At 47.7% G+C, this 140,508-nt stretch overlaps 7 protein-coding genes across 12 annotated transcripts; 4 read left to right on the top strand and 3 right to left on the bottom strand.

The window, feature by feature from the left end:
- Positions 1-11,383: 11,383 nt before the first annotated feature.
- LOC308252188 (oncomodulin) lies at positions 11,384-14,181 on the top strand (the record flags this gene model as incomplete). Its single annotated transcript, XM_080676367.1, has 4 exons — positions 11,384-11,444; positions 12,017-12,149; positions 12,582-12,691; positions 14,156-14,181. 4 exons carry the CDS (start codon positions 11,384-11,386, stop codon positions 14,179-14,181), a joined length of 330 nt encoding a protein of 109 aa, XP_080532493.1.
- A 12,866-nt stretch (positions 14,182-27,047) lies between these two features.
- Positions 27,048-43,324, top strand: CCZ1 (CCZ1 homolog, vacuolar protein trafficking and biogenesis associated). Its single transcript, XM_080676361.1, has 15 exons — positions 27,048-27,246; positions 28,262-28,359; positions 28,453-28,546; positions 28,818-28,895; positions 30,025-30,072; positions 30,718-30,801; positions 32,063-32,238; positions 35,243-35,324; positions 37,135-37,196; positions 37,856-37,967; positions 38,974-39,007; positions 39,597-39,714; positions 41,067-41,225; positions 41,497-41,624; positions 42,977-43,324. The coding sequence occupies exons 1-15, from the start codon at positions 27,145-27,147 to the stop codon at positions 43,030-43,032; spliced, it is 1,431 nt and encodes a 476-aa protein (XP_080532487.1). The 5' UTR covers positions 27,048-27,144; the 3' UTR covers positions 43,033-43,324.
- A 1,149-nt stretch (positions 43,325-44,473) lies between these two features.
- On the bottom strand, positions 44,474-82,903 carry RSPH10B (radial spoke head 10 homolog B). The gene is made up of 20 exons (XM_080674036.1): positions 82,736-82,903; positions 80,777-81,091; positions 80,177-80,252; positions 78,228-78,296; positions 77,006-77,179; positions 74,206-74,291; positions 72,917-73,037; positions 69,996-70,172; positions 68,448-68,604; positions 68,004-68,125; positions 66,231-66,420; positions 64,940-65,054; positions 63,115-63,194; positions 62,869-63,017; positions 54,654-54,761; positions 53,510-53,653; positions 51,618-51,737; positions 50,265-50,358; positions 46,320-46,515; positions 44,474-45,299 (listed from the first exon to the last, which is right to left on the bottom strand). Exons 2-20 carry the CDS (start codon positions 81,025-81,027, stop codon positions 45,122-45,124), a joined length of 2,607 nt encoding a protein of 868 aa, XP_080530162.1. The 5' UTR covers positions 81,028-81,091; positions 82,736-82,903; the 3' UTR covers positions 44,474-45,121.
- A 961-nt stretch (positions 82,904-83,864) lies between these two features.
- PMS2 (PMS1 homolog 2, mismatch repair system component) lies at positions 83,865-104,560 on the bottom strand. Of its 3 annotated transcripts, none has more exons than XM_080676358.1 (15): positions 104,434-104,560; positions 102,129-102,268; positions 101,168-101,254; positions 100,895-100,997; positions 99,583-99,766; positions 99,288-99,455; positions 98,552-98,649; positions 97,435-97,534; positions 96,979-97,063; positions 94,610-94,765; positions 92,878-93,718; positions 90,729-90,896; positions 88,128-88,228; positions 87,524-87,693; positions 83,865-84,570 (listed from the first exon to the last, which is right to left on the bottom strand). In XM_080676358.1, exons 1-15 carry the CDS (start codon positions 104,454-104,456, stop codon positions 84,427-84,429), a joined length of 2,568 nt encoding a protein of 855 aa, XP_080532484.1. In that variant the 5' UTR covers positions 104,457-104,560; the 3' UTR covers positions 83,865-84,426. The 3 variants fall into 3 exon arrangements, with proteins under 3 accessions (XP_080532484.1, XP_080532486.1, XP_080532485.1); XM_080676360.1 differs by having other exon boundaries at positions 102,129-102,263; positions 104,434-104,527; XM_080676359.1 differs by having other exon boundaries at positions 104,180-104,480.
- A 125-nt stretch (positions 104,561-104,685) lies between these two features.
- Positions 104,686-112,015, top strand: AIMP2 (aminoacyl tRNA synthetase complex interacting multifunctional protein 2). 3 transcript variants are annotated; one of them, XM_080671642.1, is made up of 4 exons: positions 104,686-104,814; positions 108,275-108,481; positions 110,290-110,521; positions 111,493-112,015. In XM_080671642.1, the coding sequence occupies exons 1-4, from the start codon at positions 104,800-104,802 to the stop codon at positions 111,915-111,917; spliced, it is 879 nt and encodes a 292-aa protein (XP_080527768.1). In that variant the 5' UTR covers positions 104,686-104,799; the 3' UTR covers positions 111,918-112,015. The 3 variants fall into 3 exon arrangements, with proteins under 3 accessions (XP_080527768.1, XP_080527766.1, XP_080527767.1); XM_080671640.1 differs by having other exon boundaries at positions 104,688-104,934; XM_080671641.1 differs by lacking the exon at positions 104,686-104,814 and adding an exon at positions 104,996-105,539.
- Positions 111,138-139,586, bottom strand: EIF2AK1 (eukaryotic translation initiation factor 2 alpha kinase 1). 2 transcript variants are annotated; one of them, XM_080671635.1, is made up of 15 exons: positions 139,374-139,586; positions 134,124-134,285; positions 132,266-132,399; positions 130,656-130,693; positions 129,635-129,734; positions 128,800-128,880; positions 128,050-128,149; positions 126,734-126,791; positions 126,081-126,408; positions 124,121-124,232; positions 122,413-122,513; positions 117,051-117,162; positions 116,796-116,878; positions 115,370-115,603; positions 111,138-112,825 (listed from the first exon to the last, which is right to left on the bottom strand). In XM_080671635.1, the coding sequence occupies exons 1-15, from the start codon at positions 139,489-139,491 to the stop codon at positions 112,694-112,696; spliced, it is 1,893 nt and encodes a 630-aa protein (XP_080527761.1). In that variant the 5' UTR covers positions 139,492-139,586; the 3' UTR covers positions 111,138-112,693. The 2 variants fall into 2 exon arrangements, with proteins under 2 accessions (XP_080527761.1, XP_080527762.1); XM_080671636.1 differs by having other exon boundaries at positions 126,734-126,788.
- Positions 118,127-121,814, top strand: ANKRD61 (ankyrin repeat domain 61). Its single transcript, XM_080671639.1, has 3 exons — positions 118,127-118,423; positions 119,768-119,865; positions 120,776-121,814. Exons 1-3 carry the CDS (start codon positions 118,208-118,210, stop codon positions 121,719-121,721), a joined length of 1,260 nt encoding a protein of 419 aa, XP_080527765.1. The 5' UTR covers positions 118,127-118,207; the 3' UTR covers positions 121,722-121,814.
- Positions 139,587-140,508: the final 922 nt, after the last annotated feature.

Here is a 140,508-nt window from a genome sequence, read left to right as displayed (position 1 = left end):
CTCGTTAAAAACAAAACAAAACAAAAATAATCCTTAAGGGTCTCTGTATCTTTCAGAACCTGGCAGCTTTGACCACAAAGCCTTCTTCTCCAGGCGGGCTTATCCAGCAAGAACGCTGACCGGGTCAGGAAAGCATTTGCGGCCTCGAGCAGGACGAGAGCAGCTTCAATGAAGAAGAACTTGCCTTCTCCCTGCTGCTCCTGGGGAAAAGAGGGTAAACCCGGAGCTAAGGCCCTGAGGTTGCGCCTCCTGCAGGGACGGACACGGTCTCTGGGTCAGACTCCCCATCAGGAGACTAGCTTTCCCGTCTGGTCTCTGTCCTGGCCACCTGGCCGGGCCCCTCACTGCGCCCTCTTCCTACCGGCTGGCCCTGAAGATCTCCTCAGGCTCTATCCGGTCCTGACCGCGGAGGAGCCGAGGCCTTTACTGCGGTGGGTGGCTCAGATGGACATGGCGAGACAGGAGTAGACCGTGAGAGGCGGGGCCCCTTCCTCCTGGAGGCATGCACCCATCCGCCCTGCCTGCCCAGACCTCTCGGGCTCCCTGCAGTGCACTCTGCCATCCCTGCCAAACCAGCCCCTCCTTTAGTATTATATAGTCCCTACCTACCCATGGCTTCAGTCACCCACCGTCAACCATGGTCCAAAAATATGAAACGGAAAATTGCAGAAATAAACAACTCATTCGTTTTAAATTGCATGCGATTATGAGTAGCGTGATGCAATCTCGCGCTGTCCTGCTCCCTCCCACCCGGGACATGAATCATCCATCTTGGTCATCAGACCAACTGTCACGGTGTAACAGTGTCCGTGTTCAAGTCACCCGTATTTTACTTAATAAGGGCCCCGAAGTGTAAGCGTCGTGACCCTAGCAGTTCGAATATGCCAAAGAGAAGTGGTAAAGTGTTTCCTTTAAGTGAAAAGGTCTGACGGGAACAAACAGTACATACAGGGGCCGGTACTGTCTGCAGTTTCATGCATCCACTGGGGGTGAAATGTATCCCCAGCAGATAAGGGGGGGGGGGCTACGGTGTTATTATGTTTATCATGATAAAAGCCCCAGTCTGATTTCTTTCGAGATCTTTCATTTCTGCAGACCTAAGTAGGGCTGTATTCTCTGCCAGGGGTGATGTTGCCACAACTGGGGGGAGGGGGTGCTCGGGGCATCTAGTGGGCAGAGGCCAGGGATGCTATGAAACATCCTACAACGCACAGGATGGCCCCCAACAAAGAATGATGCTGCCCCAAATGCCGACATGTGAGGCTGCGAACCCCTGCGAGGGAGGGCGGTGTGTGTGTGGGGGTGGGAGGTAGCGGCTGTGTGTGTCGGAGTTTCTGCTCCCCTCCAAAACAGATGCCAAATTCCCCCTCTGCACAAAGAGAAGTCAGCGACAAACTGGGTGTGCTTCTCCCTTCTCCGAGACAGAGGCTACTTCTCACAAGTAGATTGGACCGTGGGTATGAAGTGGGCGGGACATTGGTGGTTAGCTTCTTCTTCTGGGATTGGCAAGGGGAATAGCTTTCTCCCGACTGGATGTCAAACTTCAGAATCACAAAAAATGTTGCTGTGATTAACCTCCTTTGTTTTGAACAGTTCTGTTTCTAAAATTCAACTGCAGTGACGTGTGTGTGTGTGTGTATGTGTGTGTGTGTGTGTTTCTGTTCACAGGCACTCACGCGTGTTTTCAGCTCTTTGGGGAGCTATAGAAAGAGAACCAAGCATTATTTTGCCCTTGGCTGTATGATCCTTGTCACAGTTGGACTTCGTTCATTTCTGGAAGTTAAGTCTGGGGGAGGAGGGGTGGGTAAATGTGCCAGAGAGAGCTGTCCTCAGCAGCTCACACTCCCAGATTAGGGACATGGGTCGCCTCCTCAGGACCACGTGGTCCAGCTGCCTGCGTGGGGTCAGAAGCAAAGACAACCGGGGTCCTCCACAAGAAGCCCTGCCCTGGTACACACGGTGGGGAGGCAGGGGGCCTGGCTCCTTACTGCATACGGATGCCAGCGCGGCGCGTGAAATCCCGATTCGGCACCCTCACAGGCCCTCCCCCAGCACATCTATTTTGGAGCCTGCGGCCGTGATCACACTCACTGGATGGTGTGAAGAGCTGAGCATCAGGACTTTCTGACCCAACACGCAGGACCACTCTCCTCCCAGGCCCAGCCTCTGGCTCCTGTTGATGGGGCCGTGAGGACACGTCCTCCTTCCTGAGTTAAAGCAGTGCCACAGGAAGACACTGGGACTGTGCAGTGAAAAGGGACTGGGTCAGAGGAGAGAGCCGGAGGCTTTCCCCTCTGAATGCTGAGGGGCAAAAACATGGGAGTTGATGGAGGTGTGGAGGCGGGAGGCTGGCACTGCCCAGCCAGGATTCAGCACCGCGGACAGCGGCGACCCCTGGTGGACGGTCGAAGCATGCATCCGTTTTCCCTGAATTTTACAGGGGAAAGAAGGCGAAAATGATAGAAAGCTGCTTAGCACCAGACACTGTCCCACATACAAAATGTACAATTTCAAATGTCTCTCAAAACAACCTTGTCATTACCACTGATATTATCATTCTCCCTTTGCACGGTTGAGGCACCCGGGTTCCGAGAGAGAAGGTAATTTATTACACCCAGCTCTGCACCAGCATTAGAGCCGAGGCAGCCTGGCTCCCAGCCCTCCTCTGACCCACTTCAAAAACAAAAGCAGGTCCAGCAATCCCACCCCTGGGACGATGGACTATTATTCGGCCTTTACAAGGAAGGAAATTCTGACACCTGCTACGGCATGGATTAACCTTGAGGACACTGTGCTCGGTGAACTCTGCCAGAAACAAATGGACAAATACTGTACGGTTCCATTTCTATGAAGTTCCTTGCACAGTTAAGTTCACAGACAGAAAGGAGAACGCTGGGGGAGCATATGATGGGTTCTTTTAATACCACCCAACATTGTTAGAAGTCCCTGAATACAAATAAGGAAAGCCTAGTGTTACTGACAGAACATTTCGCACAAATACATATAATAGTCTCCAAGTTGCCCTGCAGATATGGGACTGAAGCAATTAAAATCTTTATCCAAATTGAGAACAAAACCCAGACAATTTCACCATTATTTTTTAAAAAATATTTTTATTGATTTCAGAGAGGAAAGGATAGGGAGAGAGTGATAGAAACATCAATGATGAGAGAGAATCATTGATCGGCTGCCTCCTGCACGTCCCCCACTGGGGATCGAGCCCGCAACCCAGGCATGTGCCCTTGACCGGAATCGAACCTGGGACCCTTCAGTCCGCAGGCCAACGCTCCATCCACTGAGCCAAACCAGCCAGGGCCAATTTCACCATTATTAAAAGACTGGCATATTTACCTCACATCTAGTTGTGTACATTCCTTTTATTTTCCAAATTTTAATTAAAAACACGAAGGATTTCAGTACTGCCGTTACCTATTCATTTGCATATAGAGCTAGACTCACTTTCTCTAAATGCACAGGATAGGTGCTGCCCAAGTGCTGAGCAGTTCTCATGGGCTCCCGGGCACCGTTCAATGTGTTTTATTTCCGGAATTTAATTTTCTTCTGTTGTTAGAAGTGATTTATGTTTATTTAAAAAAACTGTCTCAGGCCCGGCCTGGGTAGCTCCGTGGTTGAGCACCAACCCATGAACCAGGAGGTCACAGTTTGATTCCTGGTCAGGGCACATGCCCGGGTTTCGGGTTCTATCCCCAGCAGGGGGCGTGCAGGAGGCAGCTGGTCGATGACTCTCTCTTATTGATGTTTCTGTCTCTCTCTGCCTCTCCCTTCCTCTCTGAAATCAGTAAGAGCATATTTTTAAAAATTGCCTCGGCCTATGGAGCTGAGGGAATGGCACGGCCATCATCAACTATATTCACGGTGTTCTAAAAAGCACTGGCTTTCAAAGGGCAGGTAAGGATCAGTGCTCTCTCCTGTCTAACGAGTCGGGTTCTCTCTCCTCCTCTGTGTCCTAGGATGCTAATGCCGCTCGGCATCACCATTTTTATTTGGGGGAACAATCGTGAATCATTAGTAAAAGTTCAACTCTCTTCAGAAGCAAAACCAGCAAGAAAATTCATGGTGTCCCGGTTTTCTAGACCGCGTCCTTCAAGCTTGCACCCGGGTGCTTAATAATTTAGCCTTTTGGGCAAAGTTCTCATTAGAATAGGTCAAAAGCATGAATAATTCAGGCATTTGCGAATCATACTGCTCAGTTGTGCTGACACTGGCCAAAAAGAACCTCGAGCACCTACAGAGAGACTCAAGGTGACTAGATCAGGTGACTGGGTCAGGATGACACCAAATTTGGTTAATGGGAAGCCCAGGTCATGTCCAGTGGTATCAAAATACCCCCAGTGCCTGTCACTTTTTGCAGGTCGTTGAAGTCTGAGAGGTCTCCTGCAAGAAAAATTCCTGCCAGGAGATCATACTCTACATCTCTAGTTCTTTCTCTCTCTCACTTCCCAGACCACTCTTTCACTCCTCAACCCCACACTCCTCTGTTCTCAGCAGATGACCTGGCTCCCAGAATCCCTATTAGCCCATAACCAGCGTCTGCTACCCACATGCCCTGCCTTCTCTCCTTTCCCATAAGATAAACTGGCTGTGTCCTTACTGCCACAGCTCCTCCGTGTGTCCCTAGGTCCTATCCCCTCTCGGTCTCTGCTCCATCATCCATTTTTCATTGCCCAATAAATCTTCTCCGTTAGCATATAAACATGCTGTTATTGATCCTATCTTTAAAATTAATTCACAATATGTACAGCAGAGAAGCTGTCTCAGTTCATTCAGGCATAAGGGACTAAACGTAAAAGAAAGAAAAAGCGGAAAACCTCATGGACACAGACAATGGTGTGGTGACTGCTGGGAGAGGGGGGATAAATGGTGAGGGACGGAGACTCGACTTGGGGTGGTGAACACACAATACAGTGTACAGATGATGTGTTGTGGAATTGTGCACCTGAAACCTATATAGTGTTAACCAGGGTCACCCCAATAAATTAAATGAAAAGTAAAAAAAATTAAAATTAAAATTAAAATTAAAACCCAGACATTTATTTCTTACAGTTCTGGAGGTTGGGGAGTCTGATATCAAGGTACAGGAAGATCTGGTATCTGGTGAGGAGCTCTGTGGGGTCTTTTTAATCAGGACACTAGCCTGGCCAATGTGGTTCAGTGGTTGGTGTCAACCCATGAGAGAGGCCACAATTCAATTCCCTGTCAGGGCACATGCCCAAGTTGCAGGTTCAATCCCCAGTCGGGGGGGGCGTGCACGAGGCAGCTGATTGATGATTCTTCTCTCATCACTGTTTTGTCTGTTTGTTTTTCTTTCATTGATGTTTCTCTCTCTCCCTCTCCCTTCCTCTCTGTAATCAATAAAAAAATATCAGGGCTCTAATCCCATGTATGAGGGCTCCATCCTCATGATGTAATCACCTACCAAAGGCCCCACCTCCAAATACCATCCAGACAGGATTTCAACACATGAATTGGGGGTTGGGGGAAGACACAGACGTTTGGTCTATAGCATAAGCACGTGAAAAGACACTTCTCATTAGTCATTAGGGGAATGCAGAGTCAAACCACAATGAGACGCCACTGCACGCCAACGAGAATGTCCCAAATTAAGAATGCCAAGTGTTGGTGAGGGTCTGGAGGGACTGGAACTCAGAAATATGCTGCCTAAGTCCTCAGCAGTTCTCATGGGCTCTAAGTTACCTTTCAACATGTTTTCCCTCCCGAATCTAATGTTCTTCGGAAAAAAAGGTTGGCAGTGTCTTACAATGTTACAACTACCATACGACCCAGCTATTCCACTCCACCTTCCTCCGCGGAAGAACTGGGATTCCCGAGCACACCCTCCTCATCCTGTTAAGGACAGCTACCACTACAGCCACCATCCCCACTCTGGGTGAGGGGCGGAAGCTGCGCCATGGTTACCACGTTCAAGGACTTCTTGGCAAGAAGCTCCCGAGTGCTTTTTGCTTTTTTACTAAAAACCTGTCCTTGGGAGTTTTTGCCATCTGACCAACTCTGTCGTTTATTTGATCAACTGATTGATTTTTGACCAAGGGCAAAAATATGAGGAGAGCCCCAAACTGCTCAGGCAGGTATGAAATGTTAGAGGAGAAAAGAAACAAAATGCGTTAGAAGACTGATTTTTTCATGAACGAGAAATGTGAGCATCACCATCTCAATTTACCGTTGGGCTGGAGGCAACATTTAATGGACACTGAGCGAGTTAATTAAGGAGAAATCGCAACGAAACCCAACATCAGGAGGGCTGCTACTCCTGCTCCAGGGCCCCCTCTTCTCTGTGTGCTCTCCCCCAGGATGCAGGTGCTGGGGGGCTCCTTGAACTGGGTAGACATCCCTCTGAGAATAAGACCCCAGGGAAAACCACCCAGTAAGACCAACTTCCAGGAAGGGGCACTGTCACCCCCAAGTTCTGGAGACCTCAGATATCAGAGTCAGGTCCAAAACCTAAGAGATTGTCCTAAAGCCTCACCTTCTTATCTGGACATGACCTGGGAGCCCACCCTTGTTCTGACTTTTCCAGCTGTCTGACTTTGGGGAATTTACCCAAGCTCATAGAACATCAGTTTTCTTATTCATTGATTCAATAAATTGTTATGGAGTGCCTGTTATATGCCTGGCACAAGGAATAAACATTATGAATGTAAATGATTGGCTAGTTAATTGAATAAGTATTACTGGCTTGGAAATAATAAATATAAAGCGAGCAGTGTATGGTATAGAGCCCTTGAGATCTCATCGTGTAGACGTGAGAGAACAGGATGTATTTATATTAGTCTCTGTCCCCAGTTCCTGGCACAGACCTCCTAAAACCTTTGTAATCTCCTAGGTGGTGAAAGCACTAGGAACACCTGCTATTCTAATATTTTGTCTTTGACTCTGGATCCTGATATGGGGCTCCCAAATCCCTTCGGATTTCCTGGGAAATTCCTTTTAAGAAGAGGACAGACACAAAGGGAGAAGTTGGCCATGTGAGATAGAGGCAGAGATTGGGTGATGCAGCTACAAGCCAAGGAGTGCCAAGGATTGCCAGCAAACACAGGAAGCTAGAAGAGACCAAGGACGGTCCTGCCCTGGAGCCTTCAGAGGGAGCCGTGAGACACCTGGATTTCAGACTTCTGGCCTCCAGAACTTGAGACAATGGATTTCGCTTATTCTCAGCCACTCTATCTGTGGTACTCCATTGTGGAAGCCCTAGGAAATTCACACACTGGGGCTTGAAAAAGATCCACCCACCCAGCTCTAGCTGGTTTGGCTCAGTGGATAGAGCGTCGGCCTGCGGACTGAAGGGTCCCAGGTTCGATTCCGGTCAAGGGCATGTACCTTGGTTGTGGGCACATCCCCAGTAGGGGGTGTGCAGGAGGCAGCTGATCGATGTTTCTCTCTCATCGATGTTTCTAACTTTCTATTCCTCTCCCTTCCTCTCTGTAAAAATCAATAAAATATATTTAAAAAAATAAAAAGATCCACCCACCCAGGTTGGAGGGGAGTCCAAGTGGATGAGGGCTGGCCAGTTAGGAATACAGGGCAGCTGTTCCCAAAATAGACGATGGTGCCTTGGGCTAGGGAGGTGAGAGTGAGGTGTGGAAAGAAGACAAGTTGAGGAATGCTTAGGAGGTGACATCTATTGAGAGACTATGCCAGTGGCAAACACATTGAAACGTGGTCTTCAGACATGTTCAAGAGATTTGTCACCAACAAGGTGGGCACAGGCCATGATGGCACCTAGGACAGGCCAGTGAGTCAGGAGATGGGTGAGGCCAGCATGGGTGGAGAGATGTCACAGGGCTACAGAAGCAGCAGGTGATCAGAGTGGGGGCCCTGGGTGGAGGAAGTCTGTGGGTTAAGAGGCACATTGGGGATCTGCATTAAAGCAGGTGGTCGGCTGGAGCACCAAATATCTGAGACAGCAGTGTGATCTAAGAGCCCAGGGCCATTGGCCGTAGCAAAGCCCAAATACACACCCTGGCTTCCCCTCTGCAGACAGTGCTAGCCGATCCCAGCATCCACTCCTTCCATGCTGGAAGCCCCCACCAATGGAGCAGAATGGACACAGACGAAATCCTCTTGCAATCCCAGGACAGGGGTGGGATTCAACAGGGGACTCAGCCCTCTCCAGCTGTTTGCAGATGTGCACTTGGTCCCCTGATCCTCAGAAGAATGCTGGGAAGTTGACAGAGCAGGTGCTTGCATGACTCCTCTTTTCAAGAGGAAACGGCGGCCCAGAAGCCCGCGGCTGGTATAGAGGACAGAGCTGGGCTCGAATTAAGATCCACTTCCTGCCCTACCCCGTTTGGCTCAGTGGATAGAGCGTCGGCCTGCGGACTCAATGGCCCCAAGTGCGATTCCGGTCGAGGGCATGTACCTTGGTTGCGGGCACATCTCCAGTAGGGGGTGTGCAGGAGGCAGCTCATCAATGTTTCTCTCTCATGGATGTTTCTAACTCTCTATCCCTCTCCCTTCCTCTCTGTAAGAAATCAATAAAATATATTTAAAAAAAGAAAAAGATCCACTTCCAAATCTCCCTCCTGCTCTTTCCTGGGAGTGGTTGTGAGTCGGCGGCCAAAATAATGAAGACTACTGAACCAGCATTTTTTTTTATTGTGGTAGAATACACATAACGTGAACTTTACCATTTTAAGCACTTTTAAGTGTACAGTTCTGTGGCTTTTCATGTTGATGTGCAACCATTATCACCATCCATCCACAGAACTCGTTCGTTTTACCAAATTGAGACTCTGCACCTGTTAGACAAGTACTCACCGTCCCCCTCCCCAAGCCCCAACACCCACCCTTCTACTTTCTGTCTCTGCACACTTTACTCCAGGTGCCTCATATTAGCGGAATCATAGGTTATTTGTCCTTTTGTGTGAATCAACGTTTTCACCCCGGATTGCGCACAGTGGAATTCAAGTCATAATCTTGGCGAGCGTGCTGATTTAAATGACGTTTACCAACTCTCTGCTATCTTTATTTTCTACCAGGAAAACATGTGTCGTGGTTTAACTCATATGCTATTTTCATTTAAGTGGGCAGGTTTTTTTTTTTAATCTCTATGGACAATCATAAAGCCTTCCCTGGGGGGGAGGGGGAAGGCTCAGAGAGTTTCCATGACAACATAATGTCAGAAACCTAAATCAAAACTCTTGAGACTTATTTTCAGAAACTGTTTTTTTAAGAGTTAGGCAAGTTGATGCTGGCTGGTAATCCTGTTTTCAAGTTGAGTTTTGGGGTGGTGTGTGTGTGTGTGTGTGTGTGTGTGCATGCTTGCTGTTTTTACGTATCTACTCCTCAAATAATTACTGGGGACCTAACAGGTCGGGCACTACGCTAGTGGGCATTGGGCCATTTAATGTGGGCAGGACCGAAATGGCGCTTGGCCTGAGGTTTGGTAACTTAAGAAATGCTGTAGCTGTTCCCGAGAGAAACCTTTTATTGCTAGCACGAGCTGAAGTCCAGTGCTGGGGTGGGGGCAGAGGATAGATTTGGGGCAAACTGAAGATGACCAGTCAGATGGCATTGCCCACGGAGGAGTCTGGGGCCTCACCCTTGAGCCCCTGAATTGTCTACTTCTAAGCCACTGAATATTTCTGGTTGCAACATGGGACTGGTTTTTTACTTTTAAAAAACTTGGATTCAGCCTTTAACAAGAAGGAAATCCCGACATATGTTACCGTTTGGATGAACCTTGAAGACATTATGCAAGTGAAATAAGCCATCACAAGAAGACAAACATGCCATGATTCCATTTGCAGGAGGCATCTAATGCAGTCAGACTCCGAGAGGCAGAAAGCAGGTGGTGGTTGCCAGGGGCTGGGAGGAGGGAGAATGGGGAGCTCTGGTTCAGTGGGCATAGAGTTCAGTTTTGCAAGATGAACAAGTTCTAGAGATCGGTTGTATAACCAACCACATACCTACGGTTAATGCTACTGTACTGTAGGGACACTTAAAAATGTGTTTATTTACTGTAATAAAAAAAAGAGTCCAGCACAGCCCTGGCCATAGAAGGGACTCAATGTTTGCTCAAGGCAATCATCTTGCTGGCTCAAGTCCTGGCCTGATATTTTTGCTGCCAATGTTAGCTATGGGGTTGGGAACGGTTGGTGGTTCCCCCTCCCTGTTGCCTTTTTAGTGTGCGCCATTTAAGATACAGCTGGGAAATAGCAAAGTCAAGGCTTTTCTAGAAAGTCATCTACCCGGGATCGTTCATGTTCTGGACAAGTCCTGTGTCCATCTGACACACTGACTTGGAGTCTCAACTCTGGACTGAGGTCGGCCTCCCACGGCCACAGTCTCAGAGGTTAAAAACAGACCTGCGTCAGGTGGCAGCCACTAACATCTGGGGTGCCCTTTATAATTTACGGATCACCCCCACATGTGTCCACCTCATTTCGGCCGCTTTCTGGCCTCTAGTGCCTTCTCCAGGCGTCACCAGAGGGGTTTGTTTGCAGAACTGATGCCTTAGTTAAGGTTTGTTGAGGTTTGTTTTTAAAAATTGGCTGTTCCCACCCACCTTCCCTTGAGATATAAATAGAAAAAAAAGAGGTTTAATTAGTAAGGCAAGACATTCGAGCTATGTCCACTTGATCCTTGAAAAGGAAATCTAAGAGGTTCTTACTATCACTTTTTCAACCCTATATAAGGTAGGTCAGTAAGGACGCAAAAGCACATCCGTTGTTTTGCTCCTTCAACTCTTTTTTTCTGAATCTTCTTGGGGGAAAATCTAAGACGGTGAGTAGCTGGTGGACCTACCAGACCCCAGACTCTTCTTTCCTGCACACGTTCTTATTAGGCTGGTGCATGCTGCGCTCAGATTTCTCTGATCCCATGGAGTTGACACCTGGGAGGATTCTGATCTCCGGAAGATGGGCTTTTCACGTCTCTGATTCCCATCCTTCGGGAGAAATAGCATCTCTCCCACTGAAGGTCTATCCTTTCCCACATGGAATCTGCAACACTGCATTTCTCTGGCTGGTGTGGGAAGATGCTATTGCAACTGTGACATGCTTTACTTCGGAATGGTTTGTAGATGCTTATGGAAGAGGTCAAGTATGTAAACATAATTTTGATAAGAAAATGAAATCAAATTGGGTTTTAGGTTGTGCTTTAAATTTCACCTTCGGGGTATACTCAGGGAGAGGGCCGAGACAAAGACGGCTGGGATCTTTTCAGTATTTGGTTTCTGTTTGGATATTCTGTCCCATCACTTAATACCACGCTTATTACATTTTTAAAATTCTCAATGAATGTTACTGTTTCTATGGGCTAAAGAGGGGGGACTCCCCCAAGGTGAGCTTGTTCCTGCCCGCCACTCACCAGATGTCCCTTATCCCGTGTGGACAGGTGGACAATGAGCATCACGGACGTCCTCAGTGCGGAAGACATCGCGGCCGCCCTGCAGGAGTGCCAAGGTAAAGGGCACGGGCGGGTTTTCCCCTTGTACTTGCACTTCCGGCCAAGTCACACAAAATTAACATGTGAACTTTGCCGCAAGTTCATGAGATCAGAGAGTAAAACTGTTATGGATTAACTAAGGTTATAGGGACCTGAGATCTCATTTCTGTAAGGCGAAAGAAACTCACAGTGAGAAAAGAGGTCATTGGCTGCTATGTACCTGTTTGACTCCAACAATTGCATTCCCCCTCCCCGAGGAGACCAGGGATGCTGGAGTCTTGGAGACACAGCCTGTAAAATGGGCAGGGGAGGCTGAGGGGAGCAGAGGAGAGATGGGCAAATCAGGTGGCGAGGAAAGCTTGGGGGGCGGGGCAGCCGATGATACACAAAGCCACCCAGTCTTGGCTGCTGAAGAATCTTGAACCAGTCCCAGCCCTCTTGGTCTTTAAAAAGATTTATTTTTTTTGAGCAGAGCATCCCTGTGGCTCAATGACACTATTATTTTTAAGAACCCATGTTTTCGGCATCTTGGCCCAAACACAGGATGCGGTCCAGGGAGCGCCAGAATAACCCATTCTCTGTTCTTCAGACCCAGATACGTTTGAGCCCCAAAAATTCTTCCAGACATCAGGCCTCTCCAAGATGTCGGCCAGTCAGGTGAAGGATGTTTTCCGGTTCATAGACAACGACCAGAGTGGATACCTGGATGAAGAAGAGCTTAAGTAAGCTTTGTCCTAAGCCTCTCTGGCATTGCTAGTGGGGCTGGGGTGCAGTGGAGGCCAGCTGCTCAGTATTTCTTCATGGATCAGCCTCGAGGCCGGTCGTTCCGCAGCCTCAAGAAAGGGAAGGACGTGAGTCGGTCGGCCACATGTCGAAACATGGGCGCCTAAGACTGGAGGGGCCAAGATGAACTAGTGTTAGGGGTTTTCTTTGGCCAATGGACTTATCAACAAAACTCTGAAAAAAAAAACTTTCTGAAACAAAATGCCAGCAAATACTTTCTACAACGAAGGAGCCCTTTGCTTGCTAAGACCTTGACTGATGACCGAAATTGCTGGGAACAGGTGGTTTGTTGCTTCAAGAGTAAAAGGAAGGGTAAGCGGGGCAGTGCGTGGCCTTTCAGAAAATCCCCCTCGGTCTCTGTTATCCTGTAGGTTTTTCCTCCAGAAGTTTGAGAGTGGTGCTAGAGAACTGACCGAGACAGAAACCAAGTCCCTGATGGCGGCTGCCGATAACGATGGAGATGGAAAAATTGGGGCTGACGGTAAGTTCACACCTGCACAGACCATAAAAGACTAGCTCAAGGAGCATCAGGGGACTTGGGCCGTGAGATCAGGTGGATGTGGGTTGAAAGCCCCCTTTCTTAACCTTGCTGAGCCTCAGTCTTCTCATCTGTAAAATGGGACTAAAGTGAGGGTGCAATCGATGTAAGGAAAGACTGGCACGTGCCTGAGGCTGTATCATAGAAGCTGGTCCCGCTGGCCACTGTCTGTGAACCAGGAAATATCCTTGACGAGGGGACTAGTGAGTCGCCTGGCCAGTTATTTGCAAGACAGCCTCGTGTGCTTTGAAAACAGGGTAAGGAATCCCCACCCGAGGCATTTGAGCCCCTCTGAACGAGGGAGGGATCGACGTTCTCAAGAGTGTCTCATGCTTTAAAGGGCCTGTTGTCTAGAGCAGGAAAGCCTCTTAGCTTTCAAGGGTTTAGACAAATATGTTTTACTGGCTATTAGCCCACGAAATGGACAATGTTACACAGAGACCACATAAACGGTTGACACCCCATTCATGGAGCCTTCTGTGTGCAGAGCCCACACTCCCCTTTCAGCATACTTGCCTGGCTGCAGGGAGTGTTCGTAGGATTTTGTCCTGCTGCTCATGTGCTCGCTAGCTGCTGTGGGTGCGTGCCAACGCAGAACGTATGTGCGGTCCTTATGGTGGCGTTCTTTTGAAATTAAAAACTGCTCCTTTAGATCCTTATTTTAAAAATCTAATCAAAATGATGCCAGGATAACTGTCCACACTGGGAGGTGGTGTTGCTTCTATAAATAACTCAGGAAAGTGGTTTGGGTAAGGAGAGATTGATTTTTTTCAACCTAACCATGAAAGCCTTCCCAACAGGCAAAGCTTACCAGTAAATATGAAGTAAATCCCCAGTGTTCAATTCCTATCCGGAGTGTCTACATCATCATTAGTAACATTATTATTATCTTTCAGTAATATAAACTTTTGGGGGTATGGTTAAGATTCAAAGAGAAAAGTTAGTTCAAATTCTCGCCTTATTAAATGTTTCCAAAAATGCAAAATGTAGCTACAGAATAGACGAAAACCTCCCATTTCTGTCTTAAACTGACCAGACAAAAAGGTAAAAGCTCACAGGTTGTGATTGGCCATGGTACCGAATTCACTCACGGCCAAGGAGAGAGGACGGGGGGGGGGGGGGGGGGAGACACGGGGGGGGGGGCGGGGGGGCAGGTTCTAACACAAGGGGCTCTGAGCAAAGCTGCAGGAGGTTCTTAAAGGAGATCAGGCAGGAGGAGGAAACGCTCAGACGATCTGCATGTGGTCGGTGACGCTCACCCTTCCTTCCTTCTGCGCTCTTTGAGGGGCCGTGCCCACCACCTGACATTTGCTCCCTTTCTTTCCTCTTCAGAACTCTCATGGGCCACAGTGTCTGTAAAGTACTGAGCCATCCCCACTGACCCTGTTCTCACCTCTTCTGTTCTAGAATTCCAGGAAATGGTACATTCTTAAAGAGCCCAGACTATGGAGATAGACACAGTCAGCTGGAAGGCCTCCAAAACCCCAGGAAAATGGGAAACCCTACATCTCCCCCCTAATTTATTTATTAACTTCCCCTGGAATGCTCCTGCGACTCGCTCGGTGTTTAGTGAGGTAACAGACAGTCGTTCATGACGTTTCGGCGGTGGGTTTGCCCTGACAACTCCCGTGAGGCCCTCAGCAGAAATGCCTTTAAACATCATCTAATAAAGACACGTTTCTCATCACCTGCTGATGTGTGGGTGTGGTTCTTTCTCAGGAAGGGAGATGGATGAAAGCAGTTTGGGACCTTTGAAGATGCCTGGTCCCAGCAAGCACTAAGCAAGCAGCGTTGGTGTTGTGCATGAGCGAACAGAAAAAACAGGTTGAAAAAAAAAATCACAAACAATTTGGCACTGTCAAGCTAGGTTTTTCTCAGCGATTTATCTGAGTCAGAAAGTAATAGGAAGGGGTTTTAGACAGCATAAAACCGCTCTTGCTTATGTGTTTTCTGCTACTGGGTGTTAGATTTCCATAAGAGAGCTTTAAGACAGTGGTTCTCAACCTTCCTAATGCCGCGACCCTTTAATACAGTTCCTCACGTGGTGGTGACCCCCAACCATAAAATTATTTTCGTTGCTACTTCATAACTGTAATTTTGCTACTGTTAATGAATCGTAATGTAAATATCTGTTTTCCGATGGTCTTAGGCGACCCACAGGTTGAGAACCGCTAGCAGGGTCGCCTAAGACCATCGGAAAACACAGATATTTACATTACGATTCATTAACAGTAGCAAAATTACAGTTATGAAGTAGCAACGAACATAATTTTATGGTTGGGGGTCACCACCACGTGAGGAACTGTATTAAAGGGCCGCGGCATTAGGAAGGTTGAGAACCGCTGCTTTAAGTAAAAAGCAAATAGGACAAGACAGAAAAGAGTGGGAGGCTACGGTGGGAGGGAAGGCCCAGGAGGCTGACCATGCTAGGTGAGCACAAGCAGACCCATTTTCGAACGTTTTGTTTTGTTTTCTTAAAAAACAAGCGGAGACTTTCCTGTTCTGACCCCACCTCCTGCTGCTCCCCCTCTTCCTCAGCCACTATTTTCCTGGCTTGTATTTGATGCCACCTGAACCAATTACACCAAGAATTGCCGAACATCTGAGGCGAGCTGGGGGGTCCTGTTACAGGTTTCATGAGGGTGGGGCGATCTCGGGCCAGGAAACTCTCACTGGGCTGCCTTCCAGGTGGCAGGCTGAAGCTCAGCTCCGGCTGCCTGGCCCGGGTGGGGTGGGGGCGAGGACTGCTGGGAGGAAGTGAGGCATTTCCCTGGGCGCCCCTTTAAAAACTCACACCTGGTACCCCAGTACTCGAGCTGCCAAGGCCCTGGGTTCTTCCATCATTCAGTGACTTTGAACCCCTGGTTTTTAGGTCATGTGAGTGCAGCTTTTTACAGTCTGGGGGCATAGACTACTGGGGGGCCTCAAAGTGACTTTAGAGGGACAGGGTGAGCACTTTATTTTAACAACCACGTGTTTATTTTAATGTGCATCCGAAAAAACCAAGCACAAACGCGTGGTTCCAGCGCTTGAGACCAGGCTAAGGGGAGCAGAAGACATTCGAGAGCACAGCAACCTGAAGAAGAACGAGTGACAGTGGAGATGGTATTCAGGGGGACAAACTCACAAAGGCAGTTTTCAAAGGAGTCAAAATGGGGAAATACAGCTGGAAAGTGAAGAAGTCTTTGGGAGAGCCTGAGAACAAAACTGTCACTTTGTGGCCGGCTCCTCCGTTGCCTCCCTGCACACGCCTGCACTCCATCCTCTCCTCGCCTCACCCCTGCCTGCACTCCATCCTCTCCTCGCCTCACCCCTGCCTGCACGCCATCCTCTCCTCTCCTCACCCCTGCCTGCACTCCATCCTCTCCTCGCCTCACCCCTGCCTGCATTCCATTCTCCCCTCACCCCTGCCTGCACTCCATCCTCTCCTCGCCTCACCCCGCCTGCACTCCATCCTCTCCTCGCCTCACCCCTGCCTGCACTCCATCCTCTCCTCTCCTCACCCCTGCCTGCATTCCATTCTCCCCTCACCCCTGCCTGCTCTCCATCCTCTCCTCACCTCACCCCTGCCTGCATTCCATTCTCCCCTCACCCCTGCCTGCTCTCCATCCTCTCCTCACCTCACCCCTGCCTGCTCTCCATCCTCTCCTCACCTCACCCCTGCCTGCATTCCATTCTCCCCTCACCCCTGCCTGCTCTCCATCCTCTCCTCACCTCACCCCTGCCTGCTCTCCATCCTCTCCTCACCTCACCCCTGCCTGCTCTCCATCCTCTCCTCACCTCACCCCTGCCTGCATTCCATTCTCCCCTCACCCCTGCCTGCTCTCCATCCTCTCCTCCCCTCACCCCTGCCTGCTCTCCATCCTCTCCTCACCTCACCCCTGCCTGCTCTCCATCCTCCCCTCACTCATGCCTGCTCTTCTTCCTCCCCTCACCCATGCTCGCTCTCCATCCTCCCCTCACCCCCTGCCGGCACGCCATCCTCTCCTCACCCCTGCCTTCCTCTTGGTTTGTGAAAATGTCCCCTACATTGCATTTGTCAATCCCTCGAAATAGGAGGGCCTTCCTGGCCACTGCTGACCTAAGAGGCTTGATTCTTAAAACAGACGCCGTTCTGCCCTCACCTCCCACCGCCCGTGGATGCGCAGATCCTTCCCTTACTCTGGGTTCGCTCCGTTCGCCTTTCTCAGCGAAGGCAGCCCCCTGAGTAGCTCAAAGTGATCCCACAGCCCTTTCCCCACAGGGCTCTGGCCACCACATGCTTCAGAGAAACAATGTGAACAATGATGCTTTAAACATAATGGCGGTGAGCTTTTAATTGGTCAATTAAAACCTCACCGCCCTCTGGACCAGCAAAGGCCATCTCACCCCCCATTCGAAGCCAAGATCCCGGGTTTCTCTTCCTTCCTTTCTGTCACTCAGAGGGCATCTGTACAGGAATCATGGCTAGAAGGGTTCTTTGGAGCACGGGACGCTGTGCCATTGGGTCATACTGATGTTCTGTCTTGGGGAAAATGCTTAGAGGACAGATGTATACAAGAGGAAAAATTGCCACAAATTGTCCATAGATAGAGTGATGGTCAGCTATTCATGAATTTGGTTCATTCTACTGTTTCAAAAGTATAATTCAAATTATTTTGCCCACTTTAAATATAGTACTTTTTTCAACCCAGTTTTTCCAACCCAGTTTTAGGAAATTAATTTTAGAGTCTCTGCCAATAGACAAGAAGTAGCAATCAAAGGAGACATCTTTTTGTGTTCAACACCCAAAAAGTGCTGGGCAGTATGCTTAAATGAAACAATAATCTTGTCTTTAATTATGTTGTTTGGGTTTGGGTGTTTTGGGGAGCAGGGGTGGGCATTCCACCTCTGAATACAGGTAATAACAGCTCTGGGCATTGGATCATATTTGTTAATTAGCACTGTTTGTTTTTTTGTTTGTTTGTTATTTTTCTAGGTTTAAATATTGCAAAACCATTAGCATTTCCAAATCTTTGTTAAAGTATGATTTGAAAACAAAAAAAATGTTTTCAGAAACTACCCATCTTTAATCATTATATAAATTTCATGCAAAGCAAATGGGTCCTATTCAATATGCCCCTCACAGGAAAAAAAGAGTGAAAGGATATACAGCAAAATGCTAACAGTATGATCGCCAGCTGGTAGGATCACAGAACAGTGAGATAAGACCCGGGCCTTTCTAAAAGCAGCGCTGAGTAATTACAGAACATTCAACACAAAGATGCAGAATTCACTCAATTATTCTCATCAAGCCAAAGTAACAAATTCTGATTTTAATAAAACCCTGCCTACTTATCATGTTCCTGAAATTTCTACTCATTTATTTTATTTTATTTATTTATTTTTTAAATATATTTTATTGATTTTTTACAGAGAGGAAGGGAGAGGGATAGAGAACTAGAAACATTGATGAGAGAGAAACATCGATCAGCTGCCTCCTGCACACCTCCTACTGGGGATGTGCCCACAACCAAGGTACATGCCCTTGACTGGAATCGAACCTGGGACCCTTCAGTCCGCAGGCCGACGCTCTATCCACCGAGCCAAACCGGTTTCGGCACTACTCATTTCTTTTAGACTCAACTGTAATTCTATATGCCAGGGAAAATTTTTAAATATAACACGTCCAGAGTCAAATCAAAACTGGAAAAACCCTAAATAAAACCCCAACAACCCAGAAAGGGACTGGACAGGCATCTAAACAACCTCACTTTTGTGGTTGTTTGCTCGGCTGACCTAACTGGCAGGTGACCACCGACCTGCCTGGAGAGAGCATGTCCTCGGCAGTGGAATCATGTATTTTGACTTTGCAATGAGGGTCTGGATGGCATCATAGGGGACAGAGCTGAAAAACCTGCTGTCTGTTCTTTTTCCTGGTTGCTTGTAAAATAGGGAAGCAGCAGTAACTTTAATTTGGACTGTTTTCACTTATCATTTTGTCTCATACTTTATAATACATGGAACATGATCGCAATGCCAGCTTCATGAATGCTTCATCATTGCTGAGGCTTATAAGAATGATTAAAATGTTTCAACTGTCGTTTGGTGTTTGGCTTCAGCACAGCACATTATAAAATACGTACATGGTTTTTTAAATGTATAGGCTTTCACAGTCCCTTCCAGCTCAAATGAAAAGTGTAGCCAACAGGGAAGGTTTCTGAAATACTTGTCTATTGGTTTACAAGCTCCATAGTTCATTCTGCGTAATGACTGCAGTTTAATTTTGTGTAATGAGTACTCAGGAATCCAATTTCAAGCAAAAACCTATCTTCTATCTCCTCTGCTAATGCTAAGGGATGGTGTTACTGTGCAAACACTTAAGAAGACAGATGAAATTGGAATCACCAGGATCGCTTCCACCGGCCTGTTAATTTATTCACTGGAAAGTCTATTCATTTACATAATGTTTTAACTGGCTTCCAAAAGTAACTTTTTTGGCCAGGGAGTGGATTTTGACATCATTAGCATAGGACTTCTACTATGAATATATGGATTCACACCTTAAATTACTTTTGAGTTGTAAAGTATTTGAAGTATTCAGGTGAGAATATGCAGAGACATAAACACCTGTGTACCTACCCCCCTTACCTGATCAAATCTTGACGTGAACTGTCTGGGAGCTTAGTAACATGTCAACTAGCGTAGGCTGTAGGTACCAGTTAGGCTGGGCCACAAGAGCCATTTTGCCTGAGATTTGGAGGGTGGGGAAGAAGCAACTGTCTGCGTATTGTTAGAGAGCAGAAATTTTTGAGCATGCTTCCTCCTAGTCGACTTAGCCTTGAATCCCAGCTGCACCTCACAAAATAGCCTTGCAAGATAGAACACTGTCAGCTTTCTGAAGAACAGGATGACCCTGTAAATAACATGGTCATCAATAACATGACCCTGACATTACTTAAGAAAAACTGTTTCGTCTTAAATTGCTTGCTCTGCAAAACAAGATGTGGTAAATGTGCTTAAAAGCGGTTCTGCACAAAGGGTCGGGGCTGCTCTCTGGACTCCCTGCGTGGAGAAAGGCAGAGCAGTCGCCGGCCGGCTAATAAAGGCTCCCTAAATTTTAATTCGGTCTGGACTCCAGTGGTCGTTCACTCGAGTTCGCTCCACAACAGTATTTATCCTCCAGAAGTCCGTGTGGGGTGGTCACTTACCTTCCAGCTCCCCTCCTTGGTGTGGGCTCCTCCTTCAGCTCCCAGTTCCAGGCGTAGGTTTCCTTCAGTGACGAGGGACACCAGCTTTACCTGGAGGACTCCCCATTATCGGAGTTGGGGGCGTGGGAGACGGACATGAATTCCAGTCTGTCCTCCTGGGTCCCAGCCTGTCTTCGCTCTCTCTCTTTATATCCATCGTCCCTTCCTGACTGCCTGCTCTGCAGACATACAAAAAGTAGGTTTATAGTTGTGAGTACACAAAACAATTTATTCTCATATTATTAATTATTAACTATTATATTACTAGTGTCCCAGTGCACAGATTCGTGCACACTGAAAGGAAATTAATTAGAAGAAATATTTTAATATCGCTGTTCACCCTTTCTCTATAATAAAAGTGTCAACCAAATTCACGATTGACAATGACAGATGGAAACACACTCATGCGATTGGTGCCAGCGAGAGCTTTATTGTATCGCACATGCATGAGTCAACTTAGCCTTTTATATATATATACATAAACTTGCTTAATTAGGCCTGCTTTCTGATTTAGCTAAACTTTTTCCAGCCCAGTGAAGCACCCCAACTTCTTTCAGGTAATTGTCAGCAGCACAACAGGAAATACCAACACGAAGCAGATTATTATTGTAGATCACGCAGGGAGAACAAAGGGTAAAATATTTAACTGCAGCAGTGTTTGACTATATTCTGTGCAGTGAGAAAACCTGAAGTCATTTTCAAGTTCCACCATTTCTTACTCCTTTTCAGTCGGGTCAAGTTTATAAACTTTTTAAATCTCCGTTTTCTGACTAACGAAAAGAAAATAAGATTCTACCGAGTCTCCTATCTACCTACTCCAGGACTTCTGTGAGGATCAAATGAGATGAGACATTAGAAAATGCTTCACAGACATTTGGTTGAACTGTAAAATGTTTGCACCTGGCTATAAAGTAAGTTGGGTTCCTGGGCTGAAGAAACTCCAAGGAGGCTAGTCGCTAGGTAGAGGAAGCTGGGCATTGCTATGTAATGTCATTACCTGGTGCCCACAGTGACTGTTTCTGGGCTGGGCTGGGGCTAAATTTTGCACCAGGGGGTCTTGGCAGAATTGGCTGCAATTTGGTGGGGTGTTGTTCTGGGGTGGTGTTGGGGCCTGTGTCCCACTTGGGGGAAACCGAGTGTTGGTTTGTCAGTGCCATGTGCCCCCTGGTGGTCAGTGTGCATCATAGCTACCGGTTGGAGGGGAGGACAGACACTTGGCCTTTTATACATATAGATTTATTTGTATTATATGTCTTTTCATTATATTATTATTTCATATCCTTACCTATGATTTATCTTTTGGGTAATGATAGTTGGTGATTTAACCTACTTTGCCCACCCCTGTAAATGACAATATATTACATGGCTACATAATAGCTTAACACATGTAATAAACATATAAAAATCACATTATATATAGAATATATATATATGAATACATATATACATATTTTTTTTGTCTAGTAGTTCTTGTTCTCTGATTGAACCCTGACTTAGAGAGTTTGCTTCAGATTTTGTATTTTTAATAAAAAGAATCACGCATTTTTGTAGATCCTTTCAGGCAGCCACAGGAGGAGATGGAGATCGAGGACAATTTTCACTACAGGGGAGAGATGTGACCATGGGATGATGGCCTCTGAATGACAGTCTCAGCTCTAAATCAGCAGAGAACAGGTTGGCTACTTGACTCACGGGTCTGTTATTTCCGCCAACAGGGTGGGATGAAGCAGTCCTTTGTACAGAAAGCCTTAGGGGTGTAGATTATGCCCAAACCTCTACCCAGTGGCTTCCCCTCGGAGCTCAGAACTGAGCTGAGTATAAGGAGGAGAGAAGTCACTGGAATGTCAGATCAGCCTGTGACCTCTGAAGGAGGAGAGTGGATCTCTAAATCCGTTTCTCCACCCTCCCTGTCCCCAACTCCCGTAACTCATCCACTCCACACACACACAGTTTTATGGTTTTAGCTTTTATGTCCTTGAAGGCAGGCACTGTGCTAGACAACGGGACCACAACAACGGCTGAGACTGTCCGAAACCTCCCCCCTGGAACTGCGACTTTCTACCATAACTGTGCCCCCTTCTACAAAAACGTGCCTGTCCTACATCTCATTCTCTTGGAATTGAGTTCACAAATCCTTTTTTCAGCTTTACTGAGGTATAACTGACATGTAAATTTGTAATTTTATTAAAGTGTACAATGCGATGACTTTAGGTACATATGCTCTATTAAAGGATTTCCACATATTTACCTTTTTGGGAGAGAGGGGCTTAAAAACACAATTCTATTCTTAGCAAATTTCAATACTACACACAGCATTATCAACTATAGTCACCATGTTGTACTTTAGATCCTCAGATTTTATTCGTCTTACTAGTGGCCTGGTGCACTAAATTCGTGCACATTAAAAGGGAATTAGAGGAAATATTTTAATATTGCTATTTGCCCTTTCTCTATAATAGAAGTGTCAAAGATGAAAGAAAATTATTAAAATGTACATGAAAATCTCCCGCCTATCAGAGTCAGGGGCACGCTGCGGGACCTAGAGTCAAGTCCCCGCCCACCCACATGCGCCTCAAAATCGCGCGAGACCCAGACCGGGCCGGCCCCACCCCCGTCAAGTCCCACCAGGTGGGGGACACAGCCTCAGGTCCCCTGTCAAGACCTGCCAGGCAGGGGGCGCAGCCTCAGGTCCCCCAGCCCCAGCACGAGGGCGTGACGACCATTTGCATTTTAGCTCTTTATTATATAGGATAACTGCAAGTGTGTACCCTGTTACTAGCCTCTCCCTTTTCCCCATACCCTCCAGCCCCTGGCAACCACTATGCTACTTTGTCACTGAGTCTGACTTTAAGATTTCACATATAAGTTATACCATAAAATATTTGTCTTTGTTTGGCTTGTTTCACTAAGCATAATGCCCTCCAGGCTCATCCATGTTGCCACAAACAGCAGGATGTCCTTCTTTCTCATGGCTGAATATATCCTACTGTATGCATAGGTAGCACATTTTATTCGTTCACTTATCTGTCAATGGACACTTAGATTGTTTCCATACCTTGGGAATTGTGAATAATGCTACAATGTACATGGGAGTACAGATATCTCTTCTGGATAATGATTTTATTTTCTTTGGATATATAACCAGAAGTGGGATTGCTGAGTCATAAGGTGGTTCTATTTTTAATTTTTTGAGGAACCTCCAAACTGTTTTCCATATGGCTACACCACTTACATTCCCACCAACAGTGGGCTGGAGTTCCCTTTTCTCCACATCCTAGCCAGCATCTGTTATCTCGTCTTGTTGAAAATAGACCTCACAGGAGTGAAGTGACATCTCATGGTTTTTATTTGCATTTCCCTAAATGATTCGTGATGTTGAAAGGCTATCTTCTCATGTACATGTTGGCTATTTGTATATCTTATTTGGAAGAATGTCTACTCAGATCCTTTGCCCATTTTTCAATTGGGTTATTTGAGGGGTTTTTCTATTGTTTGTATGAATTCCTGATATTTTGGATATTAACCCTTTACTGGATTTGTGGTTTGCAAGTATTTTCCATTCCATAGGATGACTTTTCATTGTGTTGATGGTTGCCTTTGCTGTGCAGAAGCTTCGTAGTTTATTTTTTATTCTGCTGCATGCACTGCTTGTGTCAACTCCAAAAAACCTCTGCCATAACCAATATCAAGGAGCTTACCCGTTTTCTTCTCGTTTTATGGTTTCACCTTTTATGTTCAAGTCTTTGATCCATTTTGAATTGATTTTTATGTATGGTACAAAATAGAGGTCCAGTTTCATTTTTTTGCATGTGGCTATCCAGTTTTCCCAGCACCATTTATTGAAGAGACTACCCTCTTCCCAATGTAACTATTGGCTCCTTTGTCATAAACTAATTGACTATATGTGCATGGGTTTATTTCTGAGCTCTCTATTCTGTTCCAATGATCTTGTGTTTGTTTTTATGCCAATACCATACTGTTTTGATTACTATAGCTTTGCAATGTAGTTTGAAATTAGGGAGTGTGATGACTCCAGATTTGCTCTTAATTCTCAAGATTGCTTTGGCTATTCAAGGTCTTTTGTGGCTCCATATGAATTTTAGGATTGGTTTTTGTGTCCATCAAAATTACCATTGGAATTTTGATAAGGATTGCATTGAATCTGTAGATCACTTTAGGTAGAATGGGTATTTTAACAATATTAATTCTTCCAATCCATGAACACAGAACATCTTTCCATTTATTTGTGTCTTCTTCAATTTCTTTCATCAGTGTTTTATAATTTTCAGTGCATAGATCTTTCACCTCCTTGGTTAAATTTATTCCTCACTACTTTATTCTCTTTGGTTGTTGTTAATCCTCACCCAAAGATATTTTTTTCCATTGATATTTAGAGAGGATGAAAGGGGGAGAGACAGAGAGAGAAACATGGATGTGAGAGAGACACATCATGGATGTGAGAGAGACACATCAATTGGTTGCTCCCACTCTCACTCCACCGGGCCAGGGATCAAGACTGCAACCGAGGTATGTGCCCTTGACCAGAATTGAACCTGAGAACCTTTATCGGTGAGCTGACATTCTAACCACTGAGCCAAACCAACCAGGGCAGTATTTTATTCTTTTTGATGCTAATGTAAATAGGGTTTTCTTACTTTCTCTTTCTGATAGTTCGTTGTTAGCAACAACTGATTTTTGTATACTGATATTGTATCTTGCAACTTTACTGACTTCTTTTATTAGTTCTAAGGGGTTTATGGTACAGTCTTTAAGATTTTCTATATATAAGATCATGTTATCTGCAAACAGAACATTTTACTTCATGATTTGGATGCCTTTTATTTCTTTTTCTTGCCGGATTGTTCTGGGGAGGACTCCTGATCTTAGAGGAAAAGTTTCAACCTTTCACATGTGAACTGTGGACTTGTCACATGTGGCCATTATTTATTTTTATTTTTTTAAATATGTTTTATTGATATTTTTACAGAGAGGAAGGGATAGGGATAGAGAGCTAGAAACATTGACGAGAGAGAAACATCAATCAGCTGCCTCCTGCACACCCCCTACTGGGGATGTGCCCGCAACCAAGGCACATGCCCCTGACCGGAAATGAACCCGGGATCCTTCAGTCTGCAGGCTGACACTCTATCCACTGAGCCAAACCGGTCAGGGCACATGTGGCCATTATTAAGGGATGTATATCCCTTCTGTACCAAGTTTGTTTGTTGTTGTTTTTTATCATGAAAGGATGCTGATTTTGTTGAGTGCTTTTTCTCCCCTACTCAGATGATATGATTTTGACCCTTCGTTTTCTTAATGTAGTGTATCACATATATTGATTTGCATATGTTGCAAATGTCTTTCAAGACCAAGTAATGATAGTAATAATTTGTTGAATAATGATTAAGTGCTGGGCACTAGATGTCCAATTCAAAGTCCCATTTAATTCTTATTGTGAAGTCTTCGAGGGAAGCCTTTACTATTAAATCATTTTACAAACAAGAGATACACACTGGAGAAAGGTTAGGTAATCAGTCCAAGGTCTCACACCTAGTGAGGGCTTGAGCTAGGATCAGTCCAAATTCCAACACTGAGCCCCTAAATGTGAAGACCCATTCTGCCAGGTTGGATAAGAAGTCCCGTTTTTAAACTTAATCTGTGACAGACAACTATTGACTCCAAGAAGAAAAAATACTAAAAAGGGCTCTTGGTGGTCAATTGGGCCAAATTTAAAAACAGGGCCTGGCAGCCTTGCTAAACGGGGGCCTCTCACACAAGCTACACTTCAGGAAGCAGCCTGCACTGAACTGCCTGCGTGCCTTCTGAGCCAACCCTTCTAAAGGAATTCCTGGAATCCTATTTCAAACAATGGGACTGAGACTTTGTCCATGCAATTGGAGCTGCACAGCTGTAGCCCCATCAGCGTTTTCACTGACCATCAGGTGCCTCCATTAGGACAAATCAGGACAGTGTTTTTTTTGGACCAATCAAACGGGGGATTTGGAGTCCTCATTTGCCTGAGGGAAGGGGGCCCTTCCCGCTCAATAAGTCAGATTCCCTCTGACTCAGGGAATGAGCTTTCCTCCTCTACCCAAGAGTGTGTTTTCCGGCTGGAGATGTACTAGATAAGCTGTCTGGCTGGGCCAGGCCGGAGTGGACAGGCCGGAGTGGACCAGCAGAGTCTAGCTGTCCTGCCAGAGAGGGGCCAAGCTGAACACTGGGCTGCCTCACACCTGACCTGCCTCACAGCCCCGCTGTTGCACACCTGTGCTGTCTCGCCGTTGAGCTATTTTGAATAAATTCTCCTTCCCTGTACCCCAAATGGGGGTTTCCTATTGGAGTTGAACTGATGCCAACAACCGCCAGTTGACAGCAGACAACCTAAAGGCAGCTTAAGGTCTTCGTGAGCTTGGCCAAGCAGTCGGCTGTAGTTCCATCGGCTTGCACTCCAAATACCAGAAGCAACGAGCCATTCCAACTGTGCCATAATCCACAGGACTCAAAAGCAAGTGAATGCTAAAAGTTGAAAAGGGCGATGCCCTGGGCGCCAAGGCGAGAGGGACTGGCTCTCTGGAGGAAGCCATGCCTTCCCCACTTGGGGCACACACAGCGCCCCCCGAGGGCGGCGCCTTCAGATCTGCAGTCTTTCTTCGGAGCCAGGGGAGTTGGGGTCAAGTGCGAAGTCTGTCGGTTTGGTTTGAACCACAGTCACCTGAGGTCTCTCAAATTGGAATTTAAAAAAAGAAAAAGAAAGAAAAAAAAACACAAAACACCTTGTATGCTCGAAGGAAGGCTGTCGATGATGAAGATGGGCCAGTCTCCAGCGGAACGCACGCACGAGTTTCTTTCAACGCAGGGCGTCTTTTGCGCCTTCGCGCTTCCTTCTACACCAGACTCGGCTCCATCCGTTTTGCTTTCAACAAGCAGCCATCCCCTTGACCCAAGACAGAATCCTGGGCGCAAACAAAAACAAAACGTCACCTCCAGCTTACCTCTCACGGAGGAAACACCTGCCCAGGCACCAACCCACTCCGGTGCGCCTGAAGGGGACGCCGCGTTGCGGTTTCTTCTTCCGGGCTGACTGCGACCACTTCCGGGGCGACTGCTAGGAGGCGGAAGTGCGGTTTCCTGGAAGCGGCTGTCTTGGGACCCGCAGAGGGAGGCTCCCGAGGCGGGGGCCGGGCCGGGATGGCGGCAGCGACGGCCGGGGCAGCCCAAGAGAAGCAGCTCCCGCCGGCTCTGCTGAGCTTCTTCATCTACAACCCGCGTTTCGGGCCGCGCGAGGGAGAGGTGAGTGGAGCGGAGCGGGGCTGCGCGCGGGCGTCAGCCGGCGGCCGAGGCGGGCCGGCGGCGGGCCGGCGGCGGGCTCGGGGAGCCGCGGGGTGCGCCCGGGAGGTGACCCTCGCCCGCCCGGCGCCGGGAAGCACCTGCCACTCCGCCCTCCTCCAGCGGCATTGCCGAGGCTGCTAAGTGCCAGGTGTGCGCCCGGGTCCCGGGATTCGGCGGGGACCTGACAGCGCAGGCAGTCTGTTTGGGCTGCCGGGTCCGTGCCTGTGTATTGAGTGAAGCTTGGTCAGGTTAATCGCTGCACACGGGTTGAGCCTTTCCTCGTCGCGTGGGTCCTGGAGTGGAGAATGGAGTGGTGAATTGAGCTGATGTCTTTGTTACTGGAAGTCCCCGACTTAGCAGCGCGGAAGAGCGGCGGACCGCAGCCCTGAGATCATGCAGGCTTGGAGGAAGGACCCTCGCAAAGATTTCCAAATTACTAAATGTTTTAAGTTCCAGGAGTTTTGTGTTTGTTTATGCTTTAGGTGGGGACGGTGACTTCCTCAGAGGATGTCCGGAGCTAGGTTTTGTTGGCAGGAAATCACAGTCCTTTCAAAGACTGTCTGTTTAAACGTCCGTGAACCTGCTGGGTTTAATTCGCGGGGAGGTGTAAGTTTGTGCACGCGCACAGGCACACGCTTATTTCTTTCTGGCGTTGGTGTATTTATTACAAATTAGCCTGAGGAAAGAACTCCAGAGATAGAGTGTCAGAGTAATTGTCTAATGCTACTTCAGTGACATGTGACTTAATGAGTATCACAATTGTCTTTCAGTCTGATGAGCGTTTTACACGTTGAAAGGATCATTCTCTTTCTGAAAAAAAAAAAAAAAAACTTTTTTTTTTTTGCTTTGGGAATGGTTGGTTTGTTTTGCCTTTGGCATATATGATATGAGAGGTTGGCATTAAACAGCATTTTCAACAGCTAAGATTTTAAAAATGTTTTATGTTAATGTTGTGGTTCTGTTTCTTCATACTTAGGAGGAAAACAAAATTTTGTTTTATTATCCAAATGAAGTAGAGAAGAATGAAAAAATTAGAAATGTCGGGTTATGTGAAGCTATTGTACAGTTTACAAGGTAATGCCTTTAAATGTGCTTCTGCAAAGCTCAGTGAGTTCTTACAGCTTACACGGGCGAATTGTCCCCAACACATTCTTCTCACCTTTTTAGGACCTTCAGTCCATCAAAGCCTGCGAAATCTTTACACACACAGAAGAATAGGCAGTTCTTCAATGAACCAGAAGAAAATTTCTGGATGGTCATGGTATTTACATACACAGTACATCTTTGTGAAATTGTAAAGTTACGGGTGATCTTTACTGTTAAGAATTTAGGGAAGTCCTCTGGCTATTGCATCAAAGTAAAATTGCAATAAGGTTGGTTGCAAAACATTCAACTCCTATTCAGTATTTGTTCTTGGGGCTGTTTTAAGAAGTGTGTTTTTGTTGTGACAGGCTCAGATATTTAAATTTAGGGGAGATTTTTAAAACCTATAATTGATTGATTGTATCATTTCATTTTGTCCAATTGTGTAGGTTGTTCGGAATCCTATCATTGAAAAGCAAAGTAAAGATGGAAAACCAGTTGTTGAATACCAAGAGGAGGAGTTGTTGGTAATGTCATTCTTTTATTTCATTTTTTTAGAAAAGCATTTATTCCTAAATATGTTGGGTGACTTTCTTGGCCAGCTTTAAGCTACGTTGCTTTGCAGAAGTTTCTCAGGGCACACAGGGTGAGGTTTGATATCTACTGTTTACATCAGCGCAATCTTATGAAAAGGTAGATGTTCCCTGTCTCACCGGTGCCTTCTACTCATCATCCATGTTTAAATCCCTCCTGCAATCAGGCTTACTGCTTTATAATGGAATTTATTTATTTATTTTTAAACTTTTTTTTTAATTGATTTTAGAGAGGAAGGGAGAGGGAGAGAGAGATAGAAACATCAATGATGAGAGAGAATCATTGATCGGCTGCCTCCTGCACATCCCCTACTGGGGATCAAGCCCACAACCCAGGCATGTGCCCTTGACTGGAATCGAACCTGGGACCCTTCAGTCCACAGGCCGGCGCTCTATCCACTGAGCCAAACCAGCCAGGGCATGAATTTATTTATTTATTTATTTATTAAATATATTTTATTGATTTTTTACAGAGAGGAAGGGAGAGGGATAGAGAGCTAGAAACATCGATGAGAGAGAAACATCGATCAGCTGCCTCCTGCACACCCCCTACTGGGGATGTGCCCGCAACCAAGGTACATGCCCTTGACCGGAATCGAACCTGGGATCCTTCAGTCCACAGGCCGGCGCTCTATCCACTGAGCCAAACCAGCCAGGGCATGAATTTATTTATTTATTTATTTTTTAAATATATTTTATTGATTTTTTTACAGAGAGGAAGGGAGAGGGATAGAGAGCTAGAAACATCGATGAGAGAGAAACATCGATCAGCTGCCTCCTGCACACCCCCAACTGGGATGTGCCCGCAACCAAGGTACATGCCCTTGACCGGAATCGAACCCGGGACCCTTCAGTCTGCAGTTCGACGCTCTATCCACTGAGCCAAACCGGTTTCGGCGAGGGCATGAATTTAAATACCTCTCTTTTCAGCACACAACTAGTGTGGGATCAAGTTTATAAACATATTGCTTTGCCAACAGTCATTGTACCTCTACCTACTGTGTCATAGAATTTTCCTTCCTTTCGATTTGAGACGTGTGCTATGTCTTTGTGTTGTTTGCAGGACAAGGTTTATAGCTCCGTGCTCCAGCAGTGCTACAGCATGTACAAGGTAAGCGTGACATTCTTTCTGAATTGAATCTAGCTAGTTGCCCCCATTGACAGGGGTTGTTTAAAAATAATGGTTCATTCTTTAGATTATTGCAAGGTGACTGTGTAGCTGGGTGAGGGGAGGAAATTACGGGACCTCTGGAACAGTATTTTGTACGTACACTTATTCACTGAGCTCGGAGGACTTCTCCATTCCTGGCCTTGTACTAGGACTGTGTCCCTCTTGGTGAACAAGACAGCCCCAGTTCTTGAGGAAAATACACACTGTCTGGTTTAAGAAGTCTGGTGACGATACTTATGTAAAGTTCAGAGTGGGTATGAGCTGAGGTTAAAAACGTGCCCAAAACAATTAGGTGATTTCATTAAAATTACAACATCACTTAACAGTGTGCTAGTTTTTGGTGACTTATTTTTATTTATTTATTTTTTTTTTACTGGCAGCTAACCAATGCTAGCATGGCCAGAAACATGATTGGTGACTTATTTTATAACTCCTCCTTTCTCATGTGACTAGATTCCATATTTAAAAGGGACTGGGGAATTAAGTAAGTCAAATTAATTAATGTAAAAGTAAAAGAAGAACTTGTCATACCGGATGACTGAAGGGCATGGGAAAGTGACTTTTTAAAACCTTATGCACCCTTAGCTTTTTAATGGTACATTTATGAGAGCCATGGATGATGGAGGCGTCAAGCTCCTAAAAGAAAGATTAGAGAAATTCTTCCATCGGGTAAGTATTTTGAATTTTATTTACAATCTTGGTCGTGTCCAGATAAACCTTTAGAGCAGGCGTCCTCAAACTACGGCCCGTGGGCCACATGCGGCCCACCGAGGACATGTATCCGGCCCGTTGGGTGCCGCTGCCTGTCCTGCTTAGCAGCCGACTCGTCCCGGGCCCGCAGTGCGCATAGGAATTTGTTCATAGTTTTTTTTTTTAAACTATAGTCCGGCCCTCCAACGGTCTGAGGGACAGTGAACTGGCCCCCTGTTTAAAAAGTTTGAGGACCCCTGCTTTAGAGAAATATACAGACAACTTTCTTTCTCTTCTACAAAAATCCCAGAACTTGAAAGTGGCAAAGAGCCTAAGATACACTGTGGCAGAACCTGCCCAGGGAGGAAACGCATTAGACTTGCGCGTGAATCTTTTCCTAACCTGCTGGTGGGATGGGAGCATCTCACCGCCGGTGCACAGCTCCTTTAAGTGTCTTGAGACATTGTTCGGCTTCACCTCTGTTCACCCTGCGTCCGTCAGAGAGAGCTTACTCAAAAGTGAGCTTACTGTATGGCAGGTTGGCTGGTTAGCAAAATTGAAACGCTTCACTGAATTGCACATGCTTATGGATTGATTCTGGTCACATAACAGGCCAGAAGTTTTTGGCCGTGACCCAGACTCTATCACAGTAGTGGTGATTAGTGTGATTTTCCCAGGTGATACGTGAATGTCCCTACACAGTTGTCATTCTCTTTCACCGCGACTGGAATGTTGCATACCTCACCCAACCTCTACCTTTGATAACCTATTTTTGAATTATTATATTTTTGTGAGTTACTTGCTTGTTCTTCACTTCAGTGACCATAATTATTCACTCTCATACCATCTCCTGATTCCTGCCCTTGTGCCCATCACTGGCACACCGACCACGTGCCCTTGCAACATGATTGTAATGTAAGACGTCGCTAAGTGTATCCATGATACCATAAATGAGGCTAATCTAATTTGAGAAGCACTAATAAAAGGAATGAAATGCTGCAAAGAGAGAAAACACGATACCAAGTACACGTTAGGGAGCTGTTTGAACGTTACGTTTTGAAATCGGTACTGGTTTCAGATCCAGTGACCTGGGCTGCACCTGCTGGCTGGCTTGTCAGTGTGCTGTGGCCAGTGTGTGATGGTGCTGGACCATTAATTAGGGCTAATTCTCTTCAGTTGTCAAGGAGTACCGTATTCAGTGTACTTATTCATAAATGTTATGCCTTATTTTTTCCTACAGTATTTGCAAACGCTGCATTTGCAGTCATGCGATCTACTCGACATTTTTGGTGGAATCAGCTTCTTCCCATTGGATAAAATGACTTATTTGAAAATCCAGTCCTTTATAAATAGAATGGAGGAGAGCCTGAGTATAGTCAAATACACTGCCTTTCTCTATAATGACCAACTCATCTGGTACGTACGCCCGCATGGATTTGGTGTTGGCTGTGACAGGATTAGATATTCTTGCTGTTCATGGGAAGATGTCAGTTGACTCTTTATTGTTTTCAGTCCTCACCAGAGGACATGCTTTTATTGGTTTTAGAGAGAGAAAGGAGAGAGAGAAACGTTGGTTGGTCGCCTCTAGTACACGTGGTCGACCCTTTTGGTGTAGGGTAACGCTCCAAATAACTGAGCTGCTCGGCCAGAGCTCAGGGGATCTTTTTGTCCAAAGTTTTTGGCTTATTTTTTAAGAGAATTTTCCTCTTACTGAACTGACTGACTTTTCAGGGCTTAATGCTTTTATAAATAAATGCCTTAGATATTTTGAGTTAATCAGAGCTGACCATGCTCTTTGACCTTGGCTGGATTATGTTATATTCCATACATGACAGTACGTCTGTGTTCTGGACTGAACTGATCCTAAGTGAGGACTGTGCCTTGGATGATCACAGCGCTGTTCTTGACAGTGCTTCTGCCGACAGAAGTGCCCGCATTAAATAGCGGGGTGCCATCTCCAGAAACAGTGGGTGTGCTCTGCCGACAGGCACAGGCTCCAGACCACAGCCGTGTGTCGTGTGCAGGCTTGCAGTGGCTGCGTCCCTCAGAGCACCTGTGGAGGTCTTGGAGCAAAATGGTCTTGGAGGTCCATTTAGCAATGACGCCAACACTGGACACAGAGTTATCTATAATTATAAAAGCATAATATGCTAATTAGACCGGACGTCTTTCCACACGACCTTCCGGACGAAGCCGGGGCTTGCGAGGGAAGCCCAGGTCCCGGGTCCCGGGTGCCAGAGGGAAGCCGGTGCCAGCAGCCGGGGGAAGGAAGGCCCACTCCTGCATGAATTTCGTGCATCGGGGCCTCTAGTAGATCCATAAACCAGAAAGAGCAGTCAGTCTTGACAAAGTAGTAGCATTGCGTGCACACAAGTGACTCACTTTGAACGGAAGAAAAGTTCTGTTTTTTAAAGGGAAAAAAATCATTCCTGTGAAATAACTATTTGAGAGACTGAGCACTCTGTACTTCAGAACATGCGGGGCTCTTTCCTGTGGGTGGAGTCCTGACTCACTGGGCCCTCGGTGCAGAGTTTTATTGGCTTCATGGGGTTGTCTGTCTGTCTGTGCTAAGGAAGGAACTCTTGTTTGGTGTTTTAAAAACTTGCATTTTGAGATCGTTGAAGATTGCCGCGCAGTTAAAAGAACTTGCCCCCAGAGGTACCATCTGGCATAACTAACAACATTACTTCATTTGTTTCTGGAGGGGAGAGCTGGTGGAGACCCTATAACTGGGCCCGCCTCCCCGCCCCTCTGCAAGCAGAGGCACCTGCTGGCGTTCTGTGCTCTGAACTGCCGGCTGCAACTTAATTTGTTAAAATGTTCTGCCCAGAAAACCAGCACCACAGGACTTAATGCCTAGCATTACAGCTTAAGTGCAATAATAAAAACAAAGCCCCAGGCACATGGACGTGGTCAGCAGTTAAGGAATGTTGCCGGTTCCTTTTATAGGGCGTTTCCACTCCGTGCCCTCGGGTCTAGGACCTCACTGGCTGGTGAGAGTACAATGCACAACACTCAGGCGCTTTAAAAGTTTCCAGTGGCCGAGATAAAATAAAAAGAAACTGGTGAAGTTAATTACAATATTACATATTGTAGCCCAATACAGCTAAAGTATTATCTCAGCATGCAAATAATATAAAAATTCCTAACGAGCTGTTCTTTTTGTGCCAAATCTTGAAAATCCAGTGTGTATTCTGTACTGGTTCCCCCCCCCCCGCCACGTTGGGAGGGTTCCGGAGCCAGGTGTGCCCAGTAGCTGCTGCTCCGGAAGCAGCTGAGGAGGGTAACGCTTTACATACTGTCTCTGCTTATCTCAGCAGCGCCCCCTACTGGTTCTTATTTACGTCTTAAAGGGGAAATCACATCCAGAGCCTGTTTGGCTTTTGTGCCCCGCCCCCCTTATCTCAGTTATTTCCGCAAAAGAAAACACTGGGTGACCTTCCCAAGGGTTTGATTTGCAAATTCCACCTGCCTGGTTGGCCGTGACCCTCTTCTCTGTTGGTTTTACCTTTGGACCTGACTCCTTGTCCCGCAGGAAACAGAACAAACCCGCCTGTGGCTGCAGGGCTCCCTTCTAGTTTTGCGTGTGGACGGAGACGTTATGGAAATCTGACCCCGGAAGAGGAGAGGTGGTAGAGGAGGGGCGGCGTGGGCGAGAGCTGCAGGGCAGGGAGTGGGCAGCACGCATTTGCCAGGACAGACCAGACTTTGTCCAACGTGGTTTTAGTGGAAAAGAAGAAAGAGCCTCTGGAATACGGTGTGCAGGCTCACTTCACATAAAGGCAGATTTCCTCACACGATTTTCCCAATTATCTTGAACAGAAAGAATACCCAGATACGGACTCACACCCAGCTTATATCCCTACCTACAGACCCCACTTCAGATAGAGTCTGATGCCTGCTGGTGTCTCAGCCATTTCCCCACAGGCTGCTCACTGTCGCCTCCTTTCAGATTAGATGGTTTGCCTGAAGCTGGTTTCTCCCTCTTCATCCTTTTCGCCCACACTGAAATCCAGAGAAGTGAAAGCCACTCCATCGCTGAGACCAGCAGGGTCAGTTCCTGGTCGGCAGCATCCAGTGCCTTCCCTGCCTTCCCCGATGCTGAGCGTGGTGCTGCGCGTGGCCAGAAGCCGCGGAACCTCCCCCCTGAAGGGGAGCATTGTGTTAGTAATGCTCCCCGAAGAGCCCTGTGTGGCACCCAACCAGGGACTCGGGCCTGTGGCCCGATTTTAAATGGCCCGTGGGTGCAAGACCACAGGCGTGGCCTCCAGCGGGCTCCGGTGCGGACGCGGGCTCCGGTGCAGACGCAGTGAAGCCGTGCCCTCTGCACCCTCCAGTCCAGGAAGGGCTCTCCGTCTGCTGTGAAGGAGAGGAGGTGCGCTTCCCAGTCCCGCTCTGACCGCGCCTTTCTGTGTTTCAGGAGTGGATTGGAACAAGATGACATGAGAATTTTATACAAATACCTCACCACGTCCCTCTTTCCAAGGCATATCGAACCTGAGGTACGATTGGGTGCTAATAGCTCTATAGATATTAGGTATATGCATGCACGCATGTATGTATGTATGTATGTATGTATGTATGTACCCATGCACATACTCACGCAGTAATTGGTTGTGGCTGGGGCAGCTTCGATATCTATTTTACATCTTCAGTGTGATATGTAGTGAGACCCGTTTAGCTGTATTTCACTTAACACAGAAAGCCACGTGTGTCAGTCTTCTTCGTTTGTTACGTTCAAAGGCAACAGCAAAGGTGTGTTTTTAAAGGAGCCATTCGCTGAGTAGAGGGAGAACTGGTGTTTAGGTCGGGTTCTGGGAACTCGGAAAACGCCAGGACCTTTGACAGAGCAGTGGTTACCCCATCGTCTTTTCATCTCTAGCATGTGATCGGATTTGGAGTAGATGTCCACAGCCCGCCTGGCCTTCCCACTCTGGTACTTAATTTCCCGATTTCCTGCGCAGAACTGTGAATAACGCCGCAGCTCTCCCAGAGTGTCCTTTTATAGCTTTAATTGTATTGGGAGTGAAAAATGTTCATGGCCCATAAAAGCTTCCTCTTGGCCCAGGAGCGCGTGTACGCTGGCTCGCTCCCTCCCTCCCCTCTCCCCCTTCCTCCCTCCCTCTCCCTGTTTTTTAAAGCCATGACTTGGAACAACAAGGAAAGTACCTTTGATAGGAAGTTGAGAGCAAGGTTTTGAGAAGGACCTGGTCCTGCGCTTAGTTCCTTTCTAGGTGCTTTGAGCACAGTGACTGACTGTATTTGAACGTGCGCCGTGGGCCAGACACTGAACTACGGCCCAGCAAGCGTGCATCTCCTGACAACAGTCCTAACAGCTGGGTCCCTTATCTCCGCCTTCCGGGTGGGACACCCAGGCTCGGGGCCTGAACTGACTTAGCCAGGCTCACCCCGCTAGTAAGTGGCAGGGCCTGAGGCTAAAGCACCCGCTTCCGGAAGGACCACTGCAGGAGGCTTTTCCACGTGTGACGGTGCCGTGGCAACAGCAGAAGAGCATCTCTGGGCGGTGATTTATCTCAGGCTGTGAAACAGGAAACCGCAGTGCACAGCATGGCCCGTGCACAGGGACACACGCGTCTCACCTCGCAGTGCAGCCTGCGCATGTTGAGAGCTGGCTGTGCATGTTCACTGCTGCGTTTGCCGGTTTCGGTCTTTAATTTGCTAAATCTTCCACATGCTGCAATTTCATGTAGCCTAAAAGGACATCATTTTTTAGAAGAGTAACAAGTTTTTTAGCTAGTATGACAGTTGGGTTGGGGGTGTTTTTTTATTTATTTTCTACGCATGTTGAAATAGTACATCTTCAGCAAAGGAAACGAGGAATGGGCTATAAATACAAGTCGAGGAGGAGGCATGACGTCCTGGCAGAAGGCAGGGGCCTGAGTGTGAGCCTGGCCCTCCTGCTCGGGAGCTGTGTGCGCTGGTGAACGTCGGTGGATTCAGTTTCCACATCTAGAAAATAGGAAGAGAGTGTCCCCATGGGGATACGAGGTGAAGTTGAGTAATTTATGTCATTGCTAGGATGCATTAACCGCATGGGAGATTTCGGTTATTGCTGTAAAAGCGCTAAATCGGGATATGGAATTTAGGGCACAGGGAAGTTATGTTGTGATGGTTCTGGTTAAAATGAGTTCTCTGTGTCTGTGACCCCTACCCCTCTTTTTTGGGTGGAAGGAGTGTGGGAAATTGATGTAGAAAAGTGGCACAGAGCCAACTGGTAGATGAATACTGCTTTTCAAAGCTTTGAAAGTAGACAATCTAATAAGTCATTTCTCAACATTGATTTGTTCACAGTTGGCAGGAAGGGATTCCCCCATAAGGGCAGAAATGCCAGGAAATCTTCAGCACTATGGAAGGTAGGACTCTGTTCTTCAGTTTGTGGTATTGGGGTTTATCATCTTCCTTGGTAAAGATAAAGCCATGAACCCTGAATTATCTTTGTGCCGCTTTATGATTAACTAGAGGCCTGGTGCACAGATTCATGCACCAATGGGGTCCCTCAGCCTGTCTTGCGCCCTCCTACAATCTGGGACCCCTTGGGGGATGCCGGATAGCTGGTTTTGGCCCGATCCCCACAGGCCCGATCCAGACAGGAGGGAGCCCAATTCTGTGCATTGAGCATCTGTCCCCTGGTGGTCAGTGCACATCACAGCAACCGGTCAACCAGTCATTCAGTCACTTAGGCTTTTATACATATAGATAGATGATCAACAAAGGAATTCTCTTGTTTCCAGTGAATTAAAACTATTACTTCTTTATATTCTGATTTGGTGTTTTGTAAGTAGTATCTAGTTTCCCCCCCAAAATGGCTGTATATTAAGTAGAATGTACTCCGTTTATACAGGGTGGGCAAAGGTAGATTTACAGTTGTTCATCTGGAAACTAATGCAAAAATAAATAAGAATGAACTCAGTGTTTTACAAGCTCACAACTGTAGACCTACTTTCACCCACTCTGTATATTCCTGTTCATAATTTTCCTAGTTGAATCGAGTCATCTCTTGCTTGCTTCTCAGATTTCTGACTGGACCCTTGAACCTTAATGATCCGGAAGCAAAATGCAGATTCCCCAAAATCTTTGTAAATACCGATGACACTTACGAAGCCCTCCATCTCATCGTTTATAAGGTAACAACTGTTTTCTCCCCAGTGTTCCAGGTTGACACCAAAGTAACTCTCCCGTGTGTGTCCACGGGTATGTGTGCCAACCTCTTACATGTTCTCAGAACAGATGCTGGACGTGAACATTACTGTGGAACTCAACATGGGTGCCCTCCTGGAATAGTGCCTTCCTTTCTGGCTCCTGGGAAGGCGTTTCCTTACTTGTGAGAGGGTAACTGTCCAAGGCTGGCGTCCTGCGTGCTAGTTGGACGCCCCGGCACGGGCCTGCCCACACTTCCCTGAGTACTGCCCTCGTGCGATTTTACAGATGTGTGGACTTGTTCATTCTGTAGGCACAGCCTCAGTTCTCCCTTAATCTCATCTAGTGCTCACTCCATATCCAGATTTCTCCAGCTGACCAGAAAATACCTTTATAAAGGTGATTTGTCCAGTCAGGAGTCCAGCCAGGTTGCTGCGTGCCGGGGTCTTTCTCTGGCATCTAGAAGTCTTCAGGAATCTGGATACGGCGCTGTGTGTAAATTAATAAAGAGACTAGAAATATAATATAAATTTGTAATCCATGGGGGAGCCAGAGGAAGCTTAGCTGTAATAGCTAAATTCTCCTATCTCTGGACTCGGGGCTTTTTCTAGTCCCACATTTTGCCCTATAGCAAAGTAGATATACATATCAAAGGTAAGGTTTGGTATACAGTAGGCATTGTCAGATTGGGGGAACTGCCTTCGGCTGTTCAGGTGTTTGCCAGCAGGAGGCAATAACATGTAGATTAAAATGCCCTCAGCTCTCTGGCAGCAAGCAATCGTTTATGTAAATTCAGGTTTGGGGAAATGCCTTCGGCCCTTCCAGTAGGCAGTAATCTGTATCTTCAGCCCTGCTGAAGCCTCAAGGTTCCATCAACCTTTTGATGAAACTTCTTGCATTTGTGACATGCTGGAATAGCCTCCAGCAGCTGCACTGGCTCTGCCCCTTCCCTCTGTACCGCCTTGTGACCTCGGGTGTGTTTTCTCCTCCCAGGCCATGAGCGCGGCTGTGTGCTTCATGATTGACGGTAGGTGCACACTGTCTGACTCCAGCCTTAGACAAGCCTTTTCTGCCTACAGTTCGCTGTGTTCTGTCCCTAAATGGTAAACATTGTCATAAGCAGCATCGAGGGAAGTCGAGTCCTCGTTTTCCCTTCGTCAGCAGCAGGACCTGGCCCCTCTGTGCCCCCGACTGTGGGAGGCAACAGGGGCACCTGTCCAGGGGGCTTTGCGAATTCAATGAGGTCACATTTGAAGAGCCCCGGACGTGGCCCGTCCACGCTGTGTAATGTTTGTTAAATGTTAGACCTTCTTGGGTCGACTTGGGGTGGACAGCCCATTTACACCCACGGCACATGCTTATGTCAACGTTCTCAGTGAGACAGGTCTTTGCTTCTGTTGTTTTTTTCCTTCTTAAATATGATTTTGATTCTTCTGTTTCTCTTCTATTGCGGGGGAGAGAGGGTGGGCAGGGAGATCTGATCATTTAATTGCTTCATCTCCCAGATCCATAATTCAGGAAAGACGGCCAAATTGTCCTTAAGACAGTAAAGTGAACATTGACCTTTTTACCCCCGAGCATGGTCACGCTCACTGCTTTTCCGCCTTACCTGCTAGCCTCCGTGCAGCCTACGCTGGACTTCTGCCGAAGACTGGACAGCATTGTGGGGCCCCAGCTCACGGTGCTGGCATCGGACATTTGTGAGCAATTTAACGTCAACAAAAGAGTGTCTGGGTTAGTACTTTACTGTGTTTCCTTCCCAGCATGCAGCGGGGCTTGGGAGGGGAAGGGTGGCTTCCTTACGCAAACGGGCAGTATTCACCCGCGTTCCCTCTGCCTCCAGAGCTCTGCCTCCAGAGAGCCGCGGAGTGCTGTCCAGTCCTGCCAGAAAGGCTTCCTGGGGGAGCTGCTCCTGAGTTTTCTGCCCGCCCTGACGGTTGGGCTGGCTCTGCCCGGTTGTGGCATGAGTGTATGGGCGGAGGTGTGCCAGCCATGCCCGTAGGCTTGGCCTGTGAGGGCCCACCCACATCCCACGTCCCTGTGTGAGGGTTAACAACAACAAAAATCCTGCTTATAGGAATTTCATTTTCCTGGAAACTAAGCTGTCACTGCTTTCTTTGCCTAGATGTGCAGTATTACAGTAATGACCACTTATGCAGAGGCCGGACTTCAGGCCCCCTCAGCCCCGGGACATGGCTGCAAGCCCTGCAGTCAGCAGAGGCCCCGAGCCCCAGTGGCAGGGCCTCTGACTTGGATGAGGGCACAGTGAGGGGAGGGCAGGAGGCCCTGGAGCTAGTGGCCCAGCTGTCTGGGTGGGACCCTGAGAAGTCGCAGGCCCTGACCTGGGGGGCAGTGGGGTAGCGCCCACTCATTTACAGTAATTAAAGCCGCATCGTCCTTCAGCAGAAAGGCTGATCTCCACTCAGGAGGGTGCAGTGTTGCTGGTTAACAGTGGTTAGCTTCAGGTCTGTGGCAGATTGACACACGAACACGTGTGTTCCCAGTTCTGTGGGATAAAGGAGACGTTCCTCTCCTAACGGGCCAGCAGACTTCTGAAAAGGGCCGAACAATAAGTATGTTAGACTTCGTGGCTGTGTATGTTACAACCCCTCAGTGGTGGTTTGTGTGAAAGCAGCCACAGGCAGTATATTAACATAAGGTGTGGCCATGTTCCGGTAAAACTTTATTTAGAAAAACAGGGCCAGGAGATACATGGTCTGTATTCATTTAGTTTCCCTTTATTGATTGATTTATTTTTTACAGAAAATTCAGGGAATAACCGAGTGATTGCCATTTATAAAACATTATACTTTTATTGAGAAAATCATAAAATGGTTTAAATATTTTTATTTTTTAAACAATACACTTCAGCCCTCTGGAAAATTCCGTCAGATTGGATACCTCACAGATAGCACGTAAATGGGACAGGCTTCTCCTACGAACGAATGAGGAACCTGTCACACCTTCATGGAGATTCTCGACTGGAAGGCCCAGCCATTGAAAGTCCAGGGCTTAGCCTTAGCCACACGGATCAGAGTTTGGAGAACCCTTTCAGAATGTTAACAGTTGCTGCTCTGTTCTCCCAGGTCTGAGAAAGAGCCCCAGTTTAAGTTTATCTACTTCAACCACATGAATTTAGCAGAGAAAAGTACAATCCACATGAGGAAAACACCCAGTGTGTCGCTGACGTCTGTCCACCCGGATCTAATGAAGATTCTGGGTGACATCAACAGTGACTTCACCAGGTAATTCTGACCACCTCTCAAGCGAGGTGGCCCCTTCTGATCAGCAGAGACGCTCAGGGAATCGTCTTCAAAACCCCGTGACCACAGCCCCTTAGAGGGGCCCCACCACCTCCCTGGGCTTCCAGACCCATCGTTAAGCCCAAAGCCGCGGGTCCCTCGCACAGAACCCCCTGAACTTTTTGGATGCCTGAGATTTCCCGTTGTGGGAAGTTTCTCACAGCCTGGCTCTCTTTGTAATAAACGACTGCATTTTGCAACTCTTGTCTTGCAGGGTGGACGAAGATGAGGAGATCATCGTGAAAGCCATGAGTGATTACTGGGTTGTTGGGAAAAAGTCGGACCAGCGGGAGCTCTATGTTATTTTGAATCAAAAAAATGCAAACCTGATTGAAGTAAATGGTAAATAGGATTTGGTATCTGAGCACCGTTTTAATGCTTCTGATGTTTAAAAGCCACTGTCCTCAGTGTACCGAGACACATGCTCAATAGAACAGCACGACTGCTGAGATTTCGAGCAGATGCCTCCGTTGCTTGGAGGAAACCTGTAGCTTAGTTCCTCGAAAAAGCATGTGAAAACCTTGCCTGTGTCACGGCAAACTTGACAGTGGCCAAAGGGAAATTATTATTATTTTTTAATATATTTTATTGATTTTTTTACAGAGAGGAAGGGAGAGGGATAGAGAGTTAGAAACATCGATGAGAGAGAAACATTGATCAGCTGCCTCCTGCACGCCCCCTACTGGGGATGTGCCCGCAACCAAGGTACATGCCCTTGACCGGAATCGAACCTGGGACCCTTCAGTCCGCAGGCCGACGCTCTATCCACTGAGCCAAACCGGCTAGAGCAAAGGGAAATTATTTTTATGCCAAAGGCGAAAAGCCCATGGCTTCACATCCTGTGGGTGAACCGGTCCTTCTCACTTCCTGTGGGGGGAACACACACTGTGAAGCAGAGCGGCCAGGCTCATGAAGCAGTTGACAGCCACTCTGTGCGGGAGCAGTAACGCTGGGCCGTGCCTCCCACTCCAGCCAGAGCCGCTCTGTCCTCCACTCGCCGTCATCCCAGCAACTGCTTTGACTGGCCCTGGCGGTTGTGCTGGCCTAGGGAGGCAAGGGTGGTGTCACCTTCCCTGCACCCAGCCCGGGGCGGCTCTGCAGGAGACCAGAGCGGAGAGTGGACGGTTGGGGTGCACCCAAGGGCCTGCCACCTGTAAGCAGAGTTAGGGGTGAGTTTCTCTCTGCAGGCATCTCCGAGGGCACGTTCCTTTCTCCCTTCTGTTAACACACGCACGGTGTGTGCGCTAGAAACCGCAGCGAGGCCGTGGCTCAGTACAATGGGAATGAGTCAAGGCACGGGGGAGAAGCCGCGGGAGCTCCCGCTCCACAGGTCACGGCCGCAGCAGGAGTTTCGTGCTTGCATCAGAGTTCTCGAGATTTTAGAAGTTGGCTCCCAGGGCCCTCACCCGTGGGTGTCTCAGGCCTCTGGGCGCTGGGTTTGAGCTTTCTCAGGCCCGAAGAAGCAGTGTTTCTCTGTTAAACAGCACTGAAGTCTCGTGGCTTATTAGGCTTTTTCTTTCTCGTAGTTTATTGACATTTCTTGCCTCAGCTTCTTAGAAATAAGATCAACATTAATGCAGCTAATTACTTATTCCCACCTTTATTCCGGAAGAATGTAAGGTACTAATATGTATAATATAACCTTTGAGTGAAAAGCTCTCTCCCTCTCTCACTGCTTTCTGTTCTTCCTGCAGAAGAGGTGAAGAAACTTTGCGCCACGCAGTTCAATAACATCTTCTTCTTGGATTGACTGCTAACGGCTCACAGAAGCACCTTTTAAAAAGCAACTCAGCAAGCGTTCTGTTTACACTGCAGGTTATTGGTCATATTATTGACTGGATTAATGACAATAGTAAAGCAATACTTGCTTTGAAGAATCAAATTTCTACTCCGTCTGATGATCCTCTGAAGTTTTTAGATTTTAAATATTTATGTGGAATTAGCCAACGACATTCTATCATTCCATTCTTTGGACATTATGTGAATATTTTACTGGAAAATAAGACTAATAAATTGTTAAAGTTTTTAAACTTCCGGTTTTCACTGAGTCTCCCTCCTGTTGCTGTGTGTAGACCACACTGGCCAGTGGGCCGCTGGCTCATCCTGGGGCTACTCGAGCAGCTGGAGCTTCGCGGAGTTGGGGTCCCTGCCCCGGTCCCTAGACCTGAAGTGGTGAACCAAGTGCTTTGCCCAAAGTAATGGCTAGACGTGGTTTTTATCTTGAGTGCTGATGTGGTTTCTGACCTCATATAATATTAAGCTGAGTGAACGTGCCCAGGACGGCCTAGACATAAAGCGTTTTTGTCGTGTAGAAAAACTCCCAGTACACTCTGCAAGCAGCTTCACAGCTGAGACGGAGCTGGCTGGGTTTTATTTAACAGAACCCGCCCTTCAGTGGCCTGGGCCCCCCACCCCGGAGTCGGGGTGGAAACAGCCAGGCCTGGTCTAGAAACACTGGACCTACCCAGCCCTCACGGGTTCCAGCTCCCATCCGACCTGCGTGCTCCTGTGAGTTAGGGAGGAGATGGGAGAAAACTCATGGATTTGTCGTGTTTTTGTTGTCTTACACCATGCACAGTTTCCGCTCTGATTTCCTCACTAAAGCCATGTTTGTGTTTATTGCTGACTTGCTAATTGCAGTCCAATGAGAGCTGGTCTACGAGGGGTCATTTGAAACTGTTGCACTTTTCAACCAAAAACGTAGCCAGCGTTTTTTCTCTGTTGCTTGCTGGTGTCTAGCTCTGCTGGTTCAAAGGTTTCGTGTGGCTGCTTTGTGTCCTTACTCAGGGCTGCTCTTCCTGGTCTGTTGGCAAGGCCGGCTCGGGAGATGCATGGGCGTACCGCATCTTTCTGGTTGTTGGTCCTTTTTATTTTTATCTGTATTGTGCTGATAGTTGCTTTAAATTCTATTTTGTCGACCTTTAATAATGCTTGCTTTCTGATCATCTTGATTAGATTTTCTGGGTGCATTGTTCCTACTTTTATTTTTATCTTTTCTATATGGTTTTAAAGATGTTTTCCCGTGTAAAAAGGAACACTGGAGTGATTTTTATACTTTTCACCCAATCCAAGTACTTCCGGGGCTTGGCGGGGAAGAGCTGGGTTACCTGTTACATTGGTGACTCCTGGAATCTTGGCGCTTTTCCCCACCATCTGTGTTTTCTGTTTCCATCTGTTTCCTTCGTTGTTTTCCTTCTTCCCAAGATTTATGTTGGATGATGGTTTCCTTCCTTCTGCCAGTTTGGAAGCTAGAAATTTCCTTTTTTATGCTTTTGGTGGTGGGTCTTAAATTTTAAAACAAATTATTAGCTCTGACATTTCCTAACAGAGACTTAGAGCATTCGCTTACCCGCCAGCTGCACACCAGCTCCTGACCCTGCTGTTTGGCCTTGGGTCATGCAGTGTTTGTGGTGCTGACTCGTGGGAAGGAGCCCCTAAGAGGCAGCCAGGTAAGCGGACAGGTAGAATATGGACACAGGGCGGTTACAAGGGGCAAAGGAACTGTTTTGGGGAGGGAATGTTTCAATGATTTCATCTCCTCCCCATTGATAGGGGATTGGTTTTATCAGATTCTAAACTTCACCACCCGTCATGTTGCATACACACTCATTTACCAGCCATAGCTGTGTGTTTTCCTGCAGCTCCGTTTTCAGAGTGCAGGCATTCGGCGGTCCAGCCCTGGAAAAGCCGGGAACGTGGGCAGGGCGTGGTATCCGAGCACACCAAGACGGGCGGGAGAACACTTTATTGGTCAGGAAGTGCGTTAGTGCTTTGGCCCTGACCTTCCCATCTGCGGTTCCCGTGGCTGCCACACCCCGGCTCCCCCACCCCGGCCGCCTCTATTTTTTCCGCTTCTTGCTTACGATGGTCTTGGACAGGCCCAGCACTGCGTCCTCTTTGGGGAGGCCCAGCATCAAGTGCAGGGAAGGGACGTCCACCGGCTCCTTGATCACAGTGATGTTGACCACGCGGTCTTGTCTTTTGACCGCTTCCTCTTTCAAGCCCAACACCATCAGCCTAACGCCAGGACAAACAGAAGGAGGCAGTTACTTCTTTGTCATTTCAAAACCAGGTGTGTTTTTTTTAAGCAACTTTCTCAATGTGATTTTTATTTTTTACTTATTTTTTAATATACTTTTATGGATTTCAGAGAGGAAGGGAGAGAGACATAGAGACATCCATGATGAGAGAGTATCATGGATCGGCTGCCTCCTGCACGCCCCGTACTGGGGATCGAGCCCGCAACCCAAGCATGTGCCCTTGACCGGAATCGAACCCAGGACCTTCCAGTCCACAGTCCAATGCTCTATCCACTGAACCAAACCAGCTAGGGCTCAAAACCAGTTTCTATGCTGCATGTGGAGTAAAGCTGTCCATAATTTGCTGAAATAAAGTGATACCATCTCTAGACAAGGTCTGCAGTGCCTTGTGAACCACTGTTCCCTTAGCAACCAGCAGCTAGGAAGTAGCCTTTGAAATCCTCCTGAGTCTTTTTGCTTAAGTCCAGTTTACTGCTTTCTGCCACAGACCCACAGGCTTGGGGTGCACCTTACAGAGAGCAGGCGTTTGGACCCCGGCCCAGCGTGTGTGCACAGAACTGAGCCTGGACAGAGGCTCCGGGCAGGTAAGGGTGCAGCCCTCCCGGGCCGTGTCCCGGGCATTGTTTTACGTGCTTTGCGCACGTTAGCGCACGTCATCCTCACCGCAGCCTGCCGATGAGGAAACTGAGGCACACACGTAGCTGACCTCGCCCAAGGTCACCCAGGTGTTAAATGGTGGGGCTGGGATTTGAACCCAGGCAGTCTCGATCTGTGGTCTGACTCAGCAACTCTGTCACATTGCCTCTCTGTGTGAGCCTTGCAACACAGACGTCACCACCCCCTTAGACAACAGGAGAGAACAGGGAGCCCCCAGGCAGGGTCCTTCCGGGGAGCCCCAGGTCCCGGTGCCCCAGGAGGACAGCGCCACCACTCCGTCCCCTCCGCCCTCCACGCCGCCCCCTCCTCGCAGGAAAGGGGCCGAGAGGGTTCCAGGTACCTTGCTTCCAGCTCGTCGTTTTCCATCTTCCTCGCTCTGGCCATGGCTGCGTAATGTAACTTGTTCTCCTTTATTTTCTCCTTGAGCGTTTCCTCGTGTCTGTATGCTTGGAAGAGCGTGTTCACAAAAAAGATACACAAACAATTGATCCACGTGTTGATGTTTTCGCAGGGCTCGTCCTTGCCTTTTCTTCTCTCTGCAAGGAAGCTTCATTTCAGTGAGCGTCCGTACAGGGTGCAGCGACCTTGGAGCCCGTGCTCACACTCTGCCCACCCCCCCCAGGAGGGGTGCTGTGCTCCGGCCTCCGAGGGGGGAAGGGGCTGCAGGGCGCGGCACGGACACCCCGGAGTGAGGCAGGTGCCACGGGGCCGTAGCCGGGGCCATCGGGGTTTCCTCCAGTCTCCTGGCGCCTGTGCTGTTTTTCTAACTAGCTTACGTGTTTTTTGTTGTTTTTAATTAAAATTTTAGAAAATGTGTTGACATTGTGCATGTTTCAGGGAAAGGAAATCCACTTGGCATTTGTGTGCATTGTCTTAAAGGCAGTTTTCATTAAGAAAATAAAAGGATTTTAAACTGAATTGGATAAGAAGTAATATTCTTTTTTAGAGAGAGAGGAAGAAGGTAGAAATATCGATGAGAAACACCATTGATCAGCTGCCTCCTGCACGCCCCCTACTGGGGATGGAGCCCACAACCCGGGCATGTGCCCTGATTGGGAATGAACTGGTGACTTCTTGGTTCATGGGGTCAGTGCTTAACCACTGAGCCACACTGGCGGGACATAGTAATATTTTTTTAAAAAAACATATACTTTGTCCTGACCGGTATGGCTCAGTGGATAGAGCGTTGGCCTGTGGACTGAAGGGTCCTGGGTTCGATTCCGGTCAAGGGCATGTACCTTGGTTGCGGGCACATCCCCAGTAGGGGGTGTGCAGGAGGCAGCTGATGGATGTTTCTCTCTCATCGATGTTTCTAACTCTCTCCCTCTCCCTCTCCCTTCCTCTCTGTAAAAAAAATCAATAAAATATATTTTTAAAAATGTGTGTATATATATATATATATGTGTGTATATATATATATATATATATATATATATATATATATATACTTTTATTGATTTTATTGATTTCAGAGAGGAAGGAAGTGGGAGAGAGAAATATCAATGATGATAAGAAAAAAAAAAAAGGAAAAAGAAAACCACCACCAAAAAAAGGAAACATCGGCGATGAGAGAGCATCACTGGTCGGCTGCCTCCTGCACGCCCCGCACTGGGGATGAAGCCCACAACCCGGGCACGTGCCCTGACCGGGAATCGAACCCTGACCTCCTGGTTCATAGGTCAGTGCTCAACCACTGAGCCACACCGGCCAGGTGCGTTTTTCTTTGACTTATTCAGTTTTTCGGCCATGATTATTCGGGTTTCCTGTATTTTCTTAGGCTGACTTTGTTATCCATTTTCTCCTCCTAGTGAGTACTTAGGGTGTATTTACCGGTGTATTCTGGCTGTGCTGGTTGAAGATGTCTATTCTCTGTTCAGTTAAAGAGCCAGCTCTCAGAAAGGCAGTGTTAACGTTGTTCCTCTCCGATGCCTCGTCTGTGAGTGCCTTCTGCCGCCACGCTCCTGCTCTCCTTGCACTTGGCAATCCCCCCCTTTGTCTTCCGGACTGAATGTTTAGGGATCGGGGTTCCCTGGTTAACAGTGAAGACCCTTAACACTATAACTGACTTAGAGTTTTGAGCCATGTCTTGTATGTAATGTGTAAGTTATTTCCATTTGCTCAGCATGCTCAAAGAATTATCTAGAAGAACAGAGGACTTCAGCTTCTTCTGTTTGTTTTGCATTTCATTTCCAAGTGCTTGGGTGATGTTTGACTTGGCCCATCAACATGCCCGGCTCTTCTTTAGCAAGAGGAGCTGGAGGGCTGGGTGCCGCAGTGGGAGGGGAGGGCTGCAGCGGGAGGCCGGCGGGCGGACAGGGCTGAGGAAGCAGCGGGGAGGGGGAAGCAGAGGCAGCAGATAGAATGCCACCGGCTGTTACTAGAGGGGGGATATTAAGAGGAATGGGAGCTGAAGCCGGTTTGGCTCAGTGGATAGAGCGTCGGCCTGCAGACTGGGGGGTCCCGGGTTCGATTCCGGTCGGGGGCATGTACCTTGGTTGCGGGCACATCCCCAGTAGGGGGTGTGCAGGAGGCAGCTGATCGATGTTTCTCTCTCATCGATGTTTCTAGCTTTCTATCCCTCTCCTTTCCTCTCTGTAAAATACCAATAAAATATATTTTTTAAAAAAAAAAAAGAGGAACGGGAGGGATTGGATAAGGGTTTGTTTGTTGTTGTTTTTAACTTGAGCATCTTTACAAACCAAAGCGAAGGAGCCCGCCGCAGTGTTACTTGGTGGGTAAGTCTCCGGGCTTCGAGCCTGGCAGCCGCCCTGCCATGCAGGTGTGGCTGCACCTCAGTCAGAGAAGCTTCCAGAAGACTAAAAAGCTTCTGCACAACAAAGGACACCCTATACAACGGAAAGGCAGGACACCGAATGGGAGGAAACATTGGCCAATCATATCTGAGAAGGGTTAATATCCAAAATACATAAAGAACTCATAAAAACCAGTAACAGCAAAAACCACAATGTAACCGAGGATCCAAACAGACATTGCTCCCAAGAGGACATACTGACGGCCAACGTGGAAAGCCGCTCCCCGTCACTGATCACCGGGGAAACGCCGAACAGACCCACAGTGAGAGCCCCCACGCCTGTCCCAGTGCCCCCCCCCCACAAAGACCAGGGACAGCGTGCTGGGAAACATGTCATAATGGAGCAAAGTCCCTTCCGATCATCCGGGAGCCCCTGGCTGCTCTGTGGAAACCAGGATGGCAGTTCCTTAAAATGCTAAAAATAGAACGACGACCTTACGACCCAGCAATTCCACTGGTGGGAATATGGGCAAAGGAAACAGAAACAATGCCAAAGAGATAGCTGCTTCCCATTAGTGACATTAGTGACATGGAAACAGCCCACGCGTTCGTGAACAGGTGACTGGATTGAGAAGCTGTGGAACATACATGCAGTGGAATTCGATTCAGCCAAAAACACGGAGGAAACGTGCCATTTGCAACAACATGGATGGACCTCCAGGGTTTACGCTAAGAGAAACAAGTCAGACAAACACTGTAGGACCTGTTATATGTGGGATCTTCACAACAACATAAAAACTCAGAAGCAAGCAGATTTGTGGCTACCAGACGGGGTGGGAGAATTGGAGGAAGGTCATCGAGAAGCACAAACTTCCACTTACTTAGGAGATAAACTAGAGGCCCGGCGCATGACATTCATGCACAGGGGGGGGGGGGGTCCCCTCAGCCTGGCCTGCACTCTCTCCAATCCGGGACCCCCCGGGGGATGTCTGACTGCCTCTCGCAATCCGGGACCTCTGGCTCCTAACTGCTCACCGGCCTGCCTGCCTGATGGCCTCTAGATAAATAAGTACCAGGATGTAACGTACAACATGATGACGGTAATCCAGCACCGTTTGTTGTATCTGAGAGTTCAGAGTGTAAATCCTAGTGGTTCTCATCACAAGAAGAATTGTTTGCTGTCTATGAGATAGACATTAATTAAACGTATTGGGGTAATCATTTCATGATAGATGTAAGTCAAATCATTATGCTGTATACCTTAAACTTATACAGTACTACAGGTCAATTATATCTCAATGAAGCTGGAAAAAATGCCAAAAACAAACCCGAAACTCTTAAGATCATGCCCTACAAGGACCTCTGTGAAGCTGGAGGCAGAATTGGAAGTAGCAGTACCAGCCTAATGGTATACATAATTTTTTAACTAAAAAAAATCTTTTTAAGATGGTTGTACATTTTTTTCATAAATTTTTAAAATCATGTATAAGCAACAGTTTGCCAAAATTAAAGTTATATAATTAAGATACTCACCACATTGAGGTAATAAAAAGGTTAGCCCTTTTCCTGGAGATTTAACAGTCAGTTTGGAAATTCTGTCATCACTTAGTGACTTCCTGAACTTGGGCTTTTATGTAAAAATAAAATAAAATAAAATTATAAAGCAGAGTATTATTTCTGCATCATCATGTACGAAAACTAATTTCCTCCATTACAAATAATTAGAAATTGTTAATGAGGCCGTTCGTTCTCTTTAAGCTAAGTGGCAGTTATTGTATCTACTGCAAGGCTCCCCCCGAGAAACCAGGGAGTTGAGGAAATATTATGCACAGTTAATACTTACATTCATACATTAGTGGCTTTAATTCCCACACCTATGCTATCTACACCCACAGTTCCGTCTCCAGCTAGATCTCGCCCTTGAACTCCACACTTGTACATCCAGCCGTGCTACTTGCTCACCACTTGGATGGCATGTGTCCTAATATGTCCCAATCCAGCCCCTTAATTTCGCCCCGATCTCATCCCCCGCCCAGACTCCCCCTTCGTGGTCAATGGTAACTGTTCTTCCAGTCGCTCCGGGCCCCAATCCCGGGATCACCTTTGCCTTCTTTCTGCCTCTCACACGCCATGGCCTTACAAGTCCCTTCCGATCACTCCAGGAGCTTCCTGACTGGTTTGTCAGGGAAGCCACAGTGAGCCTGCTGACCCCTCTGCTCGGGGCTCGCACCTCCCTCACCACATCAGACCCCGCCCTGGGCTGGCTCACCGCCTCCCCCTCCCCCGTGGCTCCCCTCACTGTACGCTGCTCGCCCACAACCCCAGCGGGCGTGCTCCCACCTCAGGCCTCTGCACAGACAGTGTTCCCCCAGGGGATCACCCGGTGGTACCTCCCTTCCTCCCGGGATGCTCAGCTGTTCCTTCAGCAGAAGGCCCTCCTGCCTGCCCCCGCACTCCCATCTGCAGCCTGCCTTGCTCTCGCACAGCGCCGTGGTCACCCACGGGGCCCATTTGGAGTCAGACTGCCCGCACACAACCCCAGCTCCTCGACTTACTAGACCCGAGACTGGGCCAGCTCCTACCCTTTCCTGGCCGCAGCTCCTGCCCAGAGACAACAACAGCACCTAACGGGGTGCTGCCCGAGCTGTGCCCGGGAAGCGCATGGCACCTGGTAAGCACCGTGGGTGTCGGCCGGCCGTTCGTGTGGTCCCCTGGCATCATCCCCTCCCCCCACTGGAAGGAATGGTCCCTGGGAGCACGGGCCTCGAGTTCACGGCCAGATCCCAGCGCAGGCGAGCGCTGGGCACACCAGGTACGCAACGTACACAACGGTGCTTGAAGCTACGTGGGCACGGGCGCGGGGCGCGGGGGGCGGTAAGCACAAACCTCTGTCGTCTGGATTTTGCTGAAATCGAGCAAGAGCACCAACTTGGTTGCAGACGACATGGTGCTGCCCAGGTGCACGTCAGACTCCTGGCTCGTGGCTGCGCTCACGCTCCTCCTGCTCTGATGGCGGAGTAAGGACAGCCATGAGAACGCCTGGCTTCATGGGGACAGACATACACTCACATACACGTAAAGGGCACTAGTGGATGCATGTCAACATGTCTACACATGTGAAACCACCTCAGTCAGAACAGTGAACATATCCATCACCCCTGAAAGTTTCCTGTGTCCCATGGGGTCCCCCCTTTCCCCATCCTCAGCAACCACTGAAATGCTGTCACTACAGATTACTTTGCACTTTCTAGAATTTTCTGCACAAGAGTATCTCCCCAGCATTTCGGTCTGGCTTCTTCCACCCAGCATACTTATTTTGATTCATGCATGTTGTATGTAGCGTGTGATTTCATTGCCGGCTCATATACTCTGTTGTATGAATGCATATGATTTGTTGATCTTGATGGGCAATGGAAATGCCACACTGACAGCGTGAGTGAAGCTGACCGGCTGGTGTCTGAGGATGATCCCTAGACCACAATGTTCAGACTCGGCTCCTGGCATCCACAGCGATGCCATCCATACAAGCATGGATGAGTTTTTTAAGAGATATTCTTATTGATTTCAGAGAGAGGAAGGGAGAGGGAGAGAAACATCCATGATGAGAGAGGATCACTGATCGGCTGCCTCCTACATACCCCACACTGGGGATCGAGCCCGCAGCCCGGGCATGTGCCCTGCCCGGGAATCGAACCGTGATCCTCCTGGTTCAGAGGTCAACACTCAACCACGGAGCCACGCGGCCGGGCAAGCATAGGTGAATGTGAGGTAGACATTCACTTCCCCAGAGCAGAGCCCAGACTCAGACTGCAGCCTGGAGAAGCCGCAGTCACCCCTCCACCTGGAGGCGGCCTGCCTGGCCACAGGGGGGGCCTGTGAGGTGCTGACGTTAAACGTCTGGCACGGGGGAGCCCCAGGCACAGCGCAGGGCCTCGCGGGAAGGCGAGAGGCGCTCCTTAGACAACAGAAGGCTCCTAGGTGACCAGCTCTGAAGAGTTCTGCAGCTGTGGGGCTCCCCCGGCCCCCAAAACTCTCACCTGTGGCTCCAAATGAACGGCTCAGAAAGCCTTCAAGCCCGCTAACCCGAAACGCCCATCCACAGTGGCTTGTCTCAGTTTGCTCAGCGCTGGGTCCTTCAGTGGGTGACTGCCCTGCACTGCTCCCCTGCGGCCTGGCAGGGGGCCCACCCGGGTCCAGCCCTGAGCAGGCCCGTCCTCAGGGACCCACCCAGCACCTCGTGCACTGGGACAGGCTCCCCCCACCCAGCACTAGGTCATGTAACAAGCCTCTCAGGGCTTCTAAGACTCATGGTGGCGTGTCTGACCTGCATTACGGTAGCGCCTCTTTGGGGGCTAGGAGTCGGCTTCCTGGGGTGTGACCAGGAAATCCATGTCCCTAACTTAAAAAGGAAAAACACGTGAAAAGAAGTCTTACGTGATTTCCTGAAGGTCACAAAAGCCCGGGATAGTTCTGAGGGGTGGTTTACCCACTCCAGAATGAAACCACTCCTTGGCCGAAACCGGTTTGGCTCAGTGGATAGAGCGTCGGCCTGTGGACTGAAGGGTCCCGGGTTCGATTCCGGTCAAGGGCATGTACCTTGGTTGTGGGCACATCCCCAGTGGGAGGTGTGCAGAAGGCAGCTGATCGATGTTTCTCTCTCATCGATGTTTCTAGCTCTCTATCCCTCTCCCTTCCTCTCTGTAAAAAATCAGTAAAATATATTTTAAAAAAAAAAAAAAAACACTCCTTGCTCCAAATTCTAAGAAGTTACTTCCTACCTTATTGGTTGGTGTGTAAGTGACCCCAGCTCTGTTTCCAGGGAAGTCATCACGGAGGACACTCAAATGGGATTTAGTCATTTGGTCAGTAACAGAGATGGATGCGAAGCTTAAGAGAGCTTCAAAGAATTCCAGGAAAACGAGCTGGAACAGAAGAAATCACAGCGTCTCATGCATCCTGACACACCTGGGGGAGGACCAGCGCTCATCTCGGCTCCAGGGACCACCGCCACCCCCTAGGGCGTAAGGATCCTGGGTGTACGGCGGCTGCAGTCAGACCGACAGCACTGACAAGGCCGTTACATGTCCCATCGTGAGATCGGTAAGCCGCTTCTCTACGCGGATGAAAACGTTTGGTAACAGCTAATTGAGGACAGACACTTTCAAAAGTGTTTCCCTTTTTCTCACGTAAAAGAGTGGCACCCAGAAACCAAGTGTCGAGTGTGTTACCCACCGGGCAGCCGTCCTGTCCCCTCCCCGCCCCCGTGTGGCCCCCACGCAGGCCTGCAGAGTGCGTGCGCCTGGGGCTGGCTGGCTCGGACTTGGTCCAGCTGTCGGTCCTGAGCCCAGGGCCCTTTGAGTCTGAGCTGGAACAGGGCCCTCATTTGACCCGAGGCTCCAGGCCTGGCTTCCAGGGAAGACCCAAAACTTGGTTCTTCCAAGGTCGCCCGGCATGCCCGCAGCACCGGGGTCCCTGGGCTGACGGTTTGCTGAGACCCCACCAAAGAGGGGGCCAGCTGGTAAAACGAGACATTTGCCTGCGGCAAGAAATGCTAACGATTAAAGGCACACCTAACTCAGTGGAGGGGGAGACCAACCAGCATTTCTGAGTATAGGGTATGTGTGCCACAGAACACATACATGTATGAAATTGCTAAATAAATTATCCATGCAATAGCTTGGTAGTTTTATAGTCTTTTGACTTTGTTCATTGTTGCCTGACATCTGAATATTCGTTTTAATCTTAATCTCTAATTTTCGAATACAACCAAGGATACACACACACACACACACACACACACACACACACACTTATAGTTTTGTGTGGGTTAGAATTCTTTTCAATCAAATCTTGGTTCTAGTATCCAAGGCAAAACGAACAGCCGGGATGGGACCTATGCCTCTGGGCCACCTCGCCGCAGACCTCAAGTTCCAGGTTGCTGTCAATTCCGTCGTATATGAAAGGGTTGTCTTCCGCTATGATCTCCACAAACTTGGTTGATGTTAATTCTTTATTTATCATTTTAAAGTCCTAGAAAAGAAACCACCAATCAAACCATAAGGAACCATAATTACAAACAGCTATACGTTTTTTACGTCAATTTACATCAGTACCATGCTGTAAGAAAACATACTAGAAATGGAGATCCTGAAAACTGATAATTTTATAAAGATTCTGGATTAACATGGGTAGTTACCTCTTCTGACCCAATCCTTCAAAAGTAACAGCAAAGGTTTTTTTGTTTTTGTTTTTTTTTTAGTAAAGGTTTTTTTCAAGGGGCATAGACACAGGACAGAGAAGGGGAAAGCGGGTAACCCAGATGTGAGATGGCAACCCACTCCGCAAGCAGGGCCGTGTGGACGGCGGACTCCGCGGAGCAGAGGACAGGAGCTCAGGGAGGCTGGAGGCGAGGCAGGTCCCCGTGGGGACTCAGGAGGGAGAGGCACCTCTGAGGGTCACACAGCAGGCAGGGCTGACACACGAGGACTCCCTGGGGGCTGAGGGAAGAGCCTTTCCACCTCTAAGCTGAAGAAAGGAGGCTCGTTCTCAGATACTGAGCCAGAGAGCATCTGGCCTGGAGAGCACGTGGTCCCCTGGTCACAGTGCTGCTGAGACAGGACGGAAGGGCATCCTGGGAGGCTCCTCCCTCCACACCAACCCTCCCCTCCATTCTAACCTTAACCCTCCCCTCCCCTCCCCTCCACTCTAACCCTCCCCTCCCCTCCACTCTAACCCTCCCCTCCCCTCCACTCTAACCCTAACCCTAACCCTCCCCTTCACCTAACCCTCCCCTCCCCTCCATTCTAACCTTAACCCTCCCCTCCACTCTAACCCTCACCTCCCCTCCCCTTCACCTAACCCTCCCCTCCATTCTAACCTTAACCCTCCCCTCCCCTCCCCTCCACTCTAACCCTCCCCTCCCCTCCACTCTAACCCTAACCCTAACCCTCCCCTTCACCTAACCCTCCCCTCCCCTCCATTCTAACCTTAACCCTCCCCTCCACTCTAACCCTCACCTCCCCTCCCCTTCACCTAACCCTCCCCTCCATTCTAACCTTAACCCTCCCCTCCCCTCCCCTCCACTATAACCCTAACCCTAACCCTCCCCTCCACTCTAACCCTAACCCTAACCCTAACCCTCCCCTCCACTCTAACCCTAACCCTAACCCTAACCCTAACCCTCCCCTCCCCTCAACTCTAACCCTAACACTCCCCTCCCCTCCACTCCAACCCTAACCCTCCCCTCCACTCTAACCCTAACCCTCCCCTCCCCTCCACTCCAACCCTAACCCTCCCCTCCCCTCCACTCTAACCCTAACCCTCCCCTCCACTCTAACCCTAACCCTCCCCTCCCCTCCACTCCAACCCTAACCCTCCCCTCCACTCTAACCCTAACCCTCCCCTCCCCTCCACTCCAACCCTAACCCTCCCCTCCCCTCCACTCTAACCCTAACCCTCCCCTCCACTCTAACCCTAACCCTCCCCTCCCCTCCACTCCAACCCTAACCCTCCCCTCCACTCTAACCCTAACCCTCCCCTCCCCTCCACTCCAACCCTAACCCTCCCCTCCACTCTAACCCTAACCCTCCCCTCCCCTCCACTCCAACCCTAACCCTCCCCTCCACTCTAACCCTAACCCTCCCCTCCCCTCCACTCTAACCCTAACCCTCCCCTCCCCTCCACTCCAACCCTAACCCTCCCCTCCACTCTAACCCTAACCCTCCCCTCCCCTCCACTCTAACCCTAACCTTCCCCTCCCCTCCACTCCAACCCTAACCCTCCCCTCCAATCTAACCCTAACCCTCCCCTCCCCTCCACTCTAACCCTAACCCTCCCCTCCCCTCCACTCCAACCCTAACCCTCCCCTCCACTCTAACCCTAACCCTCCCCTCCCCTCCACTCTAACCCTAACCCTCCCCTCCCCTCCACTCTAACCCTAACCCTCCCCTCCCCTCCACTCTAACCCTAACCCTCCCCTCCCCTCCACTCCAACCCTAACCCTCCCCTCCACTCTAACCCTAACCCTCCCCTCCCCTCCACTCTAACCCTAACCCTCCCCTCCCCTCCACTCCAACCCTAACCCTCCCCTCCCCTCCACTCCAACCCTAACCCTCCCCTCCACTCTAACCCTAACCCTCCCCTCCACTCTAACCCTAACCCTAACCCTCCCCTCCACTCTAACCCTAACCCTCCCCTCCCCTCTACTCTAACCCTAACCCTCCCCTCCCCTCCAATCTAACCCTAACCCTCCCCTCCCCTCCACTCTAACCCTAACCCTCCCCTCCACTCTAACCCTAACCCTCCCCTCCACTCTAACCCTCCCCTCCCCTCCACTCTAACCCTAAACCTCCCCTCCCCTCCACTCTAACCCTAACCCTCCCCTCCCCTCCACTCTAACCCTAACCCTCCCCTCCCCTCCACTCTAACCCTAACCCTCCCCTCCCCTCCACTCTAACCCTAACCCTACCCTCCCCTCCACTCTAACCCTAACCCTGCCTCCACTCTAACCCTAACCCTCCCCTCCCCTCCACTCTAACCCTAACCCTCCCCTCCCCTCCACTCTAACCCTAACCCTCCCCTCCACTCTAACCCTAAACCTAACCCTCCCCTCCACACTAACCCTAACCCTCCCCTCCCCTCCACTCTAACCCTAACCCTCCCCTCCCCTCCACTCTAACCCTCACCTCCCCTCCCCTCCACTCTAACCCTCACCTCCCCTCCACTCTAACCCTAACCCTAACCCTCCCCTCCCCTCCACTCTAACCCTAACCCTCCCCTCCACTCCAACCCTAACCCTCCCCTCCACTCTAACCCTAACCCTCCCCTCCCCTCCACTCCAACCCTAACCCTCCCCTCCACTCTAACCCTAACCCTCCCCTCCCCTCCACTCCAACCCTAACCCTCCCCTCCCCTCCACTCTAACCCTAACCCTCCCCTCCACTCTAACCCTAACCCTCCCCTCCCCTCCACTCCAACCCTAACCCTCCCCTCCACTCTAAACCTAACCCTCCCCTCCCTCCACTCCAACCCTAACCCTCCCCTCCACTCTAACCCTAAACCTCCCCTCCACTCTAACCCTAACCCTCCCCTCCCCTCCACTCTAACCCTAACCCCTCCCCTCCCCTCCACTCCAACCCTAACCCTCCCCTCCACTCCAACCCTAACCCTCCCCTCCACTCTAACCTAACCCTCCCCTCCCCATCCACTCTAACCCTAACCCTCCCCTCCCCTCCACTCCAACCCAAACCCTCCCCTCACATCTAACCCTAACCCTCCCCTCCCCTCCACTCTAACCCTAACCCTCCCTCCCCTCCACTCTAACCCTAACCTTCCCCTCCCCTCCACTCCAACCCTAACCCTCCCCTCCAATCTAACCCTAACCCTCCCCTCCCCTCCACTCTAACCCTAACCCTCCCCTCCCCCTCCACTCCACCCTAACCCTCCCTCCACTCTAACCCTAACCCTCCCCTCCCCTCCACTCTAACCTAACCCTCCCCTCCCCTCCACTCTAACCCTACCCTCCCCTCCCCTCCAACTCTAACCCTAACCCTCCCCTCCCCTCCACTCCAACCCTAACCCTCCCCTCCACTCTAACCCTAACCCTACCCCTCCCCTCCACTCTAACCCAAACCCTCCCCTCCCCTCCACTCCAACCCTAACCCTCCCCCTCCCCTCCACTCCAACCCTAACCTCCCCCTCCACTCTAACCCTAACCCTCCCCTCCACTCTAACCCTAACCCTACCCCTCCCCTCCACTCTAACCCTAACCCTCCCCTCCCCTCTACTCTAACCCTAACCCTCCCCTCCCCTCCCCTCCACTCTAACCCTAACCCTCCCCTCCACTCTAACCCTAACCCTCCCCTCCACTCTAACCCTAACCCTCCCCTCCACTCTAACCCTCCCCTCCCCTCCACTCTAACCCTAAACCTCCCCTCCCCTCCACTCTAACCCTAACCCTCCCCTCCCCTCCACTCTAACCCTAACCCTCCCCTCCCTCCACTCTAACCCTAACCCTCCCCTCCCCTCCACTCTAACCCTAACCCTCCCCTCCCCTCCACTCTAACCCTAACCCTCCCCTCCACTCTAACCCTAACCCTCCCCTCCCCTCCACTCTAACCCTAACCCTCCCCTCCCCTCCACTCTAACCCTAACCCTCCCCTCCACTCTAACCCTAAACCTAACCCTCCCCTCCACACTAACCCTAACCCTCCCCTCCCCTCCACTCTAACCCTAACCCTCCCCTCCCCTCCACTCTAACCCTAACCCTCCCCTCCCCTCCACTCTAACCCTCCCTCCCCTCCACTCTAACCCTAACCCTCCCCTCCCCTCCACTCTAACCCTAACCCTCCCCTCCCCCTCCACTCTAACCCTAACCCTCCCCTCCACTCTAACCCTAACCCTCCCCTCCCCTCACTCTAACCCTAACCCTCCCCTCCCCTCCACTCTAACCCTAACCCTCCCCTCCACTCTAACCCTAAACCTAACCCTCCCCTCCACACTAACCCTAAACCCTCCCCTCCACTCTAACCCTAACCCTCCCCTCCACTCTAACCCTAACCCTCCCCCTCCCCTCCACTCTAACCCTAACCCTCCCCTCCCCTCTACTCTAACCCTAACCCTCCCCTCCCCTCCACTCTAACCCTAACCCTCCCCTTCCCTCCACTCTAACCCTAACCCTCCCCTCCCCTCCACTCTAACCCTAACCCTCCCCTCCACTCTAACCCTAACCCTCCCCTCCACTCTAACCCTCCCCTCCCCTCCACTCTAACCCTAACCCTCCCCTCCCCTCCACTCTAACCCTAACCCTCCCCTCCCCTCCACTCTAACCCTAACCCTCCCCTCCCCTCCACTCTAACCCTAACCCTCCCCTCCCCTCCACTCTAACCCTAACCCTCCCCTCCCCTCCACTCTAACCCTAACCCTCCCCTCCACTCTAACCCTAACCCTCCCCTCCCCTCCACTCTAACCCTAACCCTCCCCTCCCCTCCACTCTAACCCTAACCCTCCCCTCCACTCTAACCCTAAACCTAACCCTCCCCTCCACACTAACCCTAACCCTCCCCTCCCCTCCACTCTAACCCTAACCCTCCCCTCCCCTCCACTCTAACCCTAACCCTCCCCTCCCCTCCACTCTAACCCTCACCTCCCCTCCACTCTAACCCTAACCCTCCCCTCCCCCTCCCCTCCACTCTAACCGTAACCCTCCCCTCCACTCTAACCCTCCCCTCCCCTCCCCTCCACTCTAACCCTCCCCTCCACTCTAACCCTAACCCTCCCCTCCCCTCCCCTCCACTCTAACCCTAACCCTCCCCTCCACTCAAACCCTCCCCTCCCCTCCCCTCCACTCTAACCCTCCCCTCCACTCTAACCCTAACCCTCCCCTCCCCTCCCCTCCACTCTAACCCTAACCCTCCCTCCACTCTAACCCTCCCCTCCCCTCCCCTCCACTCTAACCCTCCCCTCCACTCTAACCCTAACCCTCCCCTCCCCTCCACTCTAACCCTAACCCTAACCCTCCCCTCCACTCTAACCCTAACCCTCCCCTCCCCTCCACTCTAACCCTAACCCTAACCCTCCCCTCCCCTCCACTCTAACCCTCACCTCCCCTCCACTCTAACCCTAACCCTCCCCTCCCCTCCCCTCCACTCTGGGAACGGTGAAAACCGTTTATGAACCCCAGGAGGCAGGACAAATCCTCTCTTGAAAAACGGTACACCAAGAGATCAATACCACGCCCTAGCTGGTTGGCTCAGTGGATAGAGCGTCGGCCTATGGACTGAAGGGACCCGGGTGCCATACAGTCGGGGGCACATGCCCAGGTTGCAGGTTCAATCCCCAGTAGGGGGTGTGCAGGAGGCAGCTGATCAATGAGTCTCTCATCATTGATGTTTCTATCTCTCTCTCCCTCTTCCTCTCTGAAAATCAATCAATAAATTTAAAAAAGTAAGAGATCAATATCGACAGATGATAGTGTGAACAAAAATAAAATAAAACACTTCATTTCCCATTAACATTATGCCCCCCAAACACAGGACATGCACCCGAGTGGCCTCCCTTCGGGAAGGGAGAACGTGGTAAGCAAAAATATGGGAAAAAACAATAAGCTTCCCGTTTGCTCTTGAGTTTTATAAATTATGTCTTGACAGCTGAAGCAAAAACTACAGCACTGCCTGATGCGGCTCTGAACCAGAGGAGGTATCAGGTATAAGTGGTGGGGGTGAGAGACGTAGGGAAGCAGGGTTGCTGTACTTCTCTGTGTTAGTAAAGTGATGACACCAACATGAAATTCTAGAAACTTCCAAGTGAGCCCTAACCAGTTTGGCTCAGTGGATAGAGCGTCGGCCTGCGGACTGAAGGGTCCCAGGTTCGATTCCGGTCAAGGGCATGTACCTGGGTTGCGGGCACATCCCCAGTAGAGGGTGTGCAGGAGGCAGCTGATCGATGTCTCTCTCTCATTGATGTTTCTAACTTTCTATCCCTCTCTCTTCCTCTCTGTAAAAAATCAATAAAATATATTTTTTAAAAAAAGAAAAGAAAAAAGAAAGCAGAGAAATGAAAAACAGAACAAACAAAATAACTGACAAAGGAAATGGCAGACTTACACCTAACATATCAATAACTACATTAGATGTAAATGGTCTATCACCCATGAAAAGACAAATATTGGCGGATATTACTGGTGTGGATGTGAAGTGGTCTGACCACTCCACAAAATATTTTGGCAGTTAAAGAAATTTTCAAATATTTTTTACAAAACCCAACAACTACAATCTTGTGCATTTATCCCAGAGAACTGAAAACTGTCCAAGTACACAATTGTTCACACTGTCTTCATTCTTTACAGCCACAAACTATAAACAACCCAAATGTCCACAGGTGAAGGCCTAAACCAACCTTTGTGGTACGTCCATCAAATGGAATGCTGGCAGCAATAAAAAAGGAACTACTGCCTGGCTGGTGTGGCTCAGTGGTTGAGCGTCAACCTAGTAAGCAGGAGTTTGTAGTTCAATCCCAGTCAGGGCACAAGCCCGGGTTGTGGGCTCAGTCCCCATTTGGGGGCGTGCAGGAGGCAGCCGATCAACGATTCTCATCATTGATGTTTCTATTTCTCAATTCCTCTCTGAAATCAATAAAAATATATTTTTAAAAAAAGAAAGAAAGGATCCAGCCAGTTTGGCTCAGTGAACAGAGCATTGGCCTGCGGACCGAAGGGTCCCGGGTTCGATCCCAGTAAGGGCACGTACCTGGGTTGCAGGCTCCTCCCCGGCCCGGGCCCTAGTCGGGGTGCATGCAGGAGGCAACCCGTCAATATGTTTCTGTCACACTGATGTTTCTGCCTTTCTCTCTCTCTCCCACTCTCAGTAAAAATTAATGGAAAAATATCCTCGGGTGAGGATTTTAAAATACAATACTTTTTTAAAAATCACATACTTTAAAAAAAAAAACGATTTTCCTATAGACACTGCACTGTCAGTGTTTCACGTATACACGGCACTTAAATTTCTCAGAGCACTCCATCCCCTGTTAGTGCCCAATTCTCCCGGTGTCCGCTTGTATCTTTCCACAAGCATAAGTCAAAAGTATCACGAAACAAAAGCTCCCAACGTTTAGTATGGAAATGCCATGTAAATTAGATGCTCTCATTACTTTCCAAAGTGATAACGTGTAAGTGACTTTTCGATGAATGGCTATTTTCTGAAAGTGGCATTCACCCCCCCTTCCTTTAACGGCAAGGTCGGCATCGGTAAAGGGGGGCGCTCCGTTCCCACCCACCCGCTGCCGCAGCCCCCCAGAATTACTCCTTTCTCCCCAAGAGACCGGGAGACAGTCCGCGGCTATGGAAACCATCCCACATCTCCACCCTGGCCGGCATACGCTTCCTTTAATTGAAATGTTTTGCTTAGCCCTAACCGGTGTGGCTCAGTGGATAGAGCGTCGGCCTGCAGACTGAAAGGTCCCAGGTTCGATTCCGGTCAAGGGCATGTACCTTGGTTGCGGGCACATCCCCAGTAGAGGGCATGCAGGAGGCAGCTGATCGATGTCTCTCTCTCATCGATGTTTCTAGCTCTCTATCCCTCTCCCTTCCTCTCTGTAAAAAACCAATAAAATATATTTAAAAAAAACACGTTTTGCTTACTTTGAGCATCCAGAGGAAGTGGCGCATCTTCATGGTGGGCTCGTGGGGCGGCGCTGCGCTCGGCCTGCAGTACGCCGTGTAAATCTCCCAGCACATGTCCATGTAATTCATCGAGTAGAGTGACCGCTGCTGCCCACTGAATAAACTGCCTAGAAATGCCACAGAGAGGTGAACACCAGAGCATGCCCACCACACTGCACGCGGGAGAAATGGCGCCAAGTAGAAGCCCGCTGGCTCTGTAGTTACCTTTCACGCGGCAGGCGTTGGGATGAATGTTCTCAGTCATCAGTTTTGTGAAACACAGGAAGAGCGAGGGGCTTCTGTGTCTGCGATTAAAAAGATACGATCACGCCGAAACCGGTTTGGCTCAGTGGATAGAGCGTCGGCCTGCGGACTGAAGGGTCCCGGGTTCGATTCCGGTCAAGGGCATGTACCTTGGTTGCGGGCACATCCCCTGTGGGAGGTGTGCAGGAGGCAGCTGATCGATGTTTCTCTCTCATCGATGTTTCTAGCTCTCTATCCCTCTCCCTTCCTCTCTGTAAAATATCAATAAAATATATTTTTTAAAAAATAAAAAATAAAAAATAAAAAGATACGATCACGCCCCCTTCCAGGAGGAGGGCCGTGACCCCCCCTATGGGCTTGGGAACTGGCTTCTAACAAGCAGAGTCAGAAAGGGAAAACAGTAAGTGTTCGGGAGACAGTCTGCTGTCACCCCTGTAACCAGGTGGTCAAGGTTAACATCGCCGGCAATGAGACAGATGTCAGATTCCCTGATAGGATGTGACGGGAAGGGCAGCTCACCTCCCTGATCTGCTTCCGCAGAACCCCGGGGCTCAGTGTAATGAGGGGAAGGCTCTGCAGACCAAATTCAAGGGATATTTTATGTGGAATAGCTGACGGATATTCTTCAGAAGTGTCAAGGTCGTAGAAGACAAAGTCTGAGAAACTGTCACAGGTTGTAGGGGACTAAGATATGTCAACTTTACACAATGTGGGATCCTGGATTAAATCCCAGAACAGAAAAGGGACAAGGGTGGGAAAATTCGGGAAACCCTAATCTATATCCTAAAAGGCCAGCAGCTCTCGCAGCGGGCGGGGCGGGGCGGGGTGCCAGCAGCATACACGGAGCGTGCTGGGCTGCCCGGGGCAGCGGACATGGCCCTGATGGCAGGCTAGGCCTAGGGGACCATACGTGCACACAATTTAATCGTGCACCGAGCCTCTAGTAGAGTCTATAATTTACTTAATGGCACTGCAGCCATGTTAGTTCCTTAATTTCCACACGTACACCTTGGTTCTGTAAGATGCTATCCGGGGAAGCAGTGAAGGGTATGTATGTCAATTTTGCTCTGAGCGAGACAGGAAGTTCTGGCCGAAGGTCACGTTGGTTGTGACTATTTCTGAATAAAACCCTGAGAGCTATTTGCAGTTACTGAAACATGACGAGTCACATCTGAAGGGTTCCACATTTAAAGCTGGTCTCTGATGGTTTTGTGGTTAATGTTCTTGTTTCTAGCCCTTCAGTTCTAGAGTTTGTGAAAATAACGATGAGAGCCCTAACCGGTTTGGCTCTGTGGATAGAGCGTCGGCCTGCGGACTGAAAGGTCCCAGGTTCGATTCCGGTCAAAGGCATGTACCTTGGTTGCGGGCACATCCCCAGTAGGAGGTGTGCAGGAGGCGGCTGATCGATGTTTCTCTCTCATCGATGTTTCTAACTCTATATACCTCTCCCTTCCTCTCTGTAAGAAATCAATAAAATATATTTTTAAAAAAATAACGATGAGAATGCCAAAGAAAAGAGGACAGCTCTGGCTGGGCGGTTCTGCTGGTTGGAGCATCGTCCTGTGTACCAAAAGGTGACGGGTCCAATTCCAGGTTAGGGCATGGTTTGATCCCCGGTCAGGGTGTAGACAGGAGGCAACTGATCGATGTTTCTCTCTCTCTCTCTCTCTCCCTTCCTCTCTCTGAAATCAGTTTTTAAAAAATAAAGAAAGAAACGAGGACAAATGTGACTGCCAGAACGGCAGCTGTGCCTGCGTCCTCTCCCAGGGCCCAGAAGTAGACTTACTGGTATTCCTTGTGATGAATGTGGTAAGCCAGCTGCAGGAGGTAGTTCAGAAATATTCTCAAAAGTATTTTTGTAAATGGAGAATGGATCTCTTCAACCGGTATGCCACTGTATTCTAAAACAAGAAAATTGGAGAGGATGATTAGTATTTTCTAGAGTCTTCTCTTTTATTTTCTCCCGCTACACAATCCCAACTGAGTACTTTTCTCCCTAGAGAATACTCTGAACTGTGCATCCGCATCCACCTAAAAATTAAGTCCCACTCAGAAGATCTTTACCCAGTCACTTTATACATGAAACTTTCAAGGTCTCGTGTCCCAGTGTGTTTCCAAGGTTCTGAGCCTAATTTGATTAATGCTGATAATTCTAAATGGATTCTAGGTCTATTTCAAACACTCAAATGCGAAGTAAGTAGTTCTAATATTTTATTTTTCAAGTAGATAACTTGAGGCTTTCAGTCCTGCCTCCCAGAATTCAGCTGAGAGGAGTAAAACCTTCAAAGTCATTTAATTTACTGCATGAAATTTCTAATTTGAAATCAAGACCAAGCCCAAGACTACCTAAAGCCTTTTCTAGGCTATTCTACGCCGTCCTCCCTGACACCCTCTGCTTCTGACCCGACAATTTACAGGCGTCCTCAAACTACGGCCCGCGGGCCACATGCGGCCTGCGAGGACATTTATCTGGCCCGCTGGGTGCCACTGCCTGTCCTGCTTAGCAGCCGACTCGTCCCAGGCCCGCAGTGCGCATAGGAATTTGTTCATAGTTTTTTTTTTAAACTATAGTCCGGCCCTCCAACGGTCTGAGGGACAGTGAACTGGCCCCCTGTTTAAAAAGTTTGAGGACCCCTGATTTAGCATGTTTTCACTATAGATCAAAGGTAGGCAAACTTCTCTGCACAGGGTCAGACAGCCCACACCTTAGGCTTTGCGGGCCAGTCTCTGCCACCACCACTCAGCTCTGGTGTTTTAGGGCAGAAGCCGCCACAGACAACGAGTACAGAAACGGGCATGCTGTGTTCCAATAAAACTTTATTTATAAAAAACAAGCAGGGGGCCCCTACTTTGCTGACCCTCCCAGCTGTAGATGGCCATGGTGTTGCTATTACATCACCAGATGCCTCTTCAAGTGCGTTTTAAGCACCTTGAGCAGAAAGAAGCCACGTGCTGATTTCTGCAACACCCCTCCCAGCCTCTGCCTTCACCCCTCAACACTTCCTAACGGGGTTCATGGTGACAAGATGTCACACTCCTCTTTGAACTGAAAGGTGTGCCGGATCTGGAATACTCACCACTTAATACCCTGTCCATATCGGCGAGAGTTATTTTATGGTGATGAAATTTGCAATCCTTTAGAAACCTCCAGAACTGAAGCTTCGTCATCAGAAAGGTGTTATCCGGGGAGTGCTCACATCCTAGGCTGCTGTAGAAGCTGTAGATTCTTCTTAATTCTGTAATATTTCTTAAGACAGCATATTCTACCTGGAAGGGGAAAGCCATGCATATCTTTTTTTTTTAAAATATATTTTATTGATATTTTACAGAGAGGAAGGGAGAGGGATAGAGAGATAGAAACATCGATGAGAGAGAAACATCGATCAGCTGCCTCCTGCACACCTCCCACTGGGGATGTGCCCGCAACCAAGGTACGTGCCCTTGACCGGAATCGAACCCGGGACCCTTCAGTCCGCAGGCCGACGCTCTATCCACTGAGCCAAACCGGTTTCGGCAAGCCATGCATATCTTAATCTTACCGATGAGAACGAAAGCAGAAGAAACACCTGTTTTCTAGATTCATGAGATGACACGTGGGAAGCAGGAGTGTTTGCCTCTCGTCACTGTGAGGGCTCAGTGAGGACTGTACCCTCCCCACCCGACCCCAGGTCAACAGCGTGCAATTTCTCAGTGACAGGAGAAAGCGTGCGGTCATCTGGACAAGGGAACCCCTTTCTTTTTTTTCTTTTTTTTTTCCTTTTTTTCAAAATATTTTTTATTGATTTTTTAGAGAGGAAGGAAGAGGGATAGAGAGCCAGAAACATTGATGAGAGAGAAACATCAATCATCTGCCTCCTGCACACCCCCCACCAGGGATGTGCCCGCAACCAAGGTACATGCCCTTGACCGGAATCGAACCCGGGACCCCTGAGTCTGCAGGCCGACGCTCTATCCACTGAGCCACACCGGCCAGGGCGGGAACCCCTTTCTTGCTGCTCGGGGCCAGCAGCCCGTCTGCACGGCAGCGATCACATTCTCTTGCCTACAGATGAACACCCCTCAAGAGCAGACACAACACTCCGAGACAGCAGACCGGCAAATCCAATCTCGCAACGTATTTAAAAACGGACGGTGCCCACACCAAGCGGGGTTTATCCTGGGATTGCAAGGCCAGTTCAGCCTTGGAAAGGTCTGTCCGTGTAAGTCACCGTATTGATAACGAAGAAGAACGAACGTGTGATCGCATCAATGCATCTGACAAAATGGAACATCCATTCCCGATGAACACCCTCAGCAAATGGGGAGCGGGAAGGCATGCTGAGGAGGGGAACTGACAGAGGCGGGCTGGGGAGAGGGCTGGATGTCAGGGCCCCATTAACCAGGGACGCTGACTGACAGCAAAGGCCGCCGTTTGGGTGGGAAAGGGTATGTACACAGCCAGGAGGCTGCAGCTTGCTCCAGCTGAGACGGGAATGATCCAGAACCGGCTCAGGAAGAGACACCCACACTTGGACAAAATGATTCTGAGAACAGAGAATAAAGACATATAATCCTGAGAAGACAGCAGGTACACCCAAACGAGGGACAGTCTGCAGAATAACTGACCAGCGCCCTTCAAAACCTCCCAAGTCAGGAGAGACGGAGGAGCCACGACAGACGGGGGAGGTTACAGGGAGGGGGGACTAGGCCGGGTGGGCCCCGGGCGGGCCCCGGAACAGAGCGGGCATCAGGAGAGCTCCTGAAATACCAAGTCTACACTAGCGCCCGTCAACTGTCACTGAAAAGTCAATTCTTTAAAAAAAAATATTTACACCCAAATACAAATCTGTAACAGTGCGGAAGGTCCCCACCTGCTTCTTCTCCTCCGGTCGCTCTCCCTCCGGGTACATGTTCAGCAATAAAACCAGGTCCAGCTCGATGCTCGAGCCCAGCACCGATACGCTCTCACTGCCGTTAAGCCGTCTGACGATCTCTAGCAAACGGAGGCAAACACAGGGTAACCGTGACGGGCAGTGTGGACGCTTCTCGGTGCTGTGCCAAAATAACTTCCCGCCGACCTGTGATCCGGGAGCATTCCCAAACCCTACTAAACAGATGGCCCTGCACACCTGAAACCAGTATGATGTCATTAACCAGTGTCAGCCAGCACATTCAGTAAATGGATAAATAGGCGGCTGAGAGAGCAGTCGCTCCCGGGAAGCTCCTGCCTTCTGGGGTGTGGGGGGTGCTGTGATGAGTGGAGCCATGGAGAATGCAGGTCAGTGAAGTCTCAGCCGGCAGGGGGACCTCCGTACCGGCACTGGAAGACCCTCCGTACTGGCTCCTGAGGTCAGACACGGCACACGGGTCTTGGTAATGCAGTAATTCGTCGTCGAGACTTAGAAACTCCGCTATGTGGTCATTGGCAAAAGGGCCAGTATACACGCGGCCATTCTTGAAAGTCAATCGGCCCTGCAGATACAAAGGTAACTTTTGAAGTTTAGGAAAAAGTTTCTTAGAAAGCCATTGGTAAATGTACATCAAAATCTTCCTCAAGAATTTGGAGTTTTGCCCTGGCCGGCTTGGCCCAGTGGTTAGCTCGCAGACAGTGGTGTCTCGGGTTCAATTCCCAGTCAAGGGCACGTGCCTGGGGTGCGGTTTTGATCCCCCGGCCCCAGTTAGGGTATGTGCAGGAGGCAACCAATTGATATGTCTCTCTGACATCGATGTTTCTCTCTCTCTCTTCCCTCTTCCCCTCCTTCTGTCCCTCCCTTCTACTCTTTCTAAAAATCAGTGGGAAAAAATATCCTTGGGTGAGGATTATCAAACAAACAACGAGTTTGAAGTTTCTGTTTGTTTTTAAGATATGCACTTAGGCCAAAACCGGTTTGGCTCAGTGGATAGAGCGTCGGCCTGCGGACTGAAGGGTCCCGGGTTCGATTCCGGTCAAGGGCATGTACCTTGGTTGCGGGCACATCCCCAGTAGGGGGTGTGCAGGAGGCAGCTGATCGATGTTTCTCTCTCATCGATGTTTCTAGCTCTCTATCCCTCTCCCTTCCTCTCTGTAAAATATCAATAAACTATATTTAAAAAAAAAAAAGATATGCACTTAGTCCACACATAGTCAGGTTCCTAGACTCTCATGTCGCTGCAGAAACCCTCCTCCTCCCCTCTCTTCTTGCTGTGTCTGCCTCACAACCTCTCCCCGACGGTAAGCACCCCTGGGTCACAGAACGTGTGTTGGTAAACTATGCTGATGGCCCGCAGAGTGCCCGCGACAGAAAAGGGACTCTCCTGGTGTTTGTGACACCCAGGCCGCCATCAGCCTGATTCAGAGAGGGGCAAAGGGCCCAGTCAGCTCCGTGAGCCTCGAGGTGTTTGTGGAAAGCTTCTGAAAAAGAGTTTCTGCTCCTCTTCCACTTAGTGTGGGATGCAGATGTGAAGGCAGGAACCACAGCAGCCATCTTGCGATCATGAGGGAGGTGGCAGCGTAAGGGTGAGGCTGCCATGGCAGGGGGCATCCTGGGTAGATAGGTAGGTAGATAGAGAAAACCAGGCAACACTGAGTTGCTGAATCAAACCAACAGAGAAGCCCATGTTATTTTTATTTTTATTTTTTTTATTTATTTATTTTTAAGTATTTTTTTTTTGCCCATGTTATTTTTAATAATTTACTGAAGATTAAGCTCGATTTTCTACAACCAAGACCACACACACACACAACCTCTAGATAGCGGGAAACGAGGTTGGTAATTATTTTTAAATTTGTGTCATCGTCTGAACGAAGCAGTAAGTGTTCCCGTCACTGCATTGCAAGCGCTTTACACAGTCTTTAAGATGTAACCTCACAGGTCGGTACTCACCATGCCATGTTTTTTATTGGAGACCCACTCGCCCTCATAGATGGCGCCACTGGCGTAGTAAAACTTCCCGTGGCCGTGACGACATCCATCTACAAAGTTCCCTCTGTATTCGTTTCTCAAAGGATACTGGGTGTTGGGGATTCTCTTGAGAAACCATGTGTGTGTTCCTAAACCATTCTGAAAAGAAAGGGAATGCCCATGAGAAATGTTCAAGGTATTTCCTCTTTGCACCTGAATCTGTTGACAGTCAGGTAAGGGTTAAAAACAATGGCTTATTTGAAGGGGCGAAGAACATGGACTTCAGAGTCTCACAGAATTGGCTTCAGTCTCAGCTCAGCTACTTCCTAACTAGCCTTCTGACCTCAGGCGAATTATTGAAGCCTTTGTCTTTCGTCTGTAAAATGGAAGTAATATCTACCCTGCAGGTTGGGTGCAAAGACTGAAGATGGTGCATAAAAGTGCCTGGCTTGATAGTGATTATTTTAGTTATTGTTATTAATTTAATTTATTTTTAACGTGCAGATTGATAAAAATAAAAATAAAAAATCCCAGAGGTAACCTCGACTAAGCCCTAAACGTGTATACACCTGACAACAGAGCTTCGAAATATATGATGGATCTGAAAGGAGAAATGGACAAATCTCCAATTAAACTTGGACACTTCAACACTCTCTCTTAGACATGGATGGAAAAAGTAGACAGAAGATGAGTAATGACCAGAAGACCTGAACAATCACATTAATCTAGTTGACATCTATGGAACATTCCACTCAACAAAAGCAGAAATACATCTAACATTCACCAAGACCATCAATATCTGGGCCATAAAATAGACATGTTTAAAAGAAATGCAATCATACAAAGTGTATTCTTGGACTACAGTGGAATTAATACACTATAAAATCCAAAACACAAAAGATATCTGGAAAAATCCCTAAATATTTAGAAATGAAACAACATAGTTCAAAATAATTTATAGGCTAAAGAGTAAGTCATGGGGAAATGAGAAAATATTTTGAACTGAACAAAAATTAAAACATAATGTATCAGAATCTGTTGGATACAGAAAAAGCAGTGCTTAGAGAAAAAAACCTGTAGTATTAAGTGCTTGTATTAGAAAAGACGAACTGTCTCCAGTTAGTAAGGCTCCCACCTTATAACTCTAGGAAAAGAAGAGCAAATAAAACCCAGAGTGTGCAATAATAATAGCAAAGAGCGGATATCAAAGTGAAAACTGAAAGACATCAAAGAAAATAAAATTAAAGTTGGATATGAGAATTTTAATGACATTGATACACCTCTAGCAAGACTAATGAAGAAAAACAGAAAAAGCAAAAATTACTAGTATCAGAAGAGGGGACATCCCTATGAATCCTACGTATATTAAAATAATAAATATGATGAACTTTATGCCAATACATTTAATAATTTATGTGAAATGGACAAATTCCTTCAATAACACAAACTTCCAAAGCTTACTCAAGAATAAATGAAGCCCTAGCCAGTTTGGCTCAGTGGATAGAGGGTCCCAGGTTCTATTCCGTTCAAGGGCATGTACCTTGGTTGCAGACTCCTCCCTGGCCCGGGCCCTGGTGAGGGCTGTGCAGGAGGCAACCAACCAATGAGTTTATCTCACATCCATGTTCCTCTCTCTTTCCCTCTCTCTTCCACTCTCCCTAAAGGTCAATGGAAAAATAGGATTAACAAAAAAGAAAATAATTAAAAATTTAAAAATAATAAATGAATAGCACATTATTTACTAAAGAAATACATTTTATAGCTAATATGTCGTTATTTATAGTTACTCTTCCCACAAAAATAACTCCAGGCCCACAGGCTTTACTGGCATATTCAACTAAACAACCAAGGAAGAGGTAATACCAATCTTACAAACTCTTCCTGAAAACTTTCCAAGTCATGTTATGAGGCCAACATTACCCTCATTACTAAAAACTTACGAAGATATTATAAGAAAAGAATATTCTAGATCAATATCCCTCATGAACGTAGACACGAAAATTCTCAACAAAGCTTGAGGAAATGGAATCCAGCAAGGCATAAAAAGGATAATAGCATCATAACCAAGCTCGGTTTATCCCAGGAATGCAAGGTTGGTTCAACATTTGAAAATCAATCAGTGTAATTCAACATATCAACAGGCAAGAGAAGAAAATCCACATGATCATCTGACTAGAGGCAGGAAAAGCCTTAGACATCTTCAACATCTTCAACATCAATTCATGATAAAACTATAAGCAAATTAAAAATTAAAGAGAGCTCCCTCAACCTGATAAAGGGCATCTATGAAAAACCTAGAGCTAACATCACACTTGATAGAAGACTGAATTCTTTCCCACCAAGATCAGGAACAGCGCAAGGATGTCCGCTCTCTCCACTCCTATTCAGTCTTAGCCAGAGGAAAAAAATGGCACTCATTAGAAAGATACAAGGTTGACTAGAGGCAATATGATGTCTCAATTTTTTAAATCCCAAGGAATCTATAAGAAAGTGACTAGAACTATTATCTGATTTTAGCAAAGTCCCTGGTTACCAGATTAATATGTACAAGATATCATCAGGAAAATCCTAGCAATATAAAGTATATGAAATGAACCACAGAAAGTACCTAGCTTCTAATGTGTAAATAATGGCCTCAGTCCTCATAGATACCGTGTGCATTTTGGATTCGCCAATGGTAGAATAGAACCTAATTTGTGTGGAAGACCTTTCGAGCCAACTAAATAATAAAACAGCGTTACAAAAGTCTGGTTTAGACCAGGAAATTGTAAGTTGAGTTTCTAAATGCAGCAGAACTTGAATTTCAGACTGCCGTACAACACCATACCAAATGACATATGTGCTGTGGATCGGCAGAGCGTCCACGTCTGGGTACATTCTGCTAAAGCCAGCTGGCGGGGTACCTGGACGCCATTCTCCCACTGACCACTGTACTCCTCGTTAATGGTCAGCCATCTCATTGTGCCTTCCCCGTGGCGCATGCTGTTCTCCCACTGACCTTCGTATATATTTCCAGATTTGTAACTAGGACAAAAAACAAAAACAGAACACCCCACAACAATTCAAAACAATCCGTTACCTCATATACTTTACTAAGACTTTCTCTGAAGACATTCTCCCTGTACGCTTACGAAGAAATCCAAGTCTATCACTCACACAATCTACCCAGTATTTAAATTCAGAGGATGGGTATGTGGTTGGTAAAGAAAAAAATCATCTTAGGGGGTAGAATAAATTACTCTATTAAACCTTCTGATCATCTAATAGTAACAAAGTGAATAAGGGCAGTCATTTTAAATCTTTTTAAAAAATATATTTTTATTGATTTCGGAGAGGAAGGGAGAGGGAGAGAGAGAAACATCAATGATGAGAGAGAAGCATTGATTGGTTGCCTCCTGCATGCCCCACATTGGAGATCGAGCCCACACCCTGGGCATGTGCCCTGATAGGGAACTGAACCGTGACCTCCTGGTTCATAGGTCCGTGCTCAACCACTGAGTCACGCCAGTGGGCCTAAATCTTTAAAAATAATGCCCTGGCCATAGCTGGTCTGGCTCAGTGGGTAGAGGATTGGCCCACGGACTGAAGGGTCCCAGGTTCGATTCCAGTCAAGGGCGCGTACCTTGGTTGCAGGTTCAATCCCCTTGCCCTGGGGCCCGTGTGGGAGGCAACCAATCGATGTGTCTCTTTCACATCAATGTTTCTCTCTCCCTCTCCCTCCCACTCCCTCTAAAAATCAATGGAAAAATATCCTTGGGTGAGGATTAAAATAATAATAATGATAATAATAATTTCCTGGAGTATTATAATTAGGTGATATTTTGCCCGCAAATATTTTGACTTTATCAGCTCAATCTAAAAATCAAGCAAATGTGCCAACATTCTTCAGAAAATCTAACCTCTATCATGGAGACCCATGAGTAAAACAGAGAACAAAGAAAGGCCATTTTTACATAGACTAAAGTAAAACAGAATGATGGGACATCATTTAATATGGTGCTTTTCTACATTTTCTGTAGATATTTTCCTTACCATGGGGTTATACTTGGGTTCATTGGAATACTCCACCTGCTTCTATAGAAAATGCACTCCCTGTGGTTTCTGTCCCTTATCTTTACAGGGCCTCGGTGGACACCATCTGGGCCCCGCACACTTTTTGCCCAGACCCCGAAGGAGGAGTGGTGACACCTACCGTCTTATGCCCCAGCCCTTTTTGATGTTGTGAACCCAGTCCCCCTCGTAGCAAGAGGTGCCCTCTTGATTGTAATAAATGGAGCCCTGAAAGAAATAATACCATTTTTTTAAAAAAAGCAAGCCTCATAAGACAATGGTTTTTTATAGGCAAAGATAAAAATATACTCTGTAAATTTAAGGAGCCTAAACTATACAGAAGTCAAACATCACACTTAAGCAAGACATACAATCTGTGATACGTTTCTGTTTCGTAGTCAAGAAAATGGTAAAGTGTCCGCCAAGGGAGAATGATAATGTCGCAAACCAGTTACTTCTTATTAACAAAGTGCCACTCGAGGGCGTGAACATTCCTCACGTTCAGTATACTCATTATCTTTGTAACTATCAGTCAGATACGTGCCTAAAGAAATCCTGTTTTGCCCTAACCGGTTTTGCTCAGTGGATAGAGCATTGGACTGTGGACTGAAGGGTCCTAGGTTCGATTCCAGTCAAGGGCATGTACCTCAGTTGTGGGCACATCCCCAGTAGGGGGTTTGCAGGAGGCAGCTGATCGATGTTCCTCTCTCATCAATGTTTCTAACTCTCTATCCCTCTCCCTTCCTTTCTGTAAAAAATCAATAAAATGTATTTTTTTAAAAAAGAAAAGAAATCCTGTTTTTTCATCTAAGTGAATAGTAGCGCCTTTCATATAACTGAAGGTCACTCACTTATGTACCAAACCCTTTTTCCTTTATCCATTTGGACACCTTACTTAGCTCACTCCTCTAGGGGATGGTCACGGTGCAAGGTATCTGGATCTACACTGAGAGTGGCCTCAGATTGCTTGCTTGTTCACTGGTGTGAGTGTGTGTGTGTGTGTGCGTGTGTGTGTGATTTTTCTATCTTCCTCATTGTCAAGCTAACTTGTTTATTCTTCTTTTTTTAAAAAAAATATATTTTATTGATTTTTTACAGAGAGGAAGGGAGAGGGATAGAGAGTTAGAAACATCGATGAGAGAGAAACATCGATCAGCTGCCTCCTGCACACCTCCTACTGGGGATGTGCCCGCAACCAAGGTACATGCCCTTGACCGGAATCGAACCCGGGACCCCTCAGTCCGCAGGCCGACGCTCCATCCACTGAGCCAAACCTGTCAGGGCTAACTTGTTTCTTCTTGCAGCCATTCAGGTGCCTCGGTGGAGAACCCACCACCCCAACCCCTCCAACAGATCCGAAGTGATCTGCAATGAGCTAAAACCAAGCCAAACAACACAACCGAACAGTCTAAAACCTCAGTAAAGTGATGATTACAATGGGAAACGTTTTCTAAAAACACTGCTGCAGTATTTTATCGTCCCACACAAAACCAACGGTCGTGCCAAAAACAACCATCTTGCTTAAAAGCGAACAGAACCTACACTGCAGGTGCGGGGTAAAGGGTGTGGCCACTGCGGGAAACAGCTTGGTGGTTTTACAAACGTTAAAACGTCAAGGTTCCGCGTGACCGAGTGATTCCACTCCCAGATATATACCCAAAGGATCTGAAAGCAAGTCCTCAAGTGACTCTTTGCATGCATTCATGGCAGCACTGTTCACAGGGGCCAAAGGATGGAACAGCACAATCGCCCAGCAGCGGGTGAATGGACAAACAAACTGTGGGTCACCCTCACGGTGGAATATCCCTCAGCCATACAAAGGAGCGAAGTACCTGCAACAGGGAAGAACCTCAGAAACACGATGCCGACTGAAAGAAGCCAGACACAACAGGCCACACTGTTACAGAAAACCGAAGAAGAACAAAGCAATACTTAGAGAGACGGAGTTACATTTATTACGCGCGGGTCCAGAGGAAAATGGCTCTCAAATTCTGGGCCCCAACATGCAGGAACTTTCCCTATTTATATGTTTTTACCTTCTTTGTCTCCCAAATATGGGGTGTTTCTGGCCCCTTTTGCAAGTTCTTAAAGAGCCCGTAGGTGCTGGGGCCTCGAGACCTCAACCAGAGGCCTGGCCTGGCACCAGCACTGATAACCTTGTCTGGGGAAGGTTTAACGGCCTCTCTGAAGTGGGAGTGGTCTTAGCAAGCAAGAATCTACAGAAGCCAAATAGCAGGGCTAAACTTTCAAACAGCAGTGTTTATATAAGATGGATGCTTCAACACATTGTATGGTTCTATTTCACACAAAACGTCCAGAATAGGTAAACCCATAGAAACAGAAAGCAAATTGTTGAGACTGGGAAGGGGGCGGAGGGGCACAGTGGAAGGGGGCAATGGAGTAACTACCTCCTGGGTACAGGGTTTATTTTGGAGAGACGAAATGCTTTGGGACAAGAAAGAGGTTGTGGCCAAAACCGGTTTGGCTCAGTGGATAGAGCGTCGGCCTGCGGACTGAAAGGTCCCAGGTTCGATTCCGGTCAAGGGCACGTACCTTGGTTGCGGGCACATCCCCAGTGGGGGGTGTGCAAGAGGCAGCTGATCGATGTTTCTCTCTCATCGATGTTTCTAACTCTCTATCCCTCTTCCTTCCCGTCTGTAAAAAATCAATAAAATATATTTAAAAAAAAAATAAAATAAAATAAAATAAAATAAAATATATTAAAAAAAAAAAAAAGAAAAAAGAAAGAGGTTGTGTTTGCACAACACTGAGAATGGACTAAACGCCACTGAATTGCTCACCCTGAAATGGTTTCTCTCCTGCGGTGTGGATGTCACCTCCATAAACAAACAGTGGATATGACCCACCTTCACAGCCCCGCTTCCCGGCCTCTGGGTCCGTTCATCCCACGCACAGAGGGCCCTCGTGGCCGCCTCACCCACCTTCCCGTGCCTCTTGCCCTGGCACCAGTGGCCGATGTAGGACACGGGCTGCGTGCTGCACCTGAACACACCGAAGCCATTCCGCATGCCGTTGATCACTTCTCCTTCGTAGGTGCTGCCATCCAGCCAGGTGTACATGCCCCGGTTCATGGGGATGTTTTTCACAAAGTCCCCCTGAGGCAGAAAGGCCAAAAGAGTCAGCAAGCAGGCAGCGAGAGATTCCTGAGCCTGGGGGGGGGGGGGGGTGTCTGAGACACGTCCTTGACCTTGACTACCCATCTAGACCGTCTCTCCTCCCATGGAAACACACAACTATCCCCCCAGCTTCCACCCTCCTCCTTCCTTCGCTACACAGCCCGTCCGCCCTCACCCGGTCCCTCCGCTGGGTGGAGGCCCAGGCACAAGAACGTATGTGGAAGGCTGTGCGCAGGCAGAGCTCCAGGCAGCAAGCAGGGGACACGGGCCGTGGGAACATGGGTTCTTGGGACCCGCCCCGAAGGAGGCTGTGAGTGGGAGTTGACACCCGAGCCCTCTCTTGGAGGGCAGTTTGGTTCTAGCAAATGATTTAAAAATGCATCTTCCCCTCAGCCCAGCAAGATGGGTTAAGAGAGTGGCCCATAGTGGAACACAAGCAGCCAGCGAGCCCTGACCGGTGTGGCTCAGTGGATAGAGCACTGGCCTGCAGACTCAAGGGTCCCAGGTTCGATTCTGGTCAAGGGCATGTACCTTGGTTGCGGGCACATCCCCAGTAGGGAGTGTGCAGGGGGCAGCTGATCGATGTTTCTCTCTCATCGATGTTTCTAGCTCTCTATCCCTCTCCCTTCCTCTCTGTAAAAAAGCAATAAAATATACATTTAAAAAAAAAAAGCAGCCAGTGAACACAGGGAGACCTGCATGGATGGCTGTAGTTTGATCTCGAAGAAATGAACGTACAGGAGAGAGTGTATAATAAACTGTTTGTAAAAGGTAGGAGAAGCCCAGGACACGCAGGTGTGCTGTCCTTGCACAGAACACAGAGCCTTCTAGTACCAGTGACACGGCTAACAATACCAGAGGGTCCCGGGCGGTACCCGGTTACTTTTCACCTTCATCCTTTGGTTCTGTGGGTTCCTTTAACCCATGTGCTGAATTACATTTATGAAAGTGGTATGTTTAATCGTGGGAGCCTGACCATTAAATCTCATAATTATAGTTTAGAACTATGACCTATTGTATGCTTTACCTCGTATTTCACTCCATCGGCCCAAATGTAAGTGCCTTGTCCGTGCATGAGTCCTTCTGAAAACATGCCCTTCAAAACAGAATGACAGCAAACCCTGGGGACCAGCCGCTGATGTCACACGCCAGCTTCCTCCCCGCTCACCCGCACCAGCACGACCGTGCTTGTCCACACGTTCGCAACGGCAGCAGAGCCCGCCTTTGAGCCGGCATCCATCCTGTTCTAAGGAGGGTCTGAGGAGGGGTCCGAAAAAACCCGGTTCCCTAGAACTTACACTAGGCAGGCAGTCCCGGGCAGTTGTTAAACGGGAGCCTGAATTCCATCTGTGTCTGCGTTTTGAGAGTTTTTGTGACATAGGAAATTGAACATGTTGTATGTTGAGTAGGAAAAATTCGGGGAACTAAAACTCATGCCTGTGGCCTCAACCACAAAAATGTGTGATCCTATAATAATCACATATGTCTCTGTTAATCTGAATGAATGAATGAATGAATGAATGAATGAATGAATGCCCTCACTGTGGCATTATCAATCAAGGCAAAACATGAAAATGCCCCCAAAGTATCCAACAACTATGGCACAGTTGAATTAGAACACTATGCAATATTTAAAGTAATTATTATGGCCGAAACCGGTTTGGCTCAGTGGAGAGAGAGTCGGCCTGCGGACTGAAGGGTCCCGGGTTTGATTCCGGTCAAGGGAGCATGCCCAGGTTGCGGGCTTGATCCCCAGTGTGGGGCGTGCAGGAGGCAGCTGATCAATGATTCTCTCTCATCATTGATGTTTCTCTCTCCCTCCCTCCCTCTCCCTTCCTCTCTGAAATCAATAAAAATATATATTAAAAAAATAGCCCCTGCCGAAACCAGTGTGGCTCAGTGGATAGAGCATTGGCCTGTGGACTGAAGGGTCCCGGGTTCGATTCCGGTCAAGGGCATGTACCTTGGTTGTGGGCGCATCCCCAGTGGGAGGTGTGCAGGAGGCAGCTGATCGATGTTTCTCTCTCATCGATGTTTCTAGCTCTCTATCCCTCTCCCTTCCTCTCTGTAAAATATCAATAAAATATATTTAAAAAATAAAAATAACGTAATTATTATGGAAGAGGGAATGGGGAGTTAGAGTTTGATAGGTACAGAGTTTGTTTGGGATGATGAATAAGTTCTGGAATCGGACAGAGGTGAAGTTTGTACAACCTGCTAAGTGCACTTAATGCCACTGAACTGGACACTTACAAATGGTTGAAATTACACATTTCATGTTATATATGTTTACCACGATGAAACAATTTAAGTTATGAAACCATGTGGCAATACAAAGGAGGATTCAGAAGTGAAAAAAGATCCAAGACGTACAAAATGAATACGCCCAGCCCTGGCTGTGTGGCTCAATTAGTTGGAGCATCGGTCCCATACACCAAAAGGTTGTGGGTTCGATTCTCAGTCAGGGCACATACCTAGGTTGCAGACTCAGTCCTTGGTCGGGCTGTATATAGGAGGCAACCAATCAATGTTTCTCTCTCACATCGACGTTTTTCTCTCTCCCCCTTCCTTTCTCTCTAAAATAAACAAACATATCCTCAGGTGAGGATAAAAAATTAAAATTTTTTTTAAATGAATATTCCCAGGTGAAAATACTGATACATCCATTCAAGAAATGAAAGGAACATAGCAAATTAAAATCATTTATGGCAAGAGGATGATGATACTGGCTTTTATTCTTCATTCTTTACTGTAGTGACCTTAAGGTTTGTACAATAAATAAAGATCAATAAAAGGACTATTTCAGTTGTGCTGAGTCATGTTTTTAGCTTAAATATGTAGACAGTGTTCAAAATAAAATCAGCAGTAAGGACTCCCAAGTTCTTTTGAAGAATCAGTGGGTTTGTCTGATGCGAATCTCAAACTATCATCACCCCATGCCTTCCTCCCCGCCCAGCCCCCGGATGTGTCACTCACGCGGTAGGTGCAGCCTCCCTGGAAGACTGCAAAGCCTTCTCCCTCATACAATCCATGGACTTTTTCCCCTTCATAGCTACAGAGAAATAAGACCCAAGGTCATGACATGAGTGAACCCAAGTGGTAGTGGGTTAAGATACATAATTAACATGAATGAAGAAGCACTTGTCACATTTATTCACCCAAGAAACACTCCCCGAGGGCCACCCCCTGTCCCCTTCTAAAAGCCAGGCCAAGAACTGTGAACTGTGACCAAGACTGGAAAGTTCCTGCCTGGGGAGCTTACGGTTCACTGAGGACAGACAATAAACAGGAAACAAAGGAACAAGAGAATTCCATAGCGAGTTCGGTTTTTGTGAAAGAAGTAACCAGGGGAGGAGGCTACACAGTTAGTCAGGGTGGAAGCCTTTCAGAGGACATGGGAGTTGTACCTAGACCTACAGGATCTGAGACAAAACATCCATTAGAAGAACGCGGGGAAGAGGACCCAGTTAGAGGGAACAGCCAGTGCAAAGGCCCTGAGGCGGGAAAGAGCCTGAGATCTCAAGTTCAGCGGAGAGGAAGCAGCACAGCCTGGACAATACCGCCCGTTAAGATCACCTTTCAATGATGAGATTGGTCAGAATGGGGTCTTCGTATTGAAGAGTGTCTTCTAACTGCTGGTTACCATTTCTGGACCCCCTTTTGGATCCTGGTTCACTTAGTCCCAATTGTGGGACAATGATCGGGGATATTACTTGTCTAGCAGAACTGCCATCTTGCTTGGAAAGCTCTGGATTATCACTGAGAGATAAGGGAGAGTGGGCAGATTTATCCACCTTTTTGTCTGTTTTTCTCTTTTCTTTCACCATTGCCTTTATTTAAGTATCAGATTCCTTTGAGAGCTGTTTGTTTCAAGTCACTGATGAGCTTTACCTGGAAAAATAAAAATCATGTCTCTAAATACTTGAGGGTTTCACTCGTGGCTGAAACGTTAGCTGTACAACCCAATGCCATTACCGTTCTCCTAAAAGCGTGAAAAATTACAATAGGTATTACCAGTTTATAAAAATAATACAGCCTCCATATTACATTGGTTGTTCCTAAATATTTTTTAAACGGGAACCACTGTTTACAAATAGTGTCCCAGTAAGGGTAATCCTGTCCATGAAAAATGGCTACTTAACCTGAGGTCTAGCATGCTGCCAGCCCATGCTGTCACAGCCTGTCTCCTGTGGCAACGTGCTCAAAGCTGATTCCGGCTCCCTGGTCCCCCTGACCAGCTGTGTGTTCTTGAGCAAGTTACTTAACGTCCCTCGGCCTCAGATACCAAATAGGAATAACAGCATCTTGTTTCCTTATGAGAATTAAATAAACTGATGCACGAAACGTTTCCAAAGCATGGGAAAGGGCACACCATCAGTAATGGAGTGATGATTTCATGTCACTTGCCTGTTTTGGAACTTGAAGTCACTGGCCCCTTACTCCCTACGCCAGCACTACCATTGACTGAGCACCCCCTATGCCAGCCGGAAACAGGGTGTCAAGGTTGAGCTGAGGGGTACGACTCCAAAGCCCTAGTGTCCATGGCCCTCTCACACCGGCCCCATGAAAGCATCCCAGTCCTGGAGTACAAGGCACCATCCCTCTGTGTGTGCCCAGAGGATACAGGGGGTGCCCGCGCACTCTGCTGCCTGCAGGGCGTCCTCTGAACCTCACCTGCTAGCTCCACCCCACCTCTAGCGCTCCTGCAGTCCTGCTTCTCTCTTCATCCAAAACCTTCCACTCGCCCTAGCCCCATGGTCGGCAAACTGTGGCTCGCGAGCCACATGCGGCTCTTTGGCCCCTTGAGTGTGGCTCCTCCACAAAATACCACGGCCTGGGCGAGTCTATTTTGAAGAAGCGGCGTTAGAAGAAGTTTAAGTTTAAAAAATTTGGCTCTCAAAAGAAATTTCAATCGTTGTCCTGTTGATATTTGGCTCTGGTGACTAATGACTTTGCCGACCACTGCCCTAGCCGGATTGGCTCAGAGGATAGAGCACCGGCCTGCCAACTGAAGGGTCTCGGTTTGATTCCAGGTCAATCCCTGCAGGCTCAATGCCTGGCCCCAGTTGGGGGTGCGGATTGTGGGGGGGGGGGGCACTCAATCGATGTGTCTCTCACATTGATGTTCTCTGTCTCTCCTCCCTCCCTTCCCCTCTCTATAAACCAATAGAAAAATATCCTCAGGTGAGGAGTAACATTAGATGAATTACTCATTAAAAAAAAAAAATCACTCTTTCAGTCTCCACCCCACCCCATTGCTGTCTTCTCAGCTGAGCAAGCTGCTCACATCTGAACTCGGGCAGGCTTTTGCTATAAAGGCTTTCTGGTCCCATATCAGTGAAATCTGAACTACAGGCAAGTTTCCTTCCTCCTGGCGTGTTTCTCATTAATCTTTTGCTGTCCTCCCTGCCTAGACACCGTGTTCTCGTAACTGTTTATCCTTTCCCCAAGCAGCATAAAAGGAGCGCGAGTTCTGAGCCCAGGGGTGCCCGAGCTTGCTGCCCTTCCCTCAGGCCCTCCTTGCCCACCACGCACCTGCTCAGGTCCTCGGAGGCGGGTCCGTTTGGCGGTTAAGTCCCTCGCAGGGCCTGGGGCGCTGGGAGCTCTCGCGGGGCGCTCCCTTGGCTCTGAACACCAGGCCCAGCCAGGTGATGCACCGCTCACCGCGGCGCGTCTAAGCCAGGCCGGCCTCCAGGCAACAGCAAGCCCCGCCCCTCCCCGCCCTTAAAGGGGCCGAGCTTCCTAGAAGCACAAGTTCTCTGCCCTTTTGCTCCAGAAGGTCAGGTGGAAATCTGGAGCTGGATGCACCTGACCTGTGTTCTCCCACCTCTGCTATTGCCCCGTGACCTCTCTCACCCTTCCTCTTCACCAAAACAGAATAATTAATTGAGGTGTTAGTTTTCCTTTGCGCTGTAAACAAATCACACAAACTTGCCCAGGGGCTTAAAGCAACACAAATTTATCGTCTTACGGTTCTGTAAGGTAGGAGTCCAACAGGGCCGGTTCCTCTGCAGCTGCAGGGGAGAAGCTGTTTTCTCACCTCTGGAGTCTGCCTTCCTGCACCTTCCAAGTCAGTGGTTGCTTCTCCCTGCACAGCTGGGAGAGGGTCCCCCCACCCATGTTTAAGTCATGGGATAGATTGGGCCCACCCAGCCAAGCCAAGGTAGGTCCTCCATTTCTCAGCTCATTTCTTAATCACTCTACAAAGCCCCATATTCAAGGGTCTGGGATTAGGACATGGCCACCTTTGAGGCCAGAAACCCCAATTTGCGGAGTTCTTGAAAACATTAAACAAGGCCCTGCAGACAGGCACACCAGCCTAAGCTTGGCACAAGAACTGGTAATAAGTATTACTTGGCTGTCTCATTACAGCGAAGGATGAATTCTAAGTTTTGGAATGGAAGCCCTCTCTCGCAGGAGGCCGAGGTCTGGGCAGGGAGGGCGAGAGCAGGGGGATGGCCTACACCTGCCACTGTACACTACCACCCCTTGGACTCCAGACGGCATTTGTAGCTGCATTTTTGGCAGAGTTCAAATGGGATGAGATTCCATGAAAAACTATTTGACAAAACACAGGGATTCTTCCACCTTCAGTACCACTCAGAGCCAGTAACTGGAATATCTTGCAGCTCAGACCCCAAGGAAACCACATCACCGCATTAAATTATGGACAAATCCAAACCTTTTATTTCCCCTTGCCTACAACAGTGCCGCACCGGCGAAGATTTAAAAATCATGACCCAGCTCCGCTTGGTCCTTTCTCCCAGCCGGAGAGAGAATCCCCACTGGGTTTTCCAGATTATTCCTTTTTTTTAAATTTTATGTACATCAGGGTTGAGAACTAGTGAGCCAAGAGGATCATAATTTTAAATATATGAAATTAAACCATCAACGACTTCATCATCATTAGGCTTCGCACTGCAGCCTAAAAAATGCTGGGCCAGAGCAGAGGCCTGGATGGCTTCCAAAGCACTCTTCCCATTTTTGAAAAAACATGCTCTTGCCTGTACACACACACACACACACACAGAGAGAGAGGCACACACATAAATACATGTAAATTCAGAACAAAAAACACTGCAGCAATAACTCCACATGGTGCAAAAAGCTCTCAACATCATTTCTGAATGGTGCTGCTACCTGCCGTTTTTTAAGCAGGCTAATTTTGAAACAAAATGGCTAAACCCTGCCTTGCAAAACAGAGAAGTCCAGTCTATAAAACAATGTCAGTTTTGAGAAATGACATCCAGATTGGCGATGTGTCTCATGGTCGGCCTGCCGTGGGGACAGTTCCAGGGATGGTCCATCTCACCCATATGGGTGATGAGTTTCTTCATCTCACTTGTGTTAAGAGCAGTTCCGATCATCACCTGAATACGAGACACAACAGTTTCAAGTGTTATTGGGTCTGTGTTAGAATAACAACTCTTCAGCCGAATTTCTCTCTAAAACAAAGCTGGACAAGGTTACAACTCAAAAACAACATTTCCTGAAAAGTCTTCCCCCAAATCACTGCCTTCTCACATCTCGGCGTCCACCTTTCTGTGAAACCCAGCCGCTCCCTGGCTCCTTCCACCTTTCCTCAAGATGCCGTCACCTGCCCAGAAGCCAACCAGTCTCAACGGCGCCAGCACAACCTCTGTGCCAGCCACCCTCACCTGTCATCTCGGCAACTGCGGTGACCTCCTAACAGCCTCCCTGCTCCCCCCTCACCTCACCCGCCGTCCTCCACTCAGCCGCCAGCGATCCCTCTGTAAGGTGTCAGAGCTCCTGGCTCTTCGCCTGAATAACAGCGCAGTGCATCGCCTGACCTGGCCCTCACTGCCTTCATGCCTGCACTTGCAAGCATATACCTTCCCTCCCCCCACTCCAGCCACACTGGCAGAGCCGGCCTCAGGACTTCGGTACGGGCTGCGCCCTCTCCCGGAGACTCCTCCAGTGTGGGCATGCCTCAGTTCCCCACTCCCTGCGGGCTTCTGCCCTAATGCCCCTGCCCCCTCAGGGAACCAGCTCTCCTCGTCTACCCCTCACCCTGCCTTTCCTCCACAGCCCCATCACTATCTGACAGATACAGGGAGACGGGTGATGGCACGCAAAGCAAGAAACAGAGGCCCTCAGAAACAAGGAGGTGGCGAGAGGGGACACGCCTGAAACTGGCCCCGGCCTAGAGGCAGGATATGGGGCAGCACTCTGCCACGTTGGAGGGACACAGACAAGTTAACAGAAACAAGACAGCTATCACTCAGGGGCGCTGCACCCGAGTGCTGGGAAGAGGCCACTTCAGTCGACGCTCAGGGCCCAGGGGCAGAGGGAGCCAGGGATGTGACGAAGGTATGTGAGGCAGGGAATCTGGGCAGAGGGACGGGTCAGCACTCGGGGCTTGAGGCGGGAAGGGGACCAGAGTGACTGGTCTGCGGACAAGAGCAGCACACGGGCTGGAAGGGCAGGATGGCCAGAGCCTGCACCCTCAGGCGGCAGAGGAGAGCCCAGGACAGTCAGCAGGTGGAGGTGTGCTGCCGGAGGACAAGAGCGGCAGCTGAATGGACCTGCAGGTGGGCATGAAGGAGCAGCCCGCTGGCTCCGATCTGAGTCACATGAAGACGTAATTTTAAATGTCTGGCTCTCAGCACAGGCCAGTCCCAACTCTCTCACCAACTCCAGCGCTGGGCTGATATTAGGTCTTCATCACAGAAATCTCTGTGGCTGGAAGTCAGGTCCCGGGCCCTATTCCCTGCTCTAATTAAACGCTTCTCTGGAGTAATTTCACCCAACCCCGTGGCTGTGAAGTACACCTAACATTTTATCTCCAGCACTGACATTTCCCCTGAGCTCGAGACTCATTCATAGGACTATTCTAGACACCCCCATTTGCCATCTAGAGGAATTCCAAATATGACACATCTAAACTGAGCTCTGAATCCCACCGGCGCCCCAAAAGTAAAAAGCTGCTGCTTTCCCCACCGCCCTGATTTCTGGCACCCCCTCGTCTATTCTCAGCCAGGACAACCCTCCAGGGGCTCCCGACACACGCAGCACCCTCAGGTCTGACCAGCACCAGCACGACCCAACGTGGGTCCATGGATGCTGGGCTTCTCTCGCCCTAGTCCCCTGCTTGGTCACTCAGACCAAGCTTTGCTCAACCCCCTGGAGCTTTCACACTTGCTATTTCTTCTGTTTGGAAGGTTCTGACCCAAGGGGCTCCCTCTCATCTTCTTCTTTTTTTTTTTTTTAAATATATTTTATTGATTTTTTACAGAGAGGAAGGGAGAGGGATACAGAGTTAGAAACATCGATGGGAGAGAAGCATCGATCAGCTGCCTCCTGCACACTCCCCACTGGGGATGTGCCCGCAACCAAGGTACATGCCCTTGACCGGAATCGAACCTGGGACCCCTCAGTCCCCAGGCCGACGCTCTATCCACTGAGCCAAACCGGCCAGGGCTCCCTCTCATCTTCTCAGGGTCAGCTCAGATGTCATCTCACCCGACAGCCTTTCCCTGCTCCCCCACCTCCACTGTTCACTTCCGTTTTCTGTGGGCACTCGCTATCCCAATACCGTTGTAATCTCCTTTCTGAACTTACTGGTATCTGAAGCTGGCGTTGCTTTGCTGTCTATTTCTCCCCACTAACCTATATGCTCCACAAGGACGAGGATCTCATCTGCATGGTGCCTCTGGGGCCCCAGCACCTGGCACAGGGTGGGCCACACAGCAGGGGCTCCAGGGGCAGGTGTTGATGGAATGGCGTCCTGGCCTTTCCAATGGGCCAGGTGATAGAGATTCACTTACGTTACCTGGACACCAGGCTAAGTGTCACCCACTGCTCCCCTCTCCGGCGCCTGCGCAGTGAGTTGATGTGCAAGGCTTCACAGCGCCCCGTGAAACGCTTGCTGGCTTCACGGCGCCCTGTGAAACGCTTGCTGGCTTCACGGCGCCCCGTGAAGGACGTGTGTGACCTGCGCAGTGCTGTGCAGACAGGGCGGCAGCAGCTCTCTATCTGCCAACGTTGTTAATATCCACAGGGTCCACAGACAAACAACATGCGTGAACAGCTAACTGCACTGGAATCAACGAACCTCTGAGAGAGAATACGCTTAATGGAAGTAGAGAAAAAGCAGTAATTATGGGGTAGAGTCAAAGGTAACGCAGACGTGGAGATGGCATGTCAGGTTGACAAGCGATGAGGGCTCTATCTGTACAATGACCTGTGGCCGTCACAGCCACACGCACAACGCTGACTGCTCAGCAGCTGAGCTGAGGACTTCTGGGGACTACAGAGGGAGCAGACCCTCGGGGTCCTGGCAGATGAGCTTCCTTTACTCACAGACTTTCGACAGGCCCTGGAGGCAAACATCTGCCTGACGCGGGAAGGCCGGCACATAACCCCAGGGCTGTCACTCAGCATGAAGATCAGCTCATCGATGTCCTGGGGTCCGAAGGTCCAATTTTTACTAGTTGGCAAGGAAATCAATTTAGCCCTTTCGGTGATGGGAGCTAAAAGAATAAAATTTGGAGAAAAAATTCATTAGTTGAAAAATGTGTTTCGTTTGAGTGCTACGTGTACTGAATATCTGACAGAGAGGGCAACCATCTTCACTTCTTATAAAACACGTGGATCTCTGTGACCTCAAAGATTGGTCCCAGCCGAAACCGGTTTGGCTCAGTGGATAGAGCGTCGGCCTGCGGACTTAAGGGTCCCGGGTTCGATTCCGGTCAAGGGCATGTACCTTGATTGCGGGCACATCCCCATTGGGAGGTGTGCAGGAGGCAGCTGATCGATGTTTCTCTCTCATCGATGTTTCTAGCTCTCTATCCCTCTCCCTTCCTCTCTGTAAAATATCAATAAAATATATTTAAAAAAAAAAAAAAAAAAAGATTGGTCCCGGCTCTAAAAGGGCACAGTTCCATGGTCTTAAGTAATAACTCACCACTCTCATCGATAACAAAATCAAAGCCATTCTTCCTGAAGATTTCCAGGTTTTCTATCAGGACGGCTTCATTGACAGCAGTTAGGTTGAGAGTCTGGGGTCTGAAAGGCACAGGAGAGTCAAACCATATCCTCAAGTCAAACATTCAGGTGTAACGCAGAAAGGAAATTAAAACAATAATGTGAGTTCTTGGATCCATTTCAAAAAGCAACGTGAGCCTTAACCGGTTTGGCTCAGTGGATAGAGCGTTGGCCTACGGACTCAAGGGTCCCAGGTTCGATTCCGGTCAAGGGCATGTACCTTGGTTGCAGGCACATCCCCAATAGGGGGTGTGCAGGAGGCAGCTGATCTATGCTTCTCTCTCATCCATGTTTCTAACTCTCTATCCCTCTCCCTTCCTCTCTGTAAAATATCAATAAAATGTTAAAAAAAAAAAAAAGCAACGTGAACAGTAACACTTTATTGAGCTATGTGCCTTTCCTGTCACAAAACTTTCTGAGAACTGCCTTTTAATTTTTTTTTTAAGTTCATTTCAGAAGTTAAAGTATAAAAGTAAGTTGCTTTTCATGAATCTGCCATCCCACCTGTCTTTTTCTGAATCCTCTCCTTAAATAAAACAATATAACATTAAAAAAAAAATGCTGTTTTTTTGTGTTTTTCCCCCTCCTCACAATAAAGACAACTGGAAAAGCTGGGTTAGGTCATTACAGGCACTTGAAAAGGGAGTGACATTTGTTTTGCACTCTACGCCTGCCTCTGCCTGAGCTGTTTCTCTCCCCACCTACCATCTGGCAATGCAGCCCTCTCCTCCTGGATTTACCGAGTCAGACAGACACTGGTAAAGGCAGGAGACAGAATGCGCAGACCCGGTAAGAAAGCGCAGATCCGGTCTCTGCCCTCGTGGAGTAATAGTCTAGTGCAGTGGTCGGCAAACTGCGGCTCGCGAGCCACATGCGGCTCTTTGGCCCCTTGAGTTTTTAGCAAAGGCCAGCTTAGGCGTACCCTGATTATGTTAATAACAATGTACCTACCTATATAGTTTAAGTTTAAAAAATTTGGCTCTCAAAAGAAATTTCAATCGTTGTACTGTTGATATTTGGCCCTGTTGACTAATGAGTTTGCCGACCACTGGTCTAGTGGGGAAGAAAGGCATTGATCAAACAGTCAAATAAATTACAACTACAACTACACTGAGAATCAGGAAGAAGAGACACCCAGTGCCCTAGGAGCAGAAAGTGAGACTTGACCTGGAAAGAGAGGGGGTCAGGAAAGGATTCTCTAAGAAAACTTTACAAAGTAGCTTATTAAAGGTCCTTCCATTGCCATTCGCTTCTACTAAAAGCAACAGAATTCGTGCATCCCACAGGAACTAGAGCACTCCTGATATAAGGAAAACCTGTGCTTTCCCAGCTCAGTGACTGATTATATGTTTCTTCACGCCGGGATCTGAGTTTATTTTGCTATGTATTTTAATTTCTCAAGTGAAAATCCATACCCTCTTCTTATAATTTTGCTTAAGAAAAGACTTCTGGCCCAGCCAGTGTGGCTCAGTGGTTGAGCATTGACCCACGTACCAGGAGATCACGGTTTGATTCCCGGTCAGGGCACATGCCTGGGTTGCAGGCTTGATCCCCAGTGAAGGGCCTACAGGAGGCAGCTGATTAATGATTCTCATCACAGATGTTCTATTCCCCTCTCCCTCTCCTTTCTTTTCTCTGAGATCAATAAACATTTAAAAAGAAAGGAAAATACTTCTGGTTTACATGGTATACCATCACACCACCCTATGGTCAGTTGCCAACATTCAATCTGGCAAAGAACAGGGAAATACAGAATCTGCGGTGACTAGCCATTAGAACTGTCTACGGTAGCTGAGGACTGACACACAGACAATGCTGCCCTGAACACACACATTCCATGTGCTATAAACAGATGTACTACATACTAAAAATTGCCTTTCATCAGAAGGGTTTTCTGGCCAACCAATGACGGACATTTTCCGGTGGCTAAAATGTTGGATACTTATAAGAACACAACTGTGTGACCTTGAGCAAGTTACTGAACCTCTCTATGTGCCTCAGTTTTCTCACCAGTGAAATGTTGACATGATAGTAACAGTGACTACCTCATAGTTTGTGAGAATTAAGTGAATTAATACACGTAAATTGCTTCAACAGTGCCTGGCATATAATAAGCACTCAGTAAATGGCAGGTATGACTATTATTATGTAACAAGTATAAAAATCTGCCCTAGCTGGTTTGGCTCAGTGGATAGAGCGTCAGCCTGCGGACTAAAGGGTCTCAGGTTCGATTCCGGTCAAGGGCATGTACCTTGGTTGCGGGCACATCCCCAGTAGGGGGTGTGCAGGAGGCAGCTGATTGATGTTTCTCTTTCATCGATGTTTCTAACTCTATCCCTCTCCCTTCCTCTCTGTAAAAATCAATAAAATATATATATTTTTTAAAAAAGTATAAAAATCTTCTGTAGGGCTGCTCATGGCAAATCTATGTGTAAATACACAGGCACACGTGCAAGCTATTAGATCTTCCATGCGGGAGGGGCAATGACCCTGCAAATCCAGAACACTGCCGTGAACCTGCCTGATGAGCCTCTGGCCCTGGAGCGCGGTGTGCTGCTGCAGCATCTCGAAGTTGTACTTCTCATCCGTGGCGTGCTGGTCCACGATGAAGAGGTCCGCGTCCAGTTTGGTGATTATAAACCCCAAGTTAAACTGACCGATGACTTCCATCTCTGCAAACATCGTCTTACTGCATGGAGAAAACGTTAATTGTGAGACATTTTAAAAGACTACTTTTCGGATGAAAAAAAAAAAAATCAAGAACCACAATAACAGGTGATCAATAAGTGCTTGTTGAATTAATGAAAATCTCTTTTTAAAATCGCAGTTAACTTCACTTTCCGAGGGCTGACAGCATGCAAAGGTAAAGGATAAGCAGCTTTTATTTGGGGCACCCAACGTGTGCTATCAAGCACACACCTGCTGTGACTGTGTGTGAGTGTACGCGCACCTGAGAGAACCGGGTTCTCTTCACCACATCTGAGTTTACAGTTCCGCCAGAGGACATGCAAAGAAATTCACCCCAATTAACTACACACTCCTGAAAGGAAATATTTCCTTGAAGACCTTTCTCAATGTAAGCGAGGCACTATGAATAGCAAAGGAATTACACAACATAAAAGTCTTGAAGAATTTATACTCTAGCCCAGCTGTGGCTCCGTGGTTGAACATCGACCTATGAACCAGGAGGTCATAGTTCGATTTTGAGTCAGGGCACATGACTGGGTTGCGGGCTTGATCCCTGGGCGGGGAGGAGGGGGTTCAGAAGGCAACCAATCAATGATTCTCTCTCCCTCTCCCTTCCTCTCTGGAATAAATACGAATATATTAAAGACAAAACGAACTTATATTATAAATTAGGCAAAGCCTATGTGGTCCACACGAAAAGTGTTACAACAGTTCAGTGTCATTACACACCTGTACTGTGTTCAGTCAACCGCAAGGCAAAGTTTAAAAAGACAAAAGTGAAGAATTTCAGAATTCAGCATTTTAACAAGTCACGATGTTGTACATGATTACTGACAGAAAAAGGGGGCAGTGTTTTCTATTATCGTATTATTAATATTTTTCTTTTTCTTTTTTTAATATATTTTATTGATTTTTTTACAGAGAGGAAGGGAGAGGGACAGAGAGTTAGAAACATCGATGAGAGAGAAACATTGATCAGCTGCCTCCTGCACACTCCCTACTGGGGATGTGCCCGCAACCAAGGTACATGCCCTTGACCAGAATCGAACCCGGGACCCTTGAGTTTGCAGGTTGATGCTCTATCCACTGAGCCAAACCGGTTAGGGCTAATATTTTTCTTTAAATTGACTCCTTTTCCTTAGCCTTATCCTGAGTGATCTTCAAACCACAGGTTTGACAATGTGTATTTTTCCTAATACACACTAAAATGGAAAACAGCAACATCCATCAAAAGTGCCATGAATTCCTTACGGGGGAAAAAGTCGCTGTGGGCTGAAAACCTTAAGAGGAATGAAATCAGGATCAAGGCACCCACTGACTTGGACTGGCAGACAGGACACGCAGGCTAAGGACATCCAAGGGGAAAATTCTCGCATGGTTTTGGGCAGCAGAAAGAGTTCTTTAGAGCAAATGTATCTGGTGGATGGGCGAGGCAGGGAGAAGCTGGTGAAGGAGAAAGCCTTGCCAGGGATGCGCTGGTACGGATAACGGCTGCTTTGTGGAATCAAACTGGCTCCAAATTTAGAATCTTCTAGAGCAGCCGTGGGCAAACTACGGCCCGCGGGCCGGATCCGGCTGTTCTATCCGGTTCTCTTGCTCTCCCCTCCGCTCCTTTACTTTGAATTTATATTAGTTCACACAAACACTCCATCCATGCTTTTGTTCCGGCCCTCCGGTCCAGTTTAAGAACCCATTGTGGCCCTCGAGTCAAAAAGTTTGCCCACCCCTGTAGAGGAAAATGGGGCAAGTCTGACGTTCTGAGATACACGTCTGTGGTGCACGGAAGACCCCAGGGAGGACCACCCCGACAGGCCGCAGGAGCCAGAGGACCAGGCGCCGGTGCCAAGGCAGAGCCACACTCAGGCCTGGCCCAGAAGAGACGCCATCACAGCAGAGCACCAACACCCAGAGGAGCAAAATCTGACGCTGGAAGGATCGGCCTTTGGCTCACGCACACCCCAATGAGCAAAGATATTCTTTACCTTATCTCCTTCCTCAGTTCCTCTTCTGCGGCTTGATTTTCCCCAGGACAAATCTTTGCCCGGAACCTCCTGTAATTCTGCTCGCTTCTGCGCTGCTCTTGGTGACGTAACCGCTTTACGCGTGTACTTAAAGAACTCAGGGAAAAGTCCAGGGGCACGATCTTCTTGTTAATTTTAACAGCGACGTCAACCTGAGACACTGGCACGTTCTGCATATTAACCGACTTCTGAGGGATGTCAGAACTTAAAGGAATTCCTTCTTTCTTAAGACGCTTGGTGTTTGAGAGATTCGTTGGCTGAGGCCACGTTCTAAACATACATCCACTGTCTTCTGGTTCTAAATGGCATTCCAGGTCTGAAAAACGTGGCCCAGTTTCAGGCAACTTCTCGCACGACTCCATCTTTTCTTGTGAAGACCCGTCTTCCGGGGAGCTGGCTGCTCGGTCACTGCTGGAGTGACTGCCCATGTCCGGGGTGCTGAACCCCTCCTCTGAGCCTGCGGAGGTACTGCCATGCCCTGAGTCCCTCTCCGCCTCCACTCTGTCCTCATCTGGACTCATCCCCGCTCCTGGAGGGCCGGACCAGCCTGCGCCTGAGCTGGGCGTCTGGGGGCAGAGGGCGTCTGAAGGCCTGGAAGACGGCACGCTTCTCTTCTGTCTCGGAGAAACCTGTCTGTTCTGCGGCCTGTTCTCTGCTGAGTGGCGAAGAGAAAAGGCCTCCCGCAGCCTGGAAATGGTCACCGCCCTTCTCTCTTCTCCTCGCGTCCCTAGCGAAGCGGGACTCCCCTCCTTCTCTGGCAGAGGCTTCTCCGTCTCTGCCCAGCGCGGTTTCAGTAAGTGACCTAGGCACAGAGGAGCGGAGGAGAGTGTCAGGAATAAGAGGAACAGCGCCACAAAAGAGGATATACAAACTGAGAAAGAATGAAAACTGTTCGACATTCACCAGAGAGACAAATGAAAAACTCAAATGATGCCCAGGTCTGCTCACCAGAATGGGTAGAATGAAAACAACAAACATTCACGCGGACAAGGATGGAATGGGGTGCTTCCACATGGCTGGTGGTAGTGAGGCTGACACACTCTGTGTAAAGCGCTCTGGGAGTGTCCCCCAAACCTAAACATATGCTTGCCTGGGACCCAGCCTCGCCTCTCCCGGCAGAAACGCTGGCCTATACTGGACAAAGCCATGGACGAGGGTGTTCACCACAGCTCTGTTCATTATAGCCCCACACTGGAAACTACCCAACTGAAAGGGCCTCCAAAAACTCCCTCCTCCCTCAAAGGAATGAGTAAATGGGCAAAAACTGTCAAAATCAACTTCCTCAGAACTCTGAAAATGAAAAGGCTTGCACAGCATTCAGCTGAGTTCCAGTAAAAACACATCTGGTGCACTAAGGTGCACTAATAATGGTGACTCATGTTCTTTCTTTCTTTTTTTTAGAGAGAGAGAAAGAGAGAAATATGAATTTGTTGCTCTACACATTCATGCTTTCATTGGTTGCCTCCTGTATGTGCCCTGACCGGGGATCAAACTTGCAACCTTGGCGTATGGGGACAGCACTCCAACCAACTGAGCTCCCTGGCCAGGTGCTCCTGTTCTTTTTAAACAGATTGCTTCCCAGTGAGTAAGACACATCTTTTCTATCTAGAAGAGACTTTATTTCCTGTCAAAACAAACAAAGGAAAGTATCACAACAGCTATGCTAAGCTGTTGATATACTTGAAGTTTTTACCTTCAATATCCAGCAGTGGCTGCTGACTGACATTCAGTTTGCTGACATCACTATCGAACATTCCTATCAAAGATGTCTTTAAAACTGCCAACAGAAGCTTCTCCTCTTGTAGGAAAATTTGCCTTTTATCTGGAGTAACATTGATATCAACACATCCTAAGGCAAAAAAAAAGAAAACACACTTACTGTGTTTAAATTCACCTATGACAACGGAAATTCCCCTGCCTACTATTTTATTCACTTGTACTGACCAAATGTACTATTAAAGACATTACAGTGTCCAAATTATTATTCATAAACTATAAAATTAGATCCTTCAAATAAACAAGGAAAAGATGATCAATTTTCTAAATAGAAAAAATATGCAAAGATTTGAATGAGTAAATTACAAAAGAAAAAGAATAAATAAGCACATGAAAATCCTATATAATAAAAGCCTAATATGCTAAGTGTCCAGTCGGCCGTTCAACCAATCAAAGCATAATATGCTAATGATATGCTAAGGCCGGTCAACCACTTGCTATGATGTGCACTGACCACTAGGGAGCAGACAGTCGACCAGTCAACCAGTCACTATGATGTGCACTGACCACCAGGGGGCAGACGCTCCGACCAGTAGGTTAGCTTGCTGCTGGGGTCCAGACGATCAGGACTGAGCAAGACGGGCCGGACACACCCTGGAGCCCTCCAACGCTCCCTCCCCAGCTGGCCAACCTCCATGTCCCTCCCCAGCCCCGATCAAGCACCGGTAGAGTCCCTAGGCCTGACCTGTGCCCTCTCACAATCCGGGACCCCTCGGGGGATGTCAGAGAGCCAGTTTCGGCTAGACAGCGGAACAAACAGGGAGCGCTGCTTAGCCAGAAGCCGGGCTCATGGCTGGCGAGCGCAGTGGTGGTGGTGGGAGCTTCTTCCGTCTCCACAGCAGTGCTAAGGATGTCTGACTGACGGCTTAGGCCCACTCCCCACCACTGCCACTGCGCTCGCCAGCCGTGAGCCTGGCTTCTGGCTGAGCGGGAGCCCTCGGGGGAGCGGGCCTAAGACATCAGTAGGACATCCCCCAAGGGCTCCCAGACTGCGAGAGGGTGCAGGCCTGGCTGAGGGCCACCCCCCCCCCCCCCCCGGCAGTGCACGAATTTCATGCACCGGGCCTCTAGCGTATAATAAAACTGCAAACTAAAGGAAGACGTCACTTTATCACCTACCGAATTTGGTTAAAAAGTGTAATACCTAATACATTGTTGGTAGATGTATAAATTGGTACACCACAATCATTTCCACTAGTGCAGTAATTCTAATTCTAGGAATTTATCTAAAGGGAATATCAAATATATAGATAACGATTTAATTATAAGGACAGTATTTAAATTTCCAAAAACTGAAATAAACAAAAAAGTTTAAGCCCTAGCTGGTTTGGCTCAGTGGATAGAGTGTCAGCCTGTCGTCTGAAGGGTCCCAGGTTCGATTCCAATTAAGGGCACATGCCCTGGTTACGGGCTTGATCCTCAGTGGGGGGTGTGCAGGAGGCAGCCGATCAGTGATTCTCTTCATTGATGTTTCTATCTTTCTCTCCCTCACCCTTCATCTCTGAAATCAATAAAAATATATTTAAAAAAAAGTTTAAAATGAAGATATATCCACACACTGGAATATAATAAATGTAGCTATTAAAATCATTATGTTTCTGAATAATTTTTAATAACATAGTGAAGAAAATGTTTATATCTAAGGAAAAAGCGTACTATACAAAATTACCCAAAATTCTTTTCTCACCCCAAAGTATGTGGATATAGAGGTCATTACAAATTTTTAAAGTGTGCACATATGTATTTTCTAAGTACTTAGAAAAAATACTGGATAGCAATAAACCAAAATTTTAAAAATCGTAAGAAAAATATGTAATAAATTATTTTCTAAATTATTTTCTCCCTTGGTTGACATGAAAAAGGCACATTTTTCTAATAATAGAATTAACACAGTTTCAAGTAGAAAGCAGAAAAATCTGTATTAAGAATGTAACAAATAAAAGTCCGTAAAATAAAATTGAAAGCCTGTAAAAACAAAAACAAAAATGGCCCCAGCCGATTTGGCTCATCGGCCTGCGAGTGAAGGGTCCCGGGTTTGATTCTGGTCAAGGGCACATGCCTGGGCTACAGGCTCCACTCCCATCCCCAATTCTCTCTCATCATTGATGTTTCTAACTCTCCCTCCTTCTCTTTTCCTCTCTGAAATCGATAAAAATATATTAAAAAATACATGGCCATTAATTGTTACTGTAAGAGTCTGTTTCCAGTCATATCAGAGCTTTATACTTTCATAGTATTATTTTAGGAGTAAGTCACCGATTTTACTGAAATGTCAGTGGAACTTACCCGAATCAACAGAAATATTAAGAACAACAAATGGGTACTGATGTCGATTATACATGTGATAGACCTCGTTCACAAGTCTGGAAACCTACAAACAAAACAAAGATTAGAAAAAAGTAAGTGTTCACTTTCCCCAGGGTTCTAACAACATGCTATTCTAACCCACCACTAAAGGGATACCTTTTTAACAGCTTTCGTGAGGTATAATTGGCCTGCAATAAGTTACACATATTTAAAGTATACAATCAAGATAATGAATACAGCCATCACCCAAAAAAGATTCCTTGTGCCCCTCCATCATAGATCCCTAAGACTGAATCTTTTTCCAATCTAAAGATGCTCTTGAAGAAATGCCAAATATTGCAGGTGCAGTTTAAATACTCATAAAACACATCCAAATGGACATAGAAATGTATTTGTATGACTTTTAAAAAAACTTGCACAAAAATTTTTAAATACCTTTGCTGGGTCACACGGTCGCCAATTGATAAAAAAGAATTGTCTGTCCGTTGAACTCCGTCCAACACCATGAGTACAGTGAGAGATGAAACCCGAGATACTGCTCAGTGTGAACAAGGGCAGGAGGCCAGAGTGAAAAGGATTAGAAACACGTAGGATATGGCACATTCTTAAAGTAGAAAAGAAATAACATAACACCTGGTGGCCTGCAACGAAGTACTAACATTTCAGTTAATGCTAAGCACCTGTGTTCCATTCCAGTGAGTCACGAGAAGGACACAGACCTTCTGGAAGGCTCGAATGCTCCGGTAGAGCAAATCCACCACAGGCAATGCCATGGGTTCAAAACGATTTGCTTCAGCTCTCCTCTCACCTTCCCTATTAGATCCTGGGCCTCCACACAAGGAGTGGGTCTCACTGCAAACTCACATTCCAGAACCTTCGTGCTGTCCCACCCAGGGAATCCGACTATTTGTCACCAGGATCTCTGCCCACATTCCCTGCCCTTTTAAAATCTGCTCTGTTAGCAAACGTGTATCTACTGAGGTGCTGGTAAGGTGCTTATTCCACCTGAGATCAACCTCAGGAATACTTGCATTTCCGTAAGAATGATGCCTTAACATCTTTAATTCCAGGCAAAGGCCAAAGAAAGGCAAGTGGAGGGAGAGTAAGCCATGCAGGCCCCACAGGCCCAGTCCTGCTTATGGAAAATGTCTATTGTTCTTAGATTAAAAGTAATGATGCTGGACTGGACTTCGGGTAAGGCATGAATTAAAGGAAACACAGCCTCCACTGCTCTCTGCCAGATCCCAATAAAGTAAAACATTATACACAAAATAATCTTTTTTAATTTTTCTAATTATTCACCAAACGTAACCTTTGCTACAAAGACTAATTCAACAGGAAACCCTAAAACACACCAGTTACCCAGAATATTGTTAATACCCAGAATTAAGTAACTGACTCCTTCATCTACATCTCTTTCTCAGCAGTAACACTGCTTACAGGTTTATAATGGACAAAAGAAACCCAAAGCCTTAAAAGCACTATCTTTAAACAGAAAAAAACTCAAGAAAAAAATACTTGATTGTCACTTTCCTGGAGACAATCTACTCACCAAAATTGATTTTGCAGAGCATCTGAGCAGCTGAGCCCGAACTCTTCACAGACGCTGTCACTAGGGGGCAGCTGAACAAAAGGGATGAGGCTCTGCAGCTAGAAGAAACGGGAGTCAGTGATTTCCTGGCAGACAGAGGGGACCTACTGCAGAAAGGAGGACGTGAGGGTTCTCATGTTTCCTTTCCTAGCCACCCAACCACAGCAAGAGCAAGAAGAATTTCGTCAGCTGCTTTTTGCACTAAATTTTTACTTTTCTCTAGAAAGAAGAAACTTAGCTCCTGCTTATCCATAATCAACGTATTGCCCATAATACTTGATATATTTTCAGACAGAGAGTCAAAGTATTATTTTATTCTCTACAAGAGTGAAATAAGCCCTAACCGGTTTGGCTCAGTGGATAGAGCGTCGGCCTGTGGACTGAAAGGTCCCAGGTTCGATTCCGGTCAAGGGCATGTACCTTGGTTGCGGGCACATCCCCAGTAGGGGGCGTGCAGGAGGCAGCTGATCGATGTTTCTCTCATCCATGTTTCTAACTCTCTCTCCCTCTCCCTTCCTCTCTGTAAAAAATCAATAAAATATATATTTTTTTAAAAAAGAGTGAAATAAAAACTCTCAGAATTCAACATTAATTTTTGTGACAGGTATCCACTAACATCAGTTCTCCGATTTTATCCTCCATTCTATCGTAAAGGACAATGGAAACCTGCCTTAATCACTAGAGCAGTAAGGTATACCTGTTTCTGCCCAAACACAGATCCAATATTGTCCCTTATGCTCGAGCTTCCGCTTGTGCCCACCACAGGCTGTCGTTTTCCTTGTCCCACCTGATTGGTGCAACTTACACGGATGCCCGAGGAAATGATACAGTACGCGTGGAGGACGTGGACCATCTTGGCAAATTCCTGTTTAAAAAGCACAGGCATACGACTCCATAAGAGAAAAAGTAAGAGAGTGAAGCGTTCTAGCAGATCTTCTGCTGTGGGTGCTCATAACAGTCTCAATGCTTCTGGGGTCCTGAACTGACCGCACCTTTTTAATATTCCTTTGAAACTCCTTATGGCGCACAGGCAGTGTGTAAAACAGCTGCTGGACACTGACTGTCGTCCCTCTGGGCCGTGGGTATGGGGTTTTCTGGATAATTTTCCCATTGTGATCAAACACTAGTCGAGTCCCAACCTTCACAGACGAGTGGCAGGTAGAAATGGTGACGTCACTGGAAGAGAATGCCAGGCGTGGCCTGGTCAGTCAGAAACTCACTGGTGTTGGACATCAGGACATCACACACTCACTTTCTCACTTCTGTTCTCTCAAGACTCTAAGATGATGAACCCTCTGCGATAATCAAGAGAGTTCAAATGGGTGAAGAATCATCATAAAATCTAAGGTATGACAGAGAGTTCTGAAAATGCTTTTTGTTGATTTATGGTAAAAATATGTTTTTATTGATTTCAGAGAGAGGAAGGGAGAGGGAAAATGAGATAGAAACCGTGATGAGGGAATTATTAATCAGCTGCCTGCTGCATACCCCTCCTGGGGATGGAGCCCGCAACCTGGGCATGAGCCCTGACCGTAATCGAACCATGACCTCCTGGTTCATAGGTCGACGCTCAACCACTAAACCACACCAGCCAGCTGTAAATGCTTTGTTTTGATAAAAACTTTGAAATTTGCCTTTTTGGTTAAACTGCAAAAGAGTAAAAGATCTCAAAACTTATAGAGTCACAAATAAAAATTCCTTTCTGATTTGTTACTAGTGTTCTGACAAAAAATTTTAAAAGGATCCAAAAGATATTATAGTTCAAAAATTGAAATGAAAACCAATAGCATCTATAATTTATTATCTCTGCTATTTTAAAATAGAGAAGTCAGCCCTAGCTGGTTTGGCTCAGTGGATAGAACGTCAGCCTGTGGACAGAGGGGTCCCGAGTTCGATTCTGCTCAAGGGAACATACCCGGGTTACGGGCTCGATCCCCAGTAAGGGGCGTGCAAGAGGCAGCCAATCAATGATTCTCTCTCATCCTTGATGTTTCTATCTCTCTCCCCCTCTCCTTTCCTCTCTGAAATCAATAAAAATATATATTTCTTTAAAAATTGAGAAGTCATTGCTTGACTAAGGATAACAATGTTTTTTACAATACTATTTGCTTCATTTCATTCACTCATTGCTTACATTTCAGAGGCATTATCACTTAGATTGATAGTGAGATAACAGAATGCAGAAGTGAAAAGTTGAGACACTCAGACAAGAGGTGTAAATAATAATGGTTCTAATTATGCTTTTTAATTTTCAGGAAGATGTTTTACAAAGAGTCAAGTTAGTAGATAAAAAAATCGCATCACCTCAGTGCACAAAGTGAGCTCAGAGCTTCCCCCCGAAAGCCGAAAGTTCCAACCTGAGTTAGGTCAGCAAACTCCTGAATCTTAGAAGTGTGATGTTTCAGAGCTGGAAGAGAGGTGCAAAGTGCGGCTCAGGATATTTGAAGGGGTATAGCAATGGACAGACACAACGCCCACCCAAGTAACTGGCTTTGAAAAGCTGTTTTAGTGTTTACTCAAAATTTTGAAATATTTTGCCCACATATTTTAAAATAGGGTTAGAAAAATTCAACTTACTTAAGCCTTCAAAGTTTGCTTCTTCTACCCCACATCCATTGTCTGAAACTTCAATGAGATCCACCCCATAGTCTTTAAGCCTTAGATCTACGGATAAAGTATTTATTTTTCAAAGAATTGATCTATGTAAAAGCCTTATATTGACAGTATTTATAACATACATAGGCAAATTTGAGTCATAACTGCACTTATTTAAATGTACTATTGTCATTTTATTTTTTCAAGTCCTTTGCTATTTACTAGCACTAATAAAATAGTTTTGTTTTTATTTTTTTCCTTTCCTTTCTCTCTTTAAAAAGAATAATTTTAACATACTCATTAAAGAAAACAGGCTTTGGCCTAGCTCGTTTGGCTCAGTGGATAGAGCATGGGCCTGCGGACTGAAAGGTCCTGGGTTCAATTCCAGTTAAGGGCACATGCCTGGACTGCAGGCTCGATCCCTAGTGTGGGGCATGCAGAAGGCAGCCGATCCATGATTCTCTCATCAGTGATGTTTCTATCTCTCTCTCACTTTCCCTTCCTCTCTAAAATCAGTAAAAATATATATTTTTTTTTTAAAAAAAGAAAGAAAACAGGCTTTGTAATCAGACTTCCTGGGGTCATATTTTACTAGCTTTATAACCTCAAAAAGAAAAAAAGTAAATTCCTTGCGCCTTAACTTCCTCCTTTGTAAAATAAAGGTAATAGTTACAATAGTAATAATTCCTATCTCGTAAGATTATTCTGCAGATTAAATAAGGTATCCCACCCATAGTTCTTAACACAATGTCTGCCTAGCACATAGCAAGAACACAATAAAAGTTAACTGCTATTATTATTACTACCTAGCACATAGTAATTTACTTTATTAACTAAATTTAAGTTAAGAATATAATTAAGTGTTTTATGACAGTGACAAATGTTACATGAATAAAACAGCATAAACTGGCTATTTCTTGTGGCTTAAGTCTCCCAAACTTACCAATATTAGTGGCACCGGCATCCACGCTATTTTCTACCAACTCCTTCACAGCAGAACTTAGACTCAGGACCACTTGCCCAGAACAAATCTGATGGACCGACCTCCGATCGATAGGTTTGATGACCTTAGCAAGTTCTGTACTAAAGAAACCAGTCACAAGAAACAAGGCAGGTATGCATTTATGTATTTTCAAGGGTGGGAAGTGATTCCTCTCTGTTAATAGTTAACGGGGCTAACGTGTTCATTTGTTGTACAAACATATGCATTTGTTACATTCACAAATATTAAATGTTCTACAATTCTTAAACGTTTGTCAAAAAATCTTCTGACTTGCCGAAACCGGTGTGGCTCAGTGGATAGAGCGTTGGCCTGCGGACTGAAGGGTCCCGGGTTCGATTCCGGTCAAGGGCATGTACCTTGGTTGCGGGCACATCCCCAGTGGGAGGTGTGCAGGAGGCAGCTGATAGATGTTTCTCTCTCATCGATGTTTCTAGCTCTCTATCCCTCTCCCTTCCTCTCTGTAAAATATCAATAAAATATATATTTTTAAAAAATCTTCTGACTAGACACTACGAATGCAATAGATATTTAAAAATCTAATGATAGCCGAAACCGGTTTGGCTCAGTGGATAGAGCGTCGGCCTGCGGACTGAAGGGTCCCGGGTTCGATTCCGGTCAAGGGCATGTACCTTGGTTGCGGGCACATCCCCAGTGGGGGGTGTGCAGGAGGCAGCTGATCGATGTTTCTAACTCTCTATCCCTCTCCCTTCCTCTCTGTAAAAAATCAATAAAATATATATAAAAAAAAATCTTTAAAAATCTAATGATACTGGGATGTACATGGAGGAGACACATGTGCCCCTCAACCTATGGGTCAATAGTTTCTTGCAAGGATGGGGATCTTCTTTCTTGAGGAGAGAAAGCAACACTTCTCACACAATTTGCAAAACCAAGAGTATGATGGGAAATACAAAGTGCTTATGTCAAAAGCAAAGCCATCTGAGAAGCTGGGTGCCGGTTGTAAAACTGTTCCCATCGCTGCCTTTGAATCCCTACTCCAAGTCCAGGCTGCCAGCTGCTGCCTTGAAGGCCCTCAAAGTTCTGGCTCTCCCAGCTTTTTTTTTTTTTTTTAATCCTCACCGGAGGATATTTTTCCATTGATTTTTCAAGAGAGTGGAAAGGACAGGGAGAGAGAGAAACAAGGAAACATCAAAGTGAGAGACACATCCATCGGTTGCCTCCTGCATGCCCGGCCCAGGGCTGGGGAGCCTGCAACCGAGGTACATGCCCTTGACGACGGGAATCGAACCCGGGACCCTTCGGTCCGCAGGCCAATGCTCCATCCACTGAGCCAAACCAGCTAGGGCTGCACCTGCTTTAAGAATTTTCCAACCCTGTTTGTCTCCACTTCCTCCCTACTCCAACCCATCCTCCATGCTACCACCACAGCTACGTTATAAAGCACCAGTCTGGTCAAATCATTTTTTCTGCTGAAAAACTGAATAGCGTCCCACTGTCTGCTGTATGAAGTTGAACGTGGAGTCCTAACTGAACCCAGTCTCCTTCACTTGCTCATTCTCTCCAGCCCTCCCTTGGACACGTCCCCCCTACATTGTGCTCGCTGCTCCTGGTCTGTTAGCTCTCTCTGTCCAGACGGCTCCCCTCTCCCTCTCCCGCCAGGCAAACCCCTGCTCATCCCAAGACCGCATTCCCTGTGTTCATGAACTTAACAAGTCCTAGTAAACGGGGCGAGAACTTGGGTGGAATAGAGCACAGGAGCCCGAGGCCTCAGGTCCATTTCTGGTATTTACTTTGAGGGGTGGGGAACTTGGGAACTTGGGTTCGGGGATCTGACATTGAATGCAGAGAACCCGCCGAAGATTCGCTAGCCCGAATTCGGCGTAGCTCGCCTGCCAGTAATCGCATTCTCAAGCAGGTCAGAGAGGTTCTGCATTTTTTAAACGGCGGCCATGCAAATTAGCATATCCCTCGAAGCTTCCTCCAAATAACCTCAATTTTTCCCCCCCAAAAAAGAGAGAAACCTTCAGTACACTGGGACTTCAGGTCCGTGGACGTGTGGCGGCGTCTGGGCTCAGCCTGCCTGGGAGCGGGCCGATCCCCCCGCCGCCCTGGCCGCACAGTGCTCCCGAAGTGGCAGCGGTCGGCGGAGCGCGCTGAGGAGCGCTCTCCGGGGCCTGCTAGCCTGCAGGATCCCCAAACGCCCTGGTCATTTCTCCCTCCTTTGCAGGAACGCCGTGCGCCTTCAAAAGGGCGACGGCGAGGGGAGACTGCAAGCACCGCTCACCTCAGCCCTTCGGCTCGTTCCATGGATGCAGAGCCTGACGCGCCCTCGGACTCGCGACAGTTCCTACCGCCGCTCCCACGGGTGCCCCTCCCCCGAGCCGCCCATTGGCTGCTTCTGAAACTGTGCCCCACCCCTTCCGGGTGGGGCGGAAACAGATGCTCCCATCTCCTTCTCGCTGATTGGTGGTATGAAAAATAGGGGTCGTGACGTCAAGAGAGCCCGAGCCAATTAGAGCACACGAACTGTGAGATTCAGAACGCCCGAATCCGGATCAAGAAAGGAGGTGGCCGCGATACGTGGTAGTCTCTGACGGTTTCTGGGCGGTCGTGTCCCCCACCCGCCACCGTCCCTCCTGTGGTTCCCACGATGCCGATGTACCAGGTAAAGCCCTATCATGAGGGTGGCTCATCTCTCAGCGTAGAGCTCCCCACCTGCATGTACCGGCTCCCCAACGTGCACCGCGGGACCAGCAGCCCGGCGCAGAATGCGGGCCACGTGCAGGTAGGAGCGTGACCCCCCCCCATCCGTTCAGTGCGCAGGCGCCAAGGCCTCCCGACCGCTCACTGCGCAGGCGCCGTGGTAGCCAGCTGAGATGCGCGAGTAGGGCCCGGGGTCCCTCCAGGCCCGGCTCGTGTATCAATTTTCTTTTTTTCGCTTATAGCTACTTAAACTTTATTCACAGAAAAGTGAAGAGCACGTAAATGGCCATTTTAAGAATAACCAGTGTCACCCAGGGTAACACAGGTTGTCAGTGCCCCACTTAAATTACCCCAAAGGGCCCGACTTCTGGGATCATGTCCTGCTTTTCTCTCCTGCTGCGCCGCCTAAGGATGCACCCCTAAGCCACGTGAATGGCATGCAGTTCGGTGGCGTGTGTCTGGCTGCTGCTTCTAGACATGATTTCAGAACTCGCTTTGTTGCGTGAAATGAAGTCTTCGTCCTCTGCGGGTCTGCTGTCCCACCGTTTGCCCCATCCCACTGCTCACGGATGGCAGGCCCTTTGTAAACTCCTTCATTTTGCAGTGAATGTTTTTGTACAGGAGCAGGCATAGGCTATTTTACTAGGGATGGAATTGCTGACCCAGCGGGCAGGTCTGCCTTCAAGGGTAAGTACTAGATACTGTAAATTGCTTTGCAGAGTGGTTGCACTGATGTAGGCTCTCACCAGCCGTGTATAAATTTCCTGACGCTGGCATCCTCCCCAAAGCTTATAACCTTAGGAGCCCCCCTTCTGTAGTAGATGATGGCAGTGGGGATAGACAGATGATTAGAAATCCAGCATGAGGAGAGCAACTGGAAGAATAAACTGCTTCCAAATACGTATAAAACCAAGTGGGTAAACACATAGGCCAAGTCATAGTCTAGTCTGAGCAAGAAAAACAACAGCCCAACATTAAAAGGGATGATAAGCAGACTTGAGCATTTCCTCATGCCTCAGATCAAGGGGTGAGATCCAGCTATGCTGGGGCCCTTTTATTATTAATACTAGGGGCCCAATGCACGAATTCGTGCACCTTGAAAGGAACTGTTGGCTGCAAGGCTGCGGTGGGCACAGGGGTGGGTCTCAGCCCATCCTCCTCGCCCCTGCCCAGCCCCTCCCACCGCAGCCCCCCCCCCCCCCCGTCCCGTCAGCCCTGCTCCTGCCACTGCCGCTCCCACACACTGACGAGGCGCCAAGCGATTGGGGCCAGGACTGGCAGCAGGTGCGAGAGGCAGCTGCTGGCCCCAATCGCCCCTCAGGAGCAGGGGGAGGTGGAGAAAACCTCAGGGGCGATCGGGGCCAAAAGCCACTGCTCGCACCTGCTGACAGTGCCGAGTGATGGGGGCCGACACCGGGCATCGGCAGCGGGTGCAGCTCCAGTGCCAGCAACGGATGCAAGCAGGGCCGGCAGCAGGTGCGAGTTCCCCGGGGGATTGCGGCGCGAAGGAGCAAAGAATTTTCAGTAGCCACCAGAGGCTCACCCCGATGACAGCGACCGGTGCCCCACCTTGGTCTGGCGCCCTCGCTCACCTGCTCCACCATCCCACCACAGCCAGTGCCCGCCATGTTCCGCTCGCATGCACGCTCTGGTAGTCAGCGCACGTCATAGCGACCGGTTGTTCGGCCGTTCAGTCCATTTACAGTACCTTATTATTCAAGTGGCATACGGAACTGTTTATTGTTCTTTGTTCCTGCCTTATATTTTTTGCTGTTTGATCTTAAACAAGAGCATCAGGCAAGGAGAGAGGAGAAGGTGGCAATTCAGCTGTAGGGTAAAGAGGAGTTAAACAGATGAGATAAGAGAGAGGCATGTTGCAGGGAGGGAACAGAATGAGGAGAAGTCCAGTGGCCACTGGGGGCATGGTGTGTTTTAGGAATCCCGTGGACTGTATGGCTAGAGACAGAGCAGGGGAGAATTATGCGAAAGGACGCAGCCAAAGGACAAATCATACAAACGATTCAGCAAGCTTTTTAGCTTAGGAGGTTAGCACGGGGGAGGAGGTGACAGGGTCTGCCTCTGTTCTCATCACTCTAGCTGCCATCTTCTGGATGGGTGCGAGGTGACCAGTGGAAGTAGGCCAGGTGAAAAAAAACGGTGTCCTGGACTTGGGCAGGGACAGTGGAGCAGGCACGCTTAGAAGCAAGTGAATTCCAGAAAATTGCCAGCACTGGTGGTGAATCGATCCGCGTGAGAGGGCAGTGTTAGGAGTGACTAGGCGCAGGGGTGGGCAAACTTTTTGACTCGAGGGCCACAATGGTTCTTAAACTGGACCAGAGGGCCGGAACAAAAGCATGGATGGAGTGTTTGTGTGAACTAATATAAATTCAAAGTAAAGGAGCGGAGGGGAGAGCAAGAGAACCCTCCGCTCTTTCGGCTCTGCGGGCCGGATAGAACAGCCGAACGGGCCGGATCCGGCCCGCGGGCCGTAGTTTGCCCACGGCTGGACTAGGGGGAACAGATGTTCCCAAGAATTAAACTTGGCAGCACTCAGATGTGAGCAAGTACACCTACACTCGCATTGTATCGTGACTGCATCTTTCTAATAACTCAAGGTCATTGCCATGTTCCTGACTGTTCTCTCTCATGATGAGCATTTAGCTCATGTTTTATTTTCTCAACTCAAAGTGGACGGTCTATTGTGAGAGCTCAGGAATCTGGAGCTAGTACAATGTGACTGTACTGGGAGGTTTCTTGATATCACTTTATAAGTTAAATCGAGATTGATTTGAGATTTATCATAAACATGATGGGTAACTTATTGTATACCAGTCACTATACCAGGCAAGAAAGACGCAAAAGTTCGGTGAATGAAGAATGTAAGTGTTCCATATGTATACATGTCAGCAGTGAAAAGTTCTAGATGATTCTACACTGAGAGTGCCAGTACTGCCCTGAGAGTGAATGATTTGGGGAATTGACCATTTGACCTCGGACAGACTTCCAAGCCAAAGGACACTTTTTTTTAACCTATATGTGTACCCTTTTCCCTTCTATTAGTATTAATTGAGTTACATTTTCACTGACCCCCCTTTTTTCTATTTGTTTAAGCAAAGTGCTTAATATGAATAAAGAACAATTCGTATTTGTTTTCTATTCTTCTCTGTTCTTAGACTAAATTACCTGAAATTAGTCATACAAAAGGGCTTTCAGTCATGTTTTTTATTTATTTTAAAGCATTTGTGGATCTACTTGCAGGACCTATTAGACAATGGGAGAAATGAGATAATGCTAGTTCGTTTTACTGTTTTTTAAAAGGTGGGAGGTTTGATGAATTTGTGGAACTAAGTAGAAGGCAAGTGATCAAATTAAGCAGACTGCTTTGATCGAGGAAATGAACATTCTGGTGTTGATTTGCTTAGGGAGGGTCTGACCCATCTCTTCAAGCTCTGGAGTCCCGTCAGGATAACATTTTAAAACGTCTGTACGAATTGAAAGCCGCAGTCGATGGTCTCTCCAAGATGATTCAGACGCCAGATGCGGACTTGGACGTAACCAACATAATCCAGGCCGAAGAGCCCACCGCTTTATCAGCCCATGCATTGGACTTAAATTCAGTACTTGGGAAGGTGAGTTCACTTAAAACTAAAGAGCGCCAGCGTGCTAGGTGGTTAGCGCTCGTGTGAGTGGAGCCTTGGCGTGCTGGTTTTTAGAGTGGGACAAAGCACGTTCTTTTCTCCCCGGCGTGATTGTGCCGTTGTGCTGAGTGGGTGCACGAGCTCTAGTGAAGCCAAAGCACATGCTAAAGCTGCTGCTGACCCCTCGGACCCACTGCTGCAGAGGGGGAGTCCGGTACAGCTTCTCCCCATTCCTGGAGCATCCCAGCAGCCGGAGCCCTGGAGAGACAGACCTTGAATCGCTCCCCCATGCTGCCCAGGTTCAGCCGTCCGCCCTGACGCAGAGCAGCCTGAAATTCAGGGCTCTGGCTTGCCCAGAATCCCACCAATCCTGTTGAAACACCTCCCGAGAGCCAGCCACAGGGCCAGATGGCAGGTGTACTTTGCGAAATTCCGTTTGCTCTATTAAAATGAAGTTGCATTGGCCACCTTTAATGGTCAGTCTACAGTATTCAGCCAATTTAGGGTATAGAGACAGGTAAGGAAAGAATGTGTTACTACAAAGTATTACTTACTGGAGGTGTAAAGTGTTTGTCCCAAGAATCCCCGCTAATACCCTCCTGTAGATTGCCGATAGAAATGGTACTACTTGAGAACCTGAAAAATGGAGGTGGAATTAGTCTCTCCCAGGGCTCGGTCTTTTGTCACCTCCAAATCTCTTCACACATGTCCCTGTATCACCCAGTACATGTTTGTGTGCAAAGGCCCCAGGGATACCTGGCAGGCCCTGGGGAGCCAGTCCAGTTGATGAGTCAGTGGTGCCAGTCTCAGCCACTGGGAAGGCTCCCCAGAGCACATGCCGCTGGAGATGAATGTGGATACCTCAGAAGGCACAGTGTCGAGTGACACAGTGTTCAGACAGCTGCAAAGCACTCATCATAGCCCACGTGAAGGGCGTCGGTCAGGAGTGCAAGACCAGAGGCCAGATTGGCTCCAAGAGACTCAACACAGTGCAAACACAAATAACGTAGATACAGAAACGAGATGCTGTTAGGTGGTGAGGTGTTAGAAAGATTTGGTAAACGGAATGTAGTCATACCTCCGTATCCGTGGGGGCTGGTTCCAGGATAATCCCCCTCAGATCCTAAATCGGTATATGCTCAAGTCCCTTCCATGACAGGACAGGACAATGCATAGAATCTGCAGATCCCCAACCATGGATCAAAAGGTTCTCCGTCCTGGCCGGTGTGGATCAATACAGCACTGGCCCACGCACCGAAAGGTTGAGGGTTTGATTGCTGGTCAAGGGCACGTTCGTACCTGGGTTGCAGGTTAGATGCCCAACCCTGGTCAGGACCCACATCGATGTTTCTCCCTCCCTCCCTCCAATCAATGGGAAAATATCCTCAGGAAAGGATTAACAACAAAAGAAATAGTTTTCATTCCCCCGTTGGTTGAATCTGCAGGTGTGAAACCCGTAAAACCCGTAGATAGGAAAAGCCGATTATAATTGCATGTGATTTTTTTTTTTAACTTAGGGACAAATGGAAGTGTCATTCCTAACTTGTTTCACTAATTTGACAGTAAAAGTCAACTTTTTGTCAGGAGCCAGCAGTGCAGGGGCTAGGGGGTGGACGAAGCTCAGAGCCCAGCTCCCCTTCCCTGGGCTGAGTGACCTTGGATAAGTCACGTATCTCCCCAGCACTCCTTTCATCAGCTGTGAGGTAGGATGATGGCAGCACCTCCTTCATGGGCATCAGGGTATAAGAATAGCACCTGGTACAAGTACTCACTCAAATTGCTGTCTGGGTTTCCCCCAGGACTACGGGGCCCTGAAGGACATCGTGATCAATGCAAACCCTGCCTCGCCTCCCCTCTCCCTGCTCGTGCTGCACCAGCTGCTCTGCGGCCAGTACAAGGTCCTGTCCACCGTTCACACGCATTCCGCAGTCAAGAACGTGCCAGAAAACCTCCTCAGGTGCTTTGGCGAGCAGACTAAAAATCAGCCCCGCCACGAATACCAGTTGGGCTTTACTCTCATTTGGAAGAATGGTAAGTAGAGGGGACTGGGTTCAACTCCTATCCTGTGTAGTGAAATGTACCTCATCTATAATAATCTATAATAATAACAGCATAATATGCTAATTAGACCGGACGACCTTCGGACGAAGCCCGGGCTGTGAGGGAAGCCCGGGTCCCAGGTGCCTGCCTGTGGCTGAGGAAGGCAGGCCTACTCTGCACGAATTTCATGCATCGGGCTGCTAGTGATCTTGTCTACCCAGCCTGAGCAGGGGAGTAGCAGCTGTCATGGCCGTCTTGCCCTCACATTCCAAAACCTATCATTACAGGGACACTGATGTTATCTTCCCAGCTGGCCATAAAAGGATGGCAGGGTATCGTTTATTCATTATCCCACTAAAGAATGCCTCCCCTGGTGACATTTATACAGTGAGGTAATGCCATTCACCCAGGGATGCCTTAAGTCTCTGACCTGGGCGAGGGGACTCCTGGTTTCGTCCCCATCCTGCAAATCCAGACACGGGTTGGAGTAGATGGTCTGAGATCCCTTCTAGCTTGAAAACTGTCAGGATCAAGTACCAGACGTGATTACTTTCCTAACATACAGTCTGCACTCTTTATTACTTTTTATATTTTTTATTGATTTTTTACAGAGAGGGATAGAGAGTTAGAAACATCGATGAGAGAGAAACATTGATCAGCTGCCTCCTGCACACCCCCCTACTGGGGATGTGCCCGCAACCAAGGTACATGCCCTTGACCGGAATCAAACCCAGGACCCTTCAGTCCGCAGGCCGACGCTCTATCCACTGAGCCACACCGGTCAGGGCTGCACTCTTTAAACATAGTTTAAACTTTAATATCACACCTAAAAATGTGATTTTTCTCCTTGAAAATACCCCTTTCCTTGCCACCAGTGCACGGTGAGTGGATCCCCTCCCCGCGTGTACAAGTCCTCCTCCGGGTGCTGCTCCTGTTGACATTCACGGGTGTTTTCCTTTCAGTGCCCAAGACTCAGATGAAGTTCAGCGTCCAGAGGATGTGCCCCATTGAAGGAGAGGGGAACATTGCACGCTTTCTGTTCTCTCTGTTCGGCCAGAAGCATAACGCCGTAAATCTGACCCTCATCGACAGCTGGGTAGATACAGCCGTTTTCCAGTTGAAAGAAGGCGGCAGCAAAGAAAAAGCCGCCGTGTTCGGCTCCATGAACTCCGCTCTCGGGAAGAGCCCCTGGCTCGTGGGGAACGAGCTCACCGTGGCCGACGTGGTGCTCTGGTCTGTGCTCCAGCAGGCGGGGGGCCGCAGCGTGCCCGTGCCAGCCAACGTGCAGAGGTGGATGCAGGCCTGCGAGAACCTGGCCCCTTTCAGCACTGCCCTCAAGCTCCTTCAGGGAATCTCGGGAATTGATTGCAAAGGGCTTAGATTTTAAGAACGGTGCTGTTTCGTCCTGTTGTTGGTGAAGGGACTCGCACCAACATCCGTCTTTAGGCCAGTTGTGGGGCGTCAATAAAAGCACCATGTCACCTGCGGGTCTGTTTTATTTCACATTCACGGTATCGTGTACAACATGCCACAGCTGCCAGCCAGGCGGCAGGCCTTTGGGCGCAGAGGTGAGCGGCTCACATTGTGGACTTGGAGGAAGGCAGGAGTCGGGTGCTGTGAAGAACAATGCAGGGGCAGACCATTTCGGGGCACTGAGTACAGAGCTCTGAGAGGGCGTACTGATGCCAAGTTGAAGGTGAGGAGAACAGAAATAGGCTGGGCCACGGACACGGCCAAGTTGAAGTTTTCTCTCGGAGGCAGCAAAGGCAGCCTGGCGTGAACTGGGATGCCCTGGTGGTTACCTGGCAGCGTGTGAGGGTAAAAATAGAATGGCAGCTGTCAAAACCACCAGCCCAGCTTGTGCACAGGCCGGATCTGGGTGCGGAGCACACTCAGATTTCTGCAGAAGCTTCTAGAGAACAGGCAGAGTTCAAAAGAAAAAGAGATGATGATGATGTCTAAACTTTCTGTCTGAGAGACCAGACACTAATACTAAGAAATGCAGGAATAGGAGCTTGTGGGACAAAGGGGAAGGAGTTCAACTGGTGTAGTCAGAGCAGTCGAGTTCCAATGCCATCTATACCCTAATGAAGACTGAAACTACATTCCAGTTGGCTTTAGCTTACAGAGTTGAAGTTCATGTTTATATTTCTAGAGACTAAGCTAGACAGGAACACCCCCATCTTTCATGTCATCCTTAGCCCCTCTGTCCTGAGAAAGGAGGCGTAACTGCTTCTTCAGTTCTTCTATTTCCTTTTCTTGCTCAACTATCTTCATCTGCAGGGTGAGATTAACCTGAAACAGAAATGTTTAAGCTCCATTAAAACGGCTTCTTTCCTTTTAAATACACAAGCACGCCTCACTTTGCACAGTCCCAAAATGCATGGATCCAGTCATCAGTTTAGTGCAGTGGTCGGCAAACTCATTAGTCAGCAGAGCCAAATATCAACAGTACAATTGAAATTTCTTTTGAGAGCCGAAAACCGACTTCTGCACATGGGCCACGAAGTTTCAATCGCACTGTACGTACGCGCCCGCCCGCACGTGGTATTTTGTGGAAGAGCCACACTCAAGGGGCCAAAGAGCCGCATGTGGCTCGTGAGCCGCAGTTTGCCGACCACTGACTTAGTGAAATTAGGCCAGTAACCCAGCAACGTGGTTCAAATGTCCGTTACCACGAGTTTTATCCACAAAACACCAACCTAGAGACGTCCTGATCCGGACAGTCACATCCCTTCACTCAAAGTCAGTCAGTGCATCTGTTAGTCCACACACAGGCCACGTGTGTAGCCAGGCTGCCTCCCTGTCCCAGGGAGACCCAAGTGGCATTTTTTTCAAAAATGGACCACTGAAAGGGGACTGGCCAAGGAGGGCAAGCCAAGGAAAAGCAGTAGTGCTGGAAGTGGAAATCGAGTCAACCCAGAGCACTCACAGGAGACACAGCCGCCCTGGCAATGCTGGCCCTGCCGCCACTGGATGGGTGGGCACCCCCGGAACGAAGGAAGGGGACTTGGCAACAAGTGGAGGGAAATGATGGCGCTGCCCCCGAGAGCGACACCAGCAAAAACCTCACATTCTGTGAACTCGAGAAGACACTTCACAGCGAAAGTTCCCCAGACCAGGTGCCGGAGGCTGAGCCAAACGTACCAGAAGCAGGGCAACTCAGCGCCCTGAGTTACAGGGGAGGGGAGGCGGGCGTGGTTCAAACTACTCTTGAAACACGAATCCTCAATTATACTGCACTAAATGTTCGTTTTACAGGTGGTGGTTTTTCATTTCCATAAGAGAGTTTCAATGCCTTGATACACATTCTGAAGGTCATGGAATAACCCTAACTTTCCCCTGGATTATTAAGACCTCGGCATGGTTTGAGCTCTGCCTGGTCACTCTTAACACTCCTGCTCTACTGTGCAAAGTGAGGACTGCCTGCACATACACTTACTGTGTGCAGGTATGTAGAGGTTCTTTTATAAAAAATTCTAGCCCTGACCGGTTTGGCTCAGTGGATAGAGTGTCGGCCTGTGGACTGAAGGGTCCCGGGTTCGATTCCGGTTAAGGGCATGTACCTGGGTTGCGGGCACATCCCCAGTGGGAGGTGTGCAGGAGGCAGCTGATCGATGTTTCTCTCTCATCGATGTTTCTAACTATCCTCTCCCTTTCCTCTCTGTAAGAAATCAATAAAATATTAAAAAAAACAAAAAAACAAAAAAAAAAAAACTCTACAAGACAGGCGAAATCCTTACCATAAACACAAATACTTGGTCTCCAAACGTTACCTTAACTGGGAGTTAGAAATCCCTTCCATTGGTCATTTAATAACCCTATTGCCATTTTCAAAGTCTCAGAAAAGTACTCCACCTACCTGTTTATCATTCAAGCTAGTAAGATTCAGTTTTACTTGAAAATTAATAAGCCTTGAGTAGGAGATAAATCAACAAAACAGTTACTATAAGAGGTCCCCAAATCAGTGGGCACCAGAGTCACTTCGAGGACCTGCTGAAGCACAGATGGCTGCCCCTCACCCGACTCCCGCCCCCACCCCTGAATGCGGTGAGGTGTGCGGGCGGGCCTGAGGATTCTGTCACGTTCCAGTGACCTAATGCTGCTGGTCTGGAGACGAGACAACCACTGCTCTCTGTAGTGCTGCTCGGACACTGTGTGTCAGCCACTCAGGGTCATCGTAAGGCAGATTCTGACTCGGTAGATGTGGGTGGAGCCCAAGATCCTGTTTCTAATGAGCCCCAGATAATGCTGCTGCTGGTGGTCTGAGGACCACGCTTTGAGGAGCAAAGTGCTCTAGGATCTGTGAACGTATCTTTGAATCAAGCTCAACTCTCAGCAAGTTTCTCAAGCAACAGAATGGGTGAGTCATGTTGCCAGAATGGATGAGTCATACTTGCAGATGAGGGGCCAGCCCTCTGCGGGTCAGGTAGAAGGAAGGGAGTGGGCTGCCCAGGGCAACGCCACGCACAGGACAGAGCGCCAGAATAGCATGTGACTGCTGATGATCTCAGGTTGGCTCAGGCGGTCTCCGGCAGCCCTGCTCACCCTCTGAGAATGACTGCTGTCATTTTACCCTTTGCTCTGTCCCTTTGTACTGGTAGGCATGTTCTAATCATTTATGGAAGGTTACACACCAGAGCTGGAGAGGAGAACTAGTACCTTTTGGCTTAGCGAGATGAGACTGGGCAAATAGTGTGCGACTGGGAACTCAGAATGGGCTCAAACATGGTTTCCATAGACCTCACTGTAAGCTCTACTGTTCTTCATGAAATAGGACTCAATTTAAACACATTCTAAGCGCCATATTTCCCCCAGCATGAAAAAACCTGTACATACACTTCCGGAATTCTGGAAAAGGTCGCTCTGCAGCAGCTGCACAGCAGACGGCCTGTGGGATGCGTTCTTTCTGGTCAGCTCCTGGATGCACCTGGCTTGGACGGGACACCTCTGGCGGAGGGACTCGGGCATCTGACCAGTTCTCAAGCCCATCAGAACGTGTGCGCGCTCCATTTCTGTCCCAAACGGCTGGAAGAGCTCCAAGAGGATCACACCCAAGCTGTACATGTCCGACTGCAAAAGGGGGGAGGGCCGTGGAGTGATGAGATACACAGCGAGCATCACAGGTCCACGTCAGTACGCCGTCCTCTCCAACAGGAGAGCATTCTTAGAAAGGATGATTCATAGTCTCTAACGAACGGCTGGCTCATCTCTCGCTGGCAATTCCCTGCCAGCCAGATCTACTGCGAGGTGGCAAGTCCTGTCACAAAGCCGCTCCCTTTAATACCAAAAGGGGCTCGTGGGACAAAGGACTGACGGCCAGGTGAGGACAGGATAATCCCGTCACCACAGCAGTCTGTACCATCCACCTGACTCCATCCACCCCTCCTTGGCCCGCCGGACACAGATGTGAGCTCCCTCGAGCTGGGGCCACATGTGTCCCAGGGGCCTCCGCCAACCTCACCCTGCTTCACTTACAGTAGGAAGTCTTGGCAAAGCTTAGCACTCTGCAGAGACTCTGTGCTTCTTCTCCTGAAAATAAGTTTCTTAGGAAGGCCTTGACTACACATGTTTTCTGAAACGACCATGGTTCTTTTCGGGCAGCTCTTTCCCAATCAGGTACCTGAGTTGCAGGTTCACTCCCCACCCTGGGGGGAGAGGGGCGCGAGTGCCAGAGGCAACCAATCGCTACGTCTCTCTCACACCAATGTTCTCTCTCTCTCTCTCTCTCTCCATCCCTCCCTTTTACTCTCTCTAAAAATCAATGGAAAAAATATCCTTGGGTGAGGATTAACAAAACAAAACAAAGAAGTTCAATGATTCATGAAGAAGAATAGACTTTATGAGGTTTCATGGTGAGAGAAGGAGTTACCGTTCCTTCCGGAAACAGTGTGGATTAAAGGGACACGCTGCCCCAGAGCATTATTTGGCACTTACTTGAGCTTGGAAACAAGAATGGAAGGCTGAAAAGAGGCCTCTGAATTCTCACTTCCTGGGGTAAATGTGACACTCTGAAGGGAAAGCTCATTTCACACACTGTTCGCTATGCCCATGGGTTTAGAAATCGTAAAGGACCTAAAGAAACGCAGGCAGGTTCCGCTGCAGAGTGAAGTTTCCTGTTCGGTCCGCTGGGCGCTGGGCGCGTCGATAAACTACAGGACTGTCATCTCCAAGCCCCGCCCTGGGAACCTCCACTGCACGCGCGGTGCTTCTGTTCTGACAGCTGCAGGGAGCCCAGCAAAAGGGAAGACGCAGGAGACACTACCTGGGCATCGTACTCAGATCCTTCCAACTGTTCGGGAGACGCGTACAGACAGGTGCCCACTCTGGAAGTATGTGTTGGTGGTCCTGTGATTTGAAAAGCTACACGTTAAATACGGCAGCATTAACACGTGCAGGCACGCTGACTCTGCGTACAACAACTCGCCGTCTCTACCTCACTTCGCTATTAAATCTTCATAATTCTCTTTAAATAGTGACATCTTATTTTCTTTAATGGAAAAAAAGTGCCAAAACTTACTCTTCCCGTCCCCGCTGGTCCAGTCTGGGTTCTGTATGATGCCTGTGCAGGCCAGACCGAAGTCTCCTATTTTCACTTGCTGATCAGGGCCATGAAGAAAAATATTTCTGGGCTATGAACAAACAGAACAAGTGAATTCCTTTGTGTTCTAAAAACAAACAGTAAAAATGTCTGGATGTTAGAGAATTTTCAGCTCAGGAGCAAGTAGCCCCTCAAAAGTTAAAAATCAGAGCAGTGGTTCTCAAACTCAGCCACACATCAGAGTCCCCGGGGAGCTTTTTAAAAAAATCACACCCAGCTGGTGTTGCTCAGCAGTTGAGGAGCGACCCAGGAACCAAGGGGTCATCGGTTCGATTCCCAGTCAGGGCACATGCCCAGGCTGCAGGCTTGATCCCCAGTAGGGGCGTGCAGGAGGCAGCCAATCGATGTTTCTCTCTCATCGATGTTTCTTGTCTCTCTTCTTTCTTCTCTAAAAATCAATTAAAAATATTTTTAAAAATAAAAATAAAAACGACTGTCCTCTCCAACAAGTCCAACACTACAGTTTTTCTTAAAGAAAAAAAAACTTTAAGAAAATGTTTTAAGCTCCCAGATAATTCTGTTAGCCAGGATTGGGGCCGACTAAGTCACACTGTAAAGGTACACACTTGGCTCTATGTAAGCAACCACCACAGACCCGAAACATCCCCCAGTGGAACTAACCCTATGCCAGTGAAACACTGCACCTGTATTGGGGGCGGGGAGAATTCCACTAAAATCTAAACATTCAGGTTAAAAGTTGGGTTTTCTTATTTTAAATGTAGTCATTCTAATTTTTATTTTAATGTATAATTGTGTTTTAGCGTTGTTAGTTTGTTTTCTCTCTAGCTAAATGGAAAGAGAAAATAGCATCTTCCATGTAAGATGATAATTTGGGTACGTTTTTGTGATCAAGTAGAAAGTCCTAAAACCTGTGCTTGTATTTGACACCATGTGAGATAGGAACAAAGAATGAAAAAGTTTGGCTCTGATACCAAAATGAGCCGTGTTCACGGAAACGGTTCCCAACAATTCTAGAGCAGTTCTAGAACTGAACGGCAGGAATCATAAGTGCGCGGGAACTGACCCATTCCGTAACAAGCTCCCCTGACCTCTGAAGTCACTCCTAGGTGTTTCTCATGGGAAACATAGTCAAGAGAGGCAGCAGGGAGCTGGTCGCTGACGGGGCCAAGTCCCCGGAGGAGGGCCCACGGGAGGCGCTCCACGCCAGGCTCTACGAAGCCATCATGACGGAAGACTGCGCTGCCATCCAGGCCCTCCTGCGCAGCCACCCCGTCAACCAGCCCCTGACGGTCCTGGCCAGCTCCACCAGCTGCGGCTTACTTCTGACGCAGGTACCTCTTCCCCGCCCGTCCCTTCCAGAGAAAAGACCCATGATGCTTGGAAGGACCACCACCAAGTTCTTGCGAACTCATGAGACCTCCTGGCTGTCCCCACCAGGCCCGCGGCCGGACAGTGTGCGCCCGCAGCCGACACCGCCCTCCCAGTTATCACACTGAGGAGGGAAAAGACGAGCGCTCTTGGCCTGCGGACTGAAGGGTCCCGGGTTCGATTCCGGTCAAGGGCACGTACCTTGGTTGCGGGCACATCCCCAGTGGGAGGTGTGCAGGAGGCAGCTGATCGATGTTTCTCTCTCATCGATGTTTCTAACTCTCTCTCCCTCTCCCTTCCTCTCTGTAAAATATCAATAAAATATATTTAAAATAAAAAAAAGAAAAGAGCCGAAACCGGTTTGGCTCAGTGGATAGAGCGTTGGCCTGCGGACTCAAGGGTCCTGGGTTCGATTCCGGTCAAGGGCATGTACCTTGGTTGCGGGCACATCCCCAGCGGGAGGTGTGCAGGAGGCAGCTGATCGATGTTTCTCTCTCATCGATGTTTCTGGCTCTCTATCCCTCTCCCTTCCTCTCTGTGAAATATCAATAAAATATATTTAAAAAAAAGAAAAGAAAAGAAAAGAAAAAAGAGTAGACAGGCGCTCTTTCGGCTGGAGGGACAGTAACGTCGCCTCTCAAACATACCAGTGGTGGCTGGGTCCGTGTGACGGAATTATTTTCCCCTTTTACATATAACTTTTCATTTTCTAAACGTTTATACAATAATGATTACCATTATCATTGATTTCCTTTGGGAAAAGTGACCCTCCTTCACCCCGCCCTCTTATCTTGCAGCCACGCTGTAAAGCCACTACTCACATACGTGTTTTTAAGAGCAGCATAAACATCTCTGCTAATCACACACAGAACATTTGCTGCTTATCTCTGAAGCCCTGGAAGGGTAGGTTTGACTACTGATACTATGGCAAAACCTTAAAAAACACAAAACCTACTTGTCCATCACCCTGCAGCTTAGTTTAAGGGCGAAGCGGCTTAATAGCAATTGCCATTGATTTTACACTTCGAGCGCCTCACCACAATCAACTTTCAAAGCTCTGACCGGGTTATTTTGTTGCCTTGGTAAGCGTGCCCTTCTGTAACACACAGATTTTATAATATCCATCAAACTCATTAGCTGTGGGTCAGTGCCAACAGGCCAGAGAAAAGGGAAATGTCAGTGACATATCAGGGACGTACTGCACCGAGATACATAAACCGCTGGTTTGCTTTGGAATGGCAAGCTAACAGCATGTCCTTCTAACCACGCAGGACACTTGCAATGGACTTGGACTGTTCCCCCTGAAGCAGACGCAGGCCATCATCCCCATCCACCTGGCCGCCGAGCACCGCAAGGCACAGAGTCTGCACTGTTTGTTAGAACACGGTGCTGACCCGGAAGTCAGGTGAGTAACTCAGCAGGTGGCCATTTCTAAACGAGGAGACACGTGATCTGGACGTTAGCTTTCCCAGTCACGTCTGGGCTCCTCCACTCCGCAGGAGTTGTGGACTAGAAAGTATCAGGTTTTGAACAAACCGATTTCTTTACTAATTAGAGGAGATACGCTGAAAAAGTGGGGAGAAATGCAAGAGCACCAGTCAGCCAGCCCACTGAAAGCATCCCGAGTACTAGGCGCTTGGCAATCGTGTTCCTCACAATCCTTCCCCTCTCTCTGCCAAAACAAAGGGATTTTGGAGGCAATCCTGAGAGATTTCAGGGAAAAAGTAGATGAGGGCCAGGTTGTAAAAACATGCATCCGCCCGGGTGGAAGCAGGGAACGAAGACGGATGGGCCTCCCTAAGCACAGAGCGGCTGTGGGTCTCCAGATTCAACCCTGTCACCTAATCCAGCGGTCGGCAACCGGTGGTGCGTGGACCACTGGTGATCCGTGAGGTCCAAAGGTTGGCGACCACTGATCTAACCCACCTACACACACAGGGAGCGTCAGGCACAGGGGCAGATGCAGAGCCGATCACACGCAAGTCCACAGAGCTCAGCTCCGCACTGCGAGGAGCTGCGGTACCAACAAAACGGAGACACAGCCCTGGAGAGGCCCCAGCCCGTGCACGAGTAACAAAGTGAAAACAAGCTGCCGGAGGAGGCTGGGGCCCCCGTGCACTGATGCATACCACCCATCCCCCAAAGCGCTGTGATACCCCGAAAAATTAAACAGCAACGCAGATTTACAAACCCTTTTTTGTAACTAAGTAAGGGCGGGGATTACTTATAAATGTCACCTTCTTTAGCGCTAATTCCCCACGTAGAGCCATTTCCACTGTGTATTCAGTGTAACCAGCGCTCACTACCTATTCCAGGGACACACGAGGCCTCACCACGCTCCACCTGATGCTACTGCACTGGCCCATCACCTCCACCGTCCAGACAAAGCCGGGGAACAGAATCCAAAGGCTCCTGGCGGACATTCAGAATAACGCTGTGACGTGTCTCCGCATCCTGTGCGAGCATGGAGCTCAAGTGAACGCTCGGGTGAACAACAGTCACAAGCATTCCGCCCTCCACCTGGCGATAAGGTACGGGACCTACCCGGTCCTCTCCATTTTAGCCCAAAACGGTGCGCAGGTGAATGCCATTAATGAATCCAGCATGACTCCCCTGCACATGGCTGCAGATATACTGAATAAGGAGATGATGGAAACGCTCATCGCCTGTGGAGCCAACGTCAACTACGCGGTCCCTTTCACGGGGAACACGGCCCTGAAGCTGGCGGTGTGCGCCGCGTCCAGCAAAGCGGGCCGGGTGCTGGCGGCAGGGCTGAGCTGCATCCGTCTGCTGCTGCTGCACGGAGCCGAAGTCAACGTCCAGGACCACAAGGGCCAAACAGCTCTCCACGAGGCATGCTTTGCAGGCAGAGAGACGGTCATCGACCTCTTGCTTGAATGCGAAGCCAACATTAACATCCTCACGAAGAACGGGGAATCTCCCATACACATGTACCTCCAGCGCAGTTCCAACATACGGGACACCGCGCTTCTTGCCAAGTTGCTCTACCGCTCTTACCCCTTGAGACTGACCAATAACCAAGGAATTCTGCCTGCAGGGCTCATGCTATCAGAATTCCATCTCTTAAGGGAATCCCTAATTAAGCTGTCTCAAAAACCCTTCTCCCTAGAGGATATCTGTAAGAGAAACATCAGGAATATTTACGGGGAGAGATACAAACAGCAGGTAAAGCGCCTTCTCCCGGAGAAAATCTGGAGTGCTGTCTACGGGTATTACGACCTGGCTTGCCTCTTGAAATAAGACCTCACAGTGTCACGGTGCCACAGGGTTTCAGAACGCCAGTCATGGTTTCTGGCTAGACAGGTACCCAGAAAATAACCCATTTGCCGCCTCCATCCCAAACATACAAACTACTGGTTCTTAAACGTCTTCAAAAAATAAAATGATTTGCCTATTACCTTTTTGTTTCTAGATATTCTTTTAAATGCATTTTCCATGTTTTAAATTTTGCCTAAAAGGTAAGCAACTTATTTTAAAACTCTCAGCCAAAGAAGTAAAAATGTTTTCTGTCTTTCTTGATAGTGTTTTGTGGATAAATGTTGGAATAGTAACTATAGATTTTGAAAACAGCAGAATGAAATTTCCTATGTTAAATTTCCTTTAAGACAGATAATCATAAAAACAGATTTTACCTCTAAGACTGAATTAATAGATGAATATTTTTGTCAGCATTAAATACACTTAGCATCATCCATTACAGCAGTACTCAGGAAAAACAGTGAGAACATTCAAATGCCCAAAGTTTACTGCTTTTAAATTCAATCAAGTTTTTATGTTCTGGACCTAAAAAAAGGATGATTTACATGAAAGTAATGGCACCCTTCTAGATAAATGAATAAATGAACTAGGGTACGTAGTCCCCTTAATTCAATGAATCAGCACCAAGTCAGCCCAGATAAGAAGTTTTAATGATTTCATCTTTGCCACTTACCTTCAGGTCTCTGTGCACAACCCCCATGCTATGGATGTAAAATACACCTTCCACCAATTCTTGAAAAATTTTTGTTGCAACACTGGCCATAACGTAAGGACCTGAAGTTAAAAAAAAAAGAAAGTTTTATTTCTCTAATTTTTTTTACTCATTAATATCTAAATATTGTCTAAATACATTAACATCTGACACCTACACAACCTTCAGATTTTCAACAAAGTCAACGCTCCAAAGAATGGTTCAAACCTAGAAGGCTCCTCAGCTAGTAAAGATGCCATCGAGCCGAAACCGGTTTGGCCCAGTGGATAGGGCATCGGCCTGTCGGCCTGTGGACTGAAGGGTCCCGGGTTCGATTCCGGTCAAGGGCATGTACCTTGGTTGTGGGCACATCCCCAATAGGGGGTGTACAGGAGGCAGCTGATCGATGTTTCTCTCTCATTGATGTTTCTAGCTCTCTATCCCTCTCCCTTCTCTCTGTAAAAAATCAATAAAATACACACACACACACATATATATTCTTAAAAAAAAAAAAAAAAAGAACAAGAACACTGTAGGCCCCTTTCTCCACCCCGAATGAGCCTGCTTTGTTATCAACAGCTCACACCTACTCCACACCCTCCTTTCTGCTACCTATCATACAGTTTAGGGACCTGTGTGTGGGTAACAGCAATGGTTCCACTAAACAGGAGTGAGGAAACGTTTTTCTGCCAAGGGCCATGTGGATATTTATAACATCATTCAAGGGCCATACAAAATTATCAACTTAAAAATTAGCCTGCTAGACCAGCCAGTGTTGCTCAATGGTTACGCATAGACCCATGCACCAGGAGGTCACAGGTTCAATTCCAGGTCAGGGCACATGCCTGGGTTGCGGGCTTGATCCCCATCAGAGAGCGTGCAAGAAACAGCCGATCAATGATACTCTCCCATCACTGATGTTTCTCTCTCTCTCCCATTCTCCCTTCCTCTCTGAAATCAATGAAAATATATTTTAAAAATATATATATTAACCTGACTCCCTGGCTGATATGGCTCAGTTGGCTGGTCATCCCATACACCAAAAGGTCGAGGGTTCGACTGCCGGTCAGGGCATATACCCTGGTTGCAGGTTCAATCCCCAGTCAGGGTGTGTATAGGAGGCAACCGATAGATGTTTCTCTCTCATATCCACCTTCCTTCTCTCCCTCTCCCTTCCTCTCTCTACAATCAATAAAAACATATCCTTAGGTGAGGACATATATACACACATATATATTAACTTGATAGCATTTCTAGGGAATATACAGCTGCAGGAGAGGGAGGGAGATCTGGAGCTTGAGTGAGACAAACTTTTGACCACATGCCTTCCTATAATGGTTCCTTTTACTGTTTCTTTTTGTAAGAATACCACATTTTCAGGTTAAAAAATAAAAACAAGTATTTAAATTTTTCCTTAAAAAAATTTAAAGATCTTTCCACCCTAAATCAGTTTCCTAAAGATCCTTCCACCCTAAATCAGTTTACTACTTAAATATCAACAAACTATGTATCTATCAGAGGAAATTAACTTCCAATTACTATTTGTTTTTGAAAAATGTTGAAATAAGCGTAATTGTTTTTTTGGTTTAAAACAGAGATTTTTTTCCATCTAAAGACCTGGCAGCAGGAGGCGGCGGGTCCTCCTGTCTTTACCCCCAGCCCCGCACCTGCAGAGCCACGTGGTACTTACAGGCAGACTCATCCACACACTCCCGGCTCCGCCTGTTCCTCTCCACGATCCAGTCCCACAGGGAGAGCTCACACAGCTGCATCTGGATGTGCAGCATCAGGTGGTATTGCATCTAGGGGGCGACACAACACTGGTCCCATCTCTGAACCACTTACGTTATTCATTTAGTCAACAAACACCCACTTGCCTACTCTGGGCCAAGCACTGGCCTGAGTGATCAGGATAAAGGTGACACACATGCCTGCCCAAGATGCCCAAAGTCTAGTGAAGGAGATGGAGAAGGAAAGCAATACTTAAAACTGTGTGTCGTGCCCTGACCGGTTTGGCTCAGTGGATAGAGCGTCAGCCTGCGGACTGAAGAGTCCCAGGTTTGATTCCGGTCAAGGGCATGTACCTTGGTTGCAGGCACATCCCCAGTAGGGGGTGTGCAAGAGACAGCTGATAGATGTTTCTCTCTCATCGATGTTTCTAACTCTCTACCCCTCTCCCTTCCTCTCTGTAAAAAATGAGTAAAATATATTTTTAAAAAAAAAAACAAAAAACTGTGTGTCGTATTCCAAGTGGGCAGGGGTAGGCCTGCTGGAGTTAGGCAGGTGTCAAAAGGGAGAAGCTCTCAAATGTGACACTGCGGCACTGAAACTGTTTGGTTGCTCACTACATGAACAGTTTTGAAAGCTAAAATCCTGTCCTATGTAATAAAAGGCTAATATGCAAATTGTCCCCTCAGGAGTTCAAAAGACTGGGAGTTCAACCACTTGCTATGACGTGCGCTGACCACCAGGGGGCGGCACGGGACGAAGGAAGGCCCCGGCCAGCCAGCGGCTGGCAGCTGGGGAAGGCAGGCCTTGGCGACAGCGGCAGCCCTACCCTGCTTGAATTTCCTGCCCTGGGCCCCTCTAGTCAAGTACAAAAGGGTGGCTACATGCCATCTGCTACTCTGTACATCCGCAGTATACACATAGTTGGGTTAGCTTCCCATTGCACATAACTACCAGCCTGTCCAAGGAAACAGTAAGCGAAAACTTAGCTCACTGTAGCCCACTGATTGAGGCATCAGGAACATTTTCCCAATTTATACAGAGAAATAAAGTTCTTCTGAATAAAATTTCCTCAAACCCAACTCCTTTGCATTCAGGTTTATGTTCAAAGTTTCATGTTTCATAAAAAGTCACTTGCACACACCAATTGTTCCCGGACAATGCGTTAATTCTGTGTGTACACACAGTTGTGTAATCTAATATGACCAGTTATGCGCAGACCCTGTCCATCTTCAGGCTTTTTAACACTAATACTTGACCCTGGAGCGAGGACGCTGGAGTCTCACCGGCGCCTCAGTGTAACCCTCCACAAGCGTCGCCTGAAACCTGGCCTGGCAATCCTACTCGGACTCCTTAAAGCCATGTCCAAACGTAGAAAATCTGTCTGCATGAAGATGTATTATAACCCAGTGTTAACATTCACCGCAAACAGACCGTGCACCATGCTTCCCACTCCAGGGTACACATATGATACTGTCCCCCAGGGGTCCTCAAACTTTTAAACAGGGGGCCAGTTCACTGTCCCTCAGACAGTTGGAGGGCCGGACTATAGTTTAAAAAAAAACTATGAGCAAATTCCTATGCGCACTGCGGGCCCGGGAGGCGTCGGCTGCTAAGCAGGACAGGCAGCGGCACCCGGCGGGCCGGATACATGTCCTCGGCGGGCCGCATGTGGCCCGTGGGCCGTAGTTTGAGGACCCCTGGCTAGAGGAAGGAATGACCCAGAAAAGGGCAAATTAACTAAGGGAAGGTGCGAAGTTCAAATACATGGAGAACGTGGACAGAAGAAGAGACTGAACACAGGACAGAATGGCTAGAGCAGAGAGGGAGGAGCCACAGGTGGGAAGTCAGCTGAGGAAGAGGGGCGGCCATATCGAACTGCAGTCCATTGTACGAGTGTTATGAGTGAACATGAAATCTACCTCTGTCTGTCCCACCATGTTTAAGTTTTCTTCAGACGATTCCTCAGTGGATGTGAAATTCCCCTCTAGGTCTGAATTAAGCCTAAGTGGCAGCTGATTCTCAGCCATCGATCTGGAAGACAACTCAGCCAAGCCATTTTCTTGGAGCTCAATGGATAATCCAAATCCCCCGGCATCTCCTGTGACTAGGTTGGGGGTATAGTTCACCAATTGGTTATTCTGATTTTCAATGCCAGACTCCCCTAAGAGTTTTTCTTTTTCTGAGGTGAACTCAGCGAAGATAATGGATGAGCTGTTACTTTCATCCGTTTTAACATCATACTGATCTCTGGAGGGGAAAAAACAATAAAAAGAATCCATAATCAATGTGGAAAAAAGATCAAGAGTAACTCGACTGTTCCTTCGGGTCTATGTAATTCTTACTGGTAAAGCCCTGGGGGGAGGGGGGGGAAGCCATCAAATCTACCCAGCAACTACATTTATTTAAAATACTGACAGGAAATATCTAAGGGGAGGAAATAATTTAACATTTCATAATGAAAATAAGCAAAAACGAAGTCTAAAACACTCCTGAACTCCTAACAGCAAAAGACAAAGGCCACCCGATGCGGTGACAGGCTGGCTGACCTGTGAAGGCTGCACAGTGCACATACCTGTCGTCCTGGGCAGAGATCACTTTCAGCGATGGCAACTGAGCAGAAATCCTATCTGCTGAATAAACACAAAACAAATCTTCAAGCAGCCCCGTTTCCTAATTCATAGTCAAAGGCAGAGCTAAAATATACAAATAATGCCAAATGAAACCACCTATCTAAAAACGTCATGAGCCCTAACCGGTTTGGCTCAGTGGATAGAGCGTCGGCCTGCGGACTTAAGGGTCCCGGGTTCAATTCCGGTCAAGGGCATGTACCTTGGTTGCAGGCACATCCCCATTGGGAGGTGTGCAGGAGGCAGCTGATCGATGTTTCTCTCTCATCGATGTTTCTGACTCTCTATCCCTCTCCCTTCCTCTCTGTAAAAAATCAATAAAATAACCCTAACCAGTTTGGCTCAGTGGATAGAGTGTCGGCCTGCGGACTCAAGGGTCCCAGGTTCGATTCCGGTCAAGGGCATGTACCTTGGTTGCGGGCACATACCCAGTAGGGAGTGTGCAGGGGGCAGCTGATCGAAGTTTCTCTCTCATCGATGTTTCTGACTCTCTATCCCTCTCCCTTCCTCTCTGTAAAAACTTAATAAAATATATATTTTTTTAAAAAAAATCAATAAAATATATATATTTTTTAAAATAAAAATGAAAATAAAAATAAAAAAATAAAAACGTCATGACTGGCCAGTCTCACTCAGTGGATAGAGCATCGGCTCACGGACTGAAGGGTCCCGGGTTCAATTCCGGTCAAGGGCACGTACCGAGGTTGCAGGTTTGATCCCCAGCCCCCGGTTGGGGCTTGTGTAGAAGGCAACCAATCAATGTGTCTCACTCACATCGATGTTTTTCTCTCTCTCTGTCCCTCCCCATCCCTTCCACTCTCTAAAAATCAATGGAAAAAATATCCTCGGGTGAGAATTAACAAAAAAATAAAATAAAAATGTCATGATCTTCTGGAAAAGTACTATACAAGCTTATGCAAACGACTGGCACATATCAGAAACTATAGAACAGCTGTTCCTCTACACGAGGGGTCAGCAAACTCTCTGTGCAGGACCTGCTAATGAACAGGTCAGGTTTCTCGGGCCCCGAGACTCTGCTGCAGCTACTCAACTCCGCTATTGTAGGCAAAAGCAGCCGCGGACAATACCTATATGTGAACCTGTGTTCTAATAAACTGTATTGATTGACACTGAAATGAGGAGTTTCATATACTTTTCACAAAATCTTCTTTTCATGCCTTTTAATGTTTTCTAAAATGTAAAAAACATAAAAGAATGAGCTTTGCCGACCTTCAACGCTATCTAATTTGAAACTGCTTACCTTGTGTTTGGGCCACGTGAACATGCTCAATCCAGGCAGTGTGATAGCCCACAATGTTAGGGTGCTGAAGACCCGCCAGCACCTTCACTTCCCGGAGAACCTAAAGGAGAAGCATCATTAGACCAAGTTTTCACTGGCAATTTGTTAAATGCTCATGGTATCAAATACTGCCACTTGTTCCAGAGCAAACAGGAAAAGCCCTCTGTACAAGCAATCTAATTGATGTTAAAATAATGGGAATATCTTTAGGAGAGACCAAAGCAATTGTTACAGCCACTAAACTTACATATACATGGCACTTTATGCTTTGCGTACTTCATTTACACTCATTCTCCTATAAGGAAGTCCAGTTCACAAGGTAAATAAAACCTGTTGTCAAGGGCAGAAGATACACGTGACTTGGAGGACTAGGTAATTTGCCCAGTATCACACAGCATGTCAGGGAGAAGACTGGGACCTGGACTGAGCGCATGTGTTTTTTTTTTAATAGCAACTTGTATTGTATATGAATAATTTAATTTAAAAATTAATTTCCTGAAATGTGGCCAACATGAAATGCCTGTAAAAAACTAAGTCAAATAAATTTAGTTCTGATGTTTATGTTACTGTAACCCATTCTTAGTAAACTGGCAAGCCATACCACCTAGTATTGCCCAATACATACTTTCTCTCTATCACTCACATACACATAACTCTTTCCAAAAAACAAAGGCTCAATTATTCAAAATAAACACATTTTTTAAATCTTACCTTCATGCAATCTGTCTTAGTTGCACCTTTAATCAGGATTTTCTTAATCGCATAATACTGACCATCTAATTTATTCCTGACCTAAAAAGCAGAGAAAAAGACAAAGTATATTGTGCCATTAAATTTCAACCGAATAAAGAAAGTTCTTTAACCTGAACTCAGACCATCCAAACAGGCCGAAGAGATAAAACTAAGGTAAAGACACCTGAGCTCTTTGCCATGGTCAGGAAGTCAGCTGTGCTCAGCTAGACAACAGGCTTTCAAATGCAATGAGAGGCCGACTCCCAGGAGCCCCCGGTCGGAAGACTGGCAGCACTGGCCAAAGGGCTCTGTGAGCCCAAAAAGCAGCAGCACAGTTCTTTGCAGTAATACGTTTTATAGGAAAGGGAACGACAGGACAAAAACTCAGTTTCCGGAATCACCAGCCCACCGATGTGGTTCGGAAAAAGAGAACCTGCCCACTTGCCCATAAATGACAAATCTCGGTGAAAAGTAAATGTACACAATTCCTAGGAATTTTCCTTTGCGTGCTTTCAATATTGAAAACAACTTCTCAAAATACATTTATTTAAAGCAGTAGGTCAAAAAAGACAAGTGGCCAAAACCGGTTCGGCTCAGTGGATAGAGCGTCAGCCTGCGGACTGAAAGGTTCCAGGTTCGATTCCGGTCAAGGGCATGTAACTTGGTTGCAGGCACATCCCCAGTAGGGGGTGTGCAAGAGGCAGCTGATCGATGTTTCTCTCTCATCGATGTTTCTGACTATCTATCACTCTTCCTTCCTCTCTGTAAAAAATCAATAAAATATATTTAAAAAAAAAGACAAGTGGAAAACAACCTTGTACACTCTTCCATAGCCACCTTTTCCCAAGATGGAAACCTCTTCAAATTCATTTAAGTAACGTGAAGTCTGTGCTTCAAAGGCTACTTCCCTGGATCTGAAAGTTAAAACAGCCAGTATTAGAGCATGAGCACATCAGAATGTTCTAGGCAGTTCATGTTCCCTGTTTTACTACTAACCTTCTAACTTCCTTCAGCACTAAATTGTGGTGATTTGGAAAGGAGGAGCTAAAATGAAAATTTTCAGAGCGGCCAGTATGGCTAAATGGCTGAATGTCAACCTATGAACCAAGAGGTCACGATTTGATCCCTGGTCAGGGCACATTGCCCGGGGCTCGATCCCCAGTGTGGAGCATGCAGGAGACAGACGACTGATGATTCTCTCTCATCATTGATGTTTCTACCTCCTTCTCCCTCTCCTTTCCTCTCTGATATCAATAAAAATATTTTTTTAATGAAATTCTTCATTCTCTATAAAGAAAAGAGTTGCTAAGCAAATTGACAGGTTGATATGATAGTGAGAGGATCATTAATCTAATTTTAAGTATTTTACCAGTAATAAGTACTTAATGACTAACAAGCAAAAGATTAGTGGAGTTCAGTAATAAAGTCACTTAAATTTCCAGACAAGTTACAGATTTTATATTAACATTTCCTAAATACAGGCAAAATTCAATGGTTTTCCCTGACAGAGACCAGATATCAGTCCCCTGCATTAAGGTTGGGGCTTATGGAATCCACAGTGAATGAGGAGAGCAGGGGATCAAAAATGAAGAAAAAAAATTTTAAAGCAAAAAAACAAAAACAAAATTTTATTATTATTTAAAGGAGGGAAATGAGAATTAAAGCAAATCTTGGAGCAGTAATTAATTGCCAAAAATAAAGTTTTTAATTTGCATTAACAATACTAACTATAGTATTTTAAAACTCAAAACTCATTTCTGATTAATCCAGGATTAGTTCTTAATCCTGACTAGATAGTTAATATTTAAATAATCACAAAAGCATTTGATACAGACCTGATCTTCGGAATATGAGAACTACCCTCACAAGGATCCTAAAATAAAAAAAATATTTTGAAAATTTTATGGAATAAGGAATCTATCAAAATTCAATGTCATATTAATAGTCTCAAACGCTTACACAATATTAAAAAACTAGAGGCATGGTGCACAAAATTCGTGCACGGGGGGAGGGGGGCTCCCCTCAACCCAGCCTGCACCCTTCTCCAATCTGGGACCCCTCAGGGGATGTCCGACTGCCAGTTTAGGCCCAATCCTGGGGATCGGGCCTAAAATGGCAGTCGAACATCCCTCTCACAATCTGGGACCTCTGGCTCCTAACTGCTCACCTGCCTGCCTGCCTGATCACTCCTAAATGCCCCCCCTGCCAGCCTGATCACCCCTAGCCGGCCTGGTCGCCCCCCAACTGTCCCCCCCCTGCCAGCCTGGTCGCCCCCAACTGTCCCCCCCTGCCAGCCTGGTCACCCCACGCAGCCTGCTGTTCAGTCGTTTGGTCGTCCCTCACTAACCCCCCTGCCGGCTGGTTGCCCCACACAGCCTGCTGTTGGGTCATTACTGTGACGGAATCCCAGATAATTTGCATATTCCTCTATTATTAGTATAGATAAGACTCAATGGCTTTTTCAACATTACCTAAAAATTTACAATTGAAAATATATCTCCCTTAACCGGAAGATCACTACTAAAAAAGCTACACCCTTGCTACCCACTGACAAAGCTGAGAATGTACCAAGGAGCACCAAAAGCAAATGGTGATTTTTACCTTCAAAATATATGCAGAAACTGACACCTTCTCACATCTCCACGGCTACCACCCATTCCAAGCCACCACCTTCTCTTCTTGCCTGTATGACTGCACCAGTACCCCTGCTTTTGCCCTTGGCCCCCCTCAGTCTATTCTCAACACAGAAGCTGGTTGATCCCATTAAATCGTAAGTCAGATGATGTCATTCTTCTACTCAAAATCCCACAATGCTGCCTGTTTCACTCGGAGTGAACACCAAAGACATTAAAATGGTCTCAAAATCGGACTCTATCGTCCAACTCCATCGTCCCTCTTACTGCCCTCTTGTCCCCACCACGCTCCCCTGCTCACTCCAGCCACATGGCTGCCTTTCCAGCTCCCCCTACACCTGGCCCACTGCTCACTGGGGAACTGTTGTGCCTCCACTGGAGTGCTTTTCCTCGAGGCTCCTCCTCTCAGCCTCAGCTCCTGACTTACACGAGTCTCAGTGAGGCCCTCCCTGGCCACCCTCTGTAACGTTCACACAATTTCTAAGTCCCTTCCCTGCTTTATGTTTCTCCTTAACACTTATCACCATCTAACCCATTTATCTTCACACGTTTTCATTTTTCCGCTGCTTACTACCCGCTCTTTACAACAGAAGCTCCCTGAGGCCGCGATTCTGTCTATTTTGCTTGCTGCTTGAACCCCACCACGTACCAGAGAGCCTAACACCCAGCAGCCATTCATAAATAGTTGTTACATAAACAAATTAAAAATTTTATAAACCTCTTTATAACCAGGATCTCATAACGCTTTAAAATACAGTCCTCTGGAAATCAAAACATTTTGTCACATACCAAGTACACATTCTGATGCTTACCTGACGAACGCTCTCTCTCGCTGACCTCATTAAATGAGTGATGGCTCTGTTGTGATGTAGTCTCAATGAGCTAAACTCATCACTGCAGGTGAAAGAAGACAGCAGCCCCATTTTGATAAAGGTCTGACAAAGTACTAGAAAAAGAATGCAGAAAACTATTAGGAAGGCCATCAATAAAATGCAATTTTATTTATTTTTTTCAGAGAGGAAGGGACAGGGAGAGATAGAAACATCAATGATGAGAGAGAATCATCCATCGGCTGTTTCCTGCACACCCCCTGCTGGGGATTGAGCCCACAACCCAGGCATGTGTCCTGCCTAGGAATCGAACCGTGACCTTCTAGTTCACAGGTCTAGGTCAACGCTCAACCACTGAGCCACATCCGGCTGGGCTAAAATGGCACTTCTGAAGAGTACATAGGGCATAAGGAGTGGTAACAGCCTCTATGAGAAAAAAGTTCCGTTCACACACGCATTACAACTTGGGGGTTGATTCTGTCAAAGTGAAGCAATCGGCCCTAGCGGGTTTGGCTCAGTGGATAGAGCGTCGGCCTGCGGACTGAAGGGTCCCAGGTTCGATTCCAGTCAAGGGCACATGCCTGGGTTGCGGGCTCCGTCCCCAGTGAGGGGTGTGCAGGAGGCAGCCCATCAATAATTCTCTCTCATCATTGATGTTTCTATCTCTCTCTCTCTCTCCCCCCTTCCTCTCTGAAATCAATAAAAAATATTAAAAAAAAAAAAAAGTGAAGCAATCGGTACACTCACTGGTCAGGAGCACATCTATACCGACTTCTCTGACACTGAACCGTCAGTCATTTGTTTACCACTCCTGGTTGGTCAGTAAAATACTAAGCTCCATCTTTTAAAAAGGCAAGAAAAATGTAAACACAGTAGTCCTCTGATTTTCAAACATATTTCATTTTGCAAACAGGCACTGAGATAAGAATAAAGGCAGAAGTGGAAATAAATGATTAGAATGAACAACAAAAGTGAATATTAATTATTATTTCTATTATGGAATATCTTAACCCACACAGAGAGCTGGGTGGTGCAGGAAAAGAAACACCACACGACTGGTGTTAAAAGTGTTTAGTGTGTAGAGAAAAACAGTTTCTTATTCAACAGCACAAAATCCTGCTGTTCCAGTGCTCTGGTCAAGACCTGGTTCAAAATGATTATCCGTGATTTTCATTTACCTGTTCACCGACGAAACCATAAGAGAGCTTCACACATTATATGGATTATCATGTTATAGATACAAAAAAACCTATCTTTTATTTATTTAAATATACACAATTTATGGTTATTAATCTTTCAGAGTACCTAGTAATCCTATATAATAAAGAGCTAATATGCTAATTAGACCGGATGGCAGAACGACCATCCGGATGACCTTCCGGATGAAGCCGGGGCTGCGAGGGCCGAGCCCCTTGCACGAATTTCACGCATCGGGCCTCTAGTTATATTCACAATGAATTACCCAAAGCAAAATATAAAATGGACTTTAAGAAATATAAACTATATTGCCCAGCCAGTATGGCTCAGTGGTTGATCATGGACCTATGAGCCAGGAGGTCACAGTTCAATTCTAGGTCAGGGCACATGCCCGGGTTGCGGGCTCCATCCCCAGTAAGGGGTGTGCAGGAGGCAACTGATCAATGATTCTCTCTCATCATTGATGTTTCTATCTCTCTCTCCTTTTCCCTCTCTGAAATCAGTAAAAATGTATTTTTAAAAATATAAGCTATTAATACTTATTTCCAATTTTTATATACCCGCTGCTCCTCAGACCCACAGCATTAAATACAATAGTACTTTTACAAGTGTTATTTAGCAAGATGAGTTTATTCTTACTAACATTTAAACACCTGTCTTGAACGAAGTGGGTTTGGTTCATGCACGTGGCTCAAATGTTCCAGCAGCGAAACAAGCAATAGCTGGTTGGCAACTGCAAAAGGGAAGGTCGGCTGCTGCTGCTGCGGTCCCTTTAACACCTGGAGTTCTGCTGGAACATCAGACTCTAAAAATTAAAAAAGGAAAAATTGTAATAAATGGTAAACACATCTCGGAATGACAAAATAACACATTCTAATTGAAGAAACAAACTATGTAACTTTAAGGGAAAAAACCCCACCACCGCCCAGCTGGTGTGGCTCAGTGGTTGAGCATCAACACCCATAAACCAAGAGGTCACCGGTTCAATTCCCGGTCAGGGCACATGCCCAGGTTGAAGGCTTGATCCCCAGTAGGGGGCGTGCAGGAGGCAGCCGATCAATTATGTTTCTCATTGATATTTCTATCTCTATCCCTCTCCCTTCCTCTCTCTAAAATCAACAAACACATATTTAAAAAAAAAATAAAACTAGGCTTTAAAAAGAACACAGTAGTTAAGCTGAGTGGGGTTCATCAAGACAGACATTTTGGAATTGAGTTTTGAGTTGAATTCTGGAAGTTGGAGGCCTAGCAGAAAGAAGCCATGGGGGGCCGAAACCGGTTTGGCTCAGTGGATAGAGCGTCGGCCTGCGGACTCAAGGGTCCCGGGTTCGATTCCGGTCAAGGGCATGTACCTTGGTTGTGGGCACATCCCCAGTGGGGGGTGTGCAGGAGGCAGCTGATCGATGTTTCTCTCTCATCGATGTTTCTAACTTTCTATCCCTCTCCCTTCCTCTCTGTAAAATATCAATAAAATATATTTAAAAAAAAAAAAAAAGAAGCCATGGGGGGAGGGAGAAAGTTTTGGCAGTAAGGATGTACACAAAGGTAGAAATGAAGAAACGAATGAGTGGCTATTCAAGCAAACAAGCGGGAATGCCTCCTGTCACCAGGACAGCGGAGGCCCAGGCAGAAGACACTGGTTTGGCAGAGGAGAGAGGGAAGGAGGACGAAAACTTGACACTTGAGCATATGCTACGTATGGACAGGTGTCTTATAGTACAACCTCACTGGACCCCCACAGGACAGTTAAGGTAACGGTTACCAACCCATTCTCCGATGAGGACACTGATGTCATGGAGAAGGTAAGAACTTTGTAAGCGGGCAGATGGACTAACTCCCAAGCCCATCGTCCTCTTTCCGCCGCCCAAGACCAACCAGAGAGATGAGTTTGCACTTGGACTGAAGGTCGTAAGTTCTCACTGTTTATTGAATACGTCACGGAACAGGCCCAAAACACAATGAACAAAACCCGGCTGAGGAACCTGCCCTGGGAACAGGGACAGGGAGCTGGAAGGAGGCTTGCACCGTCAACACGAAGTGAGGATGAGCTGGTACAGGAGGTTACCGGACAGGAACATGGAGGAAAGAAGAGGCCGCAGAAATAGCCAGAGAGAAAGGGACCTGCCAGGACTTAAAACGCCAGGAATGGGAGGAAGCGGGTGTGAATGAGAGCGGAAATTGGTAGGAGGGCTTGTTAGAGGAAAGAGGAGACACTGAATTCTCAGCACAGTGGAACCTTGGTTCTCGAACGCAATTAGTTCCGGAAGGCTGTTCGAGAGGTGATCTGTTCGAAAACCAAGTCATTTTTTCCCACTAGAAAGAATGGAAATTGCCCTGACCGGTTTGGCTCAGTGGATAGAGCACTGGCATGTGGACTGAAGGGTCCCAGGTTCCATTCCGGTCAAGGGCATGTACCTTGGTTGCGGGCACATCTCCAGTAGGGAGTGTGCAGGAGGCAGCTGATTGATGTTTCTAACTCTCTATCCCTCTCCCTTTCTCTCTGTAAAAAAAAAAAAAAAAAATCAATAAAATATATTTTTTAAAAAATGGAAATTGAGCCCTAACCGGTTTGGCTCAGTGGATAGAGCGTCGGCCTGCGGACTGAAGGGTCCCAGGTTCGATTCCGGTCAAGGGCATGTACCTTGGTTGCAGACACATCCCCAGTAGGGAGTGTGCAGGAGGCAGCTGATCGATGTTTCTCTCTCATCGATGTTTCTGACTTTCTATCCCTCTCCCTTCCTCTCTGTAAAAAATCAATAAAATATATAAAAAAAAGAAAAAAAAATGGAAATTGAATTAATCCGTTCCAGACCCCAAAATGATTCCGTTTTAACTTTTTTTGTATACAGTACCTGTTCAATGTACTGTTTAATCTATAAACAAGCACTTCTTTTCTTAAATTTATCGAACTACCCCCTTCCAGCCTTAAAGGAATCACTTTCAGCACCCGCTCCGATCCGGGGGTGCCTTTCAGGAGACCAGCAGGCTCCATCTATGCTCTTTCACTATCAAGGCCTCCACCCGCTCACTGCTTTTTGTTTATCCAAATCAACAAGTTTTTCTACCTCTTCAATTGCCTGTGACCATTGCTTCTTTCACACCCTTAGCAACATTAGCACTCTTGATGGCCTCTTTATGTTCTAAAATTGTGCTAATCCGTTGATTCTCCAACAACAAAAGCATTCTCTCCTTTGTTTGTTACCTGAGAGCTGATTTTTGTCAAGCTGATGTATCAGCATGAAAGGACTGTCAGGTCAAAAATTGAAGTTTTGGTCAACAACGGAGACATTTTTTTTAAAATATTTGTTTTGATCCTCACCCGAGGAGTGAGGATATTTTTCCCATTGGTTTCTAGAGAGAATGGAAGAGAGGGAAGAGGAAAGAGAGAGAGAGAGAGAGAGAGAGAGAGAGAGAGAGATTGGTTGCCTCCGGCATGAGTCCCAACCCGGTTGGGTATTGAACCTGCAACCCAGATACGCGCCCTTGATCGGGAATCAAAGCCAAGATCCTCTGGTGCACAGGCTAATGCTCTAACCAGTGAGCAATACCAGCCAAGGGGAGACATTTTTTTCTGTGAACAATTTGGTTGAGAACCGAATTGTTCCAAATGGGAGACATTCAAGAACCGAGGGAGAAACCTGAAGGATTAATTTGAGGTACAATTTTAGGAAACCCATTTCTGGTGAAAGAAGAAAAATTAATGAGTCGGACATTGGACTTACTGTTGGCCCTTCTTCTAATATGACGGAGGGGGGACGAGGGGGGGACCAGAGACAGTAACTTGGATCAGAGGCCGATGCTGGCTCTAGGAGAACCCTCCACAATAAACTCCTGCAGAGCACAGGTTTATAGAGACACCTAGGTTTTGAATTTTCAGACTCTACCATTAACTGGCAGAGTGACCTCACATCAGACAGAAGACCTTTGAGAAACCATTCAACCATTCTGTTTTTACGTCTACTACAGACAAAACTACATTTTTCACAGGCCTTACTTTCCACATAAAAAGGTAAATTATGTCCGGACCTGCTGGGCTTCTTTGGAAGAAAGGCCCTATGTAAACACAACAGCAGAATGAGTAACCTAGGAGAAGGGAATTTTTAGAAGCTAATCTAAGATCACACCCTTCAAGAATAATCTTCAGTTTGCAGGAAACCTTATCACAACGTTCCAGAAAAGGCAGACTTTCATGTTTACAGCTGGGACTTTTTCTATGACGTAACTGTATTTACTAGGGAGCTGCTCCAAATACCACCTTAAATGCGGAAAAAATCCGTTTGCCCACTGCCAAATAGTTATCTTACAGCTGTCCTCTGTTACTGTCTGCTTTGTAGCCCTCTGGGATCAAGAATTATAGCTGGAATTAAGGATGAAAATCGAAGAATTTAAGAAATTAGGACCTTTTCAACTTGGCTTGCACCTTTAAATTGATTTTAACATGTTAAGAGTTGTTCATGCTTCAACTGAATGTGTATTCTCTATAATCATCCTATTCAAACCACTGCACAGTAAAAACCTCCCTGAATCAATGTAGTCATTCTTCCTTTTTAAAATATATCTTTGCTCTAGCTCAGTGCTCAGGAAACTCATTAGCCAACAGAGAGGCAAACCGCGGCTCGCGAGCCGCAGTTTGCCGACCGCTGCCCTAGCTGGTTTGGCTCTGTGGATAGAACATCAGACTGCGGACTGAAGGGTTCCAGGTTCAATTCCGGTCAAGGGCACATGCACGGGTTGTGGGTTCAATTCCCAGTTGGGGGTGTGCAGAAGGCAGCCGGTCAGTGATTCTCTCTCATCATTGATGTTTCTCTCTCTCTCTCTCTCCTTCTCCCTTCCTCTCTGAAATCAATAAAAATGTATTTATAAAAAAAAATAAAATAAGATATATCCTTATTGATTTCAGAGAGGAAGGGTGAGGGAGAGAGAGACAGAAACATCATTGATGAGAGAATTTCACTGACGACCTGCCTCCTGCACTCCCCACACTGGGGATAGAGCCTGCAACCAGGGCATGTGCCCTGACCGGGAATCCAACTGTGACCTCCTGGTTCATAGGTCAATGCTCAACCACTGAGCCACTCCAGGCAATGATTCATTCTTAACAGCACAACTTAATTTGTGCTATTATGCCAAGGTTGTGGGTTCCATCCGGATCAGGGCTCATACAAGAATCACTCAATGAATGCATAAATGGGTGGAACAACAAATGGATGTTTCTCTCTCCCCTCCCCCCATCTCCTCAAAACAATCAATAAGTATAAATTTTAAAGTAAAATAAGTTGCCAAAACAACTAGTTGCAACTGAAGAGCCTACTGCACTGTCATTAAAATACTGGCTACTTCGGACTGGCTAGAGTCACTGTTTTAAGCACCTCTCACTTCATGTAACATACCATATGTCCCAGTAATCCAAAGCCTCATAAAACCTGGGCATTTTTTTTTTAACAGAAGAGGAGGCTTTGCATACTGCCTCACTATGACAAGTCTTCAGCTACCCTATCGGTGAAGCAAGGCAACAGAAGCAATAAATCAAAACTCGGCCCCAACGGTTCAGCGCGCAGGGTCTGCAAAGTCCCATCCTAGTGGCTGACAAAGCTCCCGCTCGCCGCCTGGCAAAGCCACGGGGCTCGGGAGCTGGAAAGGCCCGGGGGACCCTGAGTCCGCACAGGAAATAAGAACAGAAATGTGAACAAACGAGCAAGCGGGTCGCAGCCACTCGTTTCCATAAATGTTTACCTTACGCGAACGGCCCGCCCGCCGCCCCCACCGCCGCACTGCACCCCTGGACCCCGGATCCAACAGAATGGGCCCAGGTCCAGGGGCGAACCTCGCTGCACCCGAGAAAGAAAGTGGACGGGGCAAGGGAAGGGCCGCCGCGGCATTCCGGGTCCCTCACCATCATACTTGGGGTCCGAGCCTTCCTTCGGGAAGTCGATGGCAGGCGGTGCAGGAACAGCCCCCGCCCCGTCCGCCTCAGCCTCGCGCTCCGGTGCTTCGGGGCTGCTCCCCAGCATCGCGGGCCCAGCGCGGGCCGCAGCCCAGCCCGCCCACCGGCCCAGCTCCTGCACACACAGCCCCCGCAGCGATCGCCAACGAACCCGGAAGTGTCCTCTCGTGAGCGGAAGTCCCGCCCCTGCCTCCCGGTCGCCTCTTTGGGGGCGGGGCCTGTCGCGGACTCCGCCCCTTCCTGAGGGCAGAACAGAGGGGTCCCTCTCTAGGATGACCCCCTGTGCAGGCGTCCTGGGAGGCTGGTCCTCGGGCGGAGGGGCAGGGCACCCCCACACCAGCGGGAGCCCCCCCTGCCCCCTGGCGCCCCTCTTCGGTGTCCTGGAGATCTGACTACCCTCGATGAATCTCGCCCAGACTCGGGTACCGCTATAGGAATTGCTGTCTGCACAGATTCTATCCCAAATGTTTACTTTTTGCAGACACACAGGGACTGTTTGTCACTTGTTTTTGTTTTTAAATCAATAGCATCTACAAGACCGTGTCAGCCCTAGCTGGTTTAGCTCAGTGGATAGTGCGTCTGCCTGCGGACTGAAGAGTCCTGGGTTCGATTCCAGTCAAGGGCATATGCCCAAGTTTCGGGCTCAATCTCTCCCTCTTCCTTCCTCTCTGAAATTAATAAAAAATATTTTTTTCTTTATTGATTAAGGTATTACATATACGTCCTTATTCCCCCGTTACACCCCCACCCCCACACACACTCATGCCCTCACCCCCCTGGTGTCTGTGTCTATTGGTTAGACTTATAATGCATGCATACAAGTCCTTTGGTTGATCTTAAAAATATATTTTTTAAAAAGGAAAAGAAAAGACCCATTGTCAAAGAGAACTGAACCTATTTTGGTCAATCGCTAAACCAGACAAAATGGTTTATCAATAAATAAATAAATACCACACACACGGGAAATGCCAACCAGATTCCAAAATAAACCCAACCTAACAAAAATTCCGCTGGCTTTGAGACCGAACTTTCAAATGAAATTATTTCAAACCTGAAACAGGCCTTTTTCAAGTGACCGCATGGC

Source organism: Plecotus auritus, assembly GCF_963455305.1.
Source record: "Plecotus auritus genome assembly, chromosome: 6".
NCBI lineage: Eukaryota > Metazoa > Chordata > Mammalia > Chiroptera > Vespertilionidae > Plecotus > Plecotus auritus.
The sequence above is the reverse complement of the archived record's forward strand: the minus strand, read 5'-3'. Positions and strand labels throughout refer to the sequence as shown.

What these genes read in the sequence shown, in the direction of transcription:
- CCZ1 (XM_080676361.1), top strand. Translation starts at nt 27,145, where the DNA reads ATGGCGGCAGCGACGGCCGGGGCAGCCCAAGAGAAGCAGCTCCCGCCG. An exon ending in AGTGCTACAGCATGTACAAG is followed by an intron (nt 30,073 to 30,717) that starts GTAAGCGTGACA and finishes ATGCACCCTTAG; the next exon opens with CTTTTTAATGGTACATTTAT. An exon ending in TAGAGAAATTCTTCCATCGG is followed by an intron (nt 30,802 to 32,062) that starts GTAAGTATTTTG and finishes TTTTTCCTACAG; the next exon opens with TATTTGCAAACGCTGCATTT.
- RSPH10B (XM_080674036.1), bottom strand. Translation starts at nt 81,027, where the DNA reads ATGGTGAAAGAAAAGAGAAAAACAGACAAAAAGGTGGATAAATCTGCC. An exon ending in AGGGAGGCTGCACCTACCGC is followed by an intron (nt 78,297 to 80,176) that starts GTGAGTGACACA and finishes TCTGTTTTGAAG; the next exon opens with GGCATGTTTTCAGAAGGACT. An exon ending in ATTCATCACAAGGAATACCA is followed by an intron (nt 63,195 to 64,939) that starts GTAAGTCTACTT and finishes TTTTAATCGCAG; the next exon opens with ACACAGAAGCCCCTCGCTCT.
- PMS2 (XM_080676358.1), bottom strand. Translation starts at nt 104,456, where the DNA reads ATGGAACGAGCCGAAGGGCTGAG. An exon ending in AGCTCACTTTGTGCACTGAG is followed by an intron (nt 99,767 to 100,894) that starts GTGATGCGATTT and finishes ATTCTCTTCCAG; the next exon opens with TGACGTCACCATTTCTACCT. An exon ending in GCTCTGCAAAATCAATTTTG is followed by an intron (nt 97,535 to 98,551) that starts GTGAGTAGATTG and finishes CACACTGAGCAG; the next exon opens with TATCTCGGGTTTCATCTCTC.
- AIMP2 (XM_080671640.1), top strand. Translation starts at nt 104,800, where the DNA reads ATGCCGATGTACCAGGTAAAGCCCTATCATGAGGGTGGCTCATCTCTC. An exon ending in AGAATGCGGGCCACGTGCAG is followed by an intron (nt 104,935 to 108,274) that starts GTAGGAGCGTGA and finishes TGATTTGCTTAG; the next exon opens with GGAGGGTCTGACCCATCTCT. An exon ending in TAAATTCAGTACTTGGGAAG is followed by an intron (nt 108,482 to 110,289) that starts GTGAGTTCACTT and finishes GGTTTCCCCCAG; the next exon opens with GACTACGGGGCCCTGAAGGA.
- ANKRD61 (XM_080671639.1), top strand. Translation starts at nt 118,208, where the DNA reads ATGGGAAACATAGTCAAGAGAGGCAGCAGGGAGCTGGTCGCTGACGGG. An exon ending in GCGGCTTACTTCTGACGCAG is followed by an intron (nt 118,424 to 119,767) that starts GTACCTCTTCCC and finishes TTCCCCCTGAAG; the next exon opens with CAGACGCAGGCCATCATCCC. An exon ending in GGTGCTGACCCGGAAGTCAG is followed by an intron (nt 119,866 to 120,775) that starts GTGAGTAACTCA and finishes TACCTATTCCAG; the next exon opens with GGACACACGAGGCCTCACCA.
- EIF2AK1 (XM_080671635.1), bottom strand. Translation starts at nt 139,491, where the DNA reads ATGCTGGGGAGCAGCCCCGAAGCACCGGAGCGCGAGGCTGAGGCGGAC. An exon ending in CGAGAGAGAGCGTTCGTCAG is followed by an intron (nt 130,694 to 132,265) that starts GTAAGCATCAGA and finishes TTTTTATTTTAG; the next exon opens with GATCCTTGTGAGGGTAGTTC. An exon ending in GATCTGAGTACGATGCCCAG is followed by an intron (nt 115,604 to 116,795) that starts GTAGTGTCTCCT and finishes CCCCTTTTGCAG; the next exon opens with TCGGACATGTACAGCTTGGG.